Raw genomic sequence first — 133893 nt, forward strand, 5'->3', positions numbered from 1 at the left:
TTATAGCGGTTTTTATCCTCTTCTCTATAATTCTCATGACAACTACTAATTTTCAATCTCACTAAGAATATGGTCCCTAATATTTTGGGGAAAATAAGTGATATTTGTTTGATTGAGTCGTACTTCCTAGTAACATCCTAGTCGAGATGATCTGCTCGAGGTCATCAAATAATCTCCTGGTCGAGGTCATGTGGTCGAGATGACCAAATAACATCCTGGTCGAGGTGATGTGCTCGAGATGACCAAATAACATCCTGGTCGAGGTGATGTGCTCGAGGTTACCAAACAACATCCTGGTCGAGGTGTTGCTCACTTTTTACTTAGAGGAGAGGATGATAATGTATGAGCAAACACCCTATCTTGGTCACCTTATTTTATTCCCCAAACACCAGTCCCTTAGTTTCTTGTATTGAGAGTGAAACAAAACAAGACTGGAAACAATAAAGTTTATAGTTTTTTACAAACTTAAAACCTTAAGCAACATATTTTGCTTCCCTTGCTGACCATACCATGGTTGAGCATGTATCATTAGTTTAAAGTTTTATGCCTTATCTAGAGCAAGTTTCAAGACTTTTAACCTTACATTGACTTAAGCAATTTTAAGCTACTCTTATTAGTTTAAGGTCTTATGCCTTACCTAAAATAGGCTTTAAGGCCTCTAACCTTGCACTTGCTTAAGGTCTTATGCCTTACCTAGAATAGGCTTTAAGGCTTCTAACCTTGTATTGACTTAAGCAACTTTAAACAATTCCTGTCAGTTTAAGGATTTATACCTTACCTAGAGCAGGTTTAAAGGCTTTTAATCTTCTATTGATTCTCTTTGCTTTTTCTAATGCCTTATAAAATATTAATAAATTTCATTTATAAACTTGGCTTCTCAACGCTAGCCTAGCTCTTCTTTCGTAGATCATTCTCATATTGAGAAACTTTCAAGAAATCAAGTTAGCTAACTAATACCGTCAGCCCTAATATAAGCACAATCAATTTAATGAATATAAGGTATCCTCATCTCACATAGTAGGACTTACAGAAATAATTAAATTTTCATTGAAAAAACTGCTTGTACATATAACTTTTGACCTGTTTTGATTCCTGCAAATGTGTGCCTTCAATGTGCTCTTATTTGAGGTTTTTGCTTTAAATCCTTAAATATGGATATGCTCTGCAAACTAATCAACTGTAATAGACCATCAAAAATTTAATTTCTGACCTATAACTTATAACTTGTCCAGAAAATAGCTCAGCATTTACAACTTGTGCTTTAGCTATTTATATATGTTTGGGCCTTTGATGGATAAACAACCTTGGTGTTTTATTACCATCTATAAGATTTGGTTAGCAATATTATTAAAGACCTTTGCTAAAGGTGCAGAGCAACATTTACTAATACTATGGATATTGAAATTTATATATAAAATAAATCATATTATGTAAAATATGTAGTCAACAAATGAATGGTAACATAAAAGTTTAAGCAAAGTCATATCACTATATCAAGGAGATATGATCTCATGCTAACCCAAGTTCTATCAATCCTTCGGTCAAGCACACTGTGTGCCAATATATGACTATGCTATATATTCTATAATATGTAATCTTAACTATTTTCTATTAATGACTTAATAAGTCAAAACCCCATCCATCAAATTTTTGAAGTCAAGTAGTGGATTTAAAGGATAAATATAAAACTGAGGTTTTAGAACAAATGCACCTCAGATTGTGCTTTGCATTATTTCATTGGTACTTCATTAAACAAATCTCGAGCTTGACTCTGCTTTGCTCCCTTCTTAGAATTATTCTTGTAATACTGGATTTTAGTCCTTGGCTCCTAGACAGTGTTCTTTTGAGCATCACTCCCTTCAATTTCAATTGCTGCCTTTGCTTTTCAATCCAATTAATCTCACCATCGTGAGTGTTCTTCAGTAGATTCCTGAGCTAGTTCCTTAGAATTTGAGGCTACGAAATTTTTTCAATTTTGTCAGTTATTTCATCGAACATTTGTTGTGCGTGATCTCGTATCACCACTTTTAACAAATATCCTCTGACACTAGTTTCCAAAATCGTAAAAAACCATATCTCTGCACCAAATTAGTAGCAAATCTTTATTTTAAAAGAATTAATATATAGCAAATATGCCAAAACCGTGGCACAATCCAATTGTGAGTCTTGCATTTATAAAGTTATTAGATCATGTGCGTGTGCCATCATGTTTAAAGTAACTAAGATCTTAATTTGTCTAAGCTTGAAATATGTGCAGAAATTTATGGCAAGCACATGATCTGGAGAGAAGTTTGACTATAAAGCAACTAGCATTGGAATTCAACATTTCTCAAATTCATGCTTCCCAACCAATTTCTAATTATTATGAAAGTTAAATTTCTCAAGTCGGTGTCAGGTGAATACGCAAGTTTACCAATACGGAAACAAATTCAAACTATACAAAGGCTGTGGCATGTGTAATTGATCATTCAAATGCACTATATCAGACACAAAGATGAGTAAATTGAAAGTAATCACATCAATTTAATAGAAAATACAAGCAGAAATGAAAATTGTGAGATAGATTTTACCGATCTCAAGTTCATGAATGTCAACATTGGTTTAATTTTTACTGATTTGATTCATTCTTTTTCACGTGAATCCAAAATAAAAGAGAGCTTGTTGTGATTCGTGCATGATAATATTATGCCCTAGATAGAGACAAAAGGTTGGCTTTTTGTATCGATTCCCCACATACAGCGCTAAATGTTGATGCCAAAATCTGGATGAGTTGGTTAGTGACTTGATCTCCGATCCTTGCATCAACATTAAATTTGTTTGGTGGGAAGTTGCTGGTTGATCTCCAAAAAGATCCTCCGACTATGAGCACCATGAGCAGATAATTAATGAGCAGATAACCAATAAGCAAATGATCCATGAGAGGATAACCTGCAAGCCTACGAGCGCAAAGAACAATCAGGGGGTGCCAGAAGTTTTTTCGGCAAAAACCCTCCAATGCTCAAGTTAGCGATTTGGGTCTACTTGGAAAAACCCATACCACAATTCACATGGCTTAATTATGATTGCTTTAAACAAAAAGGTTTTAAGTAAATTAAAAGGAAAAGAATTGAAAATAATTAATCTTAAAGAAATCATAAGCGAAAGAGAAATTTTCCAATAGTAGAGAGAGAAACATATCCAATGGGTTTAGTCGCCCAGAGAGAGAGGGAGAGAAAAAAGAATTCTCTTCTAGTATTCTTTTACCCAAGATTTTTATAGGAAATTATAGTGATTTTTATCCTCTTCCCTATAATTCTCAAGAAAACTACTAATTTTCAACCCACTAAGAATATGGTCCCTAATATTTCGGGGAAAATAAGTGATATTTGTTTTGACTGAGTCATACTTCCTAGTAACATCACCTAGTCAAATAATCTCCTGGTCGAGGTGATGTGCTAGAGATGACCAAATAATATCCTGGTCGAGGTGATGTCCTCGAGGTCACCAAACAACATCCTGGTCGAGGTGTTGTTCACTTTTTACTTAGAGGAGAGCACGATAATAGTAACATCCTGGTCGAGATGAGCTGCTCGAGGTCATCAAATAATCTCCTAGTCGAGATGATGTAGTCGAGATGACCAAATAACATCCTAGTCGAGGTGATGTGCTTGAGATGATCAAATAATATCCTGGCCGAGGTGATGTCCTCGAGGTCACCAAACAACATCCTGGTCGAGGTGTTGCTCACTTTTTACTTAGAGGAGAGCACGATAATGTATGAGAAAACACCCTATCTTGGTCACCTTATTTTATTCCCCAAACACCTATCTTGATAAATTAGTAATATTTAAGGTTTTTATAAAAGGGGCCCGTAAACCTAATTTTATTATAAAAACACTTCTAAGCATGTCTGTGTTCATTGCCCATGAATTGGGCTCATTATATATTGATATTAATTCCTTTATATCCTTGTGAGAACTGAAAACCTCACATATATCAAAATGAGCGACATGGCAGCAGTGTCGTCATTAAATCTTGGAGATTAATCCACATTATTTGTATTTTTTTTCCATCGAGATATCTTCCTAGAGAAGCGGAAATTATCTAAAGGATAGTGTGCTTTGTGCACTCCTTGACGAATATGGTTGCTGGTGGATGAACAGTGTTGTAAACAATATCAGATAAACAGTATCTGTGAATAGGGACGTAAACAGTATCAACAACTACTACTTATGGAGTTCTTTTCTTCATGTTGAGATTGATGGTTTGATAGATTTTGGAATTCAAAGATGCAATATTGACTCATATTTCCAACACCAAAAACTTGGCAATGCACCCATGCATGTAGCCCTCGGCACATCAATTAAAGCATGAATAATTGCAGCATTTGTCTGTGTGATGAGTGTACATTGCTGACATTAACTCGTGCTAAAAGTACTTCTAAATACGTTTGTGGCCATTTTAATGTTGATTTCTTTATATCCTTATAAGAACTAAGAACCATCATATACTAAAATGAGTGATGTGGCAACATAGCTAGCCTAACAAAATATAATACAATAATTTCCTCAATTTTGTGTTAAATAGTAAAAAAGAACGAACATTCATTGAAATTGAAATTGAAATTGAGGTAATTACTATGTTATTGTGCTATTCAAAATAAAAATGTCTTACATATCTTTTTATCATGAAGATTTTAGAATATGTCTCTTGCTGTAATAAAACTGATTAGTATTAAAAATTGTTTAATTATCAAGCGATAATATGTTATTTTATGCTTATGTTATAATTTATATTTGTGTTTATGTAATATATTATGAATTATGAATTATGTTTTAAATATATTTAATTTTGTATATTTTTATGTGTTTATTAGGAAAATTATTACTTTCACGTACTTCGAGGCTCCAAACAGATAAACGGAGGTCAAATTTGGATTCTGGAGGCCCAAAAACCTTAAGATCAGTCAAGATCGGCTTAAAATTGGGCTTGTGTAAAAAAAATTGACTTTTCCTGTTGACCGAGCACTGATTGGATGATTAAATGAGCTTACAATAGATATGAGTGCATGGGATAACTGGCCATCTTGACTAAATCTCAACCGTTCATGATTCAATGGCCATGATTGTGCCACGTGGCAATGGTTGGTGAAGCAAGTTGGAGGATCCGAATCTTTGTATTCGGGTCAACCTGATCCACCCATTAACCCGCCAAATCTCAACCGTTCTTTGGGCAAATCGGACGAGTCAAATGATGCCATGTGTGATGTTGACTTTTGAAGTTTGACCAGCAATTGGATCTTGTTCTAAGGGTTGTGAGGAGCACATGTATGAAGCCTATGATGGATCGCAAAGCACTGGATTATGAATTTATTTTTCTATAAATAAGGCGTCATTTTTATGTTTTAATCATCTCTCTACAACTCTCTTCTTCTCAAATTCTCTCAATCTCCTTGTAATCTTGATTTCCAGGTGTGTTTTTAATATTTTGTATAATTATTTTCATTAATAAAATTAGTTTTATTTCCAATTTTAGTTGTTTTTATTTCTTTTAATTATAAGTAATTCAATTTTACTACTTCTTTTTATTTTAATTATGCTTAACTAAATAATATTAGTTAGGGGAAGGTGAAACTCTTAAGAAATAAATATGATTTAATCAAATTCTATGTTTAATTTTATAAATTAAATTATTTTCTATTTAATTTTATACATGTTTTATATTTTGAAAATTTGATTTATTGTAGACAAACAAATGAATTTGGCACAATAAATTCTTAAGATCTTAATATAAGGCATGGTGAAATGATATTTTGACTTATTGTAGACAAATTAAATTTTGGCACAATAAATACTTAATCCATCGTAAAATTAAAGGGAAAATAATAATAATTTGTATAATTAATTTTTTGGGTAATAAATCTAAAAAATTAGCAAAACGAATTTATTAAGTTTTATTTACTTCTAAGAGTGGATCCATAACCCTAACTAGTTCAATTTCATAGTTTCATTTAAATTAAGTTGTTTATATTTAAGTTTTAATTTCAATTTTTAGTTAAAATAAAATAAACTAATTAAATCTTTTCTCTGTGGATCGACCTCGGACTCACCGAGCTATAATACAACAAGACACTCTTATACTTGGGAGTTAAAAATTACTTTTAAGTTGTGTCAAGTTTTTGACGCCGTTGCCGGGGAAAAGTTTTTTTAATTTGGTTTGTTTTTACGTTTTTATTTTTCTCTTATATGTAAAATTTCTTTTGCCCCCTTTTCCTTTTCTTAAATTCTCTTTTGTCCCCGTATCTTTCATAATTCTCGTTTCACCCCAACAATTTCCTTTTCTAGCCCAATCTTCTGGTAATTACGTTCGGACCCCGACATCTTTCAACTGTTTCACTTTCATCCCAAATTGCTAATTCTAAACTTCTAAAAATTACAGTTTGACCATAAATTTAAAAATAATTTGTAATAGAATCCCTAGACGAAATTCCTCAACATAATCAAGACTTGGACATATTTGGACATACTTTGGACATATTTGGACATATTTGGACTTATTTTGGACCAAACTAACTCTTAACTTACTAACTGCTAACTCCTAACTTTTATTTAATTTCAGTTATTTAATTTTCTGCATTTATTTTATTTCGTATTTATTTATTTGTTTTTGCTTTATTGGTGGCTTTAACCACCAAACTAACTACTAACTCTTAACTTTTATTTTCAGTTATTTAATTTTCAGTATTTATTTAATTTTGTATTTTTTATTTTTTTAATTGGTGGGCTCAACTACCATTTTTTTTATTTTGCATTTATTTATTTTTACTTTGTTGGCGGTAGGGGTGGGCGTTCGGTTCGGTTTGGGTTAACTCGTGCAACCCGAACGGATTCAAAGCTTCAATCCGTTCGGGTTAAATTTCGGTTCGGGTTGAAGCTTTTTTTTTTTTTTTTAAGATTTAGCTTTTAAATTAAAAATATATATACATTAATTAAACCAAAAAATCCCTAAAAATGAAAAATCCCCAAACAAAAATCTCTCCCTCTCGGCCTCCCCCTCCTTGCTCCCTCTTCTCACTTCTCAGTTCTCACTTTCTGTGAACTGTGGCTGATGACATCAGCACTTCAGCAACAGGCCCGTTCAGCTCCAACAGACACCAACCGGCCTCATCGTCTCACTCCCTCCCCCTTCTTGCTCCATCGTTTCACTGCCTCCCACGACGACAACACTCACAGGCCACAACAGCAGCCAGCAGCCCCGTTCACAGCAGCCCACTCGCGTCAGCCAGCACGCCTCGCCCGCAACTGCGCTGTGCGTTCAGCTCGCGTCCCACTCAGCCCAAGAAGTCTCGATCTGCCGACGCTGTAGCTGCTCTGACCTCCGAGATTAAGGTTTGTCTTGCCTTACCGACGGCGACGCTGTAACTTGCTGATTTGCACGCAGTTGATGGCAATAACCCGAATCGAATTTTAAGTTTTTAACAGCCTGTTGCTATTAATTAAATTGTAAATTTTTAATTAATTGATTGACAATTATTCAATTATTTGAAGTGGGTTTGTTGTTGTTGATTGATAATTGAACCCGAACTAATCCAAACTAACCCGAATTAACCCGAATCGAAATTGTAACCCGAATTATCAACCCAATCCGATCCGAATTGTCAATCCAAACCGAACCGAACCGAATTAAATTCGGTTCGGTTTGGTTCGGGTTGGCGTTTTCAACCCGATTGGGTTCAATTCTCCAACCCGAACGGGTTGAAACCCAAACCGAAACCCGAACAACCCGAACCGAAACCCGAAACGCCCACCCCTAGTTGGCGGGTTCAACCACCATTTTTCTTTCTTTTTCTTTTTCTTTCTTTTGCATTTATTTTATACTTAATTTATTGTTAATTGGTGGGTTCAACCACCAAAATTGTTATTTAATTTTCTTTTGTATACTTATATTATTTGCTTATTTATTTTTTATTTTATTTTGTTATTAATTTGTGTAAATATTATCTTTATAACATAACCCTTGCATGAGACGTTGGTCTCGATCTTCAAGTGGCAGGTTAATTCATAGATCTCAATCTCCACCACCAATCATGGATGAGAATCAAGGCGAAAACGTTTTGGGCGAACTTAATCCTCAAATTGATCAGGGAGACAACCAATCTCAACATGGGCATGATCAGAATCAACCAAGGACTCTGAGAGACTACATGAATCCAACCAGAACCAGAGCACCGTCGTGTATAGTATTTCCTCCAGAAGCATCTCGATTCAACTTTAAACCAGGTATTATCCAACTTTTACCAACATTTCATGGTTTAGAATCTGAGAATCTGTACTTGCATCGAAGAGATTTTGAGGAAGTTTGTAATACATACACGGACCAAAATTGTAGCATGAACATAATTAGATTAAAGCTTTTCCCTTTTTCATTAAAAGATAAAGCTAAAACTTGGCTACAAAACCTTAGATCTGGATCAGTAAGAACTTGGAATAACATGCAAGAACAGTTTTTGAAAAAATTCTTTCCACCTTATAGAACAAATTCTTTTAAAAGGCAAATCACTTCTTTCACTCAAAAAAATGGAGAAACATTATACCAATGTTGGGATAGGTTTAAAGAGTTGCTTAACATATGCCCACATCATGGTTTTGAAACTTGGCGATTGGTCACTTACTTCTACGAGGGCTTAATACCCCAAAGTAGACAGGTTGTTGAAATGATGTGTAATGGTGAATTTAGGGATAAAAATCCTGAAGATGCACTAGATTACCTTGACCAATTAGCTGAAAATGCACAACATTGGGATACTGTTGGAACTTTTGAATTGACAAATAAGCAACAATCATCTCCATCTAGTGGAGGAATCCATAACCTTAGGGAAGATCAGGATTTACAAGCAAAATTTGCATCCCTAGTTAGGAAAGTTGAAGCTTTGGAGCATAAAAAGAGTGATCAAGTAAAATCTGTTCAAGAAATTGCATGTAACATATGTAATTCGAATGATCATTTCACTCACGAGTGTCCCACTTTGCCTGCACTTAAAGAATGTCTAAATGATCAAGCTAATGTCATTAACACTTTCAATAAACCAAACCCATATTCACAGACTTATAATCCTGGTTGGAGAAATCATCTGAATTTCAGTTGGAGGAATAATAATAATGCACAATCTTCACAAGCACCACCTCTACAAAATTTTCAAAATCCTCAGCCTTATGCACCATATGTTCCACCACCCTGGAAAAATTTGGAAGACACAATGCATTCATTCATCAGAAAGCAAGATGCTATTAACAATCAAAATGCACAAACTTTTTCTGATTTGAAAGATACTCTTGCTAAAATTGCTTCTGCACTCACCATTCAAGAAAAAGGAAAATTTCCAGCCCAACCACAACCAAATCCTAAAATTCAACAAAATCTACCCACAGACCAAGTCAAGTCAGTTATAACTCTTCGTAGTGGTAAGGTTGTTAATAGACCTATGCCTGAACCTTATGAAAATGATGAAAATTCAAAGGGTAAGGAAGGACTAAATGAACTTACATCTAGTGAAGAAATAACTAGTGTTCTACCTGAACTACCATTTCCGCATGCATTGAATAAACCAAAGAAATCAAACCACTCTTTTGAAATTTATGAAATCTTTAAGCAAGTGAAAGTTAACATTCCTCTATTAGATGCAATCAAGCAGGTTCCTTTATATGCCAAATTTTTAAAGAACTTGTGCACTGTTAAGAGGAAAATGAAGGTAAGAAAGAGTGCTTTCATGGCCGAACAGGTAAGTACAATTCTGTCTACTAATAATAAGTTGAAATATAAAGATCCTGGTTGTCCTACCATTTCTTGTATTATTGGTAACCACAGAATTGAGCATGCTTTACTAGATCTTGGTGCTAGTGTTAATTTGCTTCCATATTCAGTTTATCTTCAACTTAATCTTGGTGAGTTAAAATCAACTTCAACTACACTTTTGCTTGCCGATAGATCAATTAAAGTACCAAAAGGAATAGTGAAAGATGTTTTAGTACAAGTTGATAAATTTATTTATCATGTGGATTTTATTGTCTTGGAAACTGAACCTGTTGTGAATAATTACAAACCAATTCCTGTAATTTTAGGTCGACCATTTTTAGCAATTGCTAATGCTTTGATTAATTGTAGGAATGGTTTAATGAATTTATCCTTTGGAAATATGACTTTGGAATTGAATGTTTTCAACATGTGCAGGCAACCTAATGAAGAAAATGAGATTGAAGATGATACTGATGAACAAAAGGAATTGTTTGAATCTTGTATCGAGGAAAATATTCAAAAAGGGGATTTTTCTGAACTTTCTAATGTTTGTTTAGTTAATTCAATTGAGTCAAATAAGCAACTTGAACTTGATATTTCTAATATAAATTTGTTGCTTGATTCTGTGCAGACTTCGCAAAATTATGATGACGAGCCAAAATTTGAAGAGCTTGGAAGTATTGAAAAGACAGAACAACAAGAAGCACCTAAAATGAAATTGAAACCTTTGCCTGAAGGATTGAAGTATGCTTTTCTTGGAGAAGAACAAACTTATCCTGTTGTGATTTCTTCTACTTTAATAAGCGACCAAGAAGGTAAGTTACTTACTGTTCTTAAAAAGCATAAAAATGCAATAGGATGGACTTTAAATGACATTAAAAGCATTAATCCCTTAATCTGCACACATAGAATTAAATTGGAAGAAAATTCTAAAATATGTCAACAACCTCAAAGAAGATTAAACCCACACATGAAAGAGGTAGTCAAAACAGAAGTCCTTAAATTACTTGATGTGGGAATTATCTACCATATTTCTGATAGTAAGTGGGTAAGTCCTACACAAGTAGTGCCTAAAAACTCTGGAATCACTGTTGTTAAAAATGAAAAAGGTGAATTAATTCCAACACGAATTACATCTAGTTGGCGCATGTGCATCGATTATAGAAAATTAAATGAAGCCACTAGAAAAGATCATTTTCCATTACCATTCCTTGACCAAATCTTAGAAAGAGTAGCAGGACATCCCTACTACTGTTTTTTAGATGGATATTCAGGTTATTATCAAATTCCTATAGCACTTGAGGACCAAGAAAAGACCACATTCACATGTCCTTTTAGAACATTTGCATTTAAAAGAATGCCATTCGGGCTTTGTAATGCTCCTGCAACATTTCAAAGATGTATGTTAAGCATTTTTTGTGATATGGTTGAACATTGTTTAGAGGTCTTTATGGATGATTTGACTGTGTTTGGGAATTCTTTTGATGATTGCCTTGATAATTTGGAGAAAGTTTTAAAAAGATGTGTTGAAAAGAACTCGTGTTGAATTGGGAAAAATGTCACTACATGGTTACTTCTGGAATTGTTTTGGGTCATGTTGTTTCTATTAAAGGAATTGAAGTTGACAAAGCAAAAATCGAAGTCATATCTAAATTGCCACAACCAAAAACAGTTAGAGATGTGCTATCCTTTTTAGGACATGCAGGATTTTATAGGAGGTTTATAAAAAAATTTAGTGCCATATCTAAACCACTTTGTAACCTCTTATTAAAAGATGCACCGTTTGAATGGAATGATGATTGTCAAAAATCTTTTGAAAAAATAATTTGTCTTTTAACATCTGCACCTATTATGCAATCTCCTGATTGGTCTTTGCCATTTGAATTAATGTGTGATGCAAGTGATTTTGCTGTTGGTGCTGTTTTAGGACAAAGAAGGGATGGTAAGCCTATTGTGATTTATTATGCGAGTAAGACTTTGGATAGTGCTCAAATGAATTATTCTACAACTGAAAAAAAATTACTTGCTGTGGTATTTGCATTAAACAAATTCCGTTCATATTTGCTTGGCTCTAAATCTGTTATGTTTACTGACCATGCTGTTGTGAGATATTTGATGAGTAAACAAGATGCCAAACCGAGACTAATTCGTTGGATTTTGTTACTACAAGAATTTGACCTTACCATCAAAGATAAAAAGGGTGTTGAAAATGTTGTTGCTGATCATCTATCAAGACTCACATCCGAATTCTGCAATGATATAACACCCATAAATGATTCTTTCCCTGATGAATTTTTATTTTCTGTTACTTCAATGCCATGGTATGCTAATATTGTTAATTTTCTTGTTACAGGTAAAATACCTTTGCAATGGAATGCTCAAGAGAAGAAGAAATTTTTTGTTGAAGTAAAGAAATTTTATTGGGATGACCCTTATTTGTTCAAATATTGCCCAGATCAAATTTTTCGGCGATGTATTCCTGATAATGAGGTAAGTAGTGTCATTAATTTTTGTCATTCTGAAGCATGTGGTGGTCACTTTTCTTCAAGAAAAACTACTGCTAAAATTTTGCAGTGTGGATTTTATTGGCCTACCATATTTAAAGACACATATGAATTCTGCAAAAGTTGTGAAAAATGTAAAAAATTGGGATCAATTACAAAAAGAAACATGATGTCCTTAAATCCCATACTTGAAATTGAAATATTTAACTGTTGGGGAATTGATTTCATGGGTCCATTTCCATCATCTTTTGGATTTGTGTATATATTAGTTGCAGTTGATTATGTCTCAAAATGGATTGAAGCAATTTCTTGTCGAAATAATGATAGTAAAACTGTGATTAAATTTTTAAGAGAAAACATTTCAAGTCGATTTGGAATCCCTCGAGCCATTATCAGTGATGGAGGTAAGCATTTTTGTAATAAGTCAATTGAGTCTTTAATGAAGAAATATGGAATTACACATAAAATTGCTACCCCTTATCATCCTCAAACAAATGGTCAAGTTGAATTAGCAAATAGGGAGATAAAACAAATTTTGGAAAAAACGGTTAACCCAAACCGAAAAGATTGGTCTCTTAGACTTAATGATGCACTTTGGGCTTACCGTACTGCATTTAAAACGTCATTAGGAATGTCACCCTATCGGTTAGTTTATGATAAACCTTGTCATTTACCTGTTGAACTTGAACATAAATCATTTTGGGCTATTAAAGCTTTTAATTCAAATTTGGATGATGTTGGTAATGTGCGAAAATTACAATTGAATGAATTTGAGGAATTAAGGAATGATGCATATGAAAATTCAAGAATTATTAAGGTAAGAACAAAAGCATTTCATGATAAAAGAATTTTTCGAAAAACATTTGAGATTGGTCAAAAAGTGTTGCTTTATAATTTTCGTCTTCATTTATTTCCAGGGAAGTTAAAGTCAAAATGGAGTAGCCCATTTGTTGTAAAAAATGTATATTCACATGGGGCCATAGAAATTGAGAATCCAAAAAACGGTGTCACATTTAAAGTTAATGGTCAAAGATTAAAACCATATCTGGAACATCACCCACGTGACGAGGACACCAAAATTAATTTGGATGACCCACCAGTTCTTGATTAAGTCTTTAATAATTTTTTTTCTTTTTGTTTTACTATTATTTTACCGTTTCATTGTTTGATTTTTTTTTTCTTTTTCTAGATTGATGCACTGTATATAGTTTTTTTTTTTTAACATTGTTTTTCTTGTGTAAGCATGTTTGTTTGACAGTTGTACATTCTCTCATCAATTTTCATTTTACATCATGAGCACCTCAATGAGAAAATACCTATTCGCACATCTTAAAAGATTTCGGCGTATAAAATTTCACTTAAGAGGCCTGATACAAAGCTATAAATCACATCCACTTTGGGATCTGTGTTGTGCAAATTTTAATGTACTCGCAAGCGCACGAATCTATTGTAGTATAGACTAATGGTGATGAGTGTCGATCCCACGAGGAGGTGGCTTTTAATTGTGTAGAATTAATTTTGTTAATTGGTGATTGGATCTGTGGTGGAAATGATTTGGAATATGCTAAAACTTAAATTAAAATGGCGATAATAAATTCTAAAATTGGACTTGCAATGGCGAGAATAAATTGAAGAGAAATCTATTGAAATGACGTACTTGGGTATCTGGATCCGTATCAACATGCATCATGGGCTAAATAATCCTTATTAATGCCAATTAAATCATGAGGGGGGAATCCACACCTCATGAACCACGCTCTAATCAATATGGTGCTAAGGGCTTATCGTGCCAAATAATAAGAACCTTGTACTAGAGGGCCGGTGAAACCAAGGCGGTACTAGACAAGATTAGTATTATTTGTCGACGAGAAGTCAAAACATCCACAAAAACTAGAGGGGAAGAGAAAATAAATTTACCAAATTAAGCCCATGACACATGTTGAGACTTCACCTTCAACCCAAGCTTGAAAGAAAATTAGCCACTCATAATTGAACTAGGGGCAAAATGGGAATTTATTAAAATACGAAGAAAATACAAGATGGAGAAGGAATTACAGAAAATGGATCCCAAAAATGGATTCAGAGATATTAAATTAGGGGGGAGAGGCCCCCTTTTTATAGATACATGGAGTAAATCATGGCCATCGGATTAAAAACAGTTTGGACGCTCAGGATTGCGCCACGTCATCAGTCAACAGTCCACGGTTTGACCACGCGGATGAACAGTAACACGGTTTGACCCGACTTTGAACAGTAACACGGTTTGGTTGAAAATAATCCTATGTGATGCATGCACCGTATGCGAGATTTTTCGTCCACTGATATGCTGCCACGTCACCATCAACAGTATATAAGAATTTTAGTCCAACAGGATCGTGACACCTCATCAGTCAATGCCACGTCATCGGTCCGTCTATGTGAACAGTGTCGTGAACAGTAACGTATACAGTACCGTACACGTGAATAGTACCGTACATGTGAACAGTGCCATTTTTCCTTTTATGCTCCTCCTAAGGTTTTCGACCGTCCTGAGTTCAAAAGTGATGTCCGTTTTGCTATCTGATTTCTCGTTTATTGTGAAATGACTATGATGCCCCTAAAATACATAAAATACTTAATTAAAATAAAACACATGTAATTAAATCACAAGAAGATTAAATACATAAAAGTAAGGGTTGTTAGTAAGACTTGAAATGTAAAATGACGGTTTTCTCCTTTATAAATATGCATTTTCTAACACTCAACACACCCCCCAACCAGCTTATTGCTAGTCCCTAGCAAATGAAGCGAAAATAAAATTCAAATTCAAAATGGTTTTTTTTTTTTAAATTTAGAAACACTAGTGTTTATTCAATCAGATTAATGATAGCAATCAAATAAAAGTATAAGCATTATCTCCAGTCTAAAGTAACATCACACCCACATCAACCATCCACATGAATCAGCCCAGTAGACTTTGTTATAGCTACTTTCAAGAATGACATGTCAAACCCCAAAATCTCACTGGAAGTAGTGACACTCTTATAAAGAAATTAAACCCAATAAAAATAGTCACTCCAATGAATGGTAATTGAGAGAAAATAATGAAGAAGTGATATCACATACTCTCACCAAGATGAAATAAATATGCCCTCAGCTTAAAAATAATACGATCTCAAGTCAAATAAAAACTGTTAGTCAACCCAATTTATTTATTTATTTTTTTTATATGCACCACTACATCTTTTTAGCCCATATAACTAGCTTCTACTTCAGATTATAGTTCCCTAAAATCAGGAAGGACTTTTATTAGGATGTAACGTAGGCTAGGGACATGGTTAACAAAGAAAGGAAATAAGGAAAACAAAGTGTATGTTTGAGAAAAATGCAGAGAATTTTTTTTTTTTTTGGAAGTTGCAAGGTGGATTTCACCTATTATTGTTATTTTTATTCTTTTGAAACAACAACTTTTGTTTTGTTGTTTTTTTTTTTGCTTTTTTTTTTTGGTATAACTTCACTGAACAACATAATTATTTACATTTTCTCAAACATAAATAGGTGATGAAACTTATAAGATATCGGGTAATACTCCAAATCGGAGTGGGTCAAGATGATAAGTTGACAAAGAAAATGTTTTTTTTTTTAAAGGCTCAAAAGGGTTAACTATGGATATTTAATAAAAGGGATGGCTAAAAAGGCTCAAACGGATCAAAGATGGCATTTCCATCGTCTTTTAGAGCTCTAAATAACCTTCCATATCTACTAGTTAGATGGGCCTCCAAATGTAGCAACACACTTTTATTTTATTTTATTTTATTTATTTTTTATTAAGGGTTAACTCAAAAGAAATCTAGAGATCGTGTATACAATAATAAACTGTTAAGCTGTATAAAGAATGGGCAAAAGGGTTACTCTCCAAGAAAAATGATAGGCTCAAAAACTTACTTGGTACTTATTATGACATGTTTATTCCTTCAAGCAACTCATATATGTCTCCGACATCAACATGTAGGGTAGCAAACATAATGTAACATCACTTAAGACCAAAGATAATACAAATACTAAAATTTAAAATTTAATCATGTCACCCAATGTTAAAACAAATCACACAAATTTTTTTTTAAAACAACATTCTACCCCCCAACCTATTCTAAACATGAAAGGAAAATATGCATGCAGAAATGTGAAAATGATGAAAAAAAAAATAATTAGAAAAAGTACACTTAAAATGATAGAAAAAGAAAATGATTTTTTTTTTTACTAAGAAGATGCGTTTCTAGAGGCACTACACTCCATATTCAGCCATCTTCGACTCAAAAGTTGGAAAATATATATTCATAGAGGAGAAATTAATAAGAAGAAAAATAAACATCAAAACTTAATAAAGAAAAAGAAAATGTCTAAATTTTTTTTTGAATTTTTTTTTGTTTTTTTTTTCAAACGATGAAGATGCGTTTCTAGAGTAACTACACTCCATATTCAGCCATCTTCAACATAAAAAGTTAGCAACAGTTAGTTTCTACAACAAAAAATCAGTAAAAACCTAACCAAGATTCCACAATTGTCGACTATTCCCTCCCCCCAACCAGAACGAAACATTGTCCTCAATATTTGAAAGGAAAGAAGTAGAGTTTAGAAGACATCACCTGGGTGGTGCAACACATAAAACAATATTTACAAGCGGAGAGTTAAATCTAATTTGTACTTCTTACTGCGGCTACTGTTACCATCATTATTTGGGCGCTCCAACACAAAAGTCCAGGGGTCTGGCTCCGGTTTATAAGCTTGTAACATATCAAGTAGCTCATTAGCAGTGTGAGCACAAATAAAAAGTTTTTTCACATTAGAAGGAATGAAATAGGTTTTTATTGCATGGTTAAGAAATGCGATAAAGCCATCATAAAAGTTATTGACATTTAACAAACCGATGGGTTTTTGGTGGATGTGCAGATGGGCCTAAGATGCTAGCGTGATAAGTGCCTCTAGTGTTGCAAGATCTCCTGGAAGGAAAATAAAAGCATCAGCATGATTAAGCATTTCAGTTATTCTTTCTTGCATACTTGAGACGACTAACTCTTCTCCAGTTGATGAGTCAGACGAACTGCCCAATGGTTTTAAGACTCTTGGGATGATGCCTAACACTTGACTTCCTCTGATAAAAGCTGCTTCTGAGACCATTTTTGATAATCCTCGGTTACCTCCTCCATACACCAAGTGTAATTTTCTCGCTGCTATGCTTCGACCAAGATCTATGGCTGCCTCAACGAACTCTTTATGTTTGCCATATGTAAATCCAGAAAGCACACAAATGTTCTTGAATTGTCTATTGGGAGTAGCTGACATTGTGATACTTCTCAAAAACAATTTGTGAGTGCTTGACAAAAAAGAAATCACATTTAAGAGTCTCGGTTATAGTGGGTCATGGTTGTATATGAGGTAATATGTCAATGTCAAATAACGCGTAAAGCACGTGGCTCGCAAGTAAAAAAGAAAACAGTAAAAAGGAAAAAGAAAACAGTAAAAAGGAAAAAGCAAACAGTAATAAAATTATTAAAGACAATAATGCAAACAATAAGACAATAGTGAAATAAAATAACAATAAAGTAAAAGGATATTTACAGGTAGTTGGGACTGTGGCTCACATCTTCCTCTGGTTTTACGTCCAGAAACGGCTTGAACGCCCTCTATGGGTCGAGGATAGGCTTCCTATCCAGTTTTCTTATAAACTAGCAAACAGGGTCATTTATAGTCAGATTCCCGAGACTATATCGTGCATGCTCTTTCTGGAATAATGGCTATAACTGGAGAATCGCTCCTTGCACATATCCACTGGGATGCGTTTCAAGAGACAAAAGGATATCATCCAATGACTCCTTATTCAAGCCATCCCTAATGAATTGAATCTTATCTTCCCTGTTATCAGACACCATTCTTAAAGAACATGGGTTTTTATTGCAACTCATTCTGGCACACTTATGACAAGCAACAGAAATTCTTCGAGCTCGTCGTTTTCTTGCATAATTTCCTTTACCACAACCAGGCATGTATGCAATAAATTTTGGAGGTAACTCACCTGCCGATCGTACTTTAGCCTCGATTAACCAACGGATGTCAGCAGGTATGTTATTCCTCATGAATAATCGCATGCGTTCGGACCGAGCTTTATAGATCGTAAGGAGGGCATTCTGAGGAAGTGAAGGGAATCGCTTGTGAAGTTTCGCTAGAATCTCGTTTCTGTCCATACCTTCGCCTCAGAATATCAGTTATTATGGGAAACTGAAGTAACCGACTTGATTGTCACGGAGTACCGTTATCCGCCACTTCACCGGGGTAACAAACTAAAGCACACAAATAGAAAAACAAATTAAAACACACAAAGAAAATTAAAATCGTCCTCTTATTGAATTTACCTCAAGCTCCAACTGGATGTCGTAAACATTTCTCTCAATGTCTCTGAGTTGGCTTTCTAAACCCTTAACATAGGCTACTAACTCTGGTGGTTGTAGAGCCCAAATGCGATGTGTTTTACAAAATTGAATCTGCCTTTTGAGATGAGTTTTGACACGTTGAAGTGGTTTAAGAATGTTCAGGAGGAACGGTCTAAGTAAGGTACTCATGATTAAAAACGATAAAAGAAAACTTAATAGTTAAACAAACACACTTATGCAAAAATAATTTCAATTAGCAGAAGAATAATATAAAGAAAGAAAAAAAATTAAATCAACGAAAAGAAAAAAAATCAATTCAAATCTGGTGGGTCACTCAAATTTATTTCGGTGTCTTCTCCATGTGGTTGGTATTCTAGATATGGCTTTAATCTTTTACTATTAACTTTAAACGTGACACCGTTCTTTGGGTCCTTAATTTCAATTGCCCCATGTGGAAAAACAGTATGAACAATAAATGGGCCAGACCAATGAGAGCGTAACTTACCTGGGAATAGGTGCAAGCGAGAATTGAATAAAAGTACTTTCTGACCTGGAGTGAATGATTTTCTCATAATTTGCTTATAATGGAAGACTTCATTCGTTGCTTGTAAATCTTGGCATTTTCGTATGCATCATTGCGAATTTCTTCAAGTTCTGCCAGCTGTAATCTTCTTTCTGAGCTGGCTTGCTGCATGTCAAAATTGAATTTCTTAATGGCCCAATATGCACGATGCTCGAGTTCCACAGGTAGGTGGCAAGCTTTTCCATACACTAGCCTGTAGGGTGACATCCCAATCGGGGTCTTGAAAGCCGTTCTATATGCCCATAAGGCATCATCAAGTCTTAATGACCAATTTTTTCTGTCTGGCCTCACCGTCTTTTCTAATATGTGCTTTATTTCTCGATTGGAGATCTCAACTTGGCCACTGGTTTGCGGATGATACGGGGTCGCCACTTTGTGTGTGATTGAATACTTTGTCAAAAGAGCTTTGAATGCTTTGTTACAAAAGTGGGCACCACCATCACTGATTATTGCTCGAGGGAATCCAAAGCGTGAGACAATATTGCTTTTCAAAAATCCTATCACCACCTTGTGATCATTGGTTCTACATGGAATTGCTTCTACCCATTTCGATACGTAGTCAACAGCAACCAATATGTATTAATGGCCAAAAGACGGGGGAAAGGGTCCCATGAAGTCGATACCCCAAACATCAAAAATCTCAACCACTAAAATTGGATTTAGTGGCATCATATTCCTTCGCGTAATGCTCCCCATTCGTTGACACCTATCACATGAAGAACAAAAAGTGTAAGCATCTCGAAATATAGTTGGCCAATAAAAACCACATTGTAAAACTTTAGTTGCTGTTTTCTTAGCACTGAAATGGCCTCCACAAGCTTGTTCATGGAAAAATGAAAGAATATTCTGAATTTCATTTTCTGGGACACATCGTCTAACAATTTGGTCTGCACAATACTTGAACAAATACGGGTCATCCCAAAAGAAATTCTTTATCTCTGCAAAGAATTTAGCCTTATCTTGCTTGGTCCAATGCTCTGGAAGTTGACCTGTAACAAGATAATTCACGATGTCGGCATACCATGGTAATACTTCCACATTCATCAATTGTTCATCAGGGAATGACTCATTTAATGGTAATGGCTTTGTAGTTGTGTCAAAATGGAGATGAGAGAGGTGGTCCGCCACAACATTCTCTGTGCCTTTCTTATCTTTGAATTCCAAGTTAAACTCCTGCAAAAGTAACACCCAACGAATTAGTCTAGCTTTTGCATCTTTCTTTGTGAGAAGATATTTAAGAGCAGCATGATCTGTGAATATAATTATTTTACAACCAATGAGATAAGATCGAAATTTTTCCAATGCAAAAACTACTGCTAGCATTTCTTTTTCAGTAGTTGAATAGTTCAACTGTGCATCATTCAATGTCATACTAGGATAGTAAATGACATGGGGAATTCGATCAACTCTTTGTCCTAATACTGCTCCTACTGCATAATCAGATGCGTCACACATGAGCTCAAATGGTAAGCTCCAGTTCGGGGCCTGAATGATGGGTGATGATGTCAACAACTGTTTTAATTTTTCAAACGCCATAAGACATGAATCACTAAAGATAAAAGGTACATCCTTAGCAAGTAAATTGCATAAGGGTCTAGAAACTTTGCTAAAATCTTTAATGAAACGTCTATAGAAACCAGCATGCCCAAGGAAAGATCTTACTTTTTTGACTGTTTTGGGTGGAGGAAGATTAGAAATGAGATCCACCTTAGCTTTGTCAACCTCAATACCTTTGCTCGAAATGATGTGACCGAGAACAATACCTTGTTTTACCATAAAATGACATTTCTCCCAATTTAAGACCAAGTTCTTCTCGATACATCTCTGCAGAACTAGTGTTAGATGATGTAAACATTGATCAAACGAGTCACCAAAGACAGAAAAGTCATCCATAAAGACTTCAAGGAATCGTTCAACCATATCAGAAAAAATGCTCAACATGCATCGTTGAAATGTAGCAGGTGCATTACATAATCCAAATGACATTCTCCTATATGCAAATGTGCCAAAAGGGCAAGTGAAAGTAGTTTTCTCTTGATCTTTTGGTGCTATGGGAATCTGATTATATCCTGAGTAGCCATCTAGAAAGCAATAAAATTCATGGCCTACTAATCTATCAAGCATTTGATCGATAAATGGTAAAGGAAAATGGTCTTTACGTGTGACAGAATTCAACTTTCTATAATCAATGCATACACGCCATCCTGTAGATACTCTAGTAGGTACCAATTCATTATCGGCATTCGTAACTACTGTAACTCCTGACTTTTTGGGGACAACTTGTACAGGACTGACCCATGAACTATCAGAAATTGGGTAAATGATACCTGCATCTAATAGCTTAAGGACTTCTGTTCTAACAACTTCTTTCATATTAGGATTTAACCGACGTTGCATTTCCCTAGTAGATTTAGCATTTTCATCAAGGTGAATGTAATGCATATAGTCTACTGGGTTTATACCTTTTATGTCTGCTATGGTCCATCCTAATGCCCCTTTGTGCTCTTTCAAAACATCCAACAACTTACCTTTTTTGTTCGTCATTTAGGGATGATGAGATGATTACCGGCAGAGAACTTTCTTCTCCCAAAAATGCATATTCCAGAGTGTTGGGCAATGGTTTGAGCTCGAGTTTCGGTGGTAATTCTGATGATGGGATGAGTTTCTTCTCTTATGGTGCTAGTTGTTCAACTCTTGACTTCCATTTATTAGTGTCCATGGATGGTGCTGAGTCAAGTAGAGCGTTGACCTCATCGACCGATCTGTCAATATCAAAATTCAAACCAAAGTGAGTTAAACATGTTTGTAAAGGATCATCACTAAGGTTTGAAACAAAAGTATCATCAACTAATGCTTCAATTAAATCCACATCAATAATTCCATCATCTGCACTGTGAGGTTGTTTGGCAATGTTGAAGATGTTCAGCTCCATAGTCATGTTGCCGAAAGACAACTGCATATTTCCAGTTCTGCATTGAATGTGAGCATCCGCAGTTGCCAAGAAAGGTCGGCCTAGAATAATGGGGATATGCTTCCTTGAATCCTGTATTGGTTGAGTGTCAATTACAATGAAATCAACAGGAAAATAAAATTTGTCTACCTGGATAAGCACGTCCTCCACAATACCACGAGGTATTTTCGTGGACCGATCTGCAAGCTGTAACGCCACTGGAGTTGGGTGTAATTCTCCCAGTCCAAGTTTCACAAATACAGAATAAGGCAACAAATTTACACTAGCTCCTAAATCCAACAAAGCATTCTCAATTGTGTGGTTCCCTATGCTACATGAAATAGTAGGAGAGCCTGGGTCTTTACATTTTAAAGGAATTTTATGTTGGAGGATAGAACTAACGTTTTCTGTTAAAAATGCCTTCTTTTGAACATGCATATTTCTCTTTTTAGTACAAAGGTCTTTAAGAAACTTGGCATAAGATGGAACTTATTTAATAGCATCAAGCAAAGGGATGTTAACACTTACCTGTTTGAAGATTTCAAGAATCTCACCTGTGGATTTTCCTTTTTTTCCTTTAGCTAACCTCTGAGGAAATGGAGCTTTGGGAATATATTCTCGTGGGTTGGTTTCTTCTTTCTCCTCCGGTGGTGAGTCCTCAACATTCACAGGTACAATTTGATTTTCTTTTGTCACTGCCATCTCCACTTTGTTGTCGACTTCCTTTCCTTTTCGCAAGGTCATGATTGCTTTGACCTCTCCATGTTGTTGTGGTGAATTGGTACTTGCTTCATGCACTCCTTTAGGATTAGGCACTGGTTGACTTGGAAACTTGCCTTTCTCAACAGTCATTGCCAAGGTTTAAACTGAAGAAGCAAGTTGTCCCCCCATCTTCTCGAGGCTTGAAACTGATTGGGCTTGTGAGTTGAAGCCCGCTCTCAATTCATTTCGTAGTCCATCAATGGTGCGGTTTTGTTGCTCAATCGTGGAGTGAGTAACATTCCTGAAATTCTGGAATGCATCCTCCCATGGTCTAGGTTGAGAGTGGTTCTGGTTCTGATTGAATGGTCTAAATGGGGGCTGAGAGGCTTGAGGATTTTGTGGAATTGGTGGAGCTGGAGCTGCTGGTCCATTCTGTTGGAATCCTTGAGACCATGAAAAATTGGGGTGGTCTCTCCATCCAGGATTATATGTGTTGGAGTATGGGTTGTAATTTGATGGTTTTCTCATTATACCTATGGCATTGGCTTGATCTGAGTATGAGTCAAGGTCATGTGGTTCAGTTGATTTAGCAGTCGATAACGATGCTATTTGTCGAGCAAGACCTTCAACCATCTCCTTGACTTCTTTGATTCCTGAAGTTGATTTGCCAATGTGAACCTCATTCACTCCTTTAATTCTTTTAGTATTCCTGAGTGATCGACTCTGTTGTTGGGAATTATCTGCTTGTCGCTGGAAAAACTCCCAAATTTCTGATGCACTTTTTGACATTAGCTCTCCTCCACTTGTTGCCAGTAGTCATTCTTGCACATTCGGTAGTAATCCCTCCAAAAAGTATTGACATTGGTGCCATTTCTCGTACCCATGATGTGGACACTTCAAGAGTAGCCCATTGAATCGCTCCCATGTTTCGAAAAATTGCTCGTCCTCTCTCTGTGTAAATTCTGAAATTTCCCTGCGAATAGCATTGATTTTATGCACTGGGAAATATTTATTCAAAAATTTAGTTACCATTTGTTCCCATGATGCAATGCTATTAGCAGGCAATGTATTAAGCCATGAACGAGCTCTATCCTTTAAAGAAAATGGGAATAATCTGAGTTTAACATCATCGTCTGAAAAATTTTCATATTTAAAAGTTTGACAAATGGCATGAAAATCATTCAGATGATTATATGGATCCTCATTTTCTAAGCCATAAAATGTGGGGAGACAATTTAGCACACTAGGTTTTAGTTCAAAGCTCCTAGCAGTTACATTTGGGTATCTTATACATGATGTACTCAAATTTGCTAAAGGATTGAAATAATCCTTAAATGGCCTCTCCTGTGGTTGCAAATCCATTTTATTTTTTACTTGTTTGTGTGTGCGAAGTGTTTTCTCAAGTTCAAGGTCTATAGGTTCAAGATTGGGTAATAATGACCTACGACCATGCATGCAAAACAAATAAAATAAAAATAAAGATGGGAACAAAACAAATAAAAATAAAGAAGAGGGAGAAATTACGATACTAACCTTATTGCGCTATTACAACCTTTCTATAAAAATACACAAAAAAAAAATACATGAAATAAATTAAATAAAAATAAATTAATAAGAAAAAAAATTACAAAGAAAAATAAATTCAAAATTAAATTACAGAATTTTAAAGAAGAGAGAAAATAAATAAATAAAATTCTTAGCTCAAAATGTAAATTCACTTTTTTTTCTTTCTTTTTTTAATAAAAAAAATTACAAGAAAACAATTAAAAGAAATTATTCACAAAAATTAATTCTATGAATTAAAATTACTTACCTCCCCGGCAACGGCGCCAAAAACTTATTGTGCAAATTTTAATGTACTCGCAAGCGCACGAATCTATTGTAGTATAGACTAATGGTGACGAGTGTCGATCCCACGAGGAGGTGGATTTTAATTGTGTAGAATTAATTTTGTGAATTGGTGATTGGATCTGTGGTGGAAATGATTTGGAATATGCTAAAACTTAAATTAAAATGGCGATAATAAATTCTAAAATTGGACTTGCAATGGCGAGAATAAATTGAAGAGAAATCTATTGAAATGACGTACTTGGGTATCTGGATCCGTATCAACATGCATCATGGGCTAAATAATCCTTATTAATGCCAATTAAATCATGAGGGGGGAATCCACACCTCATGAACCACGCTCTAATCAATATGGTGCTAAGGGCTTATCGTGCCAAATAATAAGAACCTTGTACTAGAGGGCCGGTGAAACCAAGGCGGTACTAGACAAGATTAGTATTATTTGTCGACGAGAAGTCAAAACATCCACAAAAACTAGAGGGGAAGAGAAAATAAATTTACCAAATTAAGCCCATGACACATGTTGAGACTTCACCTTCAACCCAAGCTTGAAAGAAAATTAGCCACTCATAATTGAACTAGGGGCAAAATAGGAATTTATTAAAATACGAAGAAAATACAAGATGGAGAAGGAATTACAGAAAATGGATCCCAAAAATGGATTCAGAGATATCAAATTAGGGGGGAGAGACCCCCTTTTTATAGATACATGGAGTAAATCATGGCCATCGGATTAAAAACAGTTTGGACGCTCAAGATTGCGCCACGTCATCAGTCAACAGTCCACGGTTTGACCACGCGGATGAACAGTAACATGGTTTGACCCGACTTTGAACAGTAACGCGGTTTGGTTGAAAATAATCCTGTGTGATGCATGCGCCGTATGCGAGATTTTTCGTCCACTGATATGCTGCCACGTCACCATCAACAGTATATAAGAATTTTAGTCCAACAGGATCGTGACACCTCATCAGTCAATTCCACGTCATCGGTCTGTCTATGTGAACAGTGTCGTGAACAGTAACGTATACAGTACTGTACACGTGAATAGTACCGTACATGTGAACAGTGTTATTTTTCCTTTTATGCTCCTCCTAAGGTTTTCGACCGTCCTGAGTTCAAAAGTGATGTCTGTTTTGCCATCTGATTTCTCGTTTATTGTGAAATGACTATGATGCCCCTAAAATACATAAAATACTTAATTAAAATAAAACACATGTAATTAAATCACAAGAAGGTTAAATACATAAAAGTAAGGGTTGTTAGTAAGACTTGAAATGTAAAATGACGGTTTTCTCCTTTATAAATATGCATTTTCTAACACTCAACAATCTGCAACCACCAGAATTCGTGTCCTATGTTGAGGATCTAGAGGGACAACTCAGAACAGTAGAGAGTGGCATATATGAATTTCAAATGGAGCTTGAGGTTAACTCAATGAGAGGACGAATGTAAGTTCATTTTCCTTTTATATTGTGTGCTTCTTTTTGCTCGCTTTCACGCTTGATTTGATTTTGCAGATTTGATTTTGGTGTGTTTTGATTTATTTTCCCGTATAAATGGCGGATAACGGTACTCCGTGACTTCTTAAGTCGGTATCTTCAGTTTCCCACAATAACTGAAACCCCAAAATCAAACATGGAAGAAATACAACATAAACTCCATAAGCATTTTCCCTCTCTCCCTCAGAATGCCCTCAGGAAATTTACAAAGCTCGTTGTGAACGACTGCGTTTGTTAATGATCAATGGCATTCCTTCTGACATTCGTTGGTTAATTGAAGCAAAGGTCCAATTAGCAGGTGAGTTTTCTAGTCCATTTGTTTCTTACATGCCTGGTTTTGGTAAAAGTACGTTTGCTAAGAAAAGGAGAGCTAAACGACTTGGCTCAAAATGTCATAACTATGTAAGACTTGGTTGCAAACGACCGGATTATAAATCTTTAGGAATGGTTTCTGATACTCGTGAAGATAAAATTAAATTCGTTAAAGATGACATGAGTAAAGAATTGTTGGATGATATCTTACGATCTCTTGAGACGCATCGAAGCGGAATTGTGCAACGTGAGATTTACAATTTGTGGATACTATTCCAAAAACAAAGTGCACAGTGAAGTCTTGGGAATCTGACTCAAAAAGACCATGTTTGCCAGTTTATAAGAAAACTGTATGGGAAGCCGATCCTCGACCCATAGAGGGCGTTCAAGCCGTTACTGGACGTAAAACCAGAGGAAGATGTGAGCCACAATCACAACTACCAGTAAATATCCTTTCACTTCACTGTTATTTTACTTTACTGTTATTTTATCATTTGCATTATTGCATTTAGTGATATGATTTTGTATTTAATAAATATTTAGTTTCTTTTACTGTTTGCTTTTTCTAATCATTATTTTCTTTTTACTATTTGTTTTTGCATTATTGAGCCACGAGCTTTACTCGTCATTTGACAAATATGCCAACCCATTTACAGCTGTTTCTCATTATTTATGTCGCCAAGATCTTTAAATATGAGCTCGTTTTTCAAACACTCACAACTTGTTTTTGAAAAATTAGTCCAATGGCATCATCTTCGAGTAAACAATTCAAAAATATTTGTGTGCTTTCTGGGTTTCACTATGGAAAGTACAAAGAGTTCGTTCAGGCAGCTGTAGATCTTGGTCGTGTCATAGCAGAGAGGAAACTGCATCTTGTATATGGAGGAAGTGAACGACGGTTATCAAGACTTGTCTCAGAAGCTGTTTTTACCAGAGGAAGCCAAGTACTCGGCATTATCCCAAAACCCATGAAACCGCTAGTGTGCATGTCTGGCCCACCAATTGGAGAAGAATTAGTGGTATCAAGTATGGAAGAGAGAATATCTAAAATGATGAATCATGCTGATGCTTTTATTTTCTTGCTAGGAGATCTTGCAACTTTTGAGGCACTAATTACATTTGCATCTTGGGCCCACTTGAACATTCATCAAAAACCCATCGGTTTGTTAAATGTTAATAATTTTTATGATGGCTTGCTAACTTTTATTAACCATGCAATAAAGAATCATTTTGTTCCACATTCTGTAAAAAAACTCTTTATTTCTGCTTCTACTGCTAATGAGTTACTTGATCTTTTACAAGCTTATACACCAGAGCCAGATCCACAGACTGTTGCACTGAATTGGTCGACTAATGATGGTAACGGTAACAGTAGCAGTAATAAGAAGTGCAATTTAAATTTAACTCTCCGTTTGTAAATATTTTTTGTTGTAGTGTTCATATGATGTCTTCTACACTCTTTCTCTTTCCTTTTAAAACATTGAGGACAATGACTTTTTCAGGTTGGGGGGAGGGAATAGTTGATAATTGTGGAATGTCTTAGTCCTGGTTATGTGTTTACAAAAAAAAAAAAACAATAACAAATTTTTTTTTTCTGTAAAGACTAACTTAGGACAAATTTGAGTCGAAGATGGCAGGATATAGAGAATGTAGTCTCTCTAGAAATGCATATTCTTAATCTTAAGGGTGTTGTTAAAAAAAAAACAAAAAAAAAATTGACTTTTTCTTCATCTTTGTTATCTACTTTTAAGCTTCTGCATCAAGTTCAGGTGAGATCTCCTCTTCTTCTTCTTTTATTATTCTCTTTTATTTTTATTTTTTTTCTTTTTGCATATCTATAAAATTATAAAATGTTAAGATAATGTTTAGATTACGTTGTGGGGTGGGGATAATTTACGTATGTTTTAAATATGTGTGTTGTTTTTCTCTTTTCTCTTTTCTTTTCTTTGTTAAAAAAAACAAAAAAAATTGTTTTTTTGTCTAGGATGGCCGTGTAAAGAGTCACGACTTTTGAGACGCATCCTAATAGTCTTGTTATATTATATTTTGATTTTGAGATTCATAGTAAGTTGTTTTTGTTCCATTTTCTTTGAATTACTCAAATTTGTGAACTCTCCACTTGGTTATTAAGTTATTTAATTGTTTACTCATTTAACAGGTATTATTGAATCATTCTTCACACACACACTATGACACATACTAGTGGGTTGTAAGTTAAAGTTTTACAGCATTTAGTTCTTTTAATTTATTAGGAATAGTATCTAAGGTAGTAGAAAGTGTATATTTCTAAAAAAAAATCAAAAAAAAAGAAGAAGAAGAAAAAATGTTTTTAATTTTGTTATATCTAGAAACCCGAGTAATTAAGTCCGTAGGGGTGTTTCAACACCTAGTGCCTAAGGTCAACTGGTCTGGGAGTCACTGGCCTAAAGCTCGCTACATGGGTAATAGATAAATTATTTGTTTATTAGAAACCTGAGTAATTAAGTCCGTAGGGGTGCTTTAACACCTAGTGCCCTAAGGCCAACTGGTATGGGAGTCATTGACCTAAAGCTCGCTACACGGGTTAGAAATGTAATATAAAAAAAAAATGTGTGAATAATCTATTGCCTAAAGATATAATTTCTAATGAATTTTAGAACGAAAATGTTGTTTTTCTTTTAATGAAGCCCCATAAGTATTGTGTTAATTACTTGAGCACAAAAGAAGGTTTGATAATATTTTGGATAATGAGTGAACATCAATGTGGTAAAGGAATTTGGGAGAGTTCATTTATTTGGTAATTTAGAGGATAGATGAACAACTATTAACTTGCATGTGAATTTTATAAATCTTAATTTAATATAACGCTTTAATTGCTAGAGGGCTAGCAATAAGCTGGTTGGGGGGTGTGATTAGTATTAAAAATTGTTTAATTATCAAGCGATAATATGTTATTTTATGCTTATGTTATAATTTATATTTGTGTTTATGTAATATATTATCAATTATGAATTATGTTTTAAATATATTTAATTTTGTGTATTTTTATGTGTTTATTAGGAAAATTATTAATTTCACGTACTTCGAGGCTCCAAACAGATAAACGGAGGTCAAATTTGAATTCTGGAGGTCCGAAAACCTTAAGATCAGTCAAGATCGGCTTAAAATTGGGCTTGTGTAAAAAAAGTTGACTTTTCCTGTTGACGAGCACTAATTGGATGATGAAATGAGCTTACAATAGATATGAGTACATGGGATAACTGGCCATCTTGACTAAATCTCAACCGTTCATGATTCAATGGCCATGATTGTGCCACGTGGCAATGGTTGGTGAAGCAAGTTGGAGGATCCGAATCTTTGTATTCGGGTCGACCCGATCCACCCATTAACCCGCCAAATCTCAACCGTTCTTTGGGCAAATCGGACGAGTCAAATGATGCCATGTGTGATGTTGACTTTTGAAGTTTGACCAGCCATTGGGTCTTGATCTAAGGGTTGTGAGGAGCACATGCACGAAGCCTATGATGGACTGCAAAGCACTGGATTATGAATTTATTTTTCTATAAATAGGGCCTCATTTTTATGTTTTAATCATCTCTCTACAACTCTCTTCTTCTCAAATTCTCTCCATCTACTTGTAATCTGGATTTCCAGGTGTGTGTTTAATATTTTGTATAATTATTTTCATTAATAAAATTAGTTTTATTTCCAATTTTAGTTGTTTTTATTTCTTTTAATTATAAGTAATTCAATTTTACTACTTCTTTTTATTTTAATTATGCTTAACTAAATAATATTAGTTAGGGGAAGGTGAAACTCTTAAGAAATAAATATGATTTAATCAAATTCTATGTTTAATTTTATAAATTAAATTATTTTCTATTTAATTTTATAAATGTTTTATATTTTGAAAATTCGATTTATTGTAGACAAACAAATGAATTTGGCACAATAAATTCTTAAGATCTTAATATAAGGCATGGTGAAATGGTATTTTGACTTATTGTAGACAAATTAAATTTTGGCACAATAAATACTTAATCCATCATAAAATTAAAGGGAAAATAATAATAATTTGTATAATTAATCTTTTGGGTAATAAATCTAAAAAATTAGCAAAAAGAATTTATTAAGTTTTATTTACTTCTAAATGTGGATCCATAACCCTAACTAGTTCAATTTCATAGTTTCATTTAAATTAAGTTGTTTATATTTAAGTTTTAATTTTAATTTTTAGTTAAAATAAAATAAACTAATTAAATTTTTTCTCTGTGGATCGACCTCGGACTCACCGAGTTATAATACAACAAGACACTCTTATACTTGGGAGTTAAAAATTACTTTTAAGTTGTGTCAAAAACCATATCTAAAACATATATTATTGCAACAATTAAACTTTATATTTTATCATTACACGATCATTTTCAGAATAAATAAAAACGGTTTTCTATCATTGAACTCACATGGCTTGCTGTGATTGATTGACTTGTAAGCTAACTCGCAAATGATATTTTGCATGTGGAAGCCCCCCCAACCCCCTTGCATGGGATGCATGAAGAACGTAATCGTATGAGGCGGGGGGAACTCTTTTGTAACACCCCAATTCCACTAACAACGTATTATGGTGAAATTGAAGGGAAACTGCATTTCATCATTCTCATTTATAAAACCTTCAAAATAATACCCAACAGCAAATGTTCTAAACCTCAAAAAGAATAATGAAATAACGTATTCTCAAATAAATATCATCCCAAAGGAAGCTAAAATATTCGTAACTTGTTAATGTAACATTATTCCCCAAAAGGAACCGAGCTCTTATTCTTCCTATTAAGACCATAAGCTCAAATTATCTAACTCTATCTGCAAAGATGTGGTAATGAGGGGTGAGCCATCAACTCAGTAAGTATTTCATGCACAATACTAAAAATCATTAAAATATAATTGATTGAATTTTGTAAATATGCATAATAATAAGGAAAATTACCTTTGTAAATCATCATTTAGCAAAAATAAATCACAATAAAGTCATGCAAATACTTTAAACATAACAATAACATTTGAAACACATAAAACATAATTAGCTTATGCCACATAGTATCACCTGTAGATCCGGTGACACGACCATATAACATTATTCAGGGTCCTATACCTCGCAGGAATTATTAACATTAACATCATATGTGCACAAAATCCGGCTAGCCTTCTATAACATAACATAACATAACATCACCATGGACAATGAGCCAAATCATTTAAAACTATCCTTGAATTTTTAATCATTTGTAAGCTTCCATAAATTACATTTAAATAATTGATAATTATTTCAAAGTATTTGACTTAAAAATATTTTAATAAAGGTTTCCATTTTTAAGACAATTTATTACACAAGTATTTAATAAATAAAGTATTGTTGTACATAATTTTTTTTTTAATTTTACTTAACAAAATATTATAGTAGAGTTAAACAAATCATTTTCATATACTTTTCATTCAACATGATACATACCTCAAATTAAAAGAAATTTATTAGTGAAATATATATATCATACATGAATCTACTTACGTCGATCCTCAGCAATAAAAAAAATAGTAACCTCAACCACAAGCTTACTCTTGTCCTAAAACATCAAGACATACTCTTATCAATATTATTACTCATTCTGACCTTGATATAAATCTAACATGATCAAGCCTAATCATAAGCACTAAATCATCAAAGCTATCTAAACCTGACCATCCTATACATGCTGATTTTTACCAAGCTAATCATATGTTGGAAAATTGTAAAAATTATAAAAAGAAACTATAAACGTGTGTAGCATTTCATATAAAAATTCAAAAAAATGAATAAAAGTCAGAAACATAATGCAAAAGAATTTTACATGTAAATATCCACACTGTCCAATAATGATAAAAACAAAGGTTGCCAAACTAGAAAATTTGTAAAATAGTTAATAAAACTCATGGAAATTAGACCACTTGAGTTTACAATAGTAGAAACATCAAGAAACAATACATCAAATTTCTAGAATTTTTCAAGATGTAAAACTATTTTAAACGAACTTATATTAAGAGACCAGTAAACCTATCCAGAAACTTTTAGGTTTGTGTTTTGCACTTCAAAAATTCATAACTTAATGTTAACTCAATGAAGATTAGTCAAATGAACTTTATATCATAGAGGATTCACAATATTATATGAATATAATTTTATAAGTCATTATAAAACCTTTTAATAAGCCAACCCAATTTTACCATCAGCCATTGCAATTTTGGAATGCAATCTCCAAAATTACAGCAGCTCAACATAACGATCTTTACTAATTTTTATCCTCAACCAAAAATTATGAAATTAAACATATGGTAAATAGATATAATGAGGATTAGACAAAGAAATCAACATAATATTTAGAGATCATTTGTGTAGTCAGAAATATCCATGAATGCAAACATGCTGCTGAAAATTAGAATTTTACCGCACCACTGTTCAATTTCTGAAAATTCACAATAAATTGGTTACTTGGAATCTCTTTGCACAAAATACATCATTGAAAACCTAAAATTCGTGAAGAAATTAAATAAAAAATAAAGGAAAAATAGTAATCGAATCACACTGCTCATGCTTCATGATGCCTATCTAGTTATTTATGATAAAGAGAACAAGTATCAGAGAGTATGCATTAGAGAAAGATAAATACCTCAAAATTTCTTTCAAATTGCATAAAAGAAACCTTAGAATTCTTTGCTTTTATATGTTTCTTTGATTAAAGAGTTTTAAATTGTAGTGATATATGAAGAGTTGAAGTTTAATAAAAATATTGCTTTTATAAAAATAAATTATATGATAAAGATAATAATCCCTTATAATTTATTTTAAAAAAATAAATAAAAAGAAAAAGAATTATACCTTATCTCAAATAATGCTAATTAAAATAAATTCACACAAATAAAAGACAAAAAATTAAATAGATAAACATAAATAAATTCAAACAAACAAGGGACCAGTGTTACACTTTTGTTAAAAGTTTATTCTTTTTTATGCTAATCTATTACAAGCAACGACTATGACGGCGATGTAATTGATTAATTAATATGGAATGGTTTTAGCAGAAAGGAGAGAAAAGCAATTAAGCAATGAACATCTAGAGACTAGAGGGCCTTTTTCTTCTTCTTCCTCCGCTTCCCCCCGCACCCCCCCCCCCCCCCCCCCAAACTGCAGTCATAATTAAAAAGAACCGCCGATTACTTCTCCATTTTTCGCTCCACATATGAAGTCCTAGGCTCCAAGTCACGTTGCACCTTCTAAAATTTTAAAGAAGTGTTTGTTATAACTTTTCGCAGAGTGTCACAATTATTTTTCTAAATAATTAAAGTATATTAATTGAATTTGTTACATAAATATTATTGTTGCTAAAAAGAACAAAATAACAATACAATAAACTTGCACCCATCGTGCCATGCTCTGAAGAGTCAACAGTGTAGACAATGTTGGGATTATATGCTCTTTTAAAGCATATTAATTTATTTTCTGATTAATAAAATATTTGAAATATTGTATAAATATATATTGAATAATGTCCGTTTAATCATATTATATGTATTTATGTGATCATCATATGGATTCACAGAAGACATAATACAAGTTATCTTATGATTAAATAAATTTAGTTCGCAGTTGATAAATAAAGTTGGGCGCTCTATTTATGTTTAGACTGTAGTAAATTCATTGAATGATTTGTCTTAATCATATATGAATTTACTGATGTAGTTTGACTACATTGAGCTGGATCACATATGAGATTTAATTAACCTTGAAATGATTGTCAGACTTATTAAATCTTGTAGGCTTTGATTTTACTGTAATCTTAATCTTGAGTTAGTTATGATTTCATGATTGTAATTGTTATTCCATTTGAGTTACCAATGGGCACGACACATACTTGTGGTCAAGATTACTCGGTATCTTGGTGGGAGCAATTATGAGTATTGGAGTTATAGATTAACAATATAGAATTTATATAACACATCTCTTGATGGGTTTTTGGCATTTGCTCATAGAATTCTCTAGCCAGAGTATGTCAACATATACAGTATGTTGAAAATGATCATTAGAGAAAACCAGTACGTATCAAGGAACAAGATGCAATTAAATCGATTGGACAGTTGAAATCGATTTAATTAACGATGTGGTATAAAAGATTATGTAGTAAAGAAATTAATGTGGCTTCGGATGAATTATTATTCAAACATACAATTATGGAGGTCAATTCCAATCTTATAGTGGAGTAGAGTTGGAATTAAATGATTAGGCTTGTTTAATTACAGGCTTAATTGTTGTAGCCACTATTGTATGTTCCCAAATGATCCCCGAGTTAGCTCATTTAATTGACTGCACCACTACTGGATTAATAAGCAAGATAACTAGCTATTTAGGTCAAAAGCCTAAATATATCATTTAATGGGAGGCTCCATTTAATATACTTGTATGTAAGGGACTTTATGTTATTTTACAAGATGGGCCCCCTATAGAAAAAGCAAGTAACGTGGCTTTTGATTTTCATTATTTAGAGCCTAGGGTTTCACTAAAGGGAGATATAAAAATGCTTATTTTCTTTAAAGAAAAGTGAGAGCAGCCACTTTATATAGATCAAAGAAAAAGATTTTTCTCTCTATTGTTGAGAGAAAAATTTTCTCGTGCTAGTTGTTTTGGTAGTGATAAAAGCGCCCACACGTCAAGTACAAATCAAACCTGAGTCATAACCTGGAAGATCATTGGTGACAATTTGTGATCTAACTAGCGTGGTGGTGACGGATCGTGATCTAACAGGCGTGGTTGTGACGGATCGTGATCTGGGAGCCTAAATCACTTCAGCGAAAAAAGCCAAATCGAATTTTCAAGGTACGATTTCTGGATTATATATTCTTATATATTGTATGAGAGCAATCCTAAAAAGTTTTTAAAAAAATTAAAAAAACTAATTTTTCTCCAACAATTGGTATTAGAGCCATCTCATATTAATATATAAGAATATTGTATGAAATCAATCTTGAAATTTATGTATTAGAGTGGCACAATTTATTCAGATATATATTATTTGTTTAATATATGAATAAAACATGTTTTGTTTTGTCTTAATTCATGGTTAGATTCTTTGCTGTATTTTTCCTTTGGATCTGTAACAAGAGGGGTGGTTTATTATCACCATATTTCCCTCTTGATTTAGTTACATGTCATTCATTAATTATGAATCTTATTATATTGTTTGTAATTTGCAAATGCTTAAATAATATTGGATATCATCTAGATAATATTATAGGAAGCATGCAATTAACAATATGTATGTTTTAAAAAAGGAAAAACCAATTTTAAAATATTGAGTGGGAGAGGGAAAATTCAATATAATTTTTCCCACAGCTCCATTGTTAGTTCAATAATAAAATTAGAGATATTATCATTTTACTACTAAAATTTTACTAACATATCATGTCAGTATTAAGGTTTGCCGAAAAGTACATTTTACTACCAAAGTTTTGCACCGTTATCAATTCACTACCATTCCGTTAAAAATTTACTGATGTCATAAGGGCATCAAAGACATTTTCAGCTGCATCAAAGACATTTTCAGCTGTAAGAGTAAAATTGTCTATTAATTTGATAGATAAATTATCATTTTACTACTAAAATTTTAGGGAAATTATCATTTTACTACCGAATTTTTAAGGGAATTATCATTTTACTACCAAACTCTTGGGGGTAAAATTGACTTTTAACTCAATTTCCGTTAAACATTAACTTTTTCTTAACGGAATGGTAGTGAATTGATAACGGCGTAAAACTTTGGTAGTAACATGCACTTTTCAGCAAACCTTAGTATTGACATGATATGTCAGTAAAACTTTGGTAGTAAAATGATAATTTCCCATAAAATTATATATATACCTCGACTTCATGATACGGTGATGCTCCCTACGGAGGATATATATATTAGATATTTTATTTGATGAACTTTTTCAAAGATAAATTGAAATATTTTTCAATCAATTGTTCATCCCAACGATGACTATTGATATGAAAAATACGTAGATTGAAACAATGGTTATACACTCAACTAAAAATTGTTATTAAACGAAGCTCTGTTAAAAAATTTAGGCCCAAAGGGATAACTATAATCCAATGGATAATTGGGTCTAGTAAGTGTAGACATGACTTCCCCAACGGATAGCTAGTCAAAGCGGTACTAGATTATCGTTACAATAAATTAAAATGCATTTATGGTTTTTTTCATTTTTTTCATTTATTGTGAATATTGTTTCAAAGTATTTATGCATGTCTATTTTGTTTTTTCAAAAAATGTCTTCCATCAACCCATTATTAATTATCCTTATTAAAAATGAACTGACTGGCAAAAATTATTTAGATTGGAAACGCAATCTATTTAATATTCTCACTGCTAAAGGCTGCAAATATGTGTTGACCCAGCCATGCCCTCCAGAACCAACGTTATACGATTATAGAAATTAGAGGGAGCCTTATGAGAAATGGTGCGAAGCTAACACAATGGCTAAGCGCTATATATTGGCTTCGATTTTTGTGAAACTGCATAAGAAACATCGGAGCATGGAAACAACTACTAAAATAATGGCTAGTCTTCAGCAAATGTTTGGGCAAAATACTCATTTTGCCAGAGAAGCAGCATTAAAACGTATTACGAATACTAAGATGGAAGAGGGCACAAGAGTTCGTGATCATGTCCTCAAAATGATGGACTATTTGAATGAGGTAGAGATTCATGGTGTTCAAATCAATGATAAATCAAAGATTAACATGGTGATTAAATCTTTACCTGATACGTTCAAAGAGTTTAAGGTTAGCTATATCTTAAACAATAAAGATATGACCTTAATTGAATTAATGCACAAACTACATGCTATAGAAAAATTTTATCATAGCAGAAAACTTCCTGAAAAAGGATTCTCTTCAAGGCTTAAGTCGAAAGACAAGAATGAGCAAGAAAGAGTTGGGATTGGCAAACTGTCCACTAAAAAAGTGGCAAGCCAAAAGGCAAGTATTATAAATGTGGACAGAAGGGTCACTGGAAGAAAGATTGTCCTGAGATTATTAAAATCAGGTAAATGAAATCTTTAAGCTTCCTAATTAGTTCAAATTTCTATTGATTCATACAATAGTGAATTCTGAGATAACTAATCTTATTTGTAATTCATTTATTTGGTTTTCAGGAAACCAAGAGATTAAGTGAAAAAAGCTTCAAACAGCAGTTGAGGACATGCTAGTTTATATCAATTGAAAGGATAGATCAATTTTACAAGACTTTAGTTTTGATATTTGTCTTTATTTTTCCAAATATTAGAGGAATTTAATTTTGGTGGCTTGTTTTATTAAACAGGAGTACACTGTTATTTTTGGATCCTCTATTTATTACTTATTTTGGTTATTTATAAAGACAATTTATATCATATAAGTCCATTGATCTATTCAAAGCAAGATATAGTGATAAAGAGTATATGCATTTATCTAAGAAAAGAAATGTTTCTTCTAACCAAAATCACCTCTAATATTTATGCTTAAGTCATATAAACTATAATAAGATTTTAAGAAAATGATTAATGATAAGATTGATCATTGTAACTCTATAAATCTTATTTAGAAAATTAATATGATGAGGATGCTCTTTTTGAGCTAAAAGCATAACATTGTATTGGATGATTTAGCGCATACAAATGTATACGGATTAATCAGTTTACATGTTATAAGAGGTTATGAGTATTCTATCAATCTTATTGATGAATATTCATTTTATTTATGTTTGTCTAAATGCGTCATGATTCCATTGCTTTTGAAATTCAAAAGAGTACGTGGATAAGACAGAAGCAATTAGACAGGAACATAAAAGAATTTCGATATGATCGAAACAAAGAATATCTCTATGGAGAATTCAAGCACTATTTGGTTGTCAAAGAACACTATGATGGAGGTGTTAAACAATGCAGCAAAGTAGTGGCATCATTGAAGAAAATTCCATAAATCAACATTCAAAAGGTTTGAGTTTTCTCTCACAAGTCAAAAGTGCAGAGTGTTTATTTTAAGGACAGCCAAATTGCCTAGCCACCATGATGAGAAATTATTCATCGGTAAAGTGCCAAAAATTGAGATGAAGAATATGGTTGGATCAATGGAGAATTTTCAAAAGAGCTTCAAGGCATCATTATATCTAATTATAAATTGGAAACGGAAGAGAAAGCAAATTATTTCAAAAAAATCTACCCTTGAGGACAACGGTATTTTCAAGCGGGACAGAATGATACAAACTCTTAAAATAATTAAAATTATTTATTTTATTTTATGGTATTAATTAATTTTGAACTAGTCAAAAGTAGTTGCACTTATTTTGTGGAACTACATGAAAGTAGCGGAGCATTATGTGAGAAAATTACCTATTAATAAACCATAGGTAATTTTCTATTTCTAGGTAATATATATGTTTGTGAATAGAATTTTATTTTAATTAAATGATAAATATTTTCTATTTCTAGTGCACTGTACTGCTTCTGTTTGTTAATTTGGGAGCACTGTCTGGTGTTGTATTTGATGTAATGCCATGGATAGGCAAATTCTGACTAGGTGATCATCCGCAGGTTTACATAAAGGCCACCGGAGAAAAGAGTGCTGAGATGGTGACCGATGAAGGTGCAATATATATTACATCGAATAGAGGCTATAACTGGAGAGCAGCTGTTCAAGAGACTGTTTCTGCAACTCTTAACAGGTAAATTTCTTCTTAAAGATCTAGTCTTATTGATGCTCTTTAATGAAGGAATCTATTGGTGGACTGTGCAGTAGAAAATAGTTAAATCCTACTGATGAAGAAGTTTATGGTTTACAAAATTCATTCTAATTATTTATTGTTGGCTAACTTTTGTCTGGCATTTAGAAAATGTTGTTGCACTGCATTTTATTTGAAATTACAGCTCATCATTTCAAACAAGCAAGAGATTGACACAGCTTCATTGTTTCTGCAGAACAGTTTCTAGTGGTATTAGTGGCGCAAGCTACTACACAAGAACTTTTAATACTGTTAATCGCTCTCCAGATGGAAGCTATGTTGCTGTATCAAGCCGTGGTAACTTCTATCTTACTTGTTTCAATTACTCAGATTAAGCAAACAATCAAGCCACATTACTAGGTTATCAAGAAAGCGTAGTCACCAGTTAGGTCCTTCTTCATACCAAATTCTGCACCGAAAGGACAAAGCTTAGGTCTCAAGTCAAAGACGTGACTTATTTTAGTCATTTGCTTTTTGTTAAACAGAATTTAGGGGAAGTTAATTAATCGATAACATGTTCACCACATGGGGATTTCTTCTACAACTGCTCAACTGAAAAAGGTTTACGACTGTTGACCAAATGATTTTTTTATGCATTACTAGTCATTTAAGGAATTTAGTTTCGCATAGTACCATTAATTGTTAAGAGTTATTAGCTAACCCACCGGTAACTTCTATTGATGGTATCACCACAAAGTTTGTTTTATAATTAGCTAAATAGGTATACGATGAGCTCGACAGCAATTTGTTTTTTTATTTTTCAGAAAAGATTGTTTTACTAAAAAAAATGTAATATAGAACAAAAGAAGATTAGACAATCGGGGGTGTAATGAACCCTAATTAAAGATAGTTACCATAGAATTATCTAATTAATGAAGTGATAAAGGAGATAAAACTGATCGACTAACAGTCAAAATTATGTTGATATATGCTACCATCCTTATAAAAGAAATGGTATTTAGTACCATATCATGCCATTTCTTATATAATTTTTTTTAAAAAAATAAAAGTCTATAATGAATTAGAAATCTCACCCATGAAACTCCAATTATCACCCAGTATTATTACTCGTACTCGACTAACCACAGTTGCAAACATTCAAAGTCAGTGGTGTTGTGCCAAGGGAGCCAAACAATTCCCCCCACCCCCCACCTTTTTGTACATTATAATCATAGATCTCACCTTAATGGTACATGTGGAATATAAAATTTAGTTTAGATGAATTACGAATCTCAGCCACACATGTAAATTGATAAATTACTGTGAATGTTAGTATAATTATTTTAATATTATTATAATGTAAAATATATTTTATTATTATTAAAAGAATATGACAGATTAATAATGTTAGAATAATTTTTCTAACATTCAAAATATTTTAAAAATTTTATCTTATTTTATAAATTATATGATTTTAGGTTTAATTTATATTTATCATACATGTTTATTTAAAGTCAATTATTGAGTTGTTGTAATTAAGTATACAATAGTTCAAAAAGAGTCTATGTAACAATTTATGATATTAAGGGGATCTGTTTGATCATTTAAGTAAACCTTAGGGGTGTGGATGCCTTTCCCCTTGATTTTTGGCTTGTTAAATTTTTAATTTTTTTTAAAGCAACCTTGCTAAAGTGAGAAATCTATTAAATAAAGAAGAAAGAGAAAAATATTTTAGAGGATATAGTGAGCCTTACCTCTTAAAAAGTACCACATCGTTCTAGAATAAGAAAATATACATAAAATATAATAGATAAAAGTACATTAATGTAAAATAACCATCCTAAATGAAACAAGCCAATTAATAGAATCTATAATTGGAGAAGCCATCAGTCTATAAAGAGAGAAACTTCCGAATGACCATAGGAGGATCTCCCAAATTCGCAAGACAATCAGTAACACTGTAATTCTTCCTAGAAGTGTGATAACATTGGAACAACAAGGGAGAATAAATTAAGTTTTGCAGTTGATCAAGGGGCAGGCGAAGACAATGAACAACAACCAAATAGCTACATTCTAACCAAAGCCAAAAACAAATTAATTATATAATCGCTCCCCCCGATTGGTATGTAGAGGCTTATATACCTTGTGGTTTTAGCTCCACGCTTTATCTTTATTGAGTTCGAGCATTTAGATCAACCCCATGCGTGTTATGGGAGTAGAATTTGTCATTATTGTGAGTAGATCTTTTCTTCCATGAAGAAATTAAAATTTTCAGGTGGATAGCCATAAGCTTTCAGATGGGCACTAACAAAGCAAGTTAGTTAATAATTTATAATTACATCAACATCGGGGAAAAACAAGTAATGAGGTAGGTTAAACCTAAATTACTTTTTAACCCCCTACCAGCACAACCTTCGAGTTAAAGTGACCAGTTAAGTAAAATTGTGTTGGGTTTATCTTTTTTGGGTGGCCTAAACCCAATTTTCATTCATTTAAGTATTTAAATAATTAAAGAAAGATTGAGGGGCTAAATGAAGTTTTACAATACAATTCGGTTTGTAGGACGTGGCTTTAGAAGAGTAAGTGGAGGCGGCTGATACAAAGAGAAAAAGCACAGAAAGACGAGAGAAGAAAAGGAAGAACAGGGGCTGACTATTACAATTTGGGGGTAAGATTTTTAATCTTTGATTAGACGATCAGAAGGCGAAATGAACTCCGTTTTCTCCCAAATTTTAAGGGTAAGTTCCTGGCATCGCCCTCTATAATCTTACTGGTCTTGATTTTATTTTATTTTCTCATTAGCTATTATTTGAGAGACATAAATTAATATGTTAACGTAAACCAACAATATTGAGATTTTTTATATTGTTAGCCTCGAGTATTATCTAGAGAAGAATTTGTACTGTAATTCCATTAATATAGTGGAAGACTATCAGACTACGGTCCCGTGATTTTTCCAACTTTGGGTTTCCACGTAAAAAATTGTGTCTCTTGTGATTAATTTATTGCTTTGGATTTTGTTGGTTTATTTTTCTGCCTACTTATTTGTGATACACATCCTATTTTAATCACATAAAGAGGGAAATAATTTTATTTTCACTTAATTTACAACTGCTTGTGTGAGTCCCTTTCCTAATAAAGTGTCTCGGAGTTTCAGGTTTTGTATTTTTATTACTTGTGTTGTTTAGATGGAGAAGTCCTTGGCATGCAAGATTAAATTAAAGTCATGGAATTATAGTATTTGAAAGTCTAGGATTGAAGATTTTCTGTACATGAAAGACTTACATGAACCCATTAAAGGCAAAGAAGCTTGATGCGCCGATTTAGATGATAAGAAATGGGCTCAATTAAACCAGAAGGTCGTGAGTACTATTAGATCATGGATTGATCAGAGTGTGTACCATCATATCGTGAAGGAATCCAGGGTTGATGTTCTTTGGAGAAAATTAGAGATTATTTATGAGCAGTCGATAGCATAGAACAAAGCCAATTTGATGAAAATGTTTGTTAATTTGAAACACAAGAAAGGGCATAGTATAACTGAACACACTAGCGAGTTTTAGGGCTTGGTTGATCAGTTGACTACTATGAAAATTATATGAGATAATGAGTTACAAGGATTGTTGTTACTTAGTTCTTTACTTGACAATTGAAAGATATTAGCGGTGTCAGTGAATAAATCAAAGCTGAATAGGAAATTAACCTTGGATATAGTTACAGATAGGTTGCGGGATGAAGAATCTAAAAAAAAAAAGTGTTGAATGTTGTGCAAATTTTATTGAACTCACAACTGCACGAATCTGTTGTAGAATAGATCAACGGTGACAAGTGTCAATCCCACGAGGAGGTGGATTTTAATTGCGTGCAGAGTTAATTTTCTATGTGGGTGGTTGGATTTGCGTTGAAAGTGATTTAGAGAATCCTAAAATTTAAATTAGAAAGGCGGGAACAACTTAAGGTGAAAACTATTAAAATGAAGCGCTTGGGTCTCTGGATCTGCACTCAACATGTATCACGGGCTTAATATTCCTTATTAGTGCCAATTAATCATGAGGGGGGTTTCCACTCCTCATGAACCTCACTCCAATAAATATGGTGCTAAGTGCTTATCGTGCCAAATAGTAATAACATTGCACTGGAAAGACGGTTATACCAGTGTAATATTTAGACAATATTATTATTATTTGTCGATAAAAAGTCAAATCATCCACAAAAATTAGAGGGGAAGAGAAAGTAAATTTACCAAATTAAGCCCATGGAACATGTTGAGACTTCATCTTCAACCCAAGCTTGAAAGAAAATTAGCTACTCATAATTGACCTAGGGGTAAAATGGAAATTTATTAAAATACGTAGAAAATACAAGATAGAGAAGGAATTACAGAAAATGAGCTCAAAAATAGATTCAGTGGTGTCAAATTAGGGGGGAGCCCCCTATTTATAGATACAATAAGTAAATCATGGTCATCAAATTAAAATAATTTGGACGCTCAGGATTGCGACATGTGACAAGTTCTGATTGGATAGAACACATCATCAAGGTTGTCATTCCGTGTATATGCATGTATCGTACGCACATTTTTTCGATCCACTAACATACTGCCACATCACCAGTAAATGCCACATTAACATTTTAGTCCAATAGAATCGTAATACATTATTAGTCAAGCCACGTCATCAGTCAACAGCACTCAATGCCACATCATTCGTCCAATCGAATGTTGCCCCGTCATCGATCAATGCCACATCATCGGTCAGTGTCACGTCAATAGTCAATGTCACGTCATTGTACCGTATATGTGAATAGTATCGTGAACAGTATAATAAATAGTACCGTATATGTGAACAATGCCATTTATCTTTTTATACTCCTCCTAAGGTTTTTCGACTGTCCTGAGTTCAAAATTCCTGTCTATTTTTTTATCTGATCTCTCGTTCACTGTGAAATGACTATGATGCCCCCTAAAATACATAAAATACTTAATTATAATAAAACACACATAATTAAATCACAAGGGACTTAAATACATAAAAGTAGAGATGTTAGAGAGACATCTATTAGGCTATTACTACAGCCAAGAATATTGAGATTCTTAATGTTGTTAGCCTCCAATATTATTTAGAGAAAAACTTATGCTATAATCTCATTAATATAATTGAAGATTGTATCGGACTATGGCTCCGTACTCTTTCTTGCTTTGGGTTTTACACGTTAAAATCTGTGTCTCTTATAGTTGATTTATTGTTTTAGATTCAGTTGATTATTTTTTTTGCTTATTATTTATGGTACACATCCTATTTTAATAACACAAAGAGGAAAAGAGTTTTATTTCCGCTTAATTTGCAATTGCTTGTGTGAGTCCTTTTCCCAACAAATTGTTTAAGAATTAAACTACTCAGTTCAGTTTCTGATTGATGTATAGGGTACTTTTCAGAGTCATAACTTGGGCTACAATTGTCCATTTTTTTCGTATAATATATCATTTCGAAACTTGTGACAAGATGCTGTCGAACCAATAATTTTGTTTCTTTCCCAATCTTTTTTCAATTTTAAAATATTTTCCTATTTTTTCTATTACTTTCAAGATTTTTATCTCTTTTCAAATATCATATTTAGGTGCTTTTTGTTTTGGTTTTCTTATTTAGATTACGAGAATTTTATTATAAAATAATATTTCAAATTTGTCTATTTCGATAAATTAGCGATATTCAAGATTATTATAAAAGGGGCCAAAAAATTTGATTTTGTTCGTTCAAACTTTTCCTAATAAAATTTCGTTATTCAAAAATCTAGTTTCTCTTATCTTTCAATCTTTATATTTCTACATCGTCAGAGGCCTATTAACTAAAGACTTTCCTTTAGAGGTAACTCCATTATTTTATGGTAAACTATAAGCCTCACAATATACTTATGATTTCTCGAATTCCACTGTGTGTGCTGGTCAGTACTCGATCAATCACTTGCTATCCGTACCAAACAAAAATTGCATTAAACAGGGGAGCCCCAAGAACTTGGCAATTCACCCATGCATGTAGCCCTCGGTACACTAATAAAAGCATGAATAATTGATGTCGTTGTCTTTGTGATGAGTGTACATTGTGACATTAACTCGTGTTAACAGTACTTCTAAGCACGTCTGTGTCCATTGCCCATTAATTGGGCTCATTATATATTAATATTAATTCCTTTATATCCTTGTAAGAACTCATATATATCGAAATGAGCGACATGGCAGCAGTATCATGATTAAATCCTGAAGATCAATCCGCATTATTTGTTTTCTTTTTTTCATTGGGAAATCTTCGTAGAGGAGCGGAAATCGGTCTAAAGGATAGTATTTTGTGCACGCCTTGACAAATTTTGTAGTTGTTGGTGGATGAACAGTGTTGTAAATAGTATCTGATAAACAATGTCTGTGAACAGTGACATAAACAGTATCAATAGCTGCTACTTATGGAGTTCTTTTCTATGTTGAAATTGATGTTTCGGCAGGTTTTGAAATTCAAAGAAGCAATATCAATTCGTATTTCCAACACCAAAAACTTGGTAATGCACCATGCATGTAGCCCTCGGTACATCAATTAAAGCACGAATAATTGCAGCATTCGTCTGTGCGATCAGTGTACATTGATGACATTAACTCGTGCTAAAAGTACTTCTAAATACGTCTGTGGCCAGTGCCCATGAATTGGCTCATTGTATATTAATATTGATCCCTTTATATCCTTATGAGAACCAAGAAACATCATTTATTAAAATGAGCGATGTGGCAACATAGCTAACCCAATAAAATATGATATAATTACTTCCTCAATTTTCTATTAAATAGTAAAAACAACGAACAATCACTGTTTTTTCGTCGGCCAATTGTTGGAATTCACGGCTGTCGAGCTAGATTCCGGGGTCGTTTCCACGCGTTGGAGCTCACTGCCGGTACCATTGAACTTAGCGTGATTCGAACTTTCAGACTTGAGCTTCTCAGCCAGTGGTGACTAAATTCCGATGATCGTTGACAGGCAAGGGCATTTCGGTAATTTCACACTATGAGGGCAATTTTGTAATTTATGAGCTTGTTGATATTTTAGTAATTCCTAGAATTGAGGATTGTGTGTAATTATGATTCTGAGGGTAATTCGGTGATTTATAATTTCAAAATATTTTAATGATTTACGGACTCGAGGGCATTTTAGTAATTTTACCGACACGGGAGTTGTGAATTATGGATAGATGTTCGTTTCGAGTTTATTGCATAAATTAAGTCATAATTTCGATTTACAGAAAATAATTATGTCGTTTCCTTGATTTAGGAGGATTCGCGAGCAAGAACCGATTCGTGGACGTGGACGATAACCGAGCGTGAACACCGTCACTGTGAGTGGAATATATAAAACTTATGTTCATAGTTGATTATAATAGTAAAGCATGTTTGCGAAATAAGTATTTTAAATGTTATGATTTAATGATTTCCTCAAAATGGATTTTATTCACGCATTGGTGTTTTATTAAAATGTTTGGTTAATGATTTTGCGTATCGACTTTGAATAAGCATGATAGTATTTTAAAGATAAGAAAAGTGGATTCAAATGTAGTATGATTTAAAGTATGGTTAAAAGATATGCGAATATGAGTATAGTGATTGTTTTTGAAATCATTAGGCAGTACCCTTCCCACCAGATATAGTGATATAAATGAGATGAGATGGAGGTTTTTGGGGCCCGTCTGAATACACATAGAGGCTTTGGGTCGTGTGTTTGGGCGCTTTTGCCTTTTGGGGGCATATGCATGCGGTATGATGATTACAGAGATACAAATATGAGATATAGACAAATATTGAGCTACAGATGATACAGATGAGATACAGGCCTTTGCGGCCCGTCTGAGTACACACAGAGGTTTTGGGTCGTGTGCTTGGGTGCTTTTGTCCTTTGGGGACTAGATTATGGATGCACATATATGATGAGATATGAGATGGTATTTCCCTGTCTATCCGTGTAGCTCCGGGGCGTGACGGTACCCAGATAGTACGTCATTGCCTGTCCGTTGAGGTCTGGATATGACGAGATTATTTCCCTGGGTACTTGTTTGTGATGATTTTCAGATTTGTGTATTTTATATGATATTGTGATATGATTTCCATAGTTATTTAGTACGATATTATATATGCTTTTCATGGTTAGTAATCTGATTTAAATGTTAAATGATTTATTACTGGTTTCTCGCATATGGTTTGATGAAATCGTGTTTGGAAATGATATGATTATTTCTTTTAAAGTAAGAATTAGTTTTCAAAAACTACTATCCACTCACTGAGTTTTAAACTCACCCCATTTTTATTATATTCCCCCCCCCCCACCAGGAGGTTGCAGGTACACCAGACCGACCCAGCGACTGTAAATATATATTGAGTCTTGGCCACATGATGGTGTTAGAAGATATAAATGTTTTTATTATGACATCTTGGTTATCTCGTTCTTTTGGGATTGTATAATTTTGTTATATTATTCTTTTGGGATTAAGAATTAACTGAAATATTAATATTAGTTATAATATTATCTTTTGATACTCTGGAGATATCTTGAGTGAAACTCATCATTTTGGTTGATGATGTTGATCACTGGAGTTTGTTGTATATTGAATTATATTGGGAGTGCTTGTTTTACATATTTTCATATTGGGAGTGTTATATATATATATATATATAGAAGCCTCTGCCGAATTTTCGGCAGAATCCTTACTAATTAGATTATTATCAAGTCCGTTTTGATGAGATTAGATTGACTCGCCCGGGGGGATTCGGGGCGGGTCATTTCAGCTTGGGTTTATGGATCTGCATTCAACATGCATCACGGGCTTAATATTCTTTATTAGTGCCAAATAAATCATGAGGGAGGGTTTCCACTCTTCATGAACCTCACTCCAACAAATATGGTGCTAAGTGCTTATCGTGCCAAATAGTAATAACCTTGCATTGGGAAGACAGTTATACCAGTGTAATATTTAGACAATATTATTATTATTTGTTGATAAAAAGTCAAATCATCCACAAAAATTAAAGGGGAAGAGAAAGTAAATTTGCCAAATTAAGCCCATGGAACATGTTGAGACTTCATCTTCAACCCAAGCTTGAAAGAAAATTAGCTACTTATAATTGACCTAGGGGTAAAATAGAAATTTATTAAAATATGTAGAAAATACAAGACAGAGAAGGAATTATAGAAAATGAGCTCAAAAATGGATTTAGGGGTGTCAAATTAGAGGGGGAGCCCCCTATTTATAGATACAATAAGTAAATCACAGTCATTGGATTAAAACAATTTGGACGCTCAGGATTGTGACATGTGACAAGTTCTGATTGGATAGAACACATCATCAGGGCTGTCATTCCGTGTATATGCATGTATCATACGCACATTTTTCGGTCCACTAACATACTGCCACATCATCAGTCAATGCCACATTAACATTTTAGTCCAATAGGATCGTGAAACATTATTGGTCAAGCCACGTCATCAGTCAACACCACTCAATGCCACATCATTCGTCCAATCGAATGTTGCCACGTCATCAATCAATGCCACATCATCAGTCAACGTCAACAATCAATGCCACATCATCATACTGTATATGTGAATAGTATTGTGAACAGTACAATGAATAGTACCGTATATGTGAACAATGTCGTTTATCCTTTTATACTCTTCCTAAGGTTTTTCGACTGTCCTGAGTTCAAAATTGCTGTCCATTTTGCTATCTGATCTCTCGTTCACTGTGAAATGACTATGATGCCCCCTAAAATACATAAAATACTTAATTATAATAAAACACACATAATTAAATCACAAGGGACTTAAATACATAAAAGTAGAGATGTTAGAGAGACATATATTAGGCTATTACTGCAGCCAAGAATATTGAGATTGTTGATGTTGTTAGCCTTCAATATTATTTAGAGAAAAACTTGTATTGTAATCTCATTAATATAGTGGAAGATTGTATCAGACTATGGCCCCGTACTCTTTCTTGCTTTGGGTTTTCCACGTAAAAATTTGTGTCTTTTGTAGTTGATTTATTATTTTAGATTCAGTTGATTGATTTTTTTTTGCCTATTATTTATGGTACACATCCTATTTTAATAACACAAAGAGGAAAAGAGTTTTATTTCCGCTTAATTCGCAATTGCTTGTGTGAGTCCTTTTCCCAACAAATTCTTTAAGAATTAAACTACTCAGTTCAGTTTCTGATTGATGTAGGACGGTTTAGTAGGATAACCAGGGTACTTTTCAGAGTCATAACTTGGGCTACAATTGTTCATTTTTTTTTCATATAATATATCATTTCGAAACTTGTGACAAGATGCCGTCGAACCAATAATTTTGTTTCTTTCCCAATCTTTTTTCAATTTTAAAATATTTTCCTATTTTTTCTATTACTTTCAAGATTTTTATCTCTTTTCAAATATCATATTTAAGTGCTTTTTGTTTTGGTTTCCTTAAGATTACGAGAATTTTATTATAAAATAATATTTCAAATTTGTCTATTTCGATAAATTAGCGATATTCAAGATTATTATAAAAGGGGCCAAAAAATTTGATTTTGTTCGTTCAAACTTTTCCTAATAAAATTTCGTTATTCAAAAATCTAGTTTCTCTTATCTTTCAATCTTTATATTTCTACATCGTCAGAGGCCTATTAACTAAAGACTTTCCTTTAGAGGTAACTCCATTATTTTATGGTAAACTATAAGCCTCACAATATACTTATGATTTCTCGAATTCCACTGTGTGTGCTGGTCAGTACTCGATCAATCACTTGCTATCCGTACCAAACAAAAATTGCATTAAACAGGGGAGCCCCAAGAACTTGGCAATTCACCCATGCATGTAGCCCTCGGTACACTAATAAAAGCATGAATAATTGATGTCGTTGTCTTTGTGATGAGTGTACATTGTGACATTAACTCGTGTTAACAGTACTTCTAAGCACGTCTGTGTCCATTGCCCATTAATTGGGCTCATTATATATTAATATTAATTCCTTTATATCCTTGTAAGAACTCATATATATCGAAATGAGCGACATGGCAGCAGTATCATGATTAAATCCTGAAGATCAATCCGCATTATTTGTTTTCTTTTTTTCATTGGGAAATCTTCGTAGAGGAGCGGAAATCGGTCTAAAGGATAGTATTTTGTGCACGCCTTGACAAATTTTGTAGTTGTTGGTGGATGAACAGTGTTGTAAATAGTATCTGATAAACAATGTCTGTGAACAGTGACATAAACAGTATCAATAGCTGCTACTTATGGAGTTCTTTTCTATGTTGAAATTGATGTTTCGGCAGGTTTTGAAATTCAAAGAAGCAATATCAATTCGTATTTCCAACACCAAAAACTTGGTAATGCACCATGCATGTAGCCCTCGGTACATCAATTAAAGCACGAATAATTGCAGCATTCGTCTGTGCGATCAGTGTACATTGATGACATTAACTCGTGCTAAAAGTACTTCTAAATACGTCTGTGGCCAGTGCCCATGAATTGGCTCATTGTATATTAATATTGATCCCTTTATATCCTTATGAGAACCAAGAAACATCATTTATTAAAATGAGCGATGTGGCAACATAGCTAACCCAACAAAATATGATATAATTATTTCCTCAATTTTCTGTTAAATAGTAAAAACAACGAACAATCATTGAAATTGAAATCAATTGAGGTAATTACTATGTTATTGTGCTAAAAATGTCCTACATACCTTTTTACCATGAAGATTTTAGAATACGTCTCTTGCTGTCGTAAAACAATGTCTAAAACATATATTATTGCAACAATTAAACTTTCTATTTTATCATTACACGACCATTTTCAGAATAAATAAAAATTGCTTTCTATCATTAAACTCACTTGGTTGCTGTGCTGTGACTGATTAACTCGTAAGCTAACTCGCAAATGATATTTTGCCACATGGAAGCACCCCCCAACCCCCTCTCATTCTTGCATATATCAAGCAAGTAGGTCTATATTACGTAATGGTATGGGGTCGGGGGTGGGGGTGGCCCGGGTGGGGAAACTCTTTTCTTAAAAGTTTATTCATTTTTTATACTAATCCATTACAAGCAACAATTATGACGGCGATGTAATTGATTAATTAATATGGAATGCTTTTAGCAGAAAGGAGTGAAATGCAATTAAGTAATGAACATCTAGAGACTGGCGGGCCTTTTTCTTCTTCTTCATCCTTTTTTTTTCTTTTTTCTCCATCTTTTGAAACTGTTGTTATAATTAAAAAGAACCGCCGATTACTTCTCCATTTTTCGCTCCACATATTAAAGAAGTCCCAGCCTCCGAGTCATGTTGCAGTTTCTAAAATTTTAAAGAAGTGTTTGTTGTAACTTTTCGCAGAGTGTCACAATTCTTTTTCTATTTATTAAGTATCTTAATTGAAATCGTTACACATATTATTCTTGCTAAAAAGATCAAAATAACAATACAATAAAACTGCATCCATCACGCCATGCCCATTGCCCTGAAAGAGTCAGTAGTACAGACAAAACCCATAAAACCAGCGAAACTTGATAGCGTAATAATAATTTTAACAACATATAACAGGGAACTTAGAGGATATGCTTATGCAGATTCAAATAACGAAAAAGTTTTAAAAAATTAGAAAATTAACAATAATAACATGACAGTAATATAACAATGCCACGTATGTTTGTGAGAATTTATACTGGTGGTCTTACTCAGTTAATAAGATATTTAACGAACTAATATATAACTCTTTTAATAATTACAGCTTTTTAATGATTAGTTGTGTATATGCTACATTCTTTGATATAGCAATTTGAAATTTAGCTCCGTTAACTATGTGTGCTATATTTTGGCTAGCTGTTGCCAAAAAATGTTAATCTCTAGTAATTTTTTGGCATGATGGACAAAAACAAAATTATGCAAAGGCTGCAATTTGAAGCAACGATCACAAATAGTTCACAAATGAATAGATTGATCCACATGAATTGAGGAAACAAAATGTCAAAACGAAGCATAGGTTGCCATTTCAAGCTAAAAGGGCAAATAGTTCAGAAATGTGTTCCACGGGAATTGCCTGATCTTGTGCTTAAAGCAAACATGAGGGCATAATTTTATATAGCAACCGACAAGCTGAAAATAGATAAATACTTTTCCGTTTTTCTGTTAATTTAATAGAACTGCCTTTGAAATCTCCCATTGTCATACAAAGTTACAAACCATGTATGTGCAATTGTCCTTTGTTTGCATCTGTATCCTTCTGTCATCGAATATATATTATCCAAGTCTCAAGTAAGGGCATTTAAGTAAATAAAGTTTGTATTAGTTAAAGCAAAACTAATCTCTCCCAAAATTCGGCGCTTGCAGCTTGCTTTCACTCAATTCAAATCCTATAAATGCCCCCATTAAATCGTTTCAAATTCCATCAACCGAACATTCAATCCTCCAACTATTTATCTATTCCTCTCATTCCTATCTTCAAATTAAGTTTTGAAGAAAATGGCAAAATCAATGTCTTTGCATATTCTTTTAGTACTAATATTCTTGATTCTCTTCTTTAGTTCGTCTTTAGCAATTCCAGTGGTCACTTACAATGTGATCAGTTTGGGAGCCAAATCTGATGGCCGGAGTGGCTCAACGAAAGCCTTTCTAGCTGCATGGGCTAAAGCTTGTGGCTCAACTGCGGCCTCAACCATTTACTTGCCACCTGGGAGGTACTTGCTGCACAATGTTGTCTTTCAAGGCCAATGCAGGAACAATGACATTACCATACGTATTGATGGGACTCTAGTGGCTCCATCCGATTATCGTGTCATTGGAGATGCGGGAAACTGGATTTTATTTGAGCATGTTAATGGCGTTTATATTTATGGTGGCATCCTTGATGGCCAAGGTGCTGGCTTGTGGCCCTGTAAACGATCAGGCAATAATAATTGCCCTAGCGGTGCCACGGTAAGTTGGAAGATCGTTACTTTTAATTATAGTCATAAATTAAGCGGTTTTTGGTTTTGGTTATTCTCCTCAGATTAAAATAATTAATAACGTTCCTTCTTGTGTAAATGAACAGACACTGGGCTTTAGCAACTCAAACAACATTCTGATTAACGGACTAACATCCCAAAATAGCCAGATGTTTCATGTTGTCATCAATGGATGTCACAATGTGAAAGTACAAGGGGTGAGAGTCTCGGCCTCGGGAAACAGCCCTAACACCGATGGCATTCATGTTCAATCATCAAGTGATGACACAATTTTGAACGCTAGAATTGGGACTGGAGATGACTGTGTATCAGTTGGCCCTGACACCACCAATTTATGGATTGAAAACGTTGCTTGTGGCCCTGGCCATGGCATCAGGTAGAAAATAAAGAACATGCATGATGATTTATTTATAGCATTTTTTTTTATGTCATAATATTTAGTGCTACTATTGTGAATTCGTTGCAGCATTGGTAGCTTAGGCAAAGAGCTGCATGAGGCTGGAGTGCAAAATGTGACAGTAAAAATTGTGACATTTACAGGAACTGAAAATGGATTGAGGATTAAGTCCTGGGGAAGACCAAGCACTGGATTTGCTCGGAACATTCTTTTCCAACATGCTCTTATGAAGAATGTCGATAATCCCATCGTAATTGATCAAAATTACAGCCCGGACAACAAGAATTGCCCTGGAAAGGTATTTTATGTATCACAAGTTTGTATGTGAGAATATTAGACGTCTATGTGAATAAAATTCAAATTAATAATTATATTTTTTATATTCAACAGTCATCAGGGGTTAAAATCAGTGATGTAACATACCAAGATATTCATGAAGCATCTGCAACGGAAATTGCTGTAAAGTTTGATTGTAGTCCAAAGTATCCATGCTCTGGCATAAACTTGGAGGATGTGAAGCTCATTTACAAGAATCAACAAGCTGAAGCATCGTGTAGGAATGCTGATGGATCGGCCTCTGGTTTTGTTCAGCCAAATAGTTGCTTGAAATTGTGAAAAATAAAATTAATTCTTGCGTTAAATTGCGTTTTTTTTTTTTTTCATTTCCTTTTTAATGAGCCTAGGAATTTTCCATGGGCCTGACTGAGAAAACCCATTGGGCTTCTTGGAGGATGCTTACACTAATTGCCGTATAAGACAAAATCAAAACTTCACTCTTTTGTACTCAAGAGTGAAGTTTTGCAGTACTAATGTTTGATCCGAAATTCTGCCTATTGAAACTATTAAATTAACATTTTCTATTAAAATCAAATTGAAATCAGGGAACGGCCTTTCACCACCAACTCTGTTTGGGCGAGAGCCCATTGCCCGGATTGAGAGATGGCTATCGCCCAACCATCGCTCGAAAAGAAATAAAAAAATCAATGAATTCGATTTAATGGATTTTATGGTAAATATTATTTTTCATCTTATTGTCGAGTCTGATATATAATGTTACTTTTGTACGTTAAATTTTTTTTTAATCGTAAAGTTAAATGATTAAATAATAATTAACGTCGTGGTGAATATGAAAAGTATTAAAGAACAAAAGAAATTCTCCTTTCCAATCAAATATCCTTTTTCTTTTATCTTAGTAATATATCATTCATTCATCATATACATGGGTATGACCGAATAAGAACTTAATATGAAACAACTGTCAAAAATGATAGGTAGCATATAATTTAAACTGCAAGATATTTAAGAAGTGCAGTAAATATATAAGAATTATGTATCCTTCAGTGGCACATAATTTAATTACTTATTTAAGAATTTAGAAGTAATGTATGTGTGGCAAAATAGTATTTAAAATATAAGCACAATTAAAATCAGCGTACTGGATTTAAATTTCATGCAAACAGAGAAATCTAGGAATTTGTTTTTTAACTAAAGTTACTAATTAAGTAAACCAACAATTGTTTTATTTTTAATACATAGTTTAATAATTATTAAAGTAAATAATATGTTTTCTTAATCTAATTTCTCCACCGTTTCTCATTTTCTCCGGACTCTTCAATTCGCCCTCTTTTGCTTTAGTTTGAAAAAATCCGGTCATACTTTTAGTCAAGATTAGGTGGCAAGCTAGCAGTTATCAAGCACAAGTAAAACGTACTATACTAGACCATGAAAAATGAAACAGAAACAACAATAATAATAATAGGGTTCCTCTATGATGCTGTAAAGTTTTTTACAGCATCAATAATGTATTAATTATGAACCATTAGATCTAATTAATGGTATACAATATTTGTACTAAAAAAATAATTTAAAAATAATGGTAACCGTTCAAGACTTCAAGTGGGTGGATAATTTTTGTAAACTAATTGTGACCACCCTTAGAGTTTGAAATAATTTCACTTAAATAGTATATTTACTTAAAATTACTTTTCAGCCCTCCTTTAAATTTGTAATATGATAATCTCTTTTAAATAAATCTTCCAAAATCAGTTACCATTAAGTATAAAATATAATATCAAGTAGGTTATTTAACACAAAGTCTTGTAATAATTTGTATTGTATGAATTTAATTACAAACCATTAATACCTAAACAATAATGATAATAGAAAGTATTACAATAAACTATTTTATATGTGTTTTATTAATAATACTATATGAGTCACAACAAATGAGAAATATTTTATTCATCAATTATTATTGAAAAATATTTATGTCTATATAACTATAGAGTGAGAAATATTTTGATTTAAATTTTTATCAAAAAATTAAACTATTTAATTCATACAATTCAATGGTGGAGGATATAACATTATGAAATGTTGCTTTGACTTTTAATAACAACCATTAGACTATGAGATATTAGTGGCTCAAATATTGTGCCAAAATTTTAAGTTAAAGTATCACAAACCATATCTTTATAATGGAAATATAAAAACATACAATGATTTTTTTCCTCATTTTGTCCATTAAATATTATTTGATGTAATATTTTATTTATTGTCACTATTCATTATCATAATAAAAGTAATGACTCTTCGTAGCATAAAAATTTTATAATTACTATCAAAGAATAATAATAAAATTATCTTTCATGATTCATAAACTAAAGTTAATTAGGAATATGTGTTAGATTTAACTTTTATGAAATTAACAAAGTGACATTTGAAAATAAAATGAAAACAAACTTGTGAAAGTTAAATTTTATAAGGCTGAGATAATTTCCTACCATGTCAATAAAAATATAAAAATATAAATAATTTTCTTTCACTTTTTTTCCCACGTAAATATTATTGGAGGTAATATTTTATTTATTGTCACTATTAATTATCATAACAAAAGTAATGATTCTTAATAACATAAAATTTTATAATTACAATCAAAGGATATCAATAAAATAATCTTTCATGGTTCATAAACTAAAGCTCATTAGGAATATATATTAGATTTAACTTTTGTGAAATTAACAAAGTGACATTTGAAATTAAAATGAAAATATATAGGCTTATAAAATTTAAAATTCTTATCATGTAAGGATATTAATTGTAAGATAAATATAAAGTTAAGAGAATAAGTATGTTAAATGGGTGTTAAAAATAATACATACTTCATGATCAAGTATACAATGACCCTTAATATTATATAAAATAATGAGTATTTTAATATACGATATAAAATTTTATTAAAACATGTGTGATCAAGTAATTTTGATGTTACAAGCAATCTCAACAATAAGTTTATTGATGTACCTATGACATTTACTTAAGTATATATACTTAGTTGTGTTATTTATTACTATTATATCATATATAAATTTTGTAATTGTAACTTATTTATTTGATTTGTGTTAAATAACCTACCATTATATTTTATACTTAATGGTAATATTTTTGGAAGATTTATTTAAAAAAGATTATCACATTTCAAATTTAAAGGAGGATTGAAAAATAATTTTAAATAAAATATGCTATTTAAGTGAAATTGTTTCACACTTTAAGGATGGTCATAGTTATTTTACAAAATTCTCCACCCCTTACACGTTTGTTAACCGTTTATCATTATTTTATTTTTTTTATTTTTTACTACAAATATTGTGTACCATTAATTAAATCTAATAGTACACAATTAAAAATATTATTGATGCTGTAAAAAACTTACAGCATAATAGAGGAACCCATAATAATAATAATAATAAGAGGAATAAAATAAAACGAAATATAAAATATACCAACTCGAGCCACAATAAACTTTCTGTTTGATCATTACACGATCATTTTCAACATAAATAAAAGCTTAAGAAAGGAGGGAAATTATTAGCCATCCACTAAAAATATTTCGTTATTAAAAATACTACAAACGCTTGAATTTATTTGTTTTAACTCTTCTTGTTTCTAGTTTGTATCAGTTATCCACTAAAATGTTAAGTTATTATAATTGATGGCATCACAACGATAATTTAAAGATTTAACATACTAAATTCATAAATGAAATAATATTTTAAGATATAAAAATTAAAATAAAAACTATTTTTATCTAATCCTTCATACTTCATATACCTCAAATGACACATTATAACATAAAATAAACATTTTATTGCAAATCAAAGAATAAAATCAACGATGAACAAGAATAAAAACAATTAGACCTAACTTCATCTTCTTCTAATTATGAAGGATTTGGTAAGAACGAAGGACAGCCCCAGAAATTCCAGCATCAAACATTCATCGAAGTGGGGCATGTTCATCATAGCCACTGCTGCTGCTGCCCGTCACTTGCCTATTCTGTCGGCCTTACGGACAGTTGCGACCTCCCAAAGACTCCTGAATGGCCGGCCTTCAAAGTCCAAGGCAAGTTATTGTCAATTATCACAAGTGGTTGAAGGATTTGGTGGGAAAGGATATTGGCAAATGAAGGATTTGACACAAATTGTATATTTATTTCGTGAATACTAAAATTTAGAGAGATATGACAAGGAAGAAGATGGCAAGATGTTTTACATTTTATTTTTGTTTTTAATTTAATTAAGTTAAAAATGGTTAAATAGTCATTTTGCTCAGATCATCTTAAGTACTCTAGCAGAGTTAATATTTTTGTGGACGGTTGATATAAATTGAAAACAATGAGTGTAAAATTGAACAAATTTAAACTTTTTTAGTATTTTTGATAACAAAATATTCTTTGGATGGATGATTGATAATTTTCCAACAAAGAATATATGTGTTATGTGTCCTAAAATAAGTTTATATAACTATTTCTTAAAATTTGAGGAAGTGTATGCTAAATCTTTTAATTTCGCCAGACCACGCAATGTCACATGTTCTTTTCCCTAACAAACAAAATATTTATTTAAAAAAATCAATTAAACATAGACACATACTATATGAGACACAAACCTAAGACCTAGGTCTTGGTAAGGTTGCCTACTAACCAGAGGAGCTAGACCTTAGTATGCAATAATGAAAACATGTTAATTGAATTTGTTACACACACAAACACACACATATTCTTGCTAAAAATGCAACAAAATAACAACACAATAAAATTATACCCATCATGTAATCCAGGGTTGGCTTTAAGGGATTCGGGGCCTTAGGCGAATTTCTTTTTAGGTCTTTGTACATTGAACAACATCAACTTTTGAAGGATATATAAAATAACTTAAAATTTGAATTCTTTTGGATTACACAAGCCATATACCAATATAAAAATTAAAAATAAATTAAATTTGTAAAAGAAAAGAATAATAATAATTTAAAATAAATAATGAAGAATAGCACATAGAAGTTGTCCAGTTGAGATGAATATGATGATTAGTTGATAGCAATATATTTCTTAGAGAATAATTTTCTTTGTAGAGAAGAGCAAAAGAAATATTTTAGCTAAGATTATTGTTGATTCAATGTCTATTAGTTTTGAGGTTTTTAATAGAGTTTAAAGGAATACTAAAAGTCAAATCTAATGCTAGTAATTTTAATAGAGTATTCTTTCCGAAAAGTGAAAGTATTTATTTTTTTTCCTTGGAAACATTAATAAAATAAAGAATTAACTGTAAAACTATTAATCCTACCATATGTGAAGATTATCAAATATACAATTTTTATTGAGAAAACAAATCTTATTTTTGGATAATTATAAATGGGAGTAATAATAGGAACACATCTAAAAGTTAGGCTTTCTTATATACATAACTTAAATAAAATCTTTGAAATCTTAGAAGAATAATTATTTATTAGCGTATTAATTAAACAAATGTCAAATATTGGGCCTCTCTAAAATTTGGGGCCTTAGGAGACCACCTAGTGGGCTTAGTGCTAAAGCCGTCTCCAATGCATGCCCTAAGAGAGTCGAGTACAAACAAAACCAATAAAACCAACAAAACTTGATAGTGAAATTAATAATTTTCCACAATTTATGATAGGAAACTTAGAGCAGATGTTCACATAGATTTAAATTCAATCATATAAACTGATATGAGATATAAACAGTGAAAAGGTTTTTTTTTTAAAATTCGAAATTCGAAATTAATAACACGGAGTAAGATAACAATGTCACATATGTTTGTGAGAATTTATAATTTATGTGCTGCATACATGCCTCTTCTGATAAACACAAATTCTTGATGATTAGTTGTGTCTATGCCATGTATATTCTTTTAAATATAAGAATCTGTTATGAATTTACATGTTCATTTGCATATTTATATAAATGATTTATAACGAAAGAAAAAAGCATGCAACAAAGAAACGAGAAATCAAGGCATTGCCAGAATTATGGTATCGAAATATTGTGAAATTTTCTGGCCTCTGTTCACATTGGGCACTCGTATTTAGTCTAAATGTATTGAAACGGGTAGTGTGACCACAATTCTAAGCAATGATGCAACAATAGAAAAATTCAAGAGCTGGACTGTGAGAATGTATATGATGAAAGGTGTAACTAATTCCTTGACTTATATGCATCATGACTGCTTCCCACCAGTTATCCATCGAGACTTATCAAGCAAGAATGTGTTGCTGGTTTAGATTATGAAGCTCTGTTTGAATCGCAAAATTCCTCAAGCCAGATTCGTCCAATTGGACTCAATTTGGGGGCCATTTGGATATGTTGTTCCAGGTATGCGTTCTTAAATAAACTCAGTGATCACTTTTACATTAATAGGCGTCATATCCAAATGATGATTTTCATCATTCACTTTTGCTGAGCTTGCCAACACAATGAAGGTTACCAAAAAATGCAATGTGTATAGCTTTGGAGTACTGGCATTAGAAGTGATAAAAGGAAAATCATCCAAGAGATTTTATTTCTTCAATTTCGTCATCATCTTTCATCAGGAGCATATCACTTAATGAAATTTTGGACCCTCGGCTTTCAACAGCATCACGAAATGTTCAAGACATGCTGATATCAATCATGGAGGTTGTCTTTTTACGATTAGATGTGAGTCCAAAATCAGGACCCACAATGCACACAATGTGTCAATTGATTTGAAGAAAATCCAGAAAGTCAAATTTTTCTTTTTTGTTTTCATTTTCTTTTTTCTTTTGTATTTTTTTCATTTTTCGTTTTTGTTGAATTAAACATGACTTTTGAAACTTATGATGATAGAAACCCCATGCCTTAACATTAAGAAACAGAAATTGGAAAATAGAGGTTGTCATAAGATAAATTAATATTCATTAACATTATGAGTTTCTACGCGCGAAAAGAGACAGCAATACTTTCAGCGCATTGTAAGAGCTGCCACTAGCAAGCCCAATGGGCGTAGTTTTACAAAACCGAACAACCTTAGTACTAAGTATAATGAACGGCTTCTTATGCCCTTTTTTTTTTCATTTTCCTTTTAATTCTGTGTACTACTAACTATATAATCATGATCGGCTTCCTATGCCTTTTTTTTCCAACTCAAATACTTTTCATAACTTCAAGTCTTCAAGCAACTATTTGGCAGAATAAATCCAGAGGCCGATCCATCAGCGTTGGCGCAGGAAGCTTCAGCTGGTTGATTCTTGTAAATGAGCTTCACATCCTCCAAGCTAATTCCAGTGCATGGATTCTTCGAACTGCAATCGAGCTTTACTCCAACTTCCGTTGCCGAAGTTCCATGAATGTCTTGATATATCACATCACTGATTTTAACCCCTGAAGCCTATTGAACAAGGGAAAAAAAAAAATTTATTGAGTTGAATTTTATTCACATCAACGTTCAAATAATCACATTTACAAACTTGTGATAAATAAATATCGTACCTGTCCAGGGCAATTGTTGTTGTCAGGGCAGTAATTTTGATCAATTATGATTGGATTATCGACATTGTTCATAAGAGCGTGTTGGAAAAGAATGTTCCTGGCAAATCCATTGCTTGGTCTCCCCCAGGACTTAATCCTCACTCCATTTTTAGTGCCTGTAAATGTCACAGCTGTTACTGTCACATTTTGCACTCCAGCCTCTTGTTGCTCTTTGCCTAAGCTGCCAATGCTGCAACAAAATCACAATATCCAATTTAATCAGCACTAAATATTTATAACACCAAAAATGAAGAGAAAAACAAATTATTATGCTTTTTAATTTTACCTAATACCATGGCCAGGGCCACAAGCGACATTCTCAATCCATAAATTGGTGGTGCCTGGGCCAACTGATACACAATCATCACCAGTCCCAATTTTTGAGTCCAAAATTGTGACACCACTTGATGATTGAACGTGAATGCCATCGGTGTTGGGGCTGTCACCGGAGGCCGAAACTTTGACCCCTTGTACTTTCACATGGTTGCATCCGTTGATGACAATATGAAATTTCTGGCTATCTACGGATGCTAATCCGTTAATCACAACGTTGTTTGAGTTGCTAAAGCGAAGTGTCTGCTCATGTATATACAAAAGAAGGATTATCTACTCTAATAATTAAAGTATAAAGCCAATCAATATGACAAGCCAAAAGGCACTTGATTTATGACTGGATATAGGATGATATTTCAACTTAATTACCGTAGCGCCACTGGGGCAATTACTATTGTCTGACTTTTTACAAGCCCACAAGCCAGCACCTTGGCCATCAAGAACGCCGCCATTAATAGAAACCCCATTAACATGCTCAAATAAAATCCAGTTTTCGGCATTTCCAATAACATGATAATCAGCTGGAGCCACCAGAGTCCCGTCAATACGTATGGTAATATCATTGTTCTTGCATTGGCCCTGAAACACAGCATTGTGTAGTAAGTACCTCCCCCGTGGCACGTAAATGGTTGCGGCCTCCGCCGAGCCACAGGCTTTAGCCCACGCAGCAAGAAAGGATTTTGCTGAGTCAGTCCGACCATCGGGTCTGGCTCCGAAGCTCAGCACATTGTAACTCAAGGGAATTGCTAAAGATGAACTAAAGAAGAGAATCAAAAGAAATGTTAAAAAACTAATAGGCAAAGACCTTGATGTTGACATTGTTTCAAAGCTTAAATTTACTAATAGAAATGAGAGAAATAGATTTGAGACGTTGAGGAGTTAGTGTGAAGTTGAAAAGATTTAAATGGGTATTTATAGGATCTGAATGAACTGTAGAAATGGCAATAGCACTAGTAGTGAATGCAATCTGCGCCGAATTTTGGGAGTGATTTTTGCGTTGACTAATACGATCTTAATTTACTACACCTTAACCGAAATTTGGATGATGTTTGATGACAGAAGCATCAAATTCATACAAAAGACAAGTGCATATCTATATATGGTTTGGTAAGATGGGAGATTTCAAAGGTAGTTAATAAATTAACAGAAAAAAGTGCTTATCCATTTTCTGCTTTTCTGCTGCTATGTAAAATTATGCCCGTATGTTGCTTTGAGCATAAGATCAATGCCTCCTCAGTTCCCGACTTCCCGAGGAACGATATGTTCATTTCTCTGAACTTTTTCTCCTTATTGCTTGAAATTACAGCAAAATAAAGCCACTCGAAAATCATTCGACTAAATTTTTTGTGTAGCTTCTAAAGGTTGTATCGATTAACATTGGACACACACAAGTACATCTTTCCATTTATATTCATGCATGCTCATGACTTAAACTTTGTTGATTACGCATAAAATTAATTGATTTCAATATGCAGCGGTCAGGCACTATTGTTGCTAGAGCTTTAATAGTTGTAAGATTTTTCTATGATGCCATACGAATTTTTGTAGTATTGATAATATGGATTATCGGATTTAAATCTTTTAATCTTTACCGTTGATTTAATTTAGTTGATAAACAGTTAATTAGTTGCTTACTTAATAAACAATAGGTAATTTTCTAGTTGTAGGTAATATATATGTTTGTGGATAGAATTTTATTTTAATTAAATGATAAATATTTTCTGAATCACTAACAGATAAAAATATTAAACATGCAAATATACGTATTGATTTAGATTTATGTGTAATAAATATTGAAATATTATTTAATCTTCATCGTCACATATTAATAGTGATCTCTTTTTATCATTTATAATTGGAACAATATAGATTTAATTTCTTGGTGTTAAATTTATTAATCTAGTAAATTTTTGGTAAGAAAGAGAGAATATTATTAAAAGATAATATTCAATTATGTTAATATTAAAATATATTTAAAAAATACATAATTTTACAAAGATTATAACTTTTTTTAATCTTCAAATAGCCGTTTAATTGGTTTGATAACCAGCTAATTTTAAATTATTAAAATATTGCACTAACTGGCTTCTAATGTTATAAGTATTAATTAAATCCAACAATTCATATTTATGCGACTATTAATGCTTAACAACATCATAGAATGACCTTATATTATAATTCTTTTTCTTTTTTCTAAAAGTAACTGAATTATTGTTTGATCCACAATTTTAGCGAGTGCCTAATAAGAATATTGAAATTTCCTGAATTCTTAATGGCCATATCTTCAAAACACAGATTGTTGTTTTGGGTCGGAAGGCTAAATTCATAAATAAAGTTTCCCTTGTTTCATGGCTTCCTTCTTTCCGAAAATTTTTGTTTTTCATGTGACATTAATTTGTTGAGAGAATAAATTAGACACAAAATAAATATATAATATTCAAAGTTCAGCTCTAGTTACATATGGAAAATGAATCCGGAGCGCAGTTCCACCAACATCAACTATTGATTTTTAAGAAAAATATTAAAAAGCCACGCGAAAAAATGAAAATTTCAATGAAAGTGGATAAAATGCGTTGCGAATATGGGTTATGTAGCAAGACACATCAGTGCTGACATTTTTTATACTAGATTAATGAAATGTCATAAAGTTTCAAAGAAAACAAATATTTTTTCTTATTTTATCAAAGATTATTCAAGTGGGAAGCAGTTTCAGACTTTCAGTCCACCGTGTGCATTTTCGTTAATGATATTATTATTTTCATTTTATTTATTATAACTAGCCGCAATTTCGCTACTTTCGAAATGGATATTTAACATAAGTTACCTTTTTTTTATTTCTTTTGTTTCAATTTTGATGCATATTACTGTTTGACTTGTTTCAGTTACTCAGATTAAGCAAACAATCAAGCCACATTACTAGGTTATCAAGAAAGTATAGTCACCAGTTAGGTCCCTCTTCATGCCAAATTCTGCACCGAAAGGATAAAGCTTAGGTCTCAAGTCAAAGACGTGACTTATTTTAGTCATTTGCTTTTTGTTAAACAGAATTTAGCAGAAGTTAATTAACCGATTACAAGTTCACCACATGGGGATTTCTTCTTCAACTGCCCAACTGAAAAAAGGTTTACGACTGTTGACCAAATGATTTTTTTATACATTACTAGTTATTTAAGGAATTTAGTTTCGCATAGTATCATTAATTCTTAAGAGTTATTGGCTAACCCACCGGTAACTTCTATTGATGGTATCATTTTAATATTTTTATTAAAAAGAGTTTGGATTGTTGTGGGCGGAATGGAAGTTTGGGAAGAAAACTCCTGATATTATATTATCGTTTTAATATTCTTATTGTTTTAAATATTTACGACATCAATTTATGGTAATATTTTGCAGCATTGGGAGTTTGGGGAAAGATTTGAATGAAGCTGGAGGGCAAAAAATTACAGTTAAAACTGTGACATTTATAGGTACACAAAATGGACTAAGAATAAAGTCATGGGGGAGACCAAGCAGTGGTTTTGCCAGAAATATCCTTTTCCAACATGCAGTCATGAAGAATGTCCAAAATCCCATCTTTATTGATCAAAATTATTGCCCTAATAACGAAGGATGCCCTGGCAAGGTGAGATATCAAAAGGATATTTAATTAAACTTAAGTAACATATTGTTTTATTGCAATACACATACCAATTGGTGATGTAATTGGTGATGTAACAGGTTTCAGGGGTTAGTGATGTAACATACCAGGATATCCATGTAACATCAGCAACAGAAGTAGCTGTAAATTTTGATTGTAGTTCAAAGAACCCATGCTCAAGGATAAAATTAGAAGACGTCAAGCTTACGCATAAAAATCAACCGGCGGAAACATCTTGTAGCCATGCTGATGGATCTGCCTCTGGATTAGTTCAGCCCACAAGTTGCTTGTAGTTGTCAAAAGCATTTATGCTTGTAATAGCATAGGGTTTATTTGTTGCTTGAGCCTGTGGTGTTGCCATCAGCATTACTATTGTAAAAAATTTCATTAACTATTTTGGATATTCTAGTCACCATATTTAATTGGTTCTAAATTAAATATGATTACTTTCTTTAAATTGCGGAATATTGAGATTTTGCATTTTGATTGGCTACAGATGTTGCTTTTTTATTTTTATTTTTTAATGGTTCTCAAGTGAAAGTAAAAGTTGTTGAAGGAAGAAACAGAATAATCCTGATAATTAAAAATATTGGAAATCTCAATTTTAAAATCCAAAAATTGGAATAGAATAGCCGTTTATATTTTTTCGAGAAAAACTTAGACGCGACAACTGCAATAAATTTTTTTAATAAATGTTTGACATGTGTTTCAAATGAATTTTATCTTTCTATTATGATTAATCAACTCCCGAAAAAGAAAATATATAAATGTTATTGGATGGGCACATCGATAACTGAGGTGCACCCTCCCAATGTCAGTACACTCTGTCCAACTTTAAAATTTTGAAAAGGGAAAAAGTCACTAACATCCCCAATGTTTGTTTAAATAATCAAACAGATGCTTTTAGTTTCATAAATAGTCACCGAAATCCCCTTAATTTCATAAATGATTATTATACCCTTTTATTATAACATCTCAAATAAATATAAATTTAGTAATAAGATAAAAGGTAATAAATAAATATCATATGATACAAATTAAATATTATAATAAGTATAATTATTAAAATAACATGTATAATGAAAAGTATTTTTAATATTAAGTTATTATTAGTCTATCCCAATAGATTTTATTAATTAAAATATATGAATCTTAAAATTGACTTTAAGATTTATAGTAATATAGACATAATTAAAAACTATATTTTAAATAAAATAATATAAATTTTATAAATAACTGTGAATGTTAGTATAATTATTTTAATATTATTATAATGTCAAATATATTTTATTATTATGAAAAGAATGTGACAGATTAATAATGTTAGAATAACTTTTCTAACATTCAAAATATTTTAAAAAATTTATCTTATTTTATATATTTATCATACATGTTTATTTAAAGTCAATTATTGAGTTGCTGTAATTAAGTATTTAATAATTAAAAAAGAGTCTATGCAACAATTTATGATATTAAGGAGATTTGTTTAATCATTTAAGTAAACTTTAGGGGTGTGGATGCCTTTCCCCTTGATTTTTGACTTGTTAAATTTTTAATTTTTTTTAAAAGCAACCTTGCTAAAGTGAGAAATTTATTAAATAAAGAAGAAAGAGAAAAATAGTTTAGAGGATAGAGTGAGCCTTACCTCTTAAAAAGTACCATCGTTCTAGAATAAGAAAATATACATAAAATATAATAGAAAAAAGTACATTAATGTAAAATAACCATCCTAAATGAAACAAGCCAATTAATAGAATCTATAATTGGAGAAGCCATCAGTCTATAAAGAAAGAAACTTCCGAATGACCATAGGAGGATCTCCCAAATTCGCATGACAATCAGTAACACTGTAGTTCTTCCTAGAAGTGTGATAACATTGGAACAACATGGGAGAATAAATTAAGTTTTGCAGTTGATCAAGGGGCAGGCGAAGACAATGAACAACAACCAAATAGCTACATTCTAACCAAAGCCAAAAACAAATTAATTATATAATCGCTCCCCCCAATTGGCATGTAGAGGCTTATATACCTTGTGGTTTTAGCTCCACGCTTTATCTTTATTGAGTCCGAGCGTTTAGATCAACCCCATGTGTGTCATGGGAGTAGAATTTGTCATTGTTGTGGGTAGATCTCTTCTTCCATGAAGAAATTAAATTTTTCAGGTGGATAGCCATAAGCTTTCAGATGGGCACTAACAAAGCAAGTCTTTGACGGACTTCTTGTGCGACTTTGAATAGATTTCTATTTGGCCGTTCAACATAATCAACAATTACGGTACACCCCTGCCCTTAATGTAAGGTTTTAAAAGAGTAGTGTAATAATTTATAATTACATCAAACACCCGGCAAAAACATGTAATGAGGTAGGTTTAACCTAAATTAATTTTTAGCCCCCTACTGCTACGAAATTCGAATTAAAATGACAGTTAAGTGAAATTGTTTAAAAATTGAACTACTCGGTTCAATTTCTTATTGATGTAGGACGGTTGAGTGGGATAAGTAGGGTACTTTCCAGAGGTCGTAATTTGGGTTACATGTATCCCTTTTTTTACATATAATATACCGTTTTGAAATTTATGACAAGATGAACCAAACCCAAAATTATCTTTTAGTTCTGCCCTGCCGTCAAACCAATAATTGTGACACAAAAAAGTTGAAATAATTAGTAAAATAGTCATTTGATTTTTTGTTTGAATGTTACATAAATGAGGTTGAACTGATGCATGGTTATATATAATATCAAGGTTTGCTTTCTTTATCGATACTAATTTCTTTGAATTCTTATTAATTAATAAGGACTCTTCCGTTCAAAACTTTAAACTTCAATTTATATTTTGCGGCATTATTTTTTATTTGTTAACTTATGAATTATGTCTGTTACTTTCGTATTAAGATTTATACATTGTTAATTTATTAATTATGATTATCAATTTTCAAGCATAATTTACGTTTTTGTATATGATTGAATTAGATGGTGTAATATATAATATTTTTTTGTATTTTCATTCATTTAAGATTTGAATAGCATTTACTTTATTTTTACAGCAATATTTGTTTTATATACATTTTGGCAACCCCAAATCAAAATCTTGGTTCCGGCCTAGGCTCACGGAATCCCCCACCCCCAAACAAGCAAAGAATTCATGAATACACAGTAAAATTACATCATCACCCCTTTTAGCCTATCGCATGAACAACGAGTTGATGCCAGGATGAACCGTTCAATTCATCAACGAGTTTTATATGTAGCGATTAAAGGAGAAGAGATGAGGAGTATGCACGCTTTGTGCAATTGGTATAGGAATTTAGAGAAACGACAATGCTCAAATGCCAAATATGTTTTATCGCTTTATTTTTCACGACCTGAGAAACGTGATCCACTAATGAAAACCAAATCAGCAATGAATATTATTGGGTTGAACATTACTATAATCTGATCACAAGCAGTTTTAGCATCGAGTTTAAACTCACCTGCTCTGCTTTTTTGTTCACAAATAAAAGAGAGCTTGTTGCGATTCGTGCATGATAATATTCTGCCCTAGATAGAGACAAAAGGTTGGCTTTTTGTATCGATTCCCCACATACAGCGCCAAATGTTGATGTAAAAATCTGGATGAGTTGGTTAGTGACTCGATCTCCGATCCTTGCATCAACATTAAATTTGTTTGGTGGGAAGTTGCTGGTCGATCTCCAAGAAGATCCTCTGACTATGAACATAACATTCATGAGCTGTTGATCAGTGAGCACCATGAGCACATAATTGATGACCAGATAACCAATAAGCAAATGATCTATGAGTAGATAACCCGCAAGCCTATGAGCACAAAGAACAATCAGGGGGCGCCAGAAGTTTTTCCAGCAAAAACCCTCCAACGCTTGGATTTAAAGGATAAATATAAAACTGAGGTTTTAGAACAAATGCACCTCAGATTGTGCTTTGCATTATTTCATTGGTACTTCATTAAACAAATCCTAAGCTTGACTCTGCTTTGCTCCCTTCTTAGAATTATTCTTGTAATACTGGATTTTAGTCCTTGGCTCCTAGACAGTGTTCTTTTGAGCGTCACTCCCTTCAATTTCAATTGCTGCCTTTGCTTTTCAATCCAATTAATCTCACCATCATGAGTGTTCTTCTGTAGATTCCTGAGCTTGTTCCTTAGAATTTGAGGCTGCGAAATTTTTTCAATTTTGTCAATTATTTCGTCGAACATTTGTTGTGCGTGATCTCGTATCACCACTTTTAATAAATATCCTCTGAAACTTGTTTCCAAAATCGTAAAACACCATATCTCTGCACTAAATTAGTAGCCAAATCTTTATTTTAAAAGAATTAATATATAGCAAATATGCCAAAACCGTGGCACAATCCAATTGTGAGTCTTGCATTTATAAAGTTATTAGATCATGTGCATGTGCCATCATGTTTAAAGTAACTAAGATCTTAATTTGTCTAAGCTTGAAATATGTGCAGAATTTTATGGTAAGCACGTGATCTGGAGAGAAGTTTGACTATAAAGCAACTAGCATTGGAATTCAACATTTCTCAAATTCATGCTTCCCAACCAATTTCTAATTATTATGAAAGTTAAATTTCTCAAGTCGGTGTCATGTGAATACGCAAGTTTACCAATACGGAAACAAATTCAAACTATACGAAGGTTGTGGCATGTGTAATTGATAATTCAAATGCAATATATCACACACAAAGATGAGTAAATTGAAAGTAATCACATCAATTTAATAGAAAATACAAGCAGAAATGAAAATTGTGAGATAGATTTTACCGATCTCAAGTTCATGAATGTCAACATTGGTTTAATTTTTACTGATTTGATTCATTTCGTTTTCACGTGAATCCAAAATAAAAGAGAGCTTTTTGCGATTCGTGCATGATAATATTCTGCCCTAGATAGAGACAAAAGGTTGGCTTTTTGTATCGATTCCCCACGGATGGCGCCAAATGTTGATGCATGCCAAAATATGGATGAGTTGGTTAGTGACTTGATCTCAGATCCTTGCATCAACATTAAATTTGTTTGGTGGGAAGTTGGTGGTCGATCTCCAAGAAGATTCTCCGTGAGCACAACATTCATGAGCTGTTGATCAGTGAGCACCATGAGCAGATAATTGATGAGCAGATAACTAATAAGCAAATGATCCATGAGAGGATAACCCGCAAGCCTGCGAGCGCAAAGAACAATCAGGGGGCGCCAGAAGTTTTTTTGTCAAAAACCCTCCAACGCTCAAGTCAGCGATTTGGGTCTACTTGGAAAAACCCATACCGCAATTCACATGCTTTAATTATGATTGCTTTAAACAAAAAGCTTTTAAGTAAATTCAAAGGAAAAGAATTGAAAATAATTAATCTTAAAGAAATCATAAGCGAAAGAGAAATTTTCCAATTGTAGAGAGAGAAAAAGATCTAATGGATTTAGTCACCCAGAGAGAGAGGGAGAGAAAAAAGAATCCTCTTCTAGTATTCTTTTGCCCAAGATTTTTATATGCAATTATAGTGGTTTTTATCTTCTTCCCTATAATTCTCAAGAAAACTATTAATTTTCAACCCACTAAGAATATAGTCCCTAATATTTCGGGGAAAATAAGTGATATTTGTTTTGACTGAGTCGTATTTCCTAATAAATTGTTTCGGAGTTTCAGGTTTTGTATTTTTATTACTTGTGTGGTTTAGATGAAGAAGTCCTTGGCATGCAAGATTAAATTGAAGTCATGGAATTATAGTATTTGAAAGTCTAGGATTGAAGATTTGCTGTACATGAAAGACTTACATGAACCCATTAAAGGCAAAGAAGCTAGACGCGCCGATTTAGATGATAAGAAATGGGCTCAATTAAATCAGAAGTCCGTGAGTACTATTAGATTATGGATTGATCAGAGTGTGTACCATCATGTCGTGAAGGAATCTAAGGTTGATATTCTTTGGAGAAAATTAGAGATGATTTATGAGCAGCCGATAGCATAGAACAAAGCCAATTTGATGAAAATGATTGTTAATTTGAAACACAAGAAAGGGCGTAGTAAAACTGAACACACTAGCAAGTTTTAGGGCTTGGTTGATCAGTTGACTACTATGAAAATTATATGAGATAATGAGTTACAAGGATTGTTGTTACTTAGTTCTTTACCTGACAGTTGGAAGATATTAGTGGTGTCAGTGAATAAATCAAAGCTGAACAGGAAATTAACCTTTGATATAGTTACAGATAGGCTGCGGAATGAAGAATCTAAAAAAAAAAAGTGTTGAATGTTGTGTAAATTTTATTGAACTCACATCTACACGAATCTATTGTAGAATAGATCAACGGTGACGAATGTCGATCCCATGAGAAGGTGGATTTTAATTGCGTGCAGAGTTAATTTTCTATGTGGGTGGTTGAATTTGCGTTGAAAGTGATTTAGACGGTCCTAAAATTTAAATTAGAAAGGCGGGAACAGCTTAAGGTGAAAACTATTAAAATGAAGCGCTTGGGTCTCTGGATCTGCACTCAACATGCATCATGGGCTTAATATTCTTTATTAGTGCCAATTAAATCATGAGGGGGGTTTCCACTCCTCATGAACCTCACTCCAATAAATATGGTGCTAGGTGCTAAGTGCTTATCGTGCCAAATAGTAATAACATTGCACTGGGAAGACGGTTATACCAGTGTAATATTTAGACAATATTATTATTATTTGTCGACAAAAAGTCAAATCATCCATAAAAATTAGAGAGGAAGAGAAAGTAAATTTACCAAATTAAGCCCATGGAACATGTTGAGACTTCATCTTCAACCCAAGCTTGAAAGAAAATTAACTACTCATAATTGACTTAGGGGTAAAATGGAAATTTATTAAAATACGTAGCAAATACAAGATAGAGAAGGAATTACAGAAAATGAGCTCAAAAATGGATTCAGTGGTGTCACATTAGGGGGGAGCCCCCTATTTATAGATACAATAAGTAAATCATGGTTATCGGATTAAAATAATTTGGACGCTCAGGATTGCGACACGTGACAAGTTCTGATTGGATAGAACACATCATCAGGGCCGTCATTCCCTGTATATGCATGTATCGTACGTACATTTTTTCGGTCCACTAACATACTGCTATATCACCAGTAAATGCCACATTAACATTTTAGTCCAATAGGATCGTGATACATTATTGGTCAAGCCACGTCATCAGTCAATACAACTCAATGCCAGATCATTTGTCCAATCGAATGCTGCCACATCATCGATCAATGCCACGTCATCAGTCAGTGCCACGTCAATAGTCAATACCACGTCATCGTACCGTATATGTGAATAGTGTCGTGAACAGTATAATGAATAGTATCGTATATGTGAACAATGTCGTTTATCCATTTATACTCCTCCTAAGGTTTTTCGACTGTCCTGAGTTCAAAATTGCTGTCCATTTTACTATCTAATCTCTCGTTCACTGTGAAATGACTACGATGCCCCCTAAAATACATAAAATACTTAATTATAATAAAACACACATAATTAAATCACAAGGGACTTAAATACATAAAAGTAGAGATGTTAGACAGACATAGATTAGGCTATTACTGCAGCCAAGAATATTGAGATTCTTGATGTTGTTAGCCTCCAATATTATTTAGAGAAAAACTTGTGCTGTAATCTCATTAATATAATGGAAGATTGTATCGGACTATGGCCTCGTACTCTTTCTTGCTTTGGGTTTTTCACGTAAAAATTTGTGTCTCTTGTAGTTGATTTATTGTTTTAGATTCAGTTGATTGATTTTTTTTGCCTATTATTTATGGTACACATCCTATTTTAATAACACAGAAAGGAAAAGAGTTTTATTTCCGCTTAATTTGCAATTGCTTGTGTGAGTCCTTTCCCCAACAAATTGTTTAAGAATTAAACTACTCAGTTCAGTTTCTGATTGATGTAGTACGGTTTAGTAGGATAACCAAAGTATTTTTCAGAGTCATAACTTGGGCTACAATTGTCCATTTTTTTCGTATAATATATCATTTCGAAACTTATGACAAGATGCCGTCGAACCAATAATTTTGTTTCTTTCCCAATCTTTTTTCAATTTTAAAATATTTTCCTATTTTTTCTATTACTTTCAAGATTTTTATCTCTTTTCAAATATCATATTTAAGTGCTTTTTGTTTTGGTTTCCTTATTTAGATTATGAGAATTTTATTATAAAATAATATTTTAAATTTGTCCACTTCGATAAATTAGCGATATTCAAGATTATTATAAAAGGGGCCAAAAAAATTGATTTTGTTCGTTCAAACTTTTCCTAATAAAATTTCGTTATTCAACATTCTAGTTTCTCTCATCTTTCAATCTTTATATTTCTACATCGTCAGAGGCCTATTAACTAAAGACTTTCCTTTAGAGGTAACTCCATTATTTTATGGTAAACTATAAGCCTCACAATATACTTGTGATTTCTCGAATTCCACTGTGTGTGCTGGTCAGTACTCGATCAATCACTTGCTATCCGTACCAAACAAAAATTGCATTAAACAGGGGAGCCCCAAAAACTTCGCAATTTACCCATGCATGTAGCCCTCGGTACACTAATAAAAGCATGAATAATTGCAGTCGTTGTCTTTGTGATGAGTGTACATTGTGACATTAACTCGTGTTAACAGTACTTCTAAGCACGTCTGTGTCCATTGCCCATTAATTGGGCTCATTATATATTAATATTAATTCCTTTATATCCTTGTAAGAACTCATATATATCGAAATGAGCGACATGGCAGCAGTATCATGATTAAATCCTGAAGATCAATCCGCATTATTTGTTTTCTTTTTTTCATTGGGAAATCTTCATAGAGGAGCGGAAATCGGTCTAAAGGATAGTATTTTGTGCACGCCTTGACAAATTTTGTAGTTGTTGGTGGATGAACAGTATTGTAAATAGTATCTGATAAACAATATCTGTGAACAGTGACATAAACAGTATCAATAGCTACTACTTATGGAGTTCTTTTCTATGTTGAAATTGATGTTTCGGCAGGTTTTGAAATTCAAAGAAGCAATATTAATTCGTATTTCCAACACCAAAAACTTGGTAATGCACCATGCATGTAGCCCTCGGTACATCAATTAAAGCACGAATAATTGCAGCATTCGTCTGTGCGATCAGTGTACATTGATGACATTAACTCGTGCTAAAAGTACTTCTAAATACGTCTGTGGCCAGTGCCCATGAATTGGCTCATTGTATATTAATATTGATCCCTTTATATCCTTATGAGAACCAAGAAACATCATTTATTAAAATGAGCGATGTGGCAACATAGCTAACCCAACAAAATATGATATAATTATTTCCTCAATTTTCTGTTAAATAGTAAAAACAACGAACAATCATTGAAATTGAAATTGAAATTAATTGAGGTAATTACTATGTTATTGTGCTATTCAAAATAAAAATGTCCTACATACCTTTTTACCATGAAGATTTTAGAATACGTCTCTTGCTGTCGTAAAACAATGTCTAAAACATATATTATTGCAACATTTAAACTTTCTATTTTATCATTACACGACCATTTTCAGAATAAATAAAAATTGCTTTCTATCATTAAACTCACTTGGCTTGCTGTGCTGTGACTGATTAACTCGTAAGCTAACTCGCAAATGATATTTTGCCACAGGGAAGCACCCCCCCAACCCCCTCTCATTCTTGCCATATCTCAAGCAAGTAGGTCTATATTACGTAATGGTATGGGGTCGGGGGTGGGGGTGGCCCCGGTGGGGAAACTCTTTTCTTAAAAGTTTATTCATTTTTTATACTAATCCATTACAAGCAACAATTATGACGGCGATGTAATTGATTAATTAATATGGAATGCTTTTAGCAGAAAGGAGTGAAAAGCAATTAAGTAATGAACATCTAGAGACTGGAGGGCCTTTTTCTTCTTCTTCATCCTTTTTTTTTTTTTCTTTTTTCTCCCTCTTTTGAAACTGTTGTTATAATTAAAAGAACCGCCGATTACTTCTCCATTTTTCGCTCCACATATGAAGTCCTAGCCTCCGAGTCATGTTGCAGCTTCTAAAATTTTAAAGAAGTGTTTGTTGTAACTTTTCGCAGAGTGTCACAATTCTTTTTCTATTTATTAAGTATCTTAATTGAATTCGTTACACATATTATTCTTGCTAAAAAGACCAAAATAACAATACAATAAAATTGCATCCATCACGCCATGCCCATTGCCCTGAAAGAGTCAGTAGTACAGACAAAACCCATAAAACCAGCGAAACTTGATAGCGTAATTAATAATTTTCACAACATATAACGGGGAACTTAGAGGATATGCTTGTACAGATTCAAATCCAATCATATAAACTAGCATGAGATATAAATAACGAAAAAGTTTTAAAAAATTACAGCTTTTTAATGATTAGTTGTGTATATGCTACATTCTTTGATATAGCAATTTGAAATTTAGCTCCGTTAACTATGTGTGCTATGTTCTGGCTAGCTGTCGGCACAAAATGTTAATTTCTAGTAATTTTTTGGCATGATGGACAAAAACAAAATTATGGAAAGGCTGCAATTTGAAGCAACGATAACAAATAGTTCACAAATGAATAGATTGATCCACATGAATTGAGGAAACAAAATGTCAAAACGAAGAATAGGTTGCCATTTCAAGCATTAAGGGGAAATAGTTCAGAAATGTGTTCCACGGGAATTGCCTGATCTTGTGCTTAAAGCAAACATAAGGGCATAATTTTATATAGCAACCGACAAGCTGAAATTAGAGAAATACTTTTTCCGTTTTTCTGTTAATTTATTAGAACTGCCTTTGAAATCTCCCATTATCATACAAAGTTACAAACCATGTATTTGCACTTGTCCTTTGGTTGCATCTGTAGCCTTCTGTCATCAAATATATATTATCCAAGTCTCAAGCAAGGGCATTTAAGTAAATAAAGTTTGTATTAGTTAAAGCAAAAATAATCTCTCCCAAAATTCGGCGCTTGCAGCTTGCTTTCACTCAATTCAAATCCTATAAATGCCCCCACTAAATCGTTTCAAATTCCATCAACCAAACATTCAATCCTCAAACTATTTATCTATTCCTCTCATTCCTATCTTCAAATTAAGTTTTCAAGAAAATGGCAAAATCAATGTCTTTGCATATTCTTTTAGTACTAATATTCTTGATTCTCTTCTTTAGTTCATCTTTAGCAATTCCAGTGGTCACTTACAATGTGATCAGTTTGGGAGCCAAATCGGATGGCCGGAGTGACTCAACGAAAGCCTTTCTAGCTTCATGGGCCAAAGCTTGTGGCTCAACTGCGGCCTCAACCATTTACGTGCCACCCGGGAGGTACTTGCTGCACAATGTTGTGTTTCAAGGCCAATGCAGGAACAATGACATTACCACACGTATTGATGGGACTCTAGTGGCTCCATCCGATTATCGTGTCATTGGAGATGCGGGAAACTGGATTTTATTTTAGCATGTTAATGGCGTTTATATTTATGGTGGCATCCTTGATGGCCAAGGTGCTGGCTTGTGGGCTTGTAAATGATCAGGCAATAATAATTGCCCTAGCGGTGCCACGGTAAGTTGGAAGATCGTTGCTTTTAATTATAGTCATAAATTAAGTGGTTTTTGGTTTTGGTTATTCTCCTCAGATTAAAATAATTAATAACGTTCCTTCTTGTGTAAATGAGCAGACACTGGGCTTTAGCAACTCAAACAACATTCTGATTAACGGACTAACATCCCAAAATAGCCAGATGTTTCATGTTGTCATCAATGGATGTCACAATGTGAAAGTACAAGGGGTGAGAGTCTCGGCCTCGGGAAACAGCCCTAACACCCATGGCATTCATGTTCAATTATCAAGTGATGTCACAATTTTGAACGATATAATTGGGACTGGAGATGACTGTGTATCAGTTGGCCCTGGCACCACCAATTTATGGATTGAAAACGTTGCTTGTGGCCCTGGCCATGGCATCAGGTAGAAAATAAAGAACATGCATGATGATTTATTTATAGCATTTTTTTTTTATGTCATAATATTTAGTGCAACTATTGTGAATTCGTTGCAGCATTGGTAGCTTAGGCAAAGAGCTGCATGAGGCTGGAGTGCAAAATGTGACAGTAAAAATTGTGACATTTACAGGAACTGAAAATGGATTGAGGATTAAGTCCTGGGGAAGACCAAGCACTGGATTTGCTCGGAACATTCTTTTCCAACATGCTCTTATGAAGAATGTCGATAATCCCATCGTAATTGATCAAAATTACTGCCCGGACAACAAGAATTGCCCTGGAAAGGTATTTTATGTATCACAAGTTTGTATGTTCGAATGTTAGACGTTTATGTGAATAAAATTCAAATTAATAATTATATTTTTTATATTCAACAGTCATCAGGGGTTAAAATCAGTGATGTAACATACCAAGATATTCATGGAGCATCTACAACGAAAATTGCTGTAAAGTTTGATTGTAGTCCAAAGTATCCATGCTCTGGCATAAACTTGGAGGATGTGAAGCTCATTTACAAGAATCAACCAGCTGAAGCATCGTGTAGGAATGCTGATGGATCGGCCTCTGGTTTTGTTAAGCCAAATAGTTGCTTGAAATTGTGAAAAATAAAATTAATTCTTGCGTTAAATTGCGTTTTTTTTTTTTTTCATTTCCTTTTTAATGAGCCTAGGAATTTTCCATGGGCCTTTTCTGAGAAAACCCATTGGGCTTCTTGGAGGATGCTTACACTAATTGCCGTATAAGACAAAATCAAAACTTCACTCTTTTGTACTCAGAAATGGAGTCATATATTTTGGGTAACATTATCTTATTGCAGTACTAATGTTGATCCGAAATTCTGCCTATTGAAACTATTAAAATTAACATTTTCTATTAAAATCAAATTGAAATCGGGGAACGGCCTTTCACCACCAACTCTGTTTGGGCGATAGCCCATTGCCCGGATTGAGAGATGGCTATCGCCCAACCATCGCTGGAAAAAAATAAAAAAAATCAATGAATTCGATTTAATGGATTTTATGGTAAAAATTATTTTTCATCTTATTGTCGAGTCTGATATATAATGTTACTTTTGTACGTTAAAATGTTTTTTAATCGTAAAGTTAAATGATTAAATAATAAGTAACGTCGTGGTGAATATGAAAAGTATTAAAGAACAAAAGAAATTCTCCTTTCCAATCAAATATCCTTTTTCTTTTATCTTAGTAATATATCATTCATTCATCATATACATGGGTATGATCGAATAAGAAATTAATATGAAACAACTGTCAAAAATGATAGGTAGCATATAATTTAAACTGCAAGATATTTGAGAAGTGCAGTAAATATATAAGAATTATGTATCCTTCAGTGGCACATAATTTAATTACTTATTTAAGAATTTAGAAGTAATGTATGTTTGGTAAAATAGTATTTAAAAAATAAGCACAATTAAAATCAGCGTACTGGATTTAAATTTCAAGCAAACAGAGAAATCTAAGATCTATCTAAGAATTTGTTTTTTAACTAAAGTTACTAATTAAGTAAACCAACAATTGTTTTATTTTTAATACATAGTTTAATAATTATTAAAGTAAATAATATGTTTTCTTAATCTAATTTCTCCACCGTTTCTCATTTTCTCCGGACTCTTCAATTCGCCCTCTTTTGCTTCAGTGTGAAAAAATCCGGTCATACTTTAGTCAAGATTAGGTGGCAAGCTAGCAGTTATCAAGCACAAGTAAAACAACGTACTATACTAGACCATGAAAAATGAAACAGAAACAATAACAATAATAATAATAAGAGGAATAAAATAAAACGAAATATAAAATATAACAACTACGTAAGCATAAAGACCAACTCGAGCCACAATAAACTTTTTGTGTGATCATTACACGATCATTTTCAGCATAAATAAAAGCTTAAGAAAGGAGGGAAATACTACAAAAGCTTGAATTTATTTGATTTAGCTCTTCTTGTTTCTAGTTTGTATCAGTTATCCACTAAAATATTAAGTTATTATTATTGATGGCATCACAACGATAATTTAAAGATTTAACATACTAATTTCATAAATGAAATAATATTTTAAGATATAAAAATTAAAATAAAAACTATTTTTATCTAATCCTTCATACTTCATATACCTCAAATGACACATTATAACATAAAATAAACTTTTTATTGCAAATCAAAGAATAAAATCAACGATGAACAAGAATAAAAACAATTAGACCTAACTTCATCTTCTTCTAATTATGAAGGATTTGGTAAGAACGAAGGACAGCCCCAGAAATTCCGTCATCAAACATTCATCGAAGTGGGGCATGTTCATCATAGCCACTGCCCGTCACTGCCTATTCTGTCGGCCTTACGGACAGTTGCGACCTCCCAAGGACTCCTGAATGGCCGGCCTTCAAAGTCCAAGGCAAGTTATTGTCAATTATCACAAGTGGTTGAAGGATTTGGTGGGAAAGGATATTGGCAAATGAAGGATTTGACACAAATTGTATATTTATTTCGTGAATACTAAAATATAGAGAGATATGACAAGGAAGAAGATGGCAAGATGTTTTATATTTTATTTTTGTTTTTAATTTAATTAAGTTAAAAATGGTAAAATAGTCATTTTGCTTAGATCATCTTAAGTACTCTAGCAGAGTTAATATTTTTGTGGACGGTTGATATAAATTGAAAACAATGAGTGTAAAATTGAACAAATTTAAACTTTTTTGGTATTTTTGATAACAAAATATTCTTTGGATGGATGATTGATAATTTTCCAAAAAAGAATATGTGTTATGTGTCCTAAAATAAGTTTATATAATTATTTCTTAAAATTTGAGGAAGTGTATGCTAAATCTTTTAATTTCGCCAGACCACGCAATGTCACATGTTCTTTTCCCTAATAAACAAAATATTTATTTAAAAAAATCAATTAAACATAGACACATACTATATGAGACACAAACCTAAGACCTAGGTCTTGGTAAGGTTGCCTACTAACCAGAGGAGCTAGACCTTAGTATGTAATAATGAAAACATGTTAATTGAATTTGTTACACACACAAACACACACATATTCTTGCTAAAAATGCAACAAAATAACAACACAATAAAATTATACCCATCATGTAATCCAGGGTTGGCTTTAAGGGATTCGAGGCCTTAGGCGAATTTCTTTTTAGGTCTTTGTACATTGAACAACATCAACTTTTGAAGGATATATAAAATAACTTAAAATTTGAATTCTTTTGGATTACACAAGCCATATACCAATATAAAAATTAAAAATAAATTAAATTTGTAAAAGAAAAGAATAATAATAATTTAAAATAAATAATGAAGAATAGCACATAGAAGTTGTCCAGTTGAGATGAATATGATGATTAGTTGATAGCAATATATTTCTTAGAGAATAATTTTCTTTGTAGAGAAGAGCGAAAGAAATATTTTAGCTAAGATTATTGTTGATTCAATGTCTATTAGTTTTGAGGTTTTTAATAGAGTTTAAAGGAATACTAAAAGTCAAATCTAATGCTAGTAATTTTAATAGAGTATTCTTTCCGAAAAGTGAAAGTATTTATTTTTTTTCTTTGGAAACATTAATAAAATAAAGAATTAACTGTAAAGCTATTAATCCTACCATATGTGAAGATTATCAAATATACAATTTTTATTGAGAAAACAAATCTTATTTTTGGATAATTATAAATGGGAGTAATAATAGGAACACATCTAAAAGTTAGGCTTTCTTATATACATAACTTAAATAAAATCTTTGAAATCTTAGAAGAATAATTATTTATTAGTGTATTAATTAAACAAATGTCAAATATTGGGCATCTCTAAAATTTAGGGCCTTAGGAGACCACCTAGTGGGCTTAGTGCTAAATCCGTCTCCAATGCATGCCCTAAAAGAGTCAAGAGTACAAACAAAACCAATAAAACCAACAAAACTTAATAGTGAATACCATAGAGAGATCAGCAGATACGTGGTGTTGTTATACCAGAACTACAACAGTTAAGACTGTCCTTTGGACCAGTAGTCCGCAAGTTCGGGTTTCCAGCCAATATACCTCTGAGATTAAAAACTTTGAAACATTTTCATCGGGTTATACAACCCAAAACAGACTTTCTTTTAGTCTAAAACAGGGTAGCCTTTGGAATTGAACCTCGTAATGGGCAGATCTTCTTGGGCTGTCTGAACAACTATGATCATTGAAGAATAAGTAAAGGAGAGCCTAGGAGGCTCTTTAGGAGCACTGGGAGGTGGTTTAAAAATCATTCTGACTGTGCCATCTTGTCGTCGTTCAAACATGCTTTCAGATGTCTGAATTGGAGCTGTATTATTATGGAACTGTTCATAGTTGGAGATCCATTCAAGAGGCATTAGCTTGATGAGCTCATGTCGGGGAATTTGTCTTGGGATTTGGATGATTGTGGGGATTTGGTCAAATTCAGCTAACACCATGAGGGTGTCAGAGTGGTGTTCTGGAGTGGGTAGATCTAAGGCATGATTTTGAAGCCGATAGACCAGTTGATGATGGAGGGTGGCAATTTTAGCAGAGGAAATTTGTTCTGCACCTTGGATTTGGACTTGAACTTTCAAGGTTGTGGGTAAGTTGGGATCTTGGAGAGAAAGGTTGAAGTTTGGGTAAAAGGTGAGTAAAACACTGCCTGCATGAAGAGTTGTGAGGACAGTGCCAATAACAGCATCTTGGTACTGTTTAAACCGGATATCAAGCAGAGCAATTCGAGCTGTGACCAGTAACCCTTTTCTTCCATGAAGGGTAAGGATGAGGCGGATGCCTTCAAGATGGAGATGGGTATAACCGTCTCGTTTCCAATTGGAAAGCAGTTCTGAGGGTATTTCCAGAGTGACATATTGCTTAGCAGAGGTTGCTTGAAGAGCACATTGATCTAGGCGAGAAGACTGGATATATTCTTTAGGGTGAGGCCGTCTGGTAGAGATGAGGGTGCGAATGCTGCGAGTAAAGGAACTGGGGCGTTTGTACAGCTGGTAAGGGCTGATGAGAGGGTAGGACGACTCACTGATTTGGACGGATTCAGGAATGTAAGAATATTCTACAAGGTTTTCAATCTTATTGGTGGTATGAGAAGTGCGGGATTTGGGCAAAGAAAGAGTAGAAGAAAGAGTAACAGGATTTGGAAGGAGTTACAGATGAAGGAGAAGCTATGAAGATGAAATACTCTCTGCTCCTGAAGGTTAGAGATCAAAACAAAAAAAAGACTTAAATTATACCATTTTGAGCATAAAAACTGAACTTTAGAAAACAACATGGTTTCAAGGACGAGCATGGCTCTGATACCATAGAGAGATCAGCAGATACGTGGCGTTGTTATACCAGAACTACAACAGTTAAGACTGTCATTTGGACTAGTAGTCCGCAAGTTCGGGTTTCCAGCCGATATACCTCTGAGATTAAAAACTTTGAAACATTTTCATCGGGTTATACAACCCAAAATAGACTTTCTTTTAGTCTAAAACAGGGTACCAAACCAGATAAGAAACGATCAAAAATTTTCTGATGCACAAGATCTTTGCAAAAGGCAAGTGCAGAGTATACTTCCTTAAGTTTTCAAAATGAACAAATTTAATTCTTTATTTGTTTTCTTTCTCTAGATCTTCATTTGTAGAGAGAGAGGAGAATTTAGAAATTCATGATTTTGAAGCACACGAGTTTATTTCTTGAAAACTTCTTATCTTAGAAGGGAGGGGAGAATTTTTTATATAGGAGAATTCTCAGGAAGATAGGACAGGACCCCTATCTTTTAAAAAAGCAAAAGTAAAAGAAACATTATGACACGACTTTAATTATTACAAAGTGACAAAGTGGGCTTTAATAATTAAAGCATGACTTTGACAAAAGCAAAAGCTTAAAGTAAGAACAAACTTTAATAATTATACAAGACAAAAGCATAAAGTGGAACATAATTATTACAACAAGACAAACTACTTTATAGAGAGCGGAGATTCATGTAGTCGTCTTCAGATGAGCTGTCAGTTTCATCGGGATCAATGTCACGAGAGGTTGGTGGGAAAAAGGTTTTGGAGAGATTTGGATGCTTACAGTGGGGACCATGGCAAGGTGGATAAGGACATTCTCTTCGGTATCCTGGTTTGGAGGGTGATGACTGGGACTTGGGACTTGGCATTTGAGTGGACTTGTCAACTTTGGAGGGTTGAGATGAGGATCCTGGTTCATACATGATTGGTTGTGGAAACTGTTGGAGATATTGGCTGAGGGGAAGGAATTCTTCCCATGGGTCTTGGGAGTCTTGGTAAAGGAAGTCAGTATAGTCTGGTCGTTCTTCTTTGACGATGATGCCTGTGGACTTTGGTTTAGAAATAGCAGATGGAGTGGGGATCATGATAAGGTAATGTTGTGGACCTAAGGAGGTGTGGAAAATGTCTTTGTGTGGCGGAGTTTGGTGATTTAATTGACAAAGGTAGTTGTGCAGGGTGGATTAGATTTCATTGTCAATGACAGCTGGATATGGTGCAGTGAACCATTCATATACCTGGTCTTGAGTCCAAAAGAGGTTTGTGTCTGGATGTTGAAAGTATGGCTTGTGAATGATAAAGACTGATGTGAACAGTTGTGCTTCTGAGGCAGGCATACGTTCAAGGTTGTAAATTTCTAACAGTTGTTGTAGCTTTTTTCTCCACCATGGTATTGGGGAGAACCATTCAAGTAATGTCCAGGTAAGAGAGGTGGCGTTGTCTGGATTAAGGAGGTGTTCTAAAGTGGGAGTAATTGGTAAAACTAACTTGGTTGCATAAAGGACAGTGAGGCACCAGATGTACCATAACACATCTTCAGTGGTTTCTCTGGATGGATCAAGGGTTAAACCTGTAAGGAACAGATTTTCTAGGTGGAAGGTGGAAAAGGGAAAGGGTTCTGTGACAAGGTAGGCTTTCATGAAGAAATGAAAGAGAGCTTTTCTTGCAAACTCTTGGATGTCAAAGACAGAAGAGAAGTTTTTGTTAAAAGGAAAAGTTTTCTTCGTGAGAGCTTCTGGGGGTAGTGATGTAGCCATGGAGATGATCGGAAAATTGTATGTAGTGGAAAACAGGATGAGAGGTTTTTCTGGTTTTGAGAGTCTGGAGAGCATATCCGGGATGAGGTTCTGGGATCCCTTTATATGCTTGACCGAAAAATCATATTTGGAAAACCAATCTTTTAATCTGAGTAATATTTTTTTGGGAACAGTTTTACCTTTGAAATTGAGAATATTGGGGAAGGTTGAACTGTCCATTCGGATGAGAAAGTGGTGTCCAATCAAATGGTACTCAAACTTTTTGATGCCATTCTTTACCGCTAGGATTTCTTTGAACACGCTATGGTAATGCTTCTGTGTGTCAGAAAATTATCTGCTAGCGTAAGCGATAAAGTGTTCTTTTACATTGAGTTCTTCGAGGAGGATAGCACCCCATGATTCATCACTTGTGTCTGTCTGCAATATGCGCTTTCCATCAGTACTCAACTTTAAAGGAGGCAGATTTTACGCAATTTGCTTGAAGGTAGTGACAGCAGTTGTGTGGTCAGCATTCCACTATGGGGGCTTCTTTTTCAATAAAGCTGAGAAGTGGCAAGTGTAGTGGTCCACATGTGAGATGAAATCACGGATGTAATTGATAGTGCCGAGAAACTGTTGAACTTGCTTTTTGGAAAGTTGCTAATCTGAAAAGTGAAGCAACTCTTGGGCAATATGCTTTCCTGGCTGATAATGACCATCTTTTATTATCATACCAAGGAATTCAATATTGTTTGTAGTAATGGTGCTTTTCTTGGCCGATAACATGATTCCATGACTTTGGACAATATCATAGAATTGAGTTAACAGCTGGCGATGTTCATCATGGGATCCTGAAAAAAGTAAGATATCATCAATGTAAATCAATGCATGATGTAAAATAGGCTGAAAGATTGCGACTATGGATTTTTGAAAAATGGATGGGGCGGTTTTAAGACCAAAGGGTAGGACTGTCCATTGGAAATGGGCATTTGGGATACAAAAAGCAGTTTTGTAACGTTCAGAGGGTTCAATGCCTAATTGCCAAAAACCTGATTTTAAATCAAATTTTGAAAAGATCTAGGCATTTTTTAGAAAAGTAAACATCCTTTGGTGTCGGGGCAAAGGAAACTTGTCATCTTGCAAAAAAATGTTTAATGGCTGATAGTCAATGACTAGGTGTTTCTTTCCTCGGACAATTTCAGAATGCTTTTCAACATAAAAGGCTTGGCAAGCCCATTGAGAACTTGTGGGCTCGATTAGACCTTGGGCTAACAGTTGGGAACATTCTTTTTGGGCTAGGAGTAAGTCAGAGGGACTCATTCTTGGATGAGTAGCTTTGGTCGGGTTAATGTCTTCATTGAGTTTGAAAGGTAACTTAATGAAGAAAGACTTATTTTTCCACAAGGGATTTGGATGGGTGAACTCAATATGGGACTCTAGACAGAAACTCAAAAGTTTGGTTGAAATATCCTGGTAGGACTGGGGGATTTCAGACAGATTGTAGAGTTTCAGAATGTTTGTGAATGGTTTGAACATGGACTTGACTCGAATTCCAGTGGGAATGATCTGGAGATGTTTGATCTGGTGAAGGACGTCAAAACCTAACAAGATATCCTTATTAGGAAGAGTTGAATCGATAACTTTGGTCCAAATGACACAATTGGGGAAAATTTGAATACCAATGGGTTTTTTGGTAATCAAAGAGGTGGTGAACAGTTTGCCATTGACGGCTTTGAAATGTTCTTCAGACTCGGTCTAGTATTTTGAAGGAAGAATATGGGGGTTTAACATGCTGCGTTGAGCACCAGTGTCGATAAGACCAATTGCTGGAACGGGTCTTTGGAATTTTGAGGGTAAGATTTGGAGTTTGATGGATGGTATAGGGACAGTAGTGTCGAGGGACAGTAACTGTTGGTGGAAAATCACTTGGGACTGATCATTGTCTGAGTCATCAGAGGAATTTTACAGTGCGAACACTATTTCATCATTGTGTTCTTCTTGTTCAGAGAAATAGAATTCCAGTTCATCATGTTCTGGAGAATAATCTGTAGTGGCTTGAAGATGCTCAACTAACTGAATAGATTTTTCTCGCTTATTAGGGCAATCTTTGGCATAATGACCCTTTTTCTTGCAGATAAAACATCTGCTTGATTTTCGCCGTTTAAAGTCTCTGAAAGAAGATGACTTCTTTCTGAAAAATCTGTAAGGCTTTCTAGATCTGCGAGGCCTGGAAGAAAATTCTGGATTTTTGAATTTCCTAAAATGCCTTTTCTTTTTAGAACTGCAATCACAATCCTTTTTCTTCTGGCATTTGATCTGCAAATAAGGCTTTTTGCAAGCACTCCCGAATGGTTCTTTATCTTTCAACAGTTCTTTGAAAAACTGTTTCTGCTCGCAAAGTTTGTCAAGACAAGTTTTGGCAAGTTGGAAAATTTTTCCAAGAGAGATGTTGTCAAGGGAAAGATTGGATGCTGTGAATTGTCTCTGTATGTCTGGTTGGAGTTCGTCTAGAAGAGAAGGCAGAAAGACATGCTTTAATGTCGGGTCATTGAATCCATTAAGCTTATAGAACAGTAGGGACATGCATTTGTAATGGAAGTCAAGATCCTTAGCATTGAGGGAACAACATTTCATATTGAGATAGTCTCGGCGTGCAGCTTTAAAAACTGCAGAGGGGTCGCCAAGGAATTGATCATGGAGAACAGCAAGAACACTTGAGACTTCTGGGAGATCAACAAATTGTAATTGGCAATAACGTCCTAAAGAATCAAACCAATCTCTTAGAGCACCCGTAAAACAAGTAGCAAATTCTCTAAGGACTAATTGAGTTGTGGCTCCTGGCCGTAGCATTTGGAGGTCAATCTAGGCAGACATTTCATTAAGTCGGTCACGCCATTTATGAGATGAGAGATCATCAAATGTGAACTATGGACCATTCGATGATTTTTGACTGGTGGAACCGGTCGGGGTATGAGCTGGAGGGGGTTGGTTTGTGGCAGAAGATTCAGGCATTTCTTCTTTAACTTAAGAGGGAATATCAACATATGGTTTTGTATGAGAGGTTTGGCATGGGGTAGGTGGATCAGGTTGAGCCATCAGGATTTTAGTGATATCAGCATAGGATTTTTCAGAGTCACTGGTGGATGCTGAAGATTCTGTGTCGGACTCGGTATGGCTATCAGAAACAACTAGATTTGAATCAGAAGTTTGGTGATCTAGGGAAGATGAGTGGTCGACTGTGTGGGCACTAAACTGGTGCATGGGTTCTTTATCCTTAGATTGAGTAGGAGGTTGGGATAAAGATGATGATGGAGGTGTAGTCGGTGATGCCGGCGTATAAACAGGAGATTGTTGACCAGGGATGGAAATTGATGACTGATGAAATGTGACGGGTCGCGGTTGTGGTTTAGTCTTTGATTTAGGTTTAAGTAGTGGTGGCAATGGATTATCCCGAAAAAGGGTGTGAGTCATACCAAATAACTTAGAGGGATCATACTGTCGGATAGGGGAAAGCATAGAGGCAAATTGGTGATAAGTTGGTCCGATGGAAGGGATAGGAGGTGATGTGGTAAAAAGCATAGGTCTCTGTTTGTCAGATTCAATCTGATCAAGCTCAGCTTTTAAGCATCTGATTTCCCTTTCTTTTTGGTCAAATTCGGGGCCATAGTAGCGCTGGGCAATCATAGCTCGTAACTCAAAATCGAGGTGAGTAATTTGAGACTGAAGATTCTGGTGGATCTGCTGCATCTGTGCTGCAATGGAGTCAACTTTTGTCTCAAGTTGTTCAGTTCGTAAACTGATTTTTTCAACTTTGGAATTGATATGTAACAAAGTATCATTCTGTGCCTTGGCATTTTGGGTTTGCCAGTTGAGGACTTGATTCAAAAGGTTTAGGAGGTTCTAGGTGGCCAGATGAGGTAATTGGTGAAAGGACAAAAGGTATGGACACAACATTTCGTTGGGAATCTATATGAGTGTCTAAAGGGGGAAAAGAAGAAGAATAGTCTGAAGAGGTAGATGAGAACATCATACAAGCCAATGGTGGTGTTGGAAGTGGGATTGGTGATGGAGTCTCGGATTTGCAATGCTTTGCAATCCATTTGAGCTCTTTTTTGTAAAAAGGTAATGGAGCCGGTGGAGGTGGAGGATCTTGTGGTGGTTTGGGTTCAGAGTGATGACATGAGACTGGAGGTTTTTTCTTGTTGGATTTTTTTTCCTTGTGGTTGCATAATTTGCATAATCGTCGTCCTCTTCCCAATCATCCCAGCAGGGACAATTTTGGGCACACATGCCTAAGCCAGGGGCATCCCATAGGAAAATTTTGCCTTGCTGGATAAACAGGGTAGCCTTCGGAATTGAACCCCGTAATGGGCAGATCTTCTTGGGCTATCTGGACAGCTGTGATCATTGAAGAATAAGTAAAGGAGAGCCTAGGAGGCTCTTGGGGAGCACTGGGAGGTGGTTTAAAAGTCATTTTGATTGTGCCATCTTGTCGTCGTTCAAACATGCTTTCAGATGTCTAAATTGGAGCTGTATTATTATGGAACTGTTCATAGTTGGAGATCCATAGATTTAAATTCAATCATATAAACTGATATGAGATATAAACAGTGAAAATGTTTTTTTTTTAAATTCGAAATTCGAAATTATTAACACGGAGTAAGATAACAATGTCACATACGTTTGTGAGAATTTATAATTTATGTGCTGCATACATGCCTCTTCTGATAAACACAAATTCTTGATGATTAGTTGTGTCTATGCCATGTATATTCTTTTAAATATAAGAATCTGTTATGAATTTACATGTTCATTTGGATATTTATGTAAATGATTTATAACGAAAGAAAAAAGCATGCAACAAAGAAACGAGAAATCAAGGCATTGCCAGAATTATGGTATCGAAATATTGTGAAATTTTATGGCCTCTGTTCACATTGCGGCACTCGTATTTAGTCTAAATATATTGAAACGGGTAGTGTGACCACAATTCTAAGCAATGATGCAACAATAGAAGAATTCATGAGCTGGACTGTGAGAATGTATATGATAAAAGGTGTAACTAATTCCTTGACTTATATGTTGTTGGGATAATATGCTCTTTAAAAGCATATGTGTTTATTTAATTGTAATAAATAATTTTTCTGATTAATAAAATAAATGAGGTATTTTATTCAAATATCTTAATTGCATTTATATTTGTATTAAAGTCCATTTAATCTATTATATGTATTTATGTGATCACCATGTGGATTCACAGAAGACATAAATACAAGTTATCTTATGATTAAATAAATTTAGTTCACAGTTGATAAATAAAGTTGGGCACTTTATTTAGGTATAGACTGTAATAAATTCATTGAATGATTTGTCTTAATCATGTATGAATTTATTGATGTAGTACGACTACATTGAACAGGATCACATATGAGATTTAATTAACTTTGTAATAACTGTCAGACTTATTAAATCTCATAGGCGTTGATTTTACTGTAATCGTAATCTTGAGTTAATTATGATTTCATGATTGTAATTGTTATTCCATTTGAGTTACCAATGGGCACGACACAGCCTTGTGGTCAAGATTACCCGGTATCTTGGTGGGAGCAATTATGAGTATTGGAGTTATGGATTAACAATATAGAATTTGTACAACACATCTCTTGATGGGTTTTCGGCACTTGATCATAGAATTCTCTGGCCAGAGTGTGTCAACATATTTAGTATGTTGAAAATGATCATTAGAGAAAACCAGTAAGGATCAAGGAATAAGATGTTATTAAATTGATTGGACAGTTAAGATATCAATTTAATTAACGATGTGGTACAAAAGATTGTGCAGTAAAGAAATCAATGTGGCTTGGGACGAATTATTATTCGAGCATACAATTATGGAAGTCAGTTCCAATCTTTTAGTGGAGTAGATTTGGAATTAAATAATTGGGCTAGTTTAATTACAGGCCTAATTATTGTAGCCACTATTGTATGTTCCCAAATGATCCCCGGGTTAGCTCATTTAATTGACTGCACCACTACTGGACTAATAAGTAAGATAACTAGCTATTTGGGTCAAAAGCCTAAATATATCATTTAGTGAGAGGCTCCATTTAATTAGCTTTTGTATAAGGGGCCTTATGTTATTTTACAAGGTGGGTCCCCTATTGAAAAAGAAAATAACGTGAGTTTTATTTAGAGCATTATTTGGAGCCTAGGGTTTTCACTAAAGGGTGATATAAAAGGCTTATTTTTCCCTAAAGAAAAATGGAGAAGCCACTTTATACAGATCATAGAATAAGATTTTTCTCTCCATTGTTGAGAGAAAAATTTTCTCGTGCTAGTTGCTTTGGTAGTGATAAAGGCGCCCACACGTCAAGTGCAGATCGAACCTGAGTCATAACCTGGAAGATCATTGGAGACTGTTCATGATCTAACAAGCGTGGTGGTGACGGATCATGATCTAACAAAGAGTGGTGGTGGCGGATCGTGATCTAGGAGCCTAAAACACTTCAGCGGAAAAAGCCAACTCGGATTTTCAAGGTACGATTTCTAGATTACGTATTCCTATATATTATATGAGAGCGGTCCTTAAAAGGTTTTATAAAATTTTAAAAACCTGATTTTTCCCAACAATTGGTATCAGAGCCATCTCATATTAATATATAAGAATTTCGTATGAAATCATTCTTGAAATTTATGTATTAGAGTGGCACAATTTATTCATATACATATTATTTGTTTAATATATGAATGAAGCATGTTTTGGTTTGTCTTAATTCATGGTTAGATTTTTCGTTGTATTTTTCTTTGGATCTGTAACAAGAGGGGTGATTTTTTATCATCATGTTTCCCTCTTGATTTTTTTTCTATTATAGAATTTTTGTAAGCCAAAAATTGGCCTAGGAAATTTGTAAATCAACGGAAAATAATCACGGATGTCAGATCAGAGGAAACGGAGGCCAGATATTTCAAAAGCATGCTGCCAGCAGCCACGAGCAACAGCAGCGCGCGCGGTTCGCGTGGGCAGCAGCGCGCGCGGCTCGCGTGGGCAGCAGCGCGCGCGGCTCGCCTGGGCAGCAGCGCGCGCTGCACGCCCAGCAGTTGCCGCATGCGCGCAGCAAGCGTGCTGTGTGCGCAGTGACCAGCAGCTGCAGCGTGCAACCAGCAGCGTGAGCAAGGGCTTCCAGTTGCGCGCGCGTCGGTTGATGTTTTCCGGTGTGACGGCGGCAGCAAATCGGCATCGGAGATGCGTGAACAGTCGCTGCCCTTTGTGGAGATGGCGGCTGGGGAAGATGAAAGAAAGAAAAATATGATTTTAGGGTTTCATGATTTTTATCATGGAGGTCCCTATGGTTTCATAAGTTTTCTTTCGGGCAGAAATGTTTCAATTTTTTGCGTTTAAATCCAAAAACAGTTTTGGGCTTAAAGAATCCTAGTTTTAGGCCCAATTTAAATTTGGGCTTAATGGATTAAAATGCATAGATAAAATTGAACACATTAAATTTATTTTTTGGTCCAAAAGTTTTATTTTAGTAAAAAATTTTTTTAATTATTTATTTATTTTTTTTCAAAATTAAAATTGGACCAATTATAAATTTAATAGCCTAATTTTTCCTAGTCCATTAACAAAGACAAGATTATGGAAGATGGACATTGACAAAGAAGCCCAATGAAGATTAGGCTTAGGGTTAATGTATTTTTCATTATTAGGAAAGCCATGAATTAAGATTATTTAATTGTTTTTCTATATGTTTTGTTATGGATAATAACATGCCATGATAATATGTCATATAGAATAGGTAGTGCCACTCTATGCATAATGATACATGTCATTCATTAATAATGAATTTCATTATATTGTTTGAAATTTGCATATGCTTAATAATATTTGATATCATCTAGATAATATTATAGGAAGCATGCAATTAACAATATGTATGTTTTAAAAAGGAAAAATCAATTTTAAAATATTGAGTGGGAGAGGGAAAATTCAAGATAATTTTTCCCACGGGCTCCATTGTTAGTTCAATAATAAAATTATATATATACCTCGACTTCATGATACGGTGATGCTCCCTACGGAGGGTATATATATTGGATATTTTATTTGATGAACTTCTTCAAAGATAAAATTGAAATATTTTTTCAATCGATTGTTCGCCCCAACGGTGACTATTGATAAGAAAAATACGTAGATTGAAACAATGGTTATACACTCAACTAAAGTTTGTTATTAACCTTCCCAACGAAGCTCTGTTAACAAATTTAGGCCCAAAGGGATAACGATAATTATTTATCATGTCTCTACATGAAAGTAAATAATCTAATGGATAATTGGGTCTAGTAAGTGTAGACATGACTTCCCCAACGGATAGCTTGTCAAAGCGGTACTAGATTATCGTTACAATATATTAAAATGCATTTATGGTTTTTTGCATTTTTGTCATTTATTGTGAATATTGTTTCAAAGTATTTATGCATGTTTATTTTATTTTTTTTTTCAGAAAATGTCTTCCATCAACCCATTATTACTTATCCTTGTTAAAAATGAACTCACTGGCGAAAATTATTTAGATTAGAAACGCAATCTATTTAATATTCTCACTGCTAAGGGAAGCAAATATGTGTTGACCCAGCCTTGCCCTCCTGAACCATCGTTATACGATTATAGAAATCAGAGGGAGCCTTATGAGAAATGGTGCGAAGCTAACAAAATGGCTAAGCGCTATATATTGGCTTCGATTTCTGTGGAACTGCATAAGAAACATCGGAGCATGGAAATAGCCACTGAAATAATGGCTTGTCTTCATCAGATGTTTGGGCAAAATACCCATTTTGCCAGAGAAGCAGCATTAAAACGTATTACGGATACTAAGATGGAAGAGGGCACAAAAGTTCGTGATCATGTCCTCAAAATGATGGACTATTTGAATGAGGTAGAGATTCATGGTGTTCAAATCAATGATAAATCAAAGATTAACATGGTGATTGAATCTTTACCTGATACATTCAAAGAGTTTAAGGTCAGTTATATCTTAAACAATAAAGATATGACCTTAATTGAATTAATGCACGAACTACATGCTATAGAAGAATTCTATCATAGCAGAAAACTTCCTGAAAAATGATTCTCTTCAAGGCTTAAGTCGAAAGACAAGAATGAGCAAGCAAGAGTTGGGATCGGCAAACTGTCCACTAAAAGAAGTGGCAAGCCAAAAGGCAAGTGTTACAAATGTGGATAGAAGGGTCACTGGAAGAAAGATTGTCCTAAGATTATTAAAATCAGGTATAGGAAATCTTTAAGCTTCCTAATTAGTTCAGATTTCTATTGATTCATACAATAATGAATTCTGAGATAACTAATCTTATTTATAATTCATTTATTTGGTTTTCAGGAAACCAAGAGATTAAGTGAAGAAAGCTTCAAACAGCAGTTGAGGACATGCTAGTTTATATCAATTGAAAGACTAGATCAATTTTACAAGACTTTAGTTTTGATATTTGTCTTTATTTTTCCAATTATTAGAGGAATATTAATTTCGGTGACTTGTTTTAATAAACAGGAGTACACTGTTATTTTTTGATCCTCTGTTTATTATTTATTTTGGTTATTTATAAAGACAATTTATATCATATAAGTCCATTGATCTATTCAAAGTAAGATATAATGATAAAGAGTATATGCATTTATCTAAGAAAAGAAATGTTTCTTCAAACCAAAATTACCTCTGATATTTATGCTTAAGTCATATAAACTATAATAAGATTTTAAGAAAATGATTAATGATAGACTTGTTGGCCTATTAAGATTGATCATTGTAACTCTATAAATCTTATTTAGAAAAGTAATATGACAAGGATGCTCTGTTTGAGCTAAAAGCATAACATTGTATTTGATGATTTAGCGCATACAAATGTATACGGACTAATCAGTTTACATGTTATAAGAGGTTGTGAGTATTCTATCAAACTTGTTGATGAATATTCATTTTATTTATGTTTGTCTAAGTGCGTCATGATTCCATTGCTTTTGAAATTCAAAAGAGTACATGGATAAGACAGAAGCAATTAGACAAGAACATAAAAGAACATCGATATGATCGAAACAAAGAATATCTCTATGGAGAATTCAAGCACTATTTGGTTGTCAATGAACACTATAATACAATAGTGTAATTAAATGAAGAAACAAGATTCTTTTGGATAAGACAAGATATATACTAAGTGGTTTATCATTTACCTTTTTGATTCCAGATACTAGTATTTAAAACTACAAAGTTTATTGAACTTAGTTTCATCTATCTCGGTGTCTACTACTCCAAGAAATTATGAAAAAGTCACAAACATGGTTTGAGACACATTCGTATTTGGAGTTTACTAGTATTTCTACTAGAATTAGAGATAGACAAGATGGATTCGTGTTCAGAAGCTTGCATGTTTTAGGTATCTTAAAGGAATAAGGGAAAGTCTGAATTATAGTCCTCAAGATAGGAATATATTTATAGAAATATTCTTTCCTTTCTTTGAGGAAGACTCTATAATGACTTATAACCTAAGAGTAAGGTAAAACTAGAGAAATAAAAGAGATCAGGTTGATGCTCAGCTTTCAACACCTGTTATAGAACAGGAAGAACAGCAGCAACCAGCTGATCAGCACAGGATTATCCTTGAACAACCATCACTTTTAGAACCTTGTCGTAGTGGGAGGGTAACTAGGTTACCTGCGAGATACATATTTTTGGGAGAAACCTATATGGCTATCTCAGATGAACATGTACAAAATCCCACTAGTTACAACGAAGCTCTAATAGATAAAGATGTTAAATTTTGGAAAAAGGCCATGAATCAAGAAATGGAATCTGTGTATTCCAATAAAGTCTGGGAACTTGTAGAGGCACCAAATAGGGTAAAACCTATAGACTGCAAGTGGATCTACAAGAGAAAAAGAGGAGTAGACGGAAGGGTGGAAACATTTAAAGCAAGATTAGTAGCCGAATGGTTTACTCAGAAAGAAGGAATCGATTATGAGGAAACCTTTTTCTACGGTTGCTATGCTTAAATCCATCAGGATTCTGCTCTCCATTGATGCAGTGCTAGATTATGAAATTTGGCAGATGGATGTCAAGATTGCCTTTCTTAACGGGCATCTTGAAGAAAACATCTACATGCAGCAACTAGATGGATTTATACAAAAAGGCCAAGAACACATGGTATGTAAGTTGCAGAGATCCATTTATGGATTGAAGCAAGCATCCCGGTCATGGAACATCAGATTTGATCAAGCGATTAAATCACTTGGATTCATTCAGAACATTGATGAACCATGTGTGTACAAGAAAATTCAGGGAAAATTTGTAGCCTTCCTAGTTCTTTGTGTAAACAATATTCTCCTGATTGGAAATGATATAGGAGTATTGACTACAATAAAGATTTGGTTAGCAAAATAATTTGATATGAAAGACCTGGGGAGGCAAGTTATATTCTTGGTATCAAGTTACTACGAGACCGGAAGAATAAAACTTTAGCCTTGTCTCAAGCGGTCTATATCGATAAGATATTGGCTAGATTTAGCATGGAAAATTCCAAGACTGGTTTATTACCATTCAGACATGGAATTATATTCTCTAAGGATCAATCACCTAAAACATCTGAAGAGATAGAGAGAAAGAGACGAGTTCCCTATGCAGACGCTGTGGGAAGTCTCGTGTATGCCATGCTTTGCACTAGGCCAAACATCTGTTTTGCGGTAGGGATGGTTAGCAGATATCAATTTAATCCTGGACCTCAATACTGGACTGTAGTCAAGCATATTATAAAGTATCTGAAAAGAACTAAAAATTATATGCTTGTGTATTCTGGTGATGAACTCATTCTAGTGGGTTATACTAATTCTGATTTTTTGTCAGATAAGGATTTTAGAAAATCAACTTCCGGCTATGTGTTTACATTAGGAAGTGGAGCTATTAGTTGGATGAGTGTGAAACAATCTTGTATCACAGACTTAATAACTAAAGCTGAATATGTGGCTACATCTGAAGCTGCAAAAGAAGCTATATGGCTCTGCAAGTTCCTACGAAATCTTGAGGTGGTACCTGTTGTAACTGCACCCCTTAAACTATTTTGTGATAATGGTGGTGCGGTAGCTCAATCTAAGGAACCAAGGAACCACAAGAAACAAAACATATTGAAAGGAAGTATCATCTTATAAGGGAATAGTGTAGAAAGGTTATATGAAAGTACCCCAAATGGCATTAGATGCTAAATGGCAGATCTTATTACAATGGCCATTAGTGGGAAACCTTTATAACCTGCACTTAGAGTCCTAGAGCATGTGCAATATGCCAGATATGCTTTGAGAGCTAGTGGGAGATTGTTGGGATAATATGCTCTTTAAAAGCATATGTGTTTATTTAATTGTAATAAACAATTTTTCTGATTAATAAAATAAATGAGGTATTTTATTCAAATATCTTAATTGCATTTATATTTGTATTAAAGTCCATTTAATCATATTATATGTATTTATGTGATCACCATGTGGATTCACAGAAGACATAAATACAAGTTATCTTATGATTAAATAAATTTAGTTCACAGTTGATAAATAAAGTTGGGCACTTTATTTAGGTATAGACTGTAATAAATTCATTGAATGATTTGTCTTAATCATGTATGAATTTATTGATATAGTACGATTACATTGAACAGGATCACATATGAGATTTAATTAACTTTGTAATAACTGTCAGACTTATTAAATCTCATAGGCGTTGATTTTACTGTAATCTTAATCTTGAGTTAATTATGATTTCATGATTGTAATTGTTATTCCATTTGAGTTACCAATGGGCACGACACAGCCTTGTGGTCAAGATTACCCGGTATCTTGGTGGGAGCAATTATGAGTATTGGAGTTATGGATTAACAATATATAATTTGTACAACACATCTCTTGATGGGTTTTCGGCACTTGATCATAGAATTCTCTGGCCAGAGTGTGTCAACATATTTAGTATGTTGAAAATGATCATTAGAGAAAACCAGTAAGGATCAAGGAATAAGATGTTATTAAATTAATTGGACAGTTGAGATATCAATTTAATTAACGATGTGGTACAAAGGATTGTGCAGTAAAGAAATCAATGTGGCTTGGGACGAATTATTATTCGAGCATACAATTATGGAAGTCAGTTCCAATCTTAGTGGAGTAGATTTGGAATTAAATAATTGGGCTAGTTTAATTACAGGCCTAATTATTGTAGCCACTATTGTATGTTCCCAAATGATCCCCGGGTTAGCTCATTTAATTGACTGCACCACTACTGGACTAATAAGTAAGATAACTAGCTATTTGGGTCAAAAGCCTAAATATATCATTTAGTGAGAGGCTCCATTTAATTAGCTTTTGTATAAGGGGCCTTATGTTATTTTACAAGGTGGGTCCCCTATTGAAAAAGAAAATAACGTGAGTTTTATTTAGAGCATTATTTGGAGCCTAGGGTTTTCACTAAAGGGTGATATAAAAGGCTTATTTTTCCCTAAAGAAAAATGGAGAAGCCACTTTATACAGATCATAGAATAAGATTTTTCTCTCCATTGTTGAGAGAAAAATTTTCTCGTGCTAATTGCTTTGGTAGTGATAAAGGCTCCCACACGTCAAGTGCAGATCGAACCTGAGTCATAACCTGGAAGATCATTGGAGACTGTTCATGATCTAACAAGTGTGGTGGTGACGGATCATGATCTAACAAAGAGTGGTGGTGGCGGATCGTGATCTAGGAGCCTAAAACACTTCAGCGGAAAAAGCCAACTCGGATTTTCAAGGTACGATTTCTAGATTACGTATTCCTATATATTATATGAGAACGGTCCTTAAAAGATTTTATAAAATTTTAAAAACCTGATTTTTCCCAACATATGCATCATGACTGCTTCCCACCAATTATCCATCGAGACTAATCAAGCAAGAATGTGTTGCTGGTTTAGATTATGAAGCTCTGTTTGAATCGCAAAATTCCTCAAGCCAGATTCGTCCAATTGGACTCAATTTGGGGGCCATTTGGATATGTTGTTCCAGGTATGCGTTCTTCAATAAACTCAGTGATCACTTTTACATTAATAGGCGTCATATCCAAATGATGATTTTCATCATTCACTTTTGCTGAGCTTGCCAACACAATGAAGGTTACCGAAAAATGCAGTGTGTATAGCTTTGGAGTACTGGCATTAGAAGTGATAAAGGAAAATCATCCAAGAGATTTTATTTCTTCAATTTCGTCATCATCTTTCATCAGACTTAATGAAATTGTGGACCCTCGGCTTTCAACAGCATCACGAAATGTTCAAGACATGCCGATATCAATCATGGAGGTCGTCTTTGTACGATTAGATGTGAATCCAAAATCAGGACCCACAATGCACGCAATGTGTCAATTGATTTGAAGAAAATCCAGACAGTCAAATTTTTCGTTTTTGTTTTCATTTTCTTTTTTCTTTTGTATTTTTTTCATTTTTCGTTTTTGTTGAATTAAACATGATTTATTGAAACTTATGATGATAGAAACCCCATGCCTTAACATTAAGAAACAGAAATTGGAAAATAGAGGTTGTCATAAGATAAATTAATATTCATTAACATTATGAGTTTCTACGTGCGAAAAGAGACAGCAATACTTTCAGCGCATTGTAAGAGCTGCCACTAGCAAGCCCAGTGGGCGTAGTTTTACAAAACCGAACAGCCTTAGTACTAAGTATATTGAACGGCTTCTTATGCCCTTTTTTTTTCATTTTCTTTTTAATTCTGTGTACTACTAACTATATAATCATGATCGGCTTCCTATGCCTTTTTTTTCCAACTCAAATACTTTTCATAACTTCAAGTCTTCAAGCAACTATTTGGCAGAATAAATCCAGAGGCCGATCCATCAGCGTTGGCGCAGGAAGCTTCAGCTGGTTGATTCTTGTAAATGAGCTTCACATCCTCCAAGCTAATTCCAGTGCATGGATTCTTCGAACTGCAATCGAGCTTTACTCCAACTTCCGATGCCGAAGTTCCATGAATATCTTGATATATCACATCACTGATTTTAACCCCTGAAGCCTATTGAACAAGGGAAAAAAAAATTTATTGAGTTGAATTTTATTCACATCAACGTTCAAATAATCACATTTACAAACTTGTGATAAATTAATATCGTACCTGTCCAGGGCAATTGTTGTTGTCAGGGCAGTAATTTTGATCAATTATGATTGGATTATCGACATTGTTCATAAGAGCGTGTTGGAAAAGAATGTTCCTGGCAAATCCATTGCTTGGTCTCCCCCAGGACTTAATCCTCACTCCATTTTTAGTGCCTGTAAATGTCACAGCTGTTACTGTCACATTTTGCACTCCAGCCTCTTGTTGCTCTTTGCCTAAGCTGCCAATGCTGCAACAAAATCACAATATCCAATTTAATCAGCACTAAATATTTATACCACCAAAAATGAAGAGAAAAACAAATTATTATGCTTTTTAATTTTACCTAATACCATGGCCAGGGCCACAAGCGACATTCTCAATCCATAAATTGGTGGCGCCTGGGCCAACTGATACACAATCATCACCGGTCCCAATTTTTGAGTCCAAAATTGTGACACCACTTGATGATTGAACGTGAATGCCATCGGTGTTGGGGCTGTCACCGGAGGCCGAAACTTTGACCCCTTGTACTTTCACATGGTTGCATCCGTTGATGACAATATGAAATTTCTGGCTATCTACGGATGCTAATCCGTTAATCACAACGTTGTTTGAGTTGCTAAAGCGAAGTGTCTGCTCATGTAGATACAAAAGAAGGATTATCTACTCTAATAATTAAAGTATAAAGCCAATCAATATGACAAGCCAAAAGGCACTTGATTTATGACTGGATATAGGATGATATTTCAACTTAATTACCGTAGCGCCACTGGGGCAATTACTATTGTCTGACTTTTTACAAGCCCACAAGCCAGCACCTTGGCCATCAAGAACGCCGCCATTAATAGAAACCCCATTAACATGCTCAAATAAAATCCAGTTTTCGGCATTTCCAATAACATGATAATCAGCTGGAGCCACCAGAGTCCCGTCAATACGTATGGTAATATCATTGTTCTTGCATTGGCCCTGAAACACAGCATTGTGTAGTAAGTACCTCCCCCGTGGCACGTAAATGGTTGCGGCCTCCGCCGAGCCACAGGCTTTAGCCCATGCAGCAAGAATGGATTTTGCTGAATCAGTCCGGCCATCGGGTCTGGCTCCGAAGCTCAGCACATTGTAACTCAAGGGAATTGCTAAAGATGAACTAAAGAAGAGAATCAAAAGAAATGTTAAAAAAATAATACGCAAAGACGTTGATGTTGACATTGTTTCAAAGCTTAAATTTACTGATAGAAATGAGAGAAATAGATTTGAGACGTTGAGGAGTTGGTGTGAAGTTGAAAAGATTTAAATGGGTATTTATAGGATTTGAATGAACTGTAGAAATGGCAATAGCACTAGTAGTGAATGCAATCTGCGCCGAATTTTGGGAGTGATTTTTGCGTTGACTAATACGATCTTAATTTACTACTCTTTAACCGAAATTTGGATGATGTTTGATGACAGAAACATCAACTTCATACAAAAGACAAGTGCATATCTATATATGGTTTGGTAAGATGGGAGATTTCAAAGGTAGTTAATAAATTAACAGAAAAAAGTGCTTATCCATTTTCTGCTTTTCTGCTGCTATGTAAAATTATGCCCGTATGTTGCTTTGAGCATAAGATCAATGCCTCCTCAATTCCCGACTTCCCGAGGAACGATATGTTCATTTCTCTGAACTTTTTCTCCTTATTGCTTGAAATTACAGCAAAATAAAGCCACTTGAAAATCATTGGACTAATTTTTTTGTGTAGCTTCTAAAGGCTGTATCGACTAACATTGGACACACACAAGTACACAACAAATGATTATGTGCTACAACTTTTAAAAGGCATGTAAATTGCATGCAGATTGTTCATTTGTTGGTTAATACATCTTTCCATTTATTCCGCTGGGCTTTCAAGAATTATACAGGATAAGAATTACCATGCATTCCCTATTACGCATAAAATTAATTGATTTCAATATGCAGCGGTCAGGCACTATTGTTGCTAGAGCTTTAATAGTTGTAAGATTTTTCTATGATGCCATACGAATTTTTTTAGTATTGATAATATGGATTATTGGATTTAAATCTTTTAATCTTTACCGTTGATTTAATTTAGTTGATAAACTGTTAATTAGTTGCTTACCTAATAAACAATAGGTAATTTTCTAGTTGTAGGTAATATATATGTTTGTGGATAGAATTTTATTTTAATTAAATGATAAATATTTTCTGAATCACTAACAGATAAAAATATTAAACATGCAAATATACGTACTGATTTAGATTTATGCGTAATAAATATTGAAATATTACTTAATCTTCATTGACACATATTAACAGTGATCTCTTTTTGTTATTTATAATTGAAACAATACAGATTTTATTTCTTGGCATTAAATTTATTAATCTAGTAAATTTTTGGTGAGAAAGAGAGAATATTATTAAAAGATAATATTCAGTTATGTTAATATTAAAATATATTTAAAAAATACATAATTTTACAAAGATTATAACTTTTTTTAATCTTTAAATAGCCGTTTAATTGGTTTGATAACCAGCTAATTTTAAATTATTAAAATTAAAATATTGCACTAACTGGCTGGCTTCTAATGTTATAAGTACTGATTAAATCCAACAATTCATATTTATGCGACTATTAATGCTTAACATCATAGAATGACCTTATATTATGATTCTTTTTCTTTTTTCTGAAAGTAACTGAATTATTGTTTGATACACAATTTTAGCGAGTGCCTAATAAGAATATTGAAATTTCCTGAATTCTTAATGGCCATATCTTCAAAACACAGATTGTTGTTTTGGGTCGGAAGGCTAAATTCATAAGTAAAGTTTCCCTTGTTTCATGGCTTCCTTCTTTCCGAAAATTTTTGTTTTTCATGTGACATTAATTTGTTGACCTTATTTTTTTTGAGAGAATAAATTAGACACAAAATAAATATATAATATTCAAAGTTCAGCTCTAGTTACATATGGAAAATGAATCTGGAGCGCAGTTACACCAACATCAACTATTGATTTTTAAGAAGAATATTAAAAAGCCACGCGAAAAAATGAAAATTTCAATGAAAGTGGATAAAATGCGTTGCGAATATGGGTTATGTAGCAAGACACATCAGTGCTGACATTTTTTATACTAGATTAATGAAATGTCATAAAGTTTCAAAGAAAACAAATATTTTTTCTTATTTTATCAAAGATTATTCAAGTGGGAAGCAGTTTCAGACTTTCAGTCCACCGTGTGCATTTTCGTTAATGATATTATTATTTTCTTTTTATTTGTTATAACTAGCCGCAATTTCGCTACTTTCGAAATGGATATTTAACATAAGTTACCTTTTTTTTATTTCTTTTGTTTCAATTTTGATGCATATTACTATTTGACTTGTTTCAGTTACTCAGATTAAGCAAACAATCAAGCCACATTACTAGGTTATCAAGAAAGTATAGTCACCAGTTAGGTCCCTCTTCATGCCAAATTCTGCACCGAAAGGATAAAGCTTAGGTCTCAAGTCAAAGACGTGACTTATTTTAGGCATTTGCTTTTTGTTAAACAGAATTTAGCAGAAGTTAATTAACCGATTACAAGTTCACCACATGGGGATTTCTTCTTCAACTGCCCAACTGAAAAAAAATGTTTACGACTGTTGACCAAATGATTTTTTTATACATTACTAGTTATTTAAGGAATTTTGTTTCGCATAGTACCATTAATTCTTAAGAGTTATTAGCTAACCCACCGGTAACTTCTATTGATGGTATCATTTTAATATTTTTATTAAAAAGAGTTTGGATTGTTGTGCGCGGAATGGAAGTTTGGGAAGAAAACTCCTGATATTATATTATCATTTTAATATTCTTATTGTTTTAAATATTTACGACATCAATTTATGTTAATATTTTGCAGCATTGGGAGTTTGGGGAAAGATTTGAGTGAAGCTGGAGGGCAAAATGTTACAGTTAAAACTGTGACATTTATAGGTACACAAAATGGACTAAGAATAAAGTCATGGGGGAGACCAAGCAGTGGTTTTGCCAGAAATATCCTTTTCCAACATGCAGTCATGAAGAATGTCCAAAATCCCATCTTTATTGATCAAAATTACTGCCCTGATAACCAAGGATGCCCTGGCAAGATGAGATATCAAAAGGATATTTAATTAAACTTAAGTAACATATTGTATTATTGCAATACACATACCAATTAGTGATGTAATTGGTGATGTAACAGGTTTCAGGGGTTAGTGATGTAACATACCAGGATATCCATGGAACATCAGCAACAGAAGTAGCTGTAAATTTTGATTGTAGTTCAAAGAACCCACGCTCAAGGATAAAATTAGAAGACGTCAAGCTTACGTATAAAAATCAACCGGCGGAAGCATCTTGTAGCCATGCTGATGGATCTGCCTCTGGATTAGTTCAGCCCACAAGTTGCTTGTAGTTGTCAAAAGCATTTATGCTTGTAATAGCATAGGTTTATTTGTTGCTTGAGCCTGTGGCGTTGCCATCAGCATAACTATTGTAAAAAAATTTCATTAACTAGTTTGGATATTCTTGTCACCGTGTTTAATTGGTTCTAGAAATTAAATATGATTACTTTCTTTAAATTGCGGAATATTGAGATTTTGCATTTTGATTGGCTACAGATGTTGCTTTTTTATTTTTATTTTTTAATGGTTCTCGAGTGAAAGTAAAAGTTGTTAAAGGAAGAAACAGAATAATCCTGATAATTAAAAAAAATTGGAAATCTCAGTTGGAAATTCAAAAATTGGAATAGAATAGCGGTTTATATTTTTCGAGAAAAACTTAGATGCGACAACTGCAATAAAATTATATAATAAATGTTTGACATGTGTTTCAAATGAATTTTATCTTTCTATTATGATTAATCAACTCCCGAAAAAGAAAATATATTAATGTTATTAGATGGGCACATCAATGACTGAAGTGCACCCTCCCAATGCAAGTACACTCTGTCCAACTTTAAAATTTTGAAAAGGGAAAACGTCACTAACACCCCCAATGTTTGCTTAAATAATCAAACAGATGCTTTAAGTTTCATAAATAGTCACCGAAATCCCCTTAATTTCATAAATGATTATTATACCCTTTTATTATAACATCTCAAATAAATATAAATTTAGTAATAAGATAAAAGGTAATAAATAAATATCATATGATATAAATAAAATATTACAATAAGTATAATTATATTACAATAAGTATGATTATTAAAATAACATGTATAATGAAAATTATTTTTACTACTAAGTTATTATTAGTCTATCCCAACAGATTTTATTAATTAAAAATATTAATCCAAAAATTGACCCTAAGATTTATAGTAATATAGACATACTTAAAAACTATATTGTAAATAAAATAATAGAAATTTTATAAATTACTATGAATGTTAGTATAATTATTTTAATATTATTATAATGTCAAATATGTTTTATTATTATGAAAAGAATATGACAGATTAATAATGTTAGAATAACTTTTCTAACATTCAAAATATTTTAAAAATTTTATCTTATTTTATATATTTATCATACATTTCTATTTAAAGTCAATTATTGAGTTGCTGTAATTAAGTATTTAATAGTTAAAAAAGAGTCTATGTAACAATTTATGATATTAAGGAGATTTGTTTAATCATTTAAGTAAACCTTAGGGGTGTGGATGTCTTTCCCCTTGATTTTTGACAGGTTAAATTTTTAATTTTTTATAAAGCAACCTTGCTAAAGTGAGGAATCTATTAAATAAAGAAGAAAGAGAAAAATAGTTTAGAGGATATAGTGAGCCTTACCTCTTAAAAAGTACCATCGTTCTAGAATAAGAAAATATACATAAAATATAATAGAAAAAATACATTAATGTAAAATAACCATCCTAAATGAAACAAGCCAATTAACTGAATCTATAATTGGAGAAGCCATCAGTCTGTAAAGAAAGAAACTTCCGAATGACCATAGGAGGATCTCCCAAATTCGCAAGACAATCAGTAACACTGTAATTCTTCCTAGAAGTGTGATAACATTGGAACAACATGGGAGAATAAATTAAGTTTTGCAGTTGATCAAGGGGCAGGCGAAAACAATGAACAACAACCAAATAGCTACATTCTAACCAAAGCCAAAAACAAATTAATTATATAATCGCTCCCCCCGATTGGTATGTAGAGGCTTATATACCTTGTGGTTTTAGCTCCACGCTTTATCTTTATTGAGTCCGAGCGTTTAGATCAACCCCATGCGTGTCATGGGAGTAGAATTTGTCATTGTTGTGAGTAGATCTCTTCTTCCATGAAGAAATTAAAATTTTCAGGTGGCTAGCCATAAGCTTTCAGATGGGCAGTAACAAAGCAAGTCTTTGACGGACTTCTACTTGTGCGACTTTGAACAGATTTCTATTTGGCCGTTCAACATAATCAACAAATACGGTACACCCCTGCCCTTAATGTAAGGTTTTAAAAGAGTAGTGTAATAATTTATAATTACATCAAACACCGGGAAAAAACATGTAATGAGGTAGGTTTAACCTAAATTAATTTTTAGCCCCCTACTACTACGAAATTCGAATTAAAGTGACAGTTTAGTGAAATTGTTTAAAAATTGAACTATTCGGTTCAATTCCTAATTCATGGGCGTAGTGTAGGCCCAGAAGGGGCTGAAGCCCATCCTGAGCTTTGAAATTTATTTGAATAAATTATAATTGGTCTATTTAAAATTTTAAAATTTCTTCTAAAGTCTAAAAATGTCAAGGCAAAAGTCATTGGTTTTTAGCTTTTTAATTAGCAAACCGTTTTCATCACTTTTTCAAAAATAAAATTGTACAGTCTTTTTATCACATTCAAATAAAAAACGAAGGAAGTATTAAGATTTTCTCACATGAATTAAACACGACTAGTTGAGATAGAGTTATTTGATCAACTAAATATCTTACTATTTGTGGTAACCTTTTTTTTCCTCAAATAATTATTCCAATTTAAGTCATTGCATGAAAACAACAAAATTTCAAATTGTTGATTAAGTTGATAATGAAATTATTATAGTATGTAACTTTTTAAAAACTGAAAATGTGTCGAGGATAGTTGTAAATGTGTTGAAAATTATTAATTCAATGAAGTTCAATAATTTGGCGCTTGTTGTTTTCGTTTGAATATTTTTTAGTGTATTAAATCATCTGATATTTAAAGACCATATTGAGCCCCGACTAATTCAAATTCGAGCCGGGTAGGACCACTAGGGCGGTAAAACTCTTCCAACAAGTATTTAACGCAGTTGCATTCTTAAATCTCGAACCGAGTACCTTGGTTAGGTTAAAATAGCCCCATACCGGGTGATATATGCGCTTGTTGGTGAAATTTTTTTAAATTGTATTGTACTAAGCCCCTCCTAGATAAAATTTCTGGGTCTGCCACTGTCCTGATTGATGTAGGACGGTTGAGTGAGATAAGTAGGATACTTTCTAAAGGTCATAACTTGGGCTACATGTATCCCTTTTTTTACATATAATATACCGTTTTAAAATTTATGACAAGATGAACTAAACCCAAAATTACCTTTTAGTTCTGCCCTGCCGTCAAACCAATAATTGTGAACAAAAAAAGTTAAAATAATTAGTAAAATAGTCATTGATTTTTTGTTTGAATGTTACATAAATGAATTGATGCAAGGTTATATATAATATCAAGGTTTGCTTTCTTTATCCGTACTAATTTCTTTGAATTCTTATTAGTTAATAGGGAATCTTCCGTTCAAAACTTTAAACTTCAATTTATATTTTGAGGCATTATTTTTTATGTGTTAACTTATGAATTATGTCTGTTACTTTCGTATTAAGATTTATACATTGTTAATTTATTGATTATGGTTATTAATTTTCAAGCATAATTTAGGTTTTGGTATATGATTGAATTAGATGGTGTAATGTATAATTTTTTTTTGTATTTTCATTCATTTAAGATTTGAATATCATTTACTTTATTTTTACTGCAATATTTTTTTTAGATACATTTTGGCAACCCCAAATCAAAATCTTGGTTCCGGCCTAGTCTCACGAAATCCCCCACCCCCAAACAAGCAAAGAATTCATGGATACAAAGTAAAATTATATCATCACCCCTTTTAGCCTATCGCATGAACAACGAGTTCATGCCAGTCTGAACCATTCAATTCATCATATTTTTGCGTTTGGGCAAGTTTTATATGTAGCGACACTACAAGAAAAAAAGGTTTTAGTGACGACACATTTCGTCGGTAAAACAATACCTTTTCGTTGCCAAAATGTTATAGCGACAAAAAAATATTCGTCGCCAAGTCATCGCAATAGCAGCGTCGCGCTAGCCATTCGGCAACAAATTACTTAATTCATCACTAAAACCTTTAGCGACGAAAATAATTTCGTCGCCAAAATGTTCAAATGTGTCGAAATCAATTGTCGCTCATTTCGTCGCCAAAGGTTACTTTCGTCGCTAAACGATAACTTTAGCGACGAATAATATTGTCGCAGAAACCACTTTTTGCGATGAAAAGCTATCGTGGCAAAAGCATGATTTTCGGCGACGAAAAATTTCTGTCGTGAAAAATCCTTTCTGCGACGAAGCCATTTCGTCGCTGAAAAGAGATGAGGAATATGCACGCTTTGTGCATTTAGTATAGGAATTTAGAGAAACGACAATGCTCAAATGCCAAATATGTTTTACCGCTTTATTTTTCATGACATGAGAAACGTGATGCACTAATGAAAACCAAATCAGCAATGAATATTATTGGGTTGAACATTACTATAATCTGATCACAAGTCGTTTTAGCATCTTGTTTAAACTCACCTGCTCTACTTTTTTGTTCACAAATAAAAGAGAGCTTGTTGCGATTTGTGCATGATAATATTCTGCCCTAAATAGAGACAAAAGGTTGCCTTTTTGTATCGATTCCCCACAGACGGCGCCAAATGTTGGTGCCAAAATCCGGATGAGTTGGTTAGTGACTCAATCTCAGATCCTTGCATCAATATTAAATTTGTTTGGTGGGAAGTTGCTGGTTGATCTCCAAGAAGATCCTCCGACTATGAGCAAAACATTCATGAGTTGTTGATCAGTGAGCACCGTGAGCAAATAATTGATGAGCAAATGATCCATGAGCATATAACTCACTAGGGATGGCAAAATAACCCGGACCCGGATGAACCCAGATGATTAAGGTCGGGTTCAACCCGTACTGTATTTAAATAATATGCGGGTCCGATATTAATTTTTTAAAACCCAAACATATCCGGGTCTGGTTCCGGGTTCAGCTGAACCAGTATATCCGGAACCCGGACCCGGATATATTTATATTTAATATAAATATTAAAAAAATCTATAGAAAAAGAACAAAACCTTAGTTTGCACTTTTGGCTTTTAACTCAACATGGCCGCCACCATTTCATCTCTTTTTCATCTCCCAAATTCATCAATTCACAGCCACCACCATTTCTTCTCCTTTTCATCTCCCCAACTCACCAATTTAAATCATCATCATCATCAAATCCGCCACTATTTCATCTCTTTTTCATCTCTAAAAAATTCATTAATTCATAGCCACCACCATTTCCTCTCCTTTTCATCTCCCAAACTCACCAATTTAAATCATCATAATCAAATCGTCATCAATCATCTTCATCATCAAATCGTTATCAACCATCATCAAAGGCTTGAATTCTCAGTAGCTCCTAAACTCATTCACGGTCACGGCTGGCGGTAAAATATCACGCACACGAAGTGATGAATTGGGATTCATGGACGTAGATGAAGCAATGACCGACTATACAAATTTACTAGATTTTCATTCCATGTTGCCATTTGTGTTCTATTTTGCTATTAGTTTAGCTTTTGTTTGATGATGACAAGCTGACAATCACAAACTTTGTGTCTTGTTTTGCACTTTTGCTTCATTGTTTTGTTATATTCTTTAATCAATTTCTTATGTTTGATTTAAATATTATTCCTATTTTCACATGGAAGCAATCAGTGATGGAAAAAAGTTGCAAGTTCAACACTAGTGCCTTACCTCTGTTTTTACATTCTGAAACAAGCCTAAAAATGGTGCCCATTCGGGTTCAAAACCCGGAATCTGGAAACCTGGATTTTTTCGGGTTGGACCCGGACCCGAACCCGGGTGAAAAAATCAGGGTTAAAACCCGGGTCCAGGAGAAGAAATAACATCCGGGTGCGAAACCAGGAAGGCCAAACCCGGACCTGGGTTTTGCCATCACTATAACTCGCGAGCCTGCAAGTACAAAGAACAGTCAGGGGACGCCAGAAGTTTTTTCGACAAAAATCCTCCGATGCTCAAGTCAGCAATTTGGATCTACTTGGAAAAACTCATACCATAATTCACGTGGCTTAATTATGATTGCTTTAAAAAAAAGCTTTTAAGTAAATTCAAAAGAAAAGAATAGAAAATAATTAATCTTAAAGAAATCATAAGCGAAAGAGAAATTTCCCAGTGGTAGAGAGAGAAAAAGATCCAATGGGTTCAGTCACCCACAAAGAGAAAGAGAAAAAGGAATCCTCTCCTAGTATTCTTTTTCCCAAGATTGTTATAAGAAATTATAGCGGTTTTTATCTTCTTCCCTATAATTCACTAGAAAACTACTAATTTTCAACCCACTAAGAATATGGTCCCTAATATTTTGGGAAAATAAGTGATATTTATTTTGACCGAGTCGTACTTCCTAGTAACATCCTAATCATCATTAAATCTTGGAGATTAATCCACATTATTTGTGTCCTTTTTTCCATCGAGATATGTTCCTAGAGAAGCAGAAATTATCTAAAGGATAGTGTGATTTGTGCATTCCTTGACGAATATGGTTGTTGGTAGATGAGCAGTGTTGTAAACAATATCAGATAAACAGTATATGTGAATAGGGACATAAACAGTATCAACAACTACTACTTATGGAGTTCTTTTCTTCATGTTGAGATTGATGGTTCGATAGATTTTGGAATTCAAAGATGCAATATTGACTCGTATTTCCAACACCAAAAACTTGGCAATGCACCCATGCATGTAGCCCTCGGTACATCAATTAAAGCATGAATAATTTCAGCATTTGTCCGTGTGATGAGTGTACATTGCTGACATTAACTCGTGCTAAAAGTACTTCTAAATACGTTTGTGGCCATTGTAATGTTGATTCCTTTATATCCTTGTAAGAAATAAGAACCATCATACATTAAAATGAGCGATGTGGCAACATAGCTAGCCTAACAAAATATGATACAATTATTTCCTCAATTTTCTGTTAAATAGTAAAAAAGAACGAACAATCATTGAAATTTAAATTGAAATTGAAATTGAGGTACACTACTAGAAAAATGGGCTTTACTGACACTTCGTTATTGACACTTTGCAAAAAGTGTCAGTACTTATGTACATATGCACCATTTTCTGCTTTTGACAAATAGGAATTAGAGATTAATGATACTAGGGTGTTAGTAAACTAAACATAAAAAATCACTAACACTAAAGTATCAATGATAAAAAAAATTCATAAAAATTTTGTTTTAGCTCCAACTCGAACCTGAGAGCTCTAAGATTTAAAGCTTTAATGTTTAGAGCACAGACCATCAAATCTCGATGAGTCAAAGTCATAATAATATTTAAATTATTTAAAATGAAAATATAAATAACAACAACATAAAACACACTTGTTCTCCCCATCTAGACTATATCGACTGTCTCTATCTTGCTTTCATCGTTCACTTTCGCTTTCGTTTTTCTCTTCTTGATCTCTTCTATTTTGCACTATCCATTTACAAATTAAATTCAATTAATTTAGATAGATAATGAAAACCTAAAACTCTGTTTCGTTTTTCCATTTTCCCCAAATTGAAACACAAACCAAAACCCTAATCGCTTGTTATCGAAGGGGTTTTTCTCCAACTTAACCATCCAGTGCCTATACTAGGCAAGCAAGTAAAAGCCATCGACAAGGGGTGAAGTGGCACCATCGGTTCGGTATTCAGGTAATCTCATTCTCCCTGACAAGTTAAGTCTAGAGAAAGAACTGTAGATGAGGTTATCAGCTGGTAATGGCAGAATATTTTATTTTTTTGTGCAATTTAATTATTGGGTTTGTTTTAATTTGGCTTATGAATAATATTTTTGAATTTTTATTTTTGGGTTGTTTCAGATATTCAGAAATTGAACAGTCGTGCAACCCTGGTGGGTTTTGTTTTTCAAATCTTTTTTTTTCTTTTATTTATTCGTAACTTGAAATTTTTGTTCTTATTTTTTTATATCTTTACTCACATGCAGTCCAAAAATACAGGCATTTTAAGTGGTGCATTACTTAAACTCAAAACACTTGCTGCTGCGACTTTATTTTTTCTGCCACATTTGAGGTCAGTTTCAAACTTTTGTGCATGTGATTTACTGTCATTGTTATTTAAAACTAAGAATGTGCATTTTTTTTAGTTTTTGAAATAAACTGTTAGCTCCGTTTATTAACTTTGAGCAATAAGTTAGTTATTTTGAATGTACTAAAATATGAAATTTGATTTTAGCTTTTGCCTTTGTGATTAGGAGATGATTGTTTGGGTGTTATATTGGCTGAATGACTGTGTATTTAGTGGTTACAAACTATTTACATCTCTGTTTCATGTAAAGAGAGGCAAATTTTGTTATATAATCCTACTTGTTTATTTATTCTGTTTTGGTTGGACGATTTGTAATAGAGACAATGACTATGATATGAATTAATTAAGTTCATGGTTGTGAGTATTTTGAGATTGTCTAAAGTTGATGATTTGTGTTTGATTCAATAAAGAAATGCTTGTTTTAAAGTAGTTCTGCATGTTGTATTTGAAGTTAAAAAATGATTTATAGAATCTTAAAAAATGGCTTGCAAAGTGGTATGAAGACATTATTTATTTGAACTCTTAACTTTTGTTAGTTACTTGACTTATGAATTAGTTCGACTACTTAAAAAGCCATTAGCACCCATCTTACCTATTAATTTCCTATTTAAGTTTTAAAACTGATTTTGTTTCAATTTCAGGATTTTGTCTAAATTATTATTATAATTAATGATTTATAAGGGCTATTAATGATTTTCCAGAATTATAAGTTTATTCTTACAACTATAATCATAATAACATTGAACTTTAAATTAATCATGCAATTTAATTAAACTTAAACTGACATTACATATGTGAACAGGTAAAATATTTGAAATGGACAGAAGTTGGATAACTTGTGATAGATTGTCTATAGAGTATCGTTCTCGAGTTGCTGATTTCTTAGATTTTGCCATTTTGAATGCTGAAAATTGAATGTCAATTAGATGTCCTTGCACCTTTTGTTGTAATATGGAGTTTCATACTCCTCAACAGGTGAAGGATCATTTATTTGAAAAAGGTTTTCTCCCAAGATATATTGTTTGGACTTGGCATGGTGAGACTGACTCTAAATCTACATTTACAAACTGTGAAGACCATTCACATAGTTAAAGATTTAGATGTCATGATTACAGTAATATAATTGACATGGTCGAAGATGCTTACGAGCATTGTGATAGAGATCCTAGTTCTTTTAAGGATATGCTTGAAGATGCTGAAAAGCCTTTGTACCCGGGTGCAAAACATTCAAAGTTATCTAGTTTAATGAGACTTTACAATGTGAAAGGGAACTATAGGTGGTCCGATAAAGGGTTTTCTGCTTTGTTAGAAGTCCTTGCTGATATTTTGCCAAATAATAATACTCTACCTATGTCAATGTACGAGGTTAAGAAAACAATGAAAGTGCTAGGCTTAGAGTATGAAAAAATACATGCATGTCCAAATGACTGCATTTTGTATAGGAATAAATTTGCTGATCTTGCTGAATGACCAAATTGTGGAGCATCTAGGTATCAAAAAAAAAAAAAAAAGATAGCTCAACAAAATTTAAGAAAGGGGTTCCTAAAAAGGTATTATGGTATTTTCCACCTATGCCTAGGTTGAAAAAATTGTTTCAATCACCACAAACAGCTCAAAATTTAACATGGCATGCTAATAAAAGAATTAGAGATGGCAAACTTCACCACCCAGCAGACTCACCAGCCTGGCAACTAATTGACAATAAGTGGCCAAAATTTGCACAAGAACCTAGAAATCTCCGTTTAGCTCTCTCAACTGATGGGGTTAACTCACATAGTACACTTAGCACTACTTATAGTTGTTGGCCTGTTATATTAATAACATATAATCTTCCTCCATGGTTGTGTATGAAGAGAAATTTTTTGATGTTGTCACTTTTGATATCTGGCCCTAAACAACCTGGAAATGATCTAGATGTACCTAGCACCTTTGATTGAGGATTTAAAAACTCTATGGGATGTAGGTATTGATGTTTATGATTCTTATAGAAAAGAAACCTTTAATTTACGGGCTGTCTTGATGTGGACAATTAGTGACTTTCCAGCATACGGAAACCTCTCTAGTTGTACTGTTAAGGGCTATTATGCTTGCCCAATTTGTGGGATAGACACTTGTGCATATTGGCTTCCACATAGTAGGAAAATGTCATATATGGGCCATCGCCGCTTTCTACCACTCGGTCACCTATTTCAGAAACTGAAAAAGGTTTTTAATGGGAAGCAGAGTGGAATGAGCCTCCTAAAACTTTGTCTGGTGAGGAAATCTTTAATATGGTGGAAGATATAGATATTAAGTTCGGGAAAAAGAAGGCCAAAAAGCGGAAACATGATGGCGGTGGTGGCGGTGATGGTGATGAGAACATAACTGAAAAATTGTACAAAAAAAAGTCAATCTTTTTTTAGTTAGATTATTGGAAGCATTTATTAGTTCGCCATCAATTAGATGTGATGCACATTGAAAAAAATGTGTGCGAAAACATATATGGCACATTACTTCATCAACCAGGCAAAAAAAAAGATGGGATTAATGCTAGAAAAGATCTTGAGTCTTTGAAGATCAGGGGAAAACTAGTTCCCGATGAAACAAACAAAAAAAAAACAAAGTCCTACCTCCAGCTCCTTATACTTTGAGTAAAAAAGAAAAAAAATAGTTTTGTGAAACCTTACTGAGTGTGAAAGTCCCTGATGGGTATTCTTCCAATGTCCAAAACCTTGTTTCAATAGATGATTGTCGGCTTCAAGGCCTTAAGTCCCATGACTGTCATACTTTGATGCAACAATTTCTACCACCAGCCATTCGAAACTGTTTGCCTATAAATGTGAGAACGGCCATAATCAGGATGTACTTATTTTTTAATACATTGTGCTGTAAAGTGGTAGATCCTAATACTCTTGACCAATTGCAAGAGGAACTTGTAATCACTTTATGCTTACTGCAGCAGTACTTCCCACCTAGCTTTTTTGACATAATGATCCATTTAACAGTCCACTTAGTTGAACAAGTTAGGTTATATGGGCCTGTTTATCTTTGATGGATGTATCCTTTTAAGAGACAAATGAAAACTCTCAAGGATTATGTTTGTAATCGCTACCGCCCTGAGGGTTTTATTGTAGAAAGTTATATTGCAGAAGAAGCACTTGCATTTTGTGCTGAGTACCTCTCAAATTGTGATGTTATTGGGCTGCCTACTGGTTGTCCAAGTGATTTATCTATTGAAAAGCCTTTGGGAGGTGTAAACATAAAGGTGGTTGATGATCATTTGTTGGCACAAGCACACCGGTGTGTTCTAATGAACACCACTTAAATCCAAATATATATCGAGTAAGTTGTTAATTTTTCAAAAAAATATTACTATTGTATTATTAGATTAATATACTGGTTTTTAAATCTTAATATGTCTCATTGTAGGGAGCATATGCATTATTTGGCATCAAGAAACCCCTATAAGGCAAAAACAAATCTGCGGTTGCAAAATGAACACATACGAACATTTTCTGGTTGGTTACAAGCAAAGGTTAGAATTACTGAACTAAATACAATATAGGATATAAACTTAACAAGATTTTTCTATATGTTACTAATTACTGTACTTGTTAAATTAATTTATAAGTGGCACATGATAAAGCAAATAATGTGCCGATTGACAAAATAGTGTGCTGGTTAGCAAACAAACCACGCTCAAGCGTGGTGACCTTCTCTGGCTACGAGATAAATGGCTTCAATTTTACAACGAGGGACCGGGATTGTAATCGTGTGACCCAAAATAGTGGTGTTAGGGTTGTTGCTAACACTCTATAGATTTCAAGCTCAAAAGATAAAAGTCCTCATTTTGGAGACATGATGTTTTATGGAGTCATTGATGAGATTTGGTAGCTTGATTATCTAATGGTTAAAAAAACAATTTTCAAGTGTGATTGGGTAGATGATAGAGGGGTTTGCACTGACAATTTAGGTTTCACTGTAGTTGATTTAAATCGGATTAGTTATGACAAAGATGATGAAAGAATTTATGACAGAAATATTGTGATGCTATTCCAATAGATATTGATTTAGAAAATCAGTGAATGCATTATTGTAGTTAGTTTCCAGCACCAATTTTCACAGTTTTCCAGTAAGTGATTTATTTATTTCATTATATGCTATTGCTCTTGTATTAACTTATTAATCTAAATGATATACTTATTTATTTTAATCATTTTCAAGACTGTAGGAGATGGCTGACGATGTTGAGTTCACTCTTCCGGAGCTCGACGGAAGACCAAGGAGAAGAAAACAAACAAAAAAAAAGGTTTACAAAAACAAGAAGTTAGTCATGAAGCTGCAATTGAGTACAATTCTTATGGTGTTCCAGTTGGAAAGGGAAGAAATGATCTTAGGAGTTACATTGGAGTCATTGTACGTGAAACAATTTCAATTTTACTTAATGATTGGAGGCATGTGCCACTGGAGATGAAGGAAACTTTGTGGGTTCATTTTCAGGTTTTGTTTTCTTGTTTCATAGTATGTTTAAAGATTTTATATAACTTCCAGATTTTTTTAAAGTTGTTTCTAATCCATGTTATTGGTTGACAGAAAAAATTCAAATTGAGCTTGAAATGCAAAAGCCAAGTATTAAAGTGGATGGGGGTTGCATCAAGAAACTTTCGATGTGAACTGCGAACTGAATTCGTTCTACCTAACAAGGACGATCGAAAGTCACTAAGGTTGCCTCCTATTGAATATCCAAGCATTAAAAAAGAAGATTGGAAACTTTTTGTTGACAAAGTTTTGTCTGAACAATTTCAGGTGTGTTGTTTGTTAATATTACCTGATTTAATTGTTGGTAGTTATTAATAATCAGTGGTAACTTTTTGTTTTTCATATAAACTGTTTGTGCAGGAAAAAAGTAAGAAGGCAAAAGACAAAAGAGCAAAGAATGTCTACAACCATCGCTTGGGTAGCACAGGATATGGTGGCATGTTGTATAGAAAAGTAAGTGTGGTAATATGGAGTAATTATGGTAACATAAGTAATCTAATGCGTATAATATAATAGAATCAATTATTTATGTTTTATGTCACCTTGTAACAGAAAAAGGAGAGTGGAGTTTCTGAGCGGGAGATTGATTGCAGTGAAGCTTGGTTAATGGCACGAGCAGACCGAGATGGCAAATATGCTTCTGATGTGACGCCAATTACTGAGAAAATAGTAAGTCACTTGTATACTTAATTCTTATGAATTTTCTTTATAATATGTGTGTGTGGGGGTAGATATTTACGTACATATATACTGCTTTTTGTAATAATTGTATGGCAACATTTACAATTGACAGAAACTCAGTAAGATTTCATCAGAACTTATTTCTTCGCATATAAAAAGGTTAAAACTTGTTTGAGGTGTTGTCTTGTAATATTTTCTGTAGTTTCAATTTGAAATGTATATGGATTTGCTCTTTGTTAAAGATTCAAGAAGGATATTAGTTTAGTTTAGCTGATGTCTTGTACTCGTAATTGCGGATTTACAATATTTTTTTTTTTTTGTAGAATGAGCTGAAGAGTCAGGTTGAACAAGGAACATTCCAATCACAAGGGTCACATGACATTCTAGGTGAAGCTCTTCAGAAACAGCCAATTGGAAGTAGGGTGCAAGGAGTGGGGCAATTCGTCACCCCATCTATGTACTTTCATGTCCCTGATGCCACTGAGTTAGCAAGAGCAAGAAAGATGTATCAAGAGAGTTTCCAATTCATGTCTACTCAATTAGAACGCATGAATGAAAGGTTAAATGCGTACAACAATACTGAAGTTGGAAGTTCTAACTTTCCTAAGCCCAAAACTTCCACTGGTGTTCAGATTGACAATGATCAACAATCCCCTGAAACTCTTAGAAAAAGAAAGGTATATGGCCTGTTACATGTCATTATTTTATTTCCATTTGTATATGCATGTATTACTACTAATGGTATGTATTTTGATTATTGCATAGGCTGATTTCTCATCGGGTAAGTCGACTCCAAAATCTGTGAAGAGTAAAATCAAGGACAGTCCCACCACAATTTCCCAAGCAACTCCTCAACAAACCCCCAAAAAAGTAGAGTGTGAAATTACTTCAAAGCCCACACCGAGAAGATCTCCTCGACTAACTCCTAAAGTACTAGATAGTCAGTTCTCCTGTCATGACAAAGTACCCAACAAAGAACCACCAGTCATCAGACCAGCAGAAGTAGCCAAAAAAGAACCCAGAGTGATCATACCAGCAGAAGTAGCCAAAAAAGAACCCAGAGTCATCAGACCAGCAGAATAGCCAAAAAAGAACCCCGAGTCATCAGACCAGCAGCAAAAGACCTCAATGTACGTGTGAAGAATACACGGGCAGCAGCACTATCAAGAAAGAATGACAGGAGTGAATATATGAACATGTTTACCATGTTCATCGATAATTCTTTACCTCAGTTGATCAGGATTCTGCATGACACAGCAACCTTTGGTGAAATTTGGGAAACACACTTGGACAAAATGATTTGTGCTGAAATCATCGAGTTTAAAGAGGTCTCAAACTGCATCATTAACATATGGATCAAGTACGGTAATCATAACTTATGTTTTAGTAAACTTGGCCCTATTATTTTGTTTCCTATATTCAAACTTACTTCGTTATATATATTTGTTTCCTCTTAGACACCTGTATGAGGAGATGGAGAGCAATGGAAGTACTAAACAGTTCAGTTTGGGCTTTTTGAGAAGCTATATCCAAGGGTCAGCTTCAAAGACATGACTCAATACATTTCAAAACTGTTAGGCTTGGCAGAATTGGGACAAGTCATCGTATTCCCGTATAACCCTGGGTATAACCTTTTTCATTTGCTAGTTATATTCTTTAATTTGTAGATTAATCACTTTTACTTGTAATTCATGTGTGAGAACAATTTTTACTTTGGTTAGTGCCTACTGGGTGTTATTGGCAATTGATATGGTGAGACGTACAACCTATTACCTTGATCCTTTGGAAGGTAGTCCTGATGAAGAGCTAATGCAGATTGTCAACCAGTTAAGTTTGTTATTTTTATCTTTGATCATGCTATTTTATTTTTATGTCTTAGCTAATTATTTGCTAACGTTAGCTATGTCTCTTAATTGTAGGGGGATTCGAATACATCAGAGTTTAAATTCTGATACAAAGGCCAATGTTCAATGGATACCTGTCAAGGTAAAAATTAGACAAACCTAACTAATTATTGTTAACGTACAGTAAAAAATTAATGTAATTTTGATCTTGTAGTGTCCGAGGCAGTCGAGCAGCTTTGAATGTGGTTACTATGTGATGAAATACATGCAAGATATCATCACAAATGTGAACGTTCTGAAAAATAATGTAAGTATTGAAAATGATTTTTACAATACTGCATCATATTGTTTTAATTTATTGTGAAATGAATCAGCTCAAACACCTGTGTGCTTTTTTACAGCTATCTTTTTATTGCGTATTGTATGCATTTTATAAACTGTGAGGGTACTTATAATGGTGACTATGTTGCATACTGTTGAATAGATTATATGAATATCCATATAGACATGAATTAAGATTTGGGATATACACAATGTACTGCATATCCCAACACAAAACAATTGTTTGGGTTGCAAAGTAGTTGTTAGTGGGGATGTGCTATGGTGTCGTTGCTTGTACTTTACTTTGATGAGGATAAGTTGTCATCCTAATTAAGGTTTTGTATCTACATCCATATTTGTATTAAATCGCGTACTGTTGGGGTTCACAAGTTGCTTCGGCTATCAAATATTGTTGTTGTTGGGGTTCACAAGTTGTTTTTTTTTTTTTTTGGAATTACCATGATCAGGATGTTCAGTATTTACCTATATAATTTTGGATAAAACAGTAACATTGTTGGAGTTTATTTGTTGACTTTAATTGTTAACACACAAATATATTTAAATGAATGATAATTAAGTAGTTTAGTCAAGGATTTTCGGTGAATAACTTGTTGTTTTAAAATTAAGTTCAAGGGAGTTGAGGAATACACTGTCAAGGACCTCTCGCGACTTCGTGATCAGTGGGCTACATACGTTGCCAAGTTAATTACAGCCTACAATCGCGAGGTAACATACAAGTAATTTATGATTATTTTTCCTTAAAACAAATCTGTGACTTATTTTTTGTGGTGTGCTAATTGATTTTATATACTTGTAGGTGGAAAAAAAATGAAGGCACATGCGGACTCCAAAATCAGTGACTCCAAAATCAGTGACATTGTTATCTGTTTTTTCTTCTTGGCTAAATTTTCCGAAATTAATTTAGTACTTTATCATGTATACTACTTGTTCAATGCTTAATTTAGTACTTGAACTTGTTTTTTACCCCCAAACAATGATGTATTTGAACTATTTTAATTTAACTGATGTATTTGAAATGTGTATTATGTGAATTGCATTACAAGATCTGGTATGTTTAATATATTTTGGGTTTATTTTAATTGTAAAATAAACATGAATAATGTGATTAAAAAAAATAAAACACAACCGGTATAGCACCGTTAATACTGACACTAATTATTTAAATGACGATAAGAATTTTTTATGTTACTGAGTCAGTGGATTCCTGATACTGTAGTCACATAAATCAATGACATGTAAATAGTATCATTAAATGCTAACGCGATTGAGTCACTATCCTTGTGACTCTTTAGTGACACAAAATACTAACATAGAAATAGTATCAACTGATACTAACATCATAGTATCACTATGGTGGTGATACTATAGTGACACAAAATATTGACGCAAAAATCAATGACACCAAAGATTAGTGTCAGTGTGTTCTGGCTTGAGTATTACTGACACAATTAACAAGTGTCAGCAAAAGTAATTACTGACACTAAATTGGTGTCAGTAAAGCCCATTTTTCTAGTAGTGGTAATTACTATGTTATTGTGCTGTTCAAAATAAAAAAGTATTACATATCTTTTTACCATGAAGATTTTAGAATATGCCTCTTGCTATAATAAAACCATATCTAAAACATATATTATTGCAACAATTAAACTTTATATTTTATAATTACACAATCATTTTCAGAATAAATAAAAACTGCTTTCTATCATTGAGCTCACATGGCTTGCTCTGACTGATTAACTTGTGAGCTAACTCACGAATGATAGTTTGCCACGTGGAAGCCACCCCCAACCCCCTTGCATGGGATGCATGAAGAACGTAATCGTATGGGGCTGGGGAACTCTTTTTGTAACACCCCAATTCCCCTAACAAGGTATTATGGTGAAATTGAAGTGAAACTGCATTTCATCATTCTCATTTATAAAATCTTCAAAATAATACCCAACAACAAATGTTTTAAACCTCAAAAAAAATAATGAAATAACGTATTCTCAAATAAATATCATCCCTAAGGAAGCTAAAATATGCGTACCTTGTTAATGTAACATTATTCCCCAAAAGGAACCGAGCTCTTATTCTTCCTAATAAGAACATAAGCTCAAATTATCTAACTCTATCTGCAAAGATGTGGTAACGAGGGGTGAACCGTCAACTCAGTAAGTAAATTCATGCACACTACTAAAAATCATTAAAATATAATTGATTGAATTTTGTACATATGCATAATAATAAGGGAAATTACCTTTGTAAATCATCATTTAGCAAAAATAAATCACAATAAAGTCATGCAAATACTTTAAACATAACAATAACATTTCAAACACATAAAACATAATTAGCTTATGCCACATAGTATCACCTGTAGACCTCGCGGGATTATTAACATTAACATCATATGTGCACAAAATCCGGCTAGCCTTCTATAACACAACATAATATAACATCACCATGGACAATGAGCCAAATCATTTAAAACTATCCTTGAACTTTTAATCATTTGTAAGCTTCCATAAATTACATTGAAATAATTGATAATTATTTCAAAGTATTTGACTTAAAATATTTTAATAAAGGTTTCTATTTTTAAGATAATTTATTACACAAGTATTTAATAAATAAAGTATTGTTGTACATAATTTTTTTAAAAAGATTTTTACTTAACAAAATATTATAAAAGAGTTAAACAAATCAATTTCATATATTTTTCATTCAACATAATACATACCTCAAATAAAAGCAATTTATTAGTGAAATATATGTATCATACATTAATCTACTTATGTCGATCCTCAGCAATAAAAAAAAATAGTAACGTCAACCACGAGCTTACCCTTGTCCTAAAACATCAAGACACATTCTTATCAATATTATTACTCATTCTGACCTTGATATAAATCTAACATGACCAAGCCTAATCATAAGCACTAAATCATCAAAGCTAGTCTAAACCTGACCATCTTATACATGATGATTTTTACCAAGCTAATCATCTGTTGGAAAATTGTAAAAATTATAAAAAGAAACTATAAACGTGTGTAGCATTTCATATAAAAATTGAAAAAAATGAATAAAAGTCAGAAACATAATGCAAAAGAATTTTACATATAAATATCCACATTGTCCAACAGTGATAAAAACAAAGGTTGCCAAATTAAAAAATTTGTAAAATATTTAATGAAACTCATAGAACCATTTGAGTTTACAATACTAGAAACATCAAGAAACAATACGTCAAATTTCTAGAATTTTTCAGGATGTAAAACTGTTTTAAACGAACTTATATTAAGAGACCAGTAAACCTATCCATAAACTTTTAGGTCTGTGTTTTGCACTTCAAAAATTCATAACTTAATGTTAACTCAATGAAAATTAGTCAAATGAAATTTAAATCATAGAGGATTCACAATATTATATGAATATAATTTTATAAGTCATATAAAACCTTTTAATAAGCCAACCCAATTTTACCATCAGCCATTGCAATTTTGGAATGCAATCTCCAAAATTACAGCAGCCCAACATAACGATTTTTAATAATTTTTATACTCAACCAAAAATTATGAAATTAAACATATGGCAAATAGACATAATGAGGATTAGAAAAAGAAATCAACATGATATTTAGAGATCATTTGTGTAGTCAGAAATATCCATGAATGCAGACATGCTGCTAAAAATTAGAATTTTCCAGCACCACGGTTCAAATTCTGAAAATTTACAATAAATTGGTTACTTGGAATCTCTTTGCACAAAATACATCATTGAAAACCTAAAATTCGTGCAGAAATTAAATAAAAATAAAGGAAAAAATAGTAATCAAATCACACTGCTCATGCCTCATGATGCCTATCTAGTTATTTATGATAAAGAAAACAAATATCAGAGAGCATGCATTAAAAAAATATAAATACCTCAAAATTTCTTTCAAATTGCATAAAAGAAAACCTTTGAATTCTTTGTTTTTATATGTTTCTTTGATTAAAGAGTTTTAAATTGTAGGGATATATGAAGAGTCGAAGTTTTATAAAAATATTGCTTTTATAAAAAAATATACGATAAAGACAGTAATCCCTCATAATTTATTTTAAAAAATAAATAAAAAGAAAAAAAATTATACCTTATCTCAAATAATGCTAATTAAAATAAATTCACACAAATAAAAGACAAAAAATTAAATAGATAAACATAAATAAATTCAAACAAACAAGGGACTAGTGTAACACTTTTCTTAAAAGTTTATTTCATTTTTTATGCTAATTATCTATTACAAGCAACGACTATGACGGCGATGTAATTGATTAATTAATATGGAATGCTTTTAGCAGAAAGGAGAGAAAAGCAATTAAGCAATTGATTAATTAACTAGAGGGCCTTTTTCTTCTTCTTCCTTCGCTTCCCCCCCGCACCAACCACAAGCCCCCCTCCCCCGCCCACCCCCCCCCCCGGCCCCGGGCGCCCAAAACTGCAGTCATAATTAAAAAGAACCGCCGATTACTTCTCCATTTTTCGCTCCACATATGAAGTCCTAGGCTCCAAGTCATGTTGCACCTTCTAAAATTTTAAAGAAGTGTTTGTTGTAACTTTTCGCAGAGTGTCACAATTCTTTTTCCAAATAATTAAAATTTATTAATTGAATTTGTTACATAAATATTATTCTTGCTAAAAAGACCAAAATAACAATACAATAAAATTGCACCCATCATGCCATGCTCTGAAGAGTCAACAGTGTAGGCAAAACCCATAAAACCAGCGAAACTTGAGAGCAAAATTAATAATTTTCACAACGTTTACTAGGAAACTTAGAGGATATGTTTATACAGATTCAAATCCAATTATGTAAACTAGCACGAGATATAAATAGTGAAAAAGGTTTAAAGAATTAGAAATTAACAATAATAACGTGACAGTAATACAATAATGCCACGTATGTTTGTGAGAGTTTATACTGGTGGTATTACTCAGTTAATAAGATATTTAAAGAACTCATATATATCTCTTTTAATTACAATTACAGCTTTTTAAAGATTAGTTGTGTATATGCAACATTCTTTGATAAATGAATTTGAAATTTAGCTCCCTTAACTATGTATGCTGTATTTTGACTAGCTGTTGCCATAAAATGTTCATTTCTAGTTATTTTTTTGCATAATGGACATAAACAAAATTATTCAAAGGCTGCAATTTGAAGCAATAAGAAGAAATAGTCCACAAATGAATAGATTGATCCACATGAACTGAGGAAACAAAATGTCAAAAAGAAGCATAGGTTGCCATTTCAAGCAACAAGGGGAAATAGTTCATAAATGTGTTCCGCAGGAATTGCCTGATCTTGTGGGCATAATATGGGCATAATTTTACATAGCAAGGGAAAAGCTGAAAATAGATAAACACTTTTTCAGTTTTTCTGTTAGAACTGCCTTTGAATCTCCACTGATCATACAAAGTTACAAACCATGTACGTGCACTTGTCCTTTGTATGTATCTGTAGCCTTCTGTCGTCAAATATATATTATCCAAGTCTCAAGTAAGGGCATTTAAGTAAATAAAGTTTGTATTAGTTAAAGCAAAAATAATCTCTTCCAAAATTCGGTGCTTGCAGCCTGCTTTCACTCAATTCAAATCCTATAAATAGCCCCATTAAATCGTTTCAAATTCCATCCACCATACTGTCAATTCTCAACTTCTCTATCCTTAACTTCCCTTCTGCTTCTCTTATTCCTATCATCAAATTAACTTTTCAAGCAAATGGCAAAATCAATGTCTTTGCATATTCTTTTAGTACTAATATTCTTGATTCTCTTCGTTAGTTCATCTTCAGCAATTCCAATGGTCACTTACAGTGTGATCAGCTTGGGAACCAAATCTGATGGCCAGACTGACACGACGAAAGCCTTTCTAGCTGCATGGGCTAAAGCTTGTGGTTCAACCGCGGACTCAACCATTTACGTGCCACCTGGGAGGTACTTGCTACACAATGTTGTGTTTCAAGGCCAAAGCAGGAACAATGACATTACCATACGTTTTGATGGGACTCTTGGCTCCATCCGATTATCGGATCATTGGAGATGCTGGAAACTGGGTTTTATTTGAGCATGTTAATGGCGTTTATATTGATGGTGGCATCCTTGATGGCCAAGGTGCTGGCTTGTGGGCTTGTAAACGATTAGGCAATAATAATTGCCCTAGCGGTGCCACGGTAAGTTGGAAGATTGTTACTTTTAATAATAGTCATAAATTAAGTGGCTTTCGGTTTTGGTTATTCTCCTCAGATTAAAATAATTAATAACGTTCCTTCTTGTGTAAATTAGCAGATACTGGGCTTTAGCAACTCAAACAACATTCTGATTAACGGATTAACATCCCAAAATAGCCAGATGTTTCATGTTGTCATCAATGGATCTCACAATGTGAAAGTACAAGGGATGAGAGTCTCGGCCTCAGGAAATAGCCCTAACACCGATGGCATTCATGTTCAATCATCAAGTGATGTCACAATTTTGAACGCTAGAATTGGGACTGGAGATGATTGTGTATCAGTTGGCCCTGGCACCACCAATTTACGGATTGAAAACGTTGCTTGTGACCCTGGCCATGGGATCAGGTAGAGAATAAAGAACATGCATGATGGTTTATTTATAGCATTTTATTCTTTTTTACGTCATAATATTTAGTGCCGATTAAATTGGACTATTGTGAATTCGTTGCAGCATTGGTAGCTTAGGCAAAGAGCTACATGAGGCTGGAGTGCAAAATGTGACAGTAAAATATGTGACATTCACAGGAACTGAAAATGGATTAAGTCCTGGGGAAGACCAAACACTGGATTTTCCAGGAATATTCTTTTCCAACATGTTGTTATGAAGAATGTCGATAATCCCATCGTAATTGATCAAAACTACTGTCGTGACAACAAGAATTGCCCTGGAAAGGTATTATATTTATCACTGGTTCGTGTGTGAGAATTCGACGACGTTGATGTGAATAAAATTCAACTTATTAATTATAATTTTTACGTTCAACAGGCATCAGGGGTTAAAATCAGTGATGTAACATACCAAGATATTCATGGAATATCTGCAACAGAAGTTGTTGTAAAGTTTCATTGCAGTCAAAAGTATCCATGCTCGGGCATAAACTTGAGCATGTGAAGCTCATTTACAAGAATCAACCAGCTGAAGCATCATGTAGGAATGCTGATGGATCAGCCTCTGGTTTTGTTCAGCCAAATAGTTGCTTGAGGTTGTGATGAATAAATTAGTTCTTGCGTTAAATTGCATTTTTTTTAATGAGCCCAGGAATGTTTTATGGGCCTGTGTGAGGAAGCCTATTGGGCTTTCTTGGACGATGCTTATACAATTTGCCTTATAAGACCAAATCCAAACTTTATTCTTTTTTTTTTTTGGAACTACAAACTTTATTCTTTTGTACTCAACGAAATGCAGTCATACATTTTGCATAACATAATCTTATTGCAGTAATCAAACTATTAAACTTAACTTTTCCAAATTAAACCAAATTGAAATTGTCACATTTCTTTTCCCTAATAATCAAAAATTTATTTTAAAAAATTATCAATTAAACTTACACACATATTATATGAGACTCAAACCTAAGACCTAAGTTTTAGTAAGGTTGCTTCCTAACCAGTGGAGTTCGACCTTAATCTATAATAATGAAAACATATTAATTGAGTTTGTTATGTATTCCTGCTAAAAATGCAACAAAATAACATCATAATAAGACTGTCTTTAAAGGATTGTGAGCCTTAGGCGAATTTTTTCATTTTTTTTGGTCTTTATACATTCAACAACATCAACTCTCGAACGAATGTAAAATAACCTAAAGTTTTTTTTTTTTTGTATTACACAAGCCATATATCAATATAAAAATTAAAATAAATTAAATTGATAAAAAATAAGAATAATAATAATTTAAAATAAATAATGAAAAAAAGCATCTGGAAGTTGTTTAACTGAGATGAATGTGATGATTAGTTGATAGCAATGGATTTCTTAGGAAAACAAATCTTATTTTTGGATAATTATAAATGAGAGTAATAATAGGGAGATATCTAAAAAATAGGCTTTCTTATATACATAACTTAGATAAAATCTTAGAAATCTTAGAAGAATAATTATTTATTAGTGTGTCAATTAAACAAATGTCAAATATTAGGTCTCTCTAAAATTTGGAGTCTTAAGAGACCACCTAGTTCACTTGGTGCTAAAGCTGCCTCTAATGACATGCCCTGAAAGAGACAAGAACAGACAAAAGCCATAAAACTAGCCAAACTTGATAGTGAAATTAATAATTTTCCACAACTCATGGTAGGAAACTTAGAGCATATAATCATAAAGATTTAAATTCAATCATATAAACTAATATGAGACATAATCAGTGAAAAAGTTTTTAAAAAAATTAGAAATTAGAAATTCGAAATTGATAACATGCCGTAAGACAATAATGCCACATATGTTTATGAGAATTTGTAGTTTATGTACTGCATACATGTCCCCTCTAATAATTACAGCTTCTTGATGATTAGTTGTGTCTATGCTATTTATATTCTTTTAAATATAAGAATCTAAATTATTTCCCCTAATGTGTGATATATTTTTGGCAGGCTGTGGCAACAAAATGTTAATGTAACAAGGCCACATATGTTTGTGAGAATTTATACTTGTGGTATTACTCAATTATTATAGTTTATGTACTCCACATACGTACATATATATATATACATCTCATCCTAATATCGAGTAGTTCATACTAATATTGTTGTCTTCCTAAAAATTTAATTAAGCGTAGAAGTCCCTTAATTACAAAAACAATTTTGCAGCGGAAGAAAAACTAACCTTAGAGAATTTCCTAGAACTACATCCACTACAAGAAAAAGTATCTACTATCACAGTCCTCTGTGTGATAGTTTTTGGTCTGGAGGCCTACAACAATAGAATCGTGATAGATTTAGTTTCTGTCATACACTTATGACATAGCTGTGATAGACATATCGTTTGTCAAGAAATTATGATATATTGGTGATATGAATATCATATATCAAGAAATTATGATAGACTAGTGATAAATTATTTGACTATCAAGAATGAAAGACTGATTTTTTATGTTGACTTTAATTGCGCGGGTTTGACTTAATTTTTAAAAATATTATATTACTAAAATAGAAGTGAAACGATGCCGTCTCAGTTGTATGTTTCATAAGTTTGAGGAAAACAGAAACGTAAATAACAAAAAACAATTAATAAAACGTTGCGTTTTGTTAAGGGGGGAAACATTTTTGTGAGAAAAGAGGGAAATTTTTTTCTAAGTGTTCAGAAAATTTGCAAGCGTTATTGTGGAATCTCAAACTCGATTAGCACACTTACAGCAAACCCTCAAAGGCCAGCCATAGCAAAATAACGACACCCAAACACCCATAGTTTCAAAATCATTTTGGTTGTTTCATTGAATCATCTCTCTTTGCTGGGATGAAGTCAGTGCTAATCGAAACCCAAATTGGAATGAGAACAACATCCAGGGTACTTTTATTGACTGAAAGAAACCCAATAGCTTACCATGAAATAAGACCCAAATCGTTGTTGTCGAAGTTGAAACCCTAGGCTTGACGCTGAATTGAAGCTTCACACCCACTGGTGAGTCATTGCTGCATTTGCATGTATTTAATTTTGACTATTTATTCAACTTTTATGTAAAGTAGTAAATAATTTGTAAAAAATTGAAATGTATTTGCATGTATTGCATATATTTCGGTAATCAATTTACTACATAATTTCCCAGGAAGATATAATTTTGTTAATTTTGAGTTCTGTTTTGAGTTGTAATCGTACATTGCATAATGTTGTTAATTTTTTCTTATTCTAGGTAATTCTGAATTATATTCATGTATTTGTGTGTGAATTTTTTTTTTCTAGCTATTTCTGATATTGAAGCTTCGTTAAGTTAAATGAGTGTTTGTGTATGAAGATGGTGATATTGGCTTGAAATGTCTATAATAAAGCTTGAGGAGGGATTCTTAGTAACTGATTCTGTTATGTAAAATTGAGGGATTCTCACATCTCATTGTCATCTATCTATGCATGTGGTGTTGTAGCTATTTTGCATCTGGTGGTATTATTGTTACTGTTGTTGTCTTGAGTCGTAACATTTGCGTGTCAAATATAAATAGTTGTGATTGCTGCATAAACGTGACAGTTCGATGTTCTTGATTTGTTGAAGGCATTGTATTAAGGTACTTGAAGCTTTTCTTTGTGTTTGCTTTCATTTTTGTTCTACTGATGTATATTATTTGAAGTTGTAGTTTATTATTTCTTCTTAGGCTTACTCATATGATTAATGTAATTTATTGGTACCTTTTTAGCCCTCTTGAATCCAAGGTTTGGAATTCTATCAACTGATCATTCAAAATATATTTCAGTAATCAATATTGTTGCTGGATTTGTACCTGGAATTGGATATAGCAGCAGATTATTGGGTTTAATCTGGTAAGTTCCATTTCTTATCCTCTATTATTTGACGTAGATTGAAGTTGTTATACACTTGCTTAAAATTTACATATCTTTAAATTTATAATTATGATACTATGTAATGTGTTTGTTGTGAGGTCTGTCTTATTTATTATATTTATAGTATAGTAGGAGAGTGAACTTTTGAAAAGTATGAAATTCAGTTTATCAGCTTTCTTGGTTGCTATATTTGTAATTTTGAAATTTGTTTAGTTCACATGGTATTGTAACATTAGACAAATATTCTAAGTATGTACATTCTTTCTTTGTTTTATGTATATGTCAGGAACATTAATTATTAAGCCAGAAATGGATAAATCTTGGATTCAATATAATCGATTATCGACAGAATATGAAGAGGGTGTCCAGAAATTTATAAATTTTGCTATAAAAAATGCTGGAGGCAGTAGCGTCATTAGGTGTCCATGCGTTGATTGTGGGAATTTATCATTTGAAACACTTACAACTGTAAAAGATCATTTATATATGCATGGTTTTGATGTGAAATATGGCAATTGGTTTTGGCATGGGGAAGAGATTCATAAGAGTTCTTCTACTCAAAGAGAAAATCATTTTCAGCAACAAAATATAGAGTTTGACAATGGTAATGAGTTAAAAATGGTTAATGATGCTTATAAGGGTTGTTGTGGGGACCCTAAGGCATTCAAAGAGTTGCTAGAACAGGCTGAGAAACCCTTGTACCTAGGATGCACAAAATTTGCTAAGTTATCCTTTTTAGTGAAATTGTTCAATGTGAAGGGTAGATTTGGGTGGTCTGACAGTAGCGTTTCTGCATTGTTGAGTGTTTTAGCAGATGCTTTCCCTAAAACTAATGAAATTCCAACCTCTATGTATGAGGCCAAAAAGACAATGTCAGCTTTGGGCTTAGAATATGTTAAAATTCATGCTTGCCCAAACGATTGTATACTCTACAGAAAAGAGTATGAAGGTCTTTTGGAATGTCCTACTTGTGGGTTATGTAGATGGAAGAAAAAGGATGGTATTGTAGACCAATATAGGAAAGGGGTTCCTGCAAAAACTTTATGGTATTTTCCTCCTATACCTAGGTTTAAGCGCATGTTTCAGTCATCCGAAACTACTAGGGACTTGACTTGGCATGCAAATGAGAGGATGGTTGATGGTAAACTCCGACATCCGGCTGACTCACCATCTTAGAAGTTAGTAGATGAGAAATGGCCGATCTTTGCATCCGATCCTAGAAACCTTCGCCTAGCTCTATCAGCTGATGAAATCAATACACATAGCTCTCTTAGTAGTATATATAGCTACTGGCCAATAATTCTTATTACTTATAATCTTCCACCATGGTTGTGCATGAAACGAAAATTCATAATATTGTCCCTCTTGATTTCTGGTCCTCAACAACCGGGTTTAGACATTGATGTGTATTTGCAACCTTTTATTGAGGATTTGAAAACTTTATGGGATGTTGGGGTGGAGGCATATGATGCCTACAAAAATGAGTACTTTAATTTGCGGGCTGTATTACTATAGATAATAAATGACTTCCCGGCACACAGAAATTTAGCAGGATGTACTGTTAAAGGATACTATGCCTGCCCATATTGTGGTGTAGAAACACCAAAATGTAGACTTAAACATAGTGGAAAAAATGTATACATTGGGCATCGGCTTTGGCTTCCTCATGGTCATAAATTTCGGTTCCAAGCAAAAGCCTTTGACAATAGTGTGTGTGATGAAACCCCTCCAAAACTATTAAACGGGGAGGAAATTTTCCAGTTGGTCGAATCTATTGATAATAGATGGGGGAAAAGCAACAGTAAAAAGCGTAAAAGTGCGAACAATGATGATCCCGTGTGGTGGAAGAAGAAATCTATATTTTATAATTTAGAGTATTGGAAGCACTTGCTTGTGTGGCATCAATTAGATGTTATGCACATTGAAAAGAATGTGTGTGAGAACATCTACGGTACACTGCTATATATTCCTGGAAAGTCCAAAGATGGACTGAAGTCGAGGATGGATCTCTTGGAAATGAAAATTAGGCCCACCTTAGCACCACAAGTTAAAGGAAACAACAATCGTGCATGGCTTCCTCCTACTTGCCACACCTTAACTAAGGAGGACAAAGTAAGATTCTGTGCAGCTTTGAAAAGTATCAAGGTTCCTACTGGATACTCTTCAAATATTAGGAATCTTGTGTCAAAAAAGGACTTTAAACTCTAGGGTCTTAAGTCCCATGACTGTCATGTTCTTATGCAATAACTTTTTCCAATTGCCGTAAGGTGTGTGCTGGCCAAACATGTCAAAGAAGCTATCATTAGGTTTTGTTTCTTCTTTAATTCGTTGTGCGCGACTGTGATTGACGTGACAATGCTAGATGAATTGGAGAAAAACATCGTAGAGACTTTATGCTTGCTTGAAAAATGTTTTCCCCCTTCTTTTTTTGACATAATGGTTCATCTTACTATTCACTTAGTGAGTGAAGTTAGACAATGTGGTCCCATATATTTTGGGTGGATGTATCCTTTTGAGCGATACATGAAAACTCTAAAAGGCTATGTTCGAAACCGTAACTGTCCTGAGGGTTACATAGCGGAGAGTTATATTGCCGAGGAAGCATTAGAATTTTGTGCAGAATACTTGGAAAACATGCCCACAATTGGGGTTCCACCTGGACATGTGCAGAATTTAGAAATTGACAAGCCCATGAGTGGTGGACAAATGGTGGAAGTTGATCGAACTTCATTAGATCAAGCACACTTGTATGTTTTGCATAACACTGAGGAAGTTCACCTTATATAAGGTGATGTTACCTAAATTGTGTTATTTTACCTTTATATTTGTCAGGTTTTGGTAGTTTAGGAACCTGAAAATTTTATCTTTTTAACTGATTTTTAGAGAGCATGAGGATTGATTACAACTTTGCCATTCACGAAAAAATGAGAAGTGGTTGCCAGATGAACACAACCGAACATTTGCAGATTGGCTAACAGATAAGGTTTTGATAACATTAGTTTAATTAATTCCTTTTTTCCTTTCTGTTTCGGTTTTTGCTTGTTTAACATTATATTCCTGTCGATTAATAATAGGTAAATATGTTGATAGAGAACGGTGACGTTGTTACTCAAACAAACCGTTGGTTATCCCAAGGGCCTTGTCCTTATGTTTTCCAACATCCTGGATATGACATAAATGGTTTTCACTTTGTTACGAGAGATCGAGACTTAAATAGAGTTACTCAAAATAGTGGAGTGTCATTGGTTGCACAAATAATTTCAGTCGTAAGTTCAAAAGATAAAAATCCTGTCACTTCTAACATCACATACTATGGAGTGATTAGTGAGATTTGGGATCTAGATTATGTTATCTTTAGAATTCTAATAATGAAGTGTGACTGGGTACATACCAGAGGTGGTGTTATGAAGGATACACTCAGATTTACTTTGGCAGACTTGTTGTTGAGTGTTAGAAAATGCATATTTATAAAGGAGAAAACCGTCATTTTACATTTCAAGTCTTACTAACAACCTTTACTTTTATGTATTTAACCTTCCTGTGATTTAATTACATGTGTTTTATTTTAATTAAGTATTTTATGTATTTTAGGGGCATTATAGTCATTTCACAATAAAGGAGAGATCAAACGACAAAACGAACATCACTTTTGAACTCAAGACGGTGGAAAACCTTAGGAGGAGCATAAAAGGAAAAATGACACTATTCACATGTACGGTACTATTCACGCGTACGGTACTGTATACGTTACTGTTCACGACACTGTTCACATAGACGGACCGATGACGT

The 133893-nt window shown here is 33.4% G+C and overlaps 4 protein-coding genes, 2 non-coding genes and 2 pseudogenes across 6 annotated transcripts; 5 read left to right on the forward strand and 3 right to left on the reverse strand.

Moving 5' to 3' along the window:
• Positions 1-8516: 8516 nt before the first annotated feature.
• On the reverse strand, positions 8517-8625 carry LOC127901582 (small nucleolar RNA R71). Its single transcript, XR_008053826.1, has one exon. It is a non-coding gene; the product is annotated as a small nucleolar RNA R71 (small nucleolar RNA).
• Positions 8626-23794: 15169 nt separating this feature from the next.
• LOC127901587 (small nucleolar RNA R71) lies at positions 23795-23898 on the forward strand. Its single transcript, XR_008053831.1, has one exon. It is a non-coding gene; the product is annotated as a small nucleolar RNA R71 (small nucleolar RNA).
• A 28938-nt stretch (positions 23899-52836) lies between these two features.
• Positions 52837-54510, forward strand: LOC102616383 (polygalacturonase-like). The gene is made up of 4 exons (XM_052438204.1): positions 52837-53322; positions 53438-53727; positions 53818-54046; positions 54139-54510. The coding sequence occupies exons 1-4, from the start codon at positions 52870-52872 to the stop codon at positions 54361-54363; spliced, it is 1197 nt and encodes a 398-aa protein (XP_052294164.1). The 5' UTR covers positions 52837-52869; the 3' UTR covers positions 54364-54510.
• A 6441-nt stretch (positions 54511-60951) lies between these two features.
• On the reverse strand, positions 60952-62789 carry LOC102621490 (polygalacturonase-like). The gene is made up of 4 exons (XM_006478498.4): positions 62291-62789; positions 61875-62164; positions 61550-61778; positions 60952-61448 (listed from the first exon to the last, which is right to left on the reverse strand). The coding sequence occupies exons 1-4, from the start codon at positions 62738-62740 to the stop codon at positions 61224-61226; spliced, it is 1194 nt and encodes a 397-aa protein (XP_006478561.4). The 5' UTR covers positions 62741-62789; the 3' UTR covers positions 60952-61223.
• Positions 62790-75021: 12232 nt separating this feature from the next.
• Positions 75022-78187, forward strand: LOC127901365 (polygalacturonase-like; annotated as a pseudogene).
• A 21077-nt stretch (positions 78188-99264) lies between these two features.
• LOC102623906 (polygalacturonase-like) lies at positions 99265-101050 on the reverse strand. The gene is made up of 4 exons (XM_006493092.4): positions 100552-101050; positions 100136-100425; positions 99811-100039; positions 99265-99711 (listed from the first exon to the last, which is right to left on the reverse strand). The coding sequence occupies exons 1-4, from the start codon at positions 100999-101001 to the stop codon at positions 99487-99489; spliced, it is 1194 nt and encodes a 397-aa protein (XP_006493155.4). The 5' UTR covers positions 101002-101050; the 3' UTR covers positions 99265-99486.
• A 24279-nt stretch (positions 101051-125329) lies between these two features.
• On the forward strand, positions 125330-126830 carry LOC102622063 (polygalacturonase-like; annotated as a pseudogene).
• A 3583-nt stretch (positions 126831-130413) lies between these two features.
• Positions 130414-132312, forward strand: LOC127900769 (uncharacterized). The gene is made up of 2 exons (XM_052435984.1): positions 130414-131245; positions 131702-132312. Exons 1-2 carry the CDS (start codon positions 130414-130416, stop codon positions 132310-132312), a joined length of 1443 nt encoding a protein of 480 aa, XP_052291944.1.
• Positions 132313-133893: the final 1581 nt, after the last annotated feature.

Source organism: Citrus sinensis, chromosome 3, assembly GCF_022201045.2.
Source record: "Citrus sinensis cultivar Valencia sweet orange chromosome 3, DVS_A1.0, whole genome shotgun sequence".
Lineage (NCBI taxonomy): Eukaryota > Viridiplantae > Streptophyta > Magnoliopsida > Sapindales > Rutaceae > Citrus > Citrus sinensis.

What these genes read in the sequence shown, in the direction of transcription:
- LOC102616383 (XM_052438204.1), top strand. Translation starts at nt 52,870, where the DNA reads ATGGCAAAATCAATGTCTTTGCATATTCTTTTAGTACTAATATTCTTG. An exon ending in ATTGCCCTAGCGGTGCCACG is followed by an intron (nt 53,323 to 53,437) that starts GTAAGTTGGAAG and finishes GTAAATGAACAG; the next exon opens with ACACTGGGCTTTAGCAACTC. An exon ending in ACAAGAATTGCCCTGGAAAG is followed by an intron (nt 54,047 to 54,138) that starts GTATTTTATGTA and finishes TATATTCAACAG; the next exon opens with TCATCAGGGGTTAAAATCAG.
- LOC102621490 (XM_006478498.4), bottom strand. Translation starts at nt 62,740, where the DNA reads ATGTCAACATCAAGGTCTTTGCCTATTAGTTTTTTAACATTTCTTTTG. An exon ending in GGCCCTGGCCATGGTATTAG is followed by an intron (nt 61,779 to 61,874) that starts GTAAAATTAAAA and finishes ATTTTGTTGCAG; the next exon opens with CATTGGCAGCTTAGGCAAAG. An exon ending in ACAACAATTGCCCTGGACAG is followed by an intron (nt 61,449 to 61,549) that starts GTACGATATTTA and finishes CTTGTTCAATAG; the next exon opens with GCTTCAGGGGTTAAAATCAG.
- LOC102623906 (XM_006493092.4), bottom strand. Translation starts at nt 101,001, where the DNA reads ATGTCAACATCAACGTCTTTGCGTATTATTTTTTTAACATTTCTTTTG. An exon ending in ATTGCCCCAGTGGCGCTACG is followed by an intron (nt 100,426 to 100,551) that starts GTAATTAAGTTG and finishes CTACATGAGCAG; the next exon opens with ACACTTCGCTTTAGCAACTC. An exon ending in GGCCCTGGCCATGGTATTAG is followed by an intron (nt 100,040 to 100,135) that starts GTAAAATTAAAA and finishes ATTTTGTTGCAG; the next exon opens with CATTGGCAGCTTAGGCAAAG.
- LOC127900769 (XM_052435984.1), top strand. Translation starts at nt 130,414, where the DNA reads ATGGATAAATCTTGGATTCAATATAATCGATTATCGACAGAATATGAA. An exon ending in AAATGAGAGGATGGTTGATG is followed by an intron (nt 131,246 to 131,701) that starts GTAAACTCCGAC and finishes ATTGTGGTGTAG; the next exon opens with AAACACCAAAATGTAGACTT.